This window comes from Hydra viridissima, unplaced genomic scaffold, assembly GCF_058129835.1.
Source record: "Hydra viridissima isolate aposymbiotic clone 2 unplaced genomic scaffold, HvirCarnegie_v1 scaffold_1, whole genome shotgun sequence".
Classification (NCBI taxonomy): domain Eukaryota; kingdom Metazoa; phylum Cnidaria; class Hydrozoa; order Anthoathecata; family Hydridae; genus Hydra; species Hydra viridissima.
This window is the reverse complement of record NW_028324300.1, coordinates 34,300,673-34,431,650: the sequence shown is the minus strand read 5'-3', so window position 1 is coordinate 34,431,650 and position 130,978 is coordinate 34,300,673. Positions and strand designations below refer to the sequence as shown.

The following is a 130,978-nucleotide window of genomic DNA, read 5'->3' as shown; positions in this document are numbered from 1 at the left end:
TATTGACTATTTTGCTATTCATCAAAATGCACTTTGTAACGTTTACCTCTATGAAAATAACACACTATACATTAAGGTTATTAGGCTGTTCCATGGACGACTTTTTGTTTTTGAGAAGAACATTACTCCTTAGACAATCACCTTTCGTCAGAACAATCACTCACAAAAACACTATATTTTTACATAATGTGCTACACTCTATTTTAGTACTTTGGATAAAGCTTTTTTTGGAAGTAAATGGGATTGTTAAATAAAGACAGTGGACTCACATTCATCAAAAAGCAGTTTTAAATAATGGCAGTACAGGTGATATGCGATAAAGATGGAACAGATTTTATAATTAGATTTTTGATTAAATAACAATTTTCCCAGCCCTTTCCTATTATTTAAAAAAAAAAATTCATTAACTGAAAGTGAAATTTATTTATAGCGAGAAACTAGGCTGTGGTGTGGAAAGATAGTAAAAACACTTGCTTGAGTTTATTAGCTATGGTTATTTAGGATAAAATAAAAACTAGCTTAAAATAAAATAAAATATTTCATTAGACTTTTAACTGTAGGATTTTAATTTTGATACAAACATTCAACTGTATGATTTTAATTATTATACGAGTATTTAGCTGTATGATTTTATTATGATACAAAAATGTAACTGTATGATTTTAATTACTATAAAAACATTTAGCTAATTACTACAAAAACATTTATTTTAATAAATGTAGTTACCTTTTTATTATTATTAAAAATTTAGGTTTTCTTATTTTTTATTTTTTTATTATGTTCAGTTTTTATTATCATCTTGTTATTGTCAAAACTACCAAAATTTAGGTTTATTTCAGAATAATAAAAATGAATAAACAAGAGAAAAATCAAAACTTGAGGGAATGGCGGCAAAGTAATTGAGCCTTAAACAATCTTCTTGTAAATGAAGAAATTGACAACTCATTGCATGTCAAATCCAATATTAATGAAGTGGAGAGTAGCATTGATTTCCAAAACATTGAAATGAAGAACTATAACGATTTTTTTTTGTGTGTCTGATCATAAAGATTTTTATGGAACTGAGAGTTCTGACCTAGACTCTGAGGTTCTTATGAGTGATGATGATGAAGATCTAAATATGTTAACTTTGTTCTATCTATCTCTTCTTCCTTACATATTTCTTGTATACTTAGATATATCTTAGTCTTGTATCTTGAAAGTTAGCGTTAAGAAAAAATCAAGCAGCTAGTCAGTTATAAGAAAAATGTATTTTTAACTATTTTTTTAACATCCCGTTAACAGTATCCCATGTCATATTTTAGAAGTCATCCTGCTAATGCACCAGTCTTCGCCGGAAGCACAAATAAAAGATCAAATAGGATGCATCTTAAAGTTCTCACCATTTTTAAATGGAAGCAAAAAAATTATTTGAGGAAGCAAGTGATTGTTGAACAATTATTAGTTTTCAGTTTTTTTTATAAATTTATTATATATGCTATATAATATACAAAAGAATATATAATACATCTTTAAATAAAGTCTTTAAAAACACTTATTGTATTTTTAGTTTGAGTATCCCCGAAACTGTTTTTCTAACGCTTTGTAAGGGATAAGAAACCCTTATATTAACGTAGAATATTGATTGTAATTGTGTTAAACATTTAATGTTAGTATGTTAACATTAAAGGCATATATAAACCGTTTACATACGGTTATATTCATATAAAGACCATGACACGAAGCCATAGGCTTCGGCAGGTTTATATGAATATAACAGTGTATTAATATTAAATATTAAACACAATTACAATCAATATTTTACGTTAATATAAAACGCCAATAATTTTCCAACTTAAATTTATGTTAGTGTAAAGTTAATCTAACATTAGAATTTTACGTTAGTATAACGTTATTATCTAACGTAAATCTAACGTAAGAATTTTACGTTACAAAACCTTTCCATTTTGCCGAACCGGCAACGTTGTACTAACTAAAAATCTAACGCAAATACAACGTTAATACAACGTTGCGTGCCGGCTGGGTGGGTGTTTACATATTTATTTTTAGCTTGATAGCCAATTATCTGTGTTTTTATCTGCAGGACTCAGAGAAATTAACACAAATATTGAGTTTTTTTAAGTTAATGAGTAAGATTACTTTTGTATATGGCCACCCTCTTACAAAGTTAAGTCCAACTGCTGCACGTTTAGTTTAACGTTCTGTGAAAAAATTTTAGCAAGTTGCTCTTTTTGCCAAAGCAAAAAAAGCATGAGGTTTTTACCACGATCTCGGCCTGCATAATTTTTCTTAAGCTTAAGATTAATACCACGTTTTTCCAATTATCATTTGCAAAACAGCTGCAGATCGAATAATGAGAGTAGGAAACTCCACTGAGCACAAAAGAGCAGGTTATCAACCATCGTATCTTCAATATCGACTGGCTTCACGGTTGTCTAACTTGAGTACTAGATGTTCCCCTTTTAAACGATCAGCAAGCGTGGACTTTTTCATATTGAACTCTACGACTTTGCGTAGAGTTCAATATGAAAACCCAGATCGAACTGCGTCGACAGCTTTTTTTAAATTGTTTTGGTCACAAGGTATTAATTGCTTGGCCGATATTTTTCGTACATATTTTCAAGGCATTGTTAAAAACTCTTGATTTATATATGTAAAAACACATGCAACAGTTAAAAATTAGTTTATGTTTCAACAAAACCAGCACGTGTTTCTATCATTGAACTGCAATATGAAAAAATATGAAAAAACATTTTTTAACATCGTATTAAGTAAAAAAATTTACCAACGAGATGCATCGGACATGCACCTAATTGAGAAATATCATAATTTTGTCATAAATAACATTAAAAATTGTTATTATATTGTATAGACACAAATATTCCTTATTGGTCATAAAGAGGTCTGATATGACTCTACCCGATATCACCCCACACTTCACTTATGTCCGAATTCACCTCATGAGGTTTTAGCCCTTTTAGTTTCAACAAATTTTTAAAATAATTTCTCGAATCTACTACTTTCCTGCGCAAATTTTTTTATGTAACACCAAAATTTTTACATTTTGTCTGCAGCTATTCTTTCCTAACAGCTCTGTTAAACTAATATTTTCACGAATAACATAAATGCTCGAAGAATAATTATTGTTCTATGAACAAAGTTGTTATATCTTTTATTAAAAAAGTAACTGATAGTCAACACTATTTTTCAGCATTGAACAATTTGATCTGATACACTGCATATAGAAATCACCGACACATTAGCAATTTTATTGACGTTTTGTACGAATTTACCCAAATGTCCGAAATTACCCCAATTACTAAAACATGAACGCTCAAGTCCATTCAAAGAATTTCCAAATGACTGAACTTTTTTATCCACTTTCTTGATGACAACATAAAAGTAATGTAAATATTTCCGGCAAAACGAAGAAATTAAAGAATTAATCATTTGTTTGCTTCATAACCAATAACTATGACCGGCTGGGAGAAAAGGTATCAAAAGTGCGGAAGTTAAGAGCGCCAATATGTTCACAGTAGTTTTAGGCAAGTATGTAAAAAAATTCACAACGATATTCCTACGAATTTCGGAGATATTAAATTTACTATTCGAACATGCATTTTTTGCAAAAGCGGCTTTAAAAATGTAAGAAAATGTAATCAGCCAAAACTTCAAATTCAATAGATGATTACAAGTTAAAATTTGTCCATGTACTCACATGCAATGGATCCATTCGGAACTCCGTCTTGTCGGATTTTTCTCGGTTTTTCGGAGTTTCGGAGTTCGAGAGAAATCGAGAAACCTCTACGGAACTTCGACGAGGTTTTTAGAAAATATCAGTTTTTACTCGTAAAATAATTAAAGTCTTATTTTATTTCTACGCTGCTTTTACAATAGTTCATGTTGTTTACAAAATATAAGTGTTCTCTTTGTTCAATATCAACACTAATTTACATCGCAAAGTAATTAGTAATGCACAGTGGAACAGGTGGTAGTGGTGGAAAAAACCTCAAAAAAAAAGCTTGTTCTATTCAAAACCATATAATAAAACATACTCAAAAGCAACATTTGGACTAACAGGTGACGAATGGTGTAACAATTGAGGTAGAAGATACTACAATTTAAATGTTCATCACGACCGAACATATTGTTTAGAAATGGTGAAGTTGCCATCTTCTAGTTCTGCCAAAGCATTTAACATTTTGATAATGCAAAAATTAAAAGAATTCGGTATAGATGATGAAGATGTTGCAGGTAAAACTACGGATGGCTGTAGCTGGATGGTGAAATTGAGTACCATATTTAAGTTTCCACATCAAATCTGCCAGAATCATTCAATTTATTTGAGTGTTAGTGATTTGATATACGCTAAAAAAGATTGTCGCGAAATTCTGAACAAAGAAACTGAATCGGATATTGAAACAGAAACGGAAACTGATGGAGAGACTGAAGGAGAGTTTCTGTTTGAATTTTCGGAGAATGAGATTGAGTATGAAGAAAATATCGAAAAATGTCTACAGAAACTTCGAATACTAATTAAGATTTTAAAATATTCATCGATATGAAGTTCTTAAAAGAATGATATACAAAATTTACGGATCTTCGCACGACGAAGGACTATTGCTCAACAACAGCACTAGATGGTACAGTGTTTTTCAGATGATCAAAAGATTTTTGGATTGCTTAGAAGCTGTAAAAAAAAAAACACTTGAAGAACTAAACTGCTCAAACATGCTGGATGAAATTGACTTAGATTTCTTAAAATTGCTATCTGACTTATTGGAAGTCATTGCTGACGCTGTAGTTCGCTTGGAAAAACCAAGTACAACAATTTTGGAGTGTGACATCATTATGGAAAAGTTAGTAAGGAAATTGAAGTTTGTAGAAACTGACATCAGTTCTAATTTTGTAGAGGCGTTAATCTCCAGATACGAAAATCGTAAAAACATTATATGGTATCATTGAGTCGTTATTTGCACAATCCCAATTTTTTTAAAAATAAAAACCACACATTTTTTTACGCTTCCAAAAAAGATATTCAAGTTTATGCTGCAAAATTATTTGATCAACTATTTGCAACAAAAGAAAATAGTCTCCAAACAAAATCAGATGATCGCGCTAAAAGCAAACAAGAAGAACCATCACAATCGACATCTTTTTTGGTCGAAATTCAAGAAGTTTTATATCAAAATCAATCAACAGCTAAAAAGCCAAAAAAAGTCAAGACCTTCACCGATCAGTTAAAAGAATACGAAGTAACTGGTGTGAAATCAGAAGCAGTTTTGAAATTTGAACTAGTCATCCATTATTTTCATCTTTTTAAAATATCATTTTAAAAGATCTTCAGAATAAATACTTTTTTAATATTTTTTTTTTAGTTTTTACTATAGGTACCCCAAGAAGTCTTTATTACAGAGCACCGCGGAAGGGCATTAAAACTGAAAATCCACGCCTTCTTCCTAACCGATGTCGGTTAGAAAGCCATTTATTAGATAAAACTTGTTCGTTAAAAGATTGTGATAAGAAAAATATTTAAGTACTAAGAAATATAAAAATATAAATTTTTTAAAAATTTATTATGAATTATAAATCAAAATATATAAAATTAAAAAAAGTAAATATAAGAACAATGTAATTTAATTATCAAGTAGATAGTTTAATTTTTTAATTTGTAACAAAGTTTTATCAAAACTCCGATTTTTTCTCGACTCCGACGGAGTTTTTTCTCGATTTTTCTCGACTCTGTTTTTTCTCGATTTTGGACCTCTGCTCACATGGGCAAATTTTATTAGGCAAATTCACATGGCTATTGACGGTAAAATTGCAAACTTCAGAGTTCGAAAAAAAAAAATGCAAAGAAAAAACATCAAGAATGAAAATAGCTAAAATTCGACATCAACTTGTATTTAACAGATTTTCTCGTTATTTAATAACAGAACTAATGGAACCTTTTCTCCCAGCCGGTCACACAAACACACACATATCTTACATTTACTGCTTTTACAAACAGCTTATAAATATAGTTTGAGTGGAATAATGTAAATAAGAATAAATTTAATCATAATATGCAAATACAACACTGCAAAGGTGCAGAGTAAACTTAGTGTTTATTCTTGCACGTCAATAATTTTTATATACAATCACACTCTAAGTTCCTGCAGCTCAGACAAAAGCTTTACTGGTTGCATGAGTTAACCGAAGCGAAGTTTACGGTGCCATAAAAATAAGTTTCAAAAATATTTTAAAAAATTTTAAAATCATTCTCGTTTGCTTTTCTTTACTTCTAGTTACTTATCCTTATATAACTTAGTTTTACATTTATAATCGTATTTATAAAATATTTAATATTAATATATAACGTTTGATATATTCATAAAATGCTGTTAAATTTTCGCTACTTTGCATTTTATTAAAAAATAGATTTCGCAATTAACTTTAATTAAGTTAGAATGAAAATAAATTATGTTTTCATCACTTTTTTTGTTGTTGTTGCTTTTTTTTTTTTTATTTGTTAGCGCTGTTGTTTACTTTCCTTAAAGAATGTTTGAAAAGATTTCACCGCCGATCTTAATCGCAGTGCTGTTGTACCATAGCTACCATTATTACATTGACTGGCAGCTAAATCAAGCCATTGTCTCATACGAAGCGAAGTTAGCAGCCAGAAAAGATACAAAAGTACAAGGAAAACCAAAGTTAGAAGAACCCAAAATAGTGAAGATCACAGATAGCATTTATATGGCAATCCACTTTGCTATTGCAAATAGTATAATGCTGATTGGAGAAACAGGCATTGTCATAGTTGATACCACCGATTCAATATTTGCTGCACGGGAGATCAACAAACGCTTCCGAGAAATCACTGACAAACCAGTTAAAGGTATCATATACACTCACAATCATATGGATCACGTCATCGGCACGAGGGAGTTTTTAAACGGAACAGATGTTGACGTTTGGGCTCATCATTCACTGCAATCCATTATGCATCAAAGCACTTTAATTGTAGGCAGAGCGCATAAAGTAAGAGCTTTGCATCAATTCGGAGGAAAACTCGATGACGATCAAATTTATACCGAAGGAATAGGACAACCGTTAAACAGAAACTCTTTAAACTCTATAATTACTTACTTCAATCCAAACAAGTTCTTATTCAAGAAAGAACAAACAATCCATTTAGCCGGAATGAACCTAAAGTTGATACACATCCCTGGTGAGACTGACGATCAAATTGCTGTTTATTGGCCAGAAGAGAACGCTTTAATGTGTGGTGATAACTTTTATAAAGCGTTTCCAAACCTCTATGCAATTCGCGGCACTCCTTTTCGCAGCTTGAAGCTGTGGTTTGAGTCAATTGATACTATGAGAAGCTTGAATGCAGAGTATCTTGTACCCAGCCATACGGATCCCATTATTGGTAAGGAGAACGTTTTCAAACACCTTACCGACTATCGAGACGCTATTCAGCTTGTGCATGATCAAACTGTTCGCTTCATCAATCAAGGATACCACCCTGATGATATTGCGCATATGATCGATCTTCCGAAGTCACTGAAACAGTTAGATTATCTCTATGAGAAGTATGGAACTGTCCGCTGGTCTTCAAAAAGCTTGTTTGCTGGCTACAATGGATGGTTTAGTGGAGATATATCTGAGTTGGAGCCTCACACGCCATCTGAAAAAGCTGAGCGTTTGGTTAAGCTAGGAGGTGGTGTTAACAACTTGTTGACAGCTTCTGAAAACGCTTTAAACGAAGCCGACGCCCAATGGTGCTTGGTCTTAGCCTCTGCCGTTTTAAAAGTTGATAAACACAATCAAAAGGCAAAAGAGCTGAAAGTGAAGTCACTATTAGAACTCGCTACAAGACAAACAAGTCAAAACGGAAGAAACTACTACACAACAGCAGCTAGTGTTACTTTAGGAAAAGTTTCATTTGAAATGGAGGCAAGCGAGAAGATAAATGCTATTCGCAACTTAAAGTTGAAAGACTTATTTGCAGTGATGGCATATAAAGTAAAAAGCGAAGAATGTTCCGAAGTTGATAAAGTTGTATTGTTTATATTTCCAGATGTTAGCGAAAAAGTTAGGTTTCACTTGAGAAACGGTATAATGGATATGAGCGGATTGCATGTACGAAAAGAGGACATAACCGTTACCGTAGATTTAGCGACGTGGAGGGAAATTTTGGCAGGTGATCGCAGCGGGCTATTGTCCGCACTAACAAACAATATTGTAATTGAACCGTCTGCATTGGAGTTAAGAGAAGTTATGAGGTGTTTTGAAAGCGAAGATAAATATATTTTCTAGAGAGGTTACCATCAATAAAACACAAATATATCAATAACTAAACGTTTTCAAAACTAGTTAATTTTAATGCTTTAAATGCATTTCTTTGTAAAAGGAGTTTGGCCATGAAAATCAGACTGAAAACACTTTTTGTTGACGACCTGTCGGCAACAAAGGTACTGTGAACAAAGTTAGTCATTGGGAACAAAGTCAATCATTTTCAAGTAAATACTTTTTACAAAGATTGGTGGATTTTGTTATTCACAAAGTAAAAAGCACATATTAAGTTTCTTTGTTCCTTAAATGGTGGCTTGGAAATCTTTTCCATTAAGTTGAAATTTTCATTTAAAAAAATTCTGTAATAATTTTTCATGGGTTTTAGCAATTAATGGAGAACGTTGTAGAAGTTTTTTTCTCAATTTCTCAAACTTCAGGTCTCAAATCCTTGTAAATTTCTAAGCTTGAATGTTTTTATTCAGCTTAAGGCAACCAAACCAAAAAAAAACCAAAAAAAAAAAAACAAAAAAATAGTTTCTAGTAGAAAATGTTTAACAAGAGTTTTAACCACTCTAGCTTCGTTTACATATCTAATATATATATATATATATATATATATATATATATATATATATATATATATATATATATATATATATATATATATATATATATATATATATATATATATATATAATATTTTCTTTCTTTTATGATTCTAAGATATATAGGAAAAAACACCCTGGGAACGAGGTTTAAAAATGTTGGAGGTGGTATAGGCTATATTTAGATTAGTAAACGTTGCATTATATCTGCGATAAGTATGAAAACCACTAAGAAATGCTTCATTCATCTTTATTCTTTCACTTTAAAAAGTAACAATATTTTTTAACAAAAAACTGAATATTTTGTCTTAACTACTCCATTAAACTATTTTGCATATTACTACGTGAAAACTTCTTTCCAACGCATTAGAAAGGAGGGTTTGAATCGTGCTCTATTTCTTGATGTTTTATTCTCTTGCTTTTGAAAGATAAAAAATTTTTTTTTTGGTTATTCTTATATTGGCTCCGTTTTGAAATTTGATCAAATATTTAAAAATAATAACAGGAGTTACTCCTCACACAATATTTAGATAAAAGTGATGAAAAGTGCAATACATTTTAAATGAAAAGTGATGAAGAAAAAAAAGTCCCTTCTCGAGCATAATTTAGTCAATAAAGTGTTAATTTCACTAAAGAATCTCATAGTAATTTTACTTGAGAGGTTTTACGTCACAATCAGAATTTTGTGGATATAATATACCCTGCTCTGCGGCTTGTCTTACACCAATCGATGACAATAGAATTAGTTTCAAAAGGTTCATGCAAAGAGATGCTGATATTCAAGCTGTGTTATATAGCTATTCACGAAAGTTTAAACGATTACAGAATTTTTATCAAGTATGTTTGGTTTTTGTTTAATAAAGAAAAACTGTAAAATGATATCGACTTAATTTTTTTTATTTATTAAAGAAAAAGTAATTAGCTTTAAAATGAATATGAACATGTTATAAAAATTTTAATTTTTAGTTAGAAAAAAGCCATTACAAAAAATCTTATAGGAAAAATAAGAAGCACAAAAGTTTAAACGAATTGCAACATTCGAACAAAAAATGAAAAAAAAGCCAAATTAATACTTGAAGTGTCCTCCTTTGTTTTTATAGCAAAGATAAACTCGTTTATGCATTGATTCAACTAATTTCATGCACATCACGCGAAGTACCTTCAGCCAGTACTCATTCAAAAGTTGCTTTAAATGCTGAGTTGATTGAACTTCATGGTATGTCAGTTGATTGTCGATCCAAGACCAAATATTTTCAATTGGGTTGAGATCTGGTGATCTAGGGCACCAGGGCATCACATTGAACTTTTTTTTCAATAAATATTCTTTGATTGAGTGTGCTGTATGAGCTGAAGCCCCGTTTTGTTGAAAGATGAATTGCTTGCTTCTGCCATACAAGTGTCTGATTGATGGAACTAAACACGTTTCCAATGTGTTCTTGTAGGTGCATTGATTAATTCGGCCTTCATACAGCTCACAGAAGCCTATACCTTTGTGAGAAAAACATCCTCAGATGCCAACCGAACCTCCACCGCTTTGTCGACGATGTTGCAAAAAACTGTCTGAATATTTCTCAGTTGCAAATCTTTTGACAGATTCTTCCCTTGCGGTTTACAACTTCAAAGTTAGCTTCATCACTCCAAATAACTTTTGCCCACTGTTCTACAGACCAGTCCAGCCTTTCTTTGGACCACACTCGTTGTTTACGTTTATCCGTGATTGAAAGAATAGGTTTTTTAGCAGCTATGTACGTTCCTAATCCTTTGTCCGACAATGTTCGTCTCACGAGCTCTCTGCTAACTTGTGGATTATTTTTTGACTCATTGAAGATTTGTGCTAGGTTTTTGTAGCTGAGTCTGGGGTTTTCTCTGCTCATTCTGAATATACCATTTTTGTCACGATTGCTGAGTTTGGATGGTCTCCCAGTACGCGGCATGTCGGAGACGTCCTTAGTAAGTTCCCAGGTTTTGATGGTTTTTCTAACGCAATATTCAGAAATGTTAAGTATTTTGCCTATTTGAACGTTTGTGTGATTTTTTGTCCGCGCCATACCAATAACTTGCCATTTGATGTCACTAGAAACTGATTTTCGACCCATTTGAAATTAATTTGAAATTCACAATATTTCAAGTTGATTTTTAATGAATTAAAAGCTGCCTGATGATGTTGTGATGAAATTTTTGATTGAAAAACTACTCAATTATTTGCTGATTAATTGATAAATTCGCTGCGAAAAAAAATTTCGCAGCGTATTTATCAATTAACTAGCAAATAATTGATCCTAAATAAAATCGTTTAAACTTTTGTGAAACCTCTTAATTTGTATCACCTACCTTTTAATGAGATTTCTGAGTAAACTGTAATGAGTCAAAACCTACTTTTTTTTATTCTATTAACAAATAACCTATTTACCAAATTGGAAAAATAATTATTTTGATATCTATTTCCGTTAGATTTTTATTCAAGAAAAACCGAAGATTAGATTTGAAAATTCTGCAATCGTTTAAACTTTCGTGAATAGCTGTATAAGAAAAAAAGAAAAAATATGTCCACTAAATTTCCTGCAGAAGAATCAATATGCTGACTATTTTGAAGATATTTTTCAAAGTGCACTTTACAACGTTTACATCTATGAAAATAATACCCTATACAGTAATTATACTTATGTTCGTGTTATTTTTTTTGCTATCTTAACATCAAGATCACAGAGCTCCTTCTAGTTATTTGTTAATAATAAAGATCAACAGAGTTTTGTAGCCTTGACGAAATAACCAATTCGAAACTATTGTTTAACAGTCGTCTTCGATTTTGCTTCGTTTAGGTCAGCTTGAGTAACAGTATGAAATATGTCATCTAAGCTTTCTTCGACGAAATTTGCTCGTTCCGCTAATCTCTCGTTTAGTAGAGCTTTAGATTGCTGACGTTGCAAATACCGGAAAGCAGCTGCTTTTCGAGAATTACGACGATACTAAAAGAAATCGTTTTGAAACTAATCTATTTTCTACATTCTTTAAACCATCTTTTGCTGTCATTTTAAAAAATAAAAGTAAAAAATCGATTTGAACAGAAACAAAGGTGATTGGTTACCTATTGCAATAAGATCACTAATAGAACACGATGAGGATCCCATTGAACATTTAAATCCGTTTGATTTTATTTCAGAACTTTTTTCGATTAAATCATGGTAAATTTAAAAAGTAACCAATTTTTATTACACAGATTTTACCTTTATTATGAATGTGTAGATATTCTACTATTCTAATTTTGATTGTAAAAAAAATCCCGCGCGCATTTATAATGCAGATGCCATCAGCAGACTTAAGTGGTTTTCAATCTATCAATGCATTTTTATTGTTTAAATGTTTCTTTTGTAGCTTTTTTTCAATTAAAAGTTAAGTCATTACTTTGCATTTACTATCTCTTAACTACATTTTCTTACATGTGACACTTTACATATTTTTTAATTCACTCCTTCACTAATTCTCTCCACACCTTCAAAATCTCTAGCACTTAAGACATCTGCTTTCACCCTTTTTTTTTTTTCGGACATTTTGCCGTTTTTAGATTAATCTGGGTCACTGTGCATCGTGTTTTTTAAATTCATACTGACACTTGGTTTCTCATATGCCTGAATCTTGAAACTTTAAAAATAACTGTAAGCTATTAAAAAAGCTTAGAACAAGTCATGATGGGTTAAGACCATCTTCTATTAAAAAACATTTTTTGTTTAATTTAACCATATTATTCCCATATATATACTCCTAGGCTCCATATTTTAGTGTCAGTATCTCACCCCCTATTTGAGCATTTACAAATTTCCATGTCATACAAATTTTTCAACCCTTTTTGTGGATGTCATAAATGTTTCTTGACTAAGCAAATTCATTCAGGGATGTATGTTTTTTTAGTCAAATATAAGGAGAAGCTTTATTTAAAACAATATAGAGCAGTGAAGACATTTTACCTCATTAGGCGAAATGTAACGTGGGTTCTCGTAGATAGTTGAACCACAAAAACTGTTATTGAAAATCCGGATTAAATTCAAAACAAAACGAGGACCTAAACGATAATAAATTAGGTAATACAATTAAAGAAACAAGATATCTATTGGAAAAACAATAGATAACCTACCTATAATATATATATCACAGAAGCCAATGTCTTGAGGATATAAACAAACTTTAGCAATGGGGAATGGAAAATGGAATTAATGTTGTAATTTGAAAAGCTGATGCTAGAGGAGTTGATGTAAACTTAAGAAACTTTAACCAGTTGTCAATCAAACCTGCATTAGGACTTAAAAAATAAATTTACCACCATCAAACATTACAGCATTTCTAAGAGCAGTGGAATAACTTTGTTTTGAAAAACTGAAAAAATGATGTTGTATCAGTTCTGTTAAGGAGACAATGTGGCATTAGCTGTTTCATGATAAGACTTAAGAAAAATTTTGTTCAATGCTCCCTAGATCTAAAGATTGATATCAACCTAAGATTTTAAATTTAACTCATAAAAATTGTAACAATGATGATTAATCCAACTACTAAGAATGATGGTTAATACAAATAATACAAAGTTCTGGATTAGGCAAGTATGTTTATCATATATAAAGCATTATCAAAACATATAATTAGTCTCTAAAATATGATAATTAAGGGTATATTTTAACTTACTTTTAGTTTTAAAATTAGCATAATTTGTAAAGTTATTTATTATAACAGTCAAACCTACCAATCTCAGTTAAAGAGTGATCACTTTGGCTCACAATCTGAAAAAAGATAAGAGTTATATAAAAATTTTTTAAAGATAAAAAAACAAAACAAAGTAAGACACAAAACACAAACACATGAATTTGTTAGAAATAATATATCATTTAGAGTTTTCTTCTCTTTTTGGTTTTTATCATTTAATCAACCATTATTTCAAGCTTTCAATTTTTTTTTTTTTTTTTTGCAGTTTTACATTTATTTTTTGTAAAAAAAAAAAAAAAAAAAAAAAAAAAATGATGCTGAAAATCATTGCTTATTAGAAGCTTACAGTTAGGTATGCATGTCCCAATCAACTTAAAAACAAAAGCTGAATACCCTTGGCTAAACTTAAAACCTTTTTATTTTTCAGAAATATAAATAATCTCAGTAAAATAAAGTGAGTTCCCAACAACAGTTAAATCTTTTTAAATTTTTTAGCACAAGATCAATACCTATACAATTATTTAGCCATTATGAATACTTAATCATGATAAATATTTATCCATTATGAATATTTAGCTATTATGAATATTTATCCATTATAAATACTTAGATATACGAATATTAAAAAACATAACATTTAATTTTTAACCTGAAAGTTTCTTATCCAAATCCTATGCTCTACAATAGTGAAGGTCATGACTCGGTCAATAAATGGTTTGCTTTTTGGGTGACGGTTCGGAGTAGCAAATGCTTGCATGAACATTTCTTTTAAAAGCTTATATTCAATGTTATCAGTAAACTTCTAAAGACAAAGACATTTAAAAAAAAAATAAATTAAGAACCTAGAAATTTGGATACAAAGTTTGCATTTTTTCTTTCAAAATTATGTTTACCTTATCAAATGAGAGAATTGGTCTGGAACCTTTAAGACAATTACCAGTTAACTTTAACTCATCCATTGTATGGACTAGATCAAAATATACAACTTAAGCTAATTTATAACAACTTTAACAACAACAAACTTTAAAGAAGAACTATTTTGGAAAAGTTTTAGAAAGAAATTTAAATAATATTAAAAACATACCATTTTCAACTAAAAATCTTGCTGAAGGTCCATTTGGAGTATTTGATATCCTTGAACCATATATATAAATATACAATATTCGGAGCATTTGACGCTCTTGAAGCAAGAAAACCATGTAAAATATTTGAAAATATTTCAAAATCTTAATTAAAAGAGAAAGATGTAAAAGACTTTTTACTTACCACATGTATAAATCTTTCTTCTTTTTCATTTCAAAAAATATGCATTTATTACAGTTCTTCATTTCACAGACCTGTAAATATAATTTATGTATAGATTAATGTATAGTAGATCTCAATTTTTTGTAAAGCAGAAGTTTTTATTTATAATGCTGTATTGAGGCTTTCAAAAGAATAAGATCTATTTTTACCAGATAGATTACACAAAATAGTTCCCAAATAAAAATGTGAGAACCATAAGAAGAGAAAGATTGCTTTAACAAACTAGATGCTATTTTGTTTTTTAAAAAAATAAAAGATTTTGAGTATACTTCTTAGCATATTCTTGTAACAGATACTAAATAAGAAAGCTCATTACAAATACAAACTTTTTACTTTCTATGAACAAAATCAAAGCAGCGCCATGGAATGCATTTAAGAAGTTGTTTCTAAGTTCCTTGGAAACATCAAGCTCATGTTTGATGTTTTCACAGTTACAATTTCACAAAGTTAAAAATTTAATTAAAACTTTTTATCCCCTTGGTTGTGTAAGTATTATAGTAGATTTTTTGTTTAAGCCTTTTGGAAAGTTTTTCTGAAAACCTATGTAAGGTATGTGAACAAAGGGAAAGATTTAATCTGGGTATTAAAACGATGGAGGAACATTACCAAAGATGCTGTGATAAAAAAATATGATGGCTGAGTTTTGTTAGTGCTTGAAAAGAGACTTTACTTTCTTGTTGAAATTTATACAAAAGAAAAGTATTTCCTAAAAAAGCTGGTTTTATGAAATCATCTTTTTAAATCTAAATAAAAACCTGACATGATGGACAAAGATGGAAATTATGTCAGTACCCCAGATAAAGTTAAAATGTCATGGCCAAGACCTTTTTATTGTTGGCCAGTAACTTTATGAAAATATATTACCTCATTTATAACAGACAACTTGTCTTTTCTATCAAGCTTGTTATCTTAAAAAAAAAAAGTAACATATTCAAGGCACCAGGATAAATAATAACATTTAAATGGGGTCTCTTAAATAGTTTTTTAGCCTTAAATTTAGTTAAAAATCTTTACCTTTACTTGAGGAGAGAAAGAAAAAAAAAAAAAAAAAAAAAAAAAAAAAAAAAAAAAAAAAAACTTTTCTTGAAGAAAAGTTTTAAAATAAATGTCTGCAGCTCAAGAAGTTTACTTTTAAGAATGATTTATAACTTTATAAACTTAAAAAGTTGTGTCATCTAGTGTTAGTGAATGCCCATTTAGGGTATAAATGTTTTTTTTTTGTTTTTTTTACATTTTATCATTCATAATTTGAATAAAAGCTAATATAAAAATATTGAAACATAAGAAGATGCCACACCAATAGTTTTTTTAAAACCTATAAAACACTTTGTCAACATATACTCTAGAATTACACACATACTGAAGTATATCTTTAAAAAAAAGTTTCTGCTTGTCTGTACACCAATATGCTATTCCATCATATAAAGACTTAGTCAGTATTCTTTAATCACTGAGAAATGATAAAAAAATAGTGGAAGCAATCTTATTTCACAATATTATATTATAGCAACGATCCTAAAAAACAAAACGCAAGAAAGAAAAAACAGAAAGTTGATACACTTTTTTTTAAAGAAAAATCTTTTAAAGAAATTTTTTAACAATCATAATCCAATTGGATTATCAAGATGTAGGCTTCCATTATTTGTTTGCAGCTTCCATTATTTGTTTGCAGCTTCCATTATTTGTTTGCAGCTTCCATTATTTGTTTGCAGCTTCCATTATTTGTTTGCAGCTTAGCTTTCGTTTGCAGCTTAGCTTCCATTATGTTTGCAGCTTTCATTACAATTAAACTTGAGCTTGTTAAACTTAATTTGCTTATCAAATGTAATCAAAACATTTTATGCAATTGCATAAGCATAAACCTTCAGGTTACATATTTAACTTTTAAAAAACAATTTGCTGTTAATCAAATTACTTCAGGATTTTAAAACTGTTTATGTAAAAAAAAAAAAAATTTTTTTACCTGCTCTTGAATGTGGCATTAAAGTACGTAGATCTAGCATTAAATGGCGCGCTCTAAAAATAATTTAAATAATTTTAAAAAGTGTTATTTCAAACTTTAACAAATTTTTTTTCTCTCAAATGTTAAATTGTTTACATACTTTTATCAAATGTTTGTGCTGAGCACAAAGATTCCTTTACCAACCTCAATTACATGCTAAATGATTGCAAAGAAAAAAGGGTTGACTCTGCTTTACTGAATGTTCTTGTTTGTTTGGCTGAAAAGGTTTGGAAATAACAAATGCTATTTGCTAAATAGGCTCAACAAACAAAATAAACTTTCAGTAAAAATATTGAATGAAGAAATCTTCTTTTAATAGATTTCTTTTTAGGTTTCCAATTCGACCACTATCAAAGTACAGTAGGACCTGATATTGTTTGTATATTAAAAAAATCTTTTATGCAGACTGTTAAGTTGTCTTTTTTCTTTTTCCAATTTTAAAAAAAAAAATTGAAAAAAAAAAAAAGACTACTTGACAGACTGTTTAGGTAACTTAAAAAAGTATATTCAACTAAAATAATCTTGACACATTTTATATTTTTTAAATTTATCTCAAATATTCTAACTAATTACTCCTCTTTCATTCAAATAGTTTGCATTTAAAACACTATTACAGCAATATCTACCACATTACTTTCATATAAATAGCTTTTTGATGACAAATTCAAAATTTTTTTTTTCTCAGAGGAAAATAGTATGTTTTTAAAATTTTAACTTTTTTTTTATATTTAAATTTTTAAAAAGTTTAGGAATCACAAATAAATTCTCACCATGAATAAAATACCAATGATAATTTTTTTTCAATGAAAAATTCACTTGAGCACTAAAAATTCTATTCAATGGAAAAGTGAGAAAAAGCTCTTAACAATTCTTTATTCTCAAATCAAAAAACATTTTTATCTATGCGATCACAACTAAGACAATCCAGTAAGACCACTATCAAAATGCAATATATATTTATTTATTTTAATATCTTGTGGCATTCTGCAGCAACTTAAAACATTAATTTTAATGCATGCTTTGATACTTGTCACTTCAATACTTTGTTACTACATGCCAAGTGCTAAAAGAACTAATTTTAAATGTAATGAGATTTTGCTAGATTTTATGTCCATGCAATTAAAGATGAAGACTTAATTTTATGATGATGTGCATGATTAGTTTTCTTTCTTCAAGAAACTTCATACATTTAAAAGCAGAAAATAATACTAAAAAAATTTCTTCAAAGGCTTTGAACAGTTTTCTGATGAGCCTACAAAAATTTTAAATGGTAAAAATAGGCACAAGAATTATTTGTGTTTAGAGGATATAAGTTCTTTATGTTTTAAATTATTTTTTTTTATGTTTACCTTACAAATGAGAGTAAAATTATCAATTAACTTTAACTCATCCATTGTATGGATTAAAATATACAACTTAAGCTTATGTACACCTAAATTATTTTTTTTAAAATTTTTTGTAAGATAAAATGTTGAAGAAACAAACTGTAGAAAAAATCAAATATAAAAAAATATTATATAAATAAATATGCAAAAATATTTTTAAATCTGAAATTGAAAAGTAAACCAAAAAAAGACTTTACAATAATTGGTATAAAAATAATTGAAATAAAAGTAATAAAATAATATAAAAACAAAGTTACAAAAATGAAAAGTAGGGAAATACAAACAATAAAAGGTAACCTAAAATTTACTCCTCGCTGGCAAAAAACCAAAACTCTTTCTTTGCTAATCCATTTCTATAAAACCCATAATAAAAAAAAAAAGAATGATTATTTAAATTAAAACTGAAATATCACTACAACTATAGTATATGAATTTACAAAATCCCCTAGATATCTTTCTAAGTTAGTTAAATAAATTGAAATAGTAATTAACTAATTCAAATAGTAAAAAATTAATTCAAATAGTAAAAAATTAATTCAAAGTAAAACTTTGAACAAGTTCATAAGTTAGGTTTTTAAAAAAACAGTTTTCCTGGAATTAAATTAAATGGTACAAATTTACTTATTTATTAAAAATGTTATTTAACAGGAAAATTCAGCTAGATTATATTTATCAAGAATATCTCATGTTATTATATTTGCATAATGTTTTTACAATAGTGAAATTTTAAGGTTTCTTAAGACATTAATGACACCTACAAAAAAATTTTAGAAACTTATCATGTAATTTTTGAAAAATTTTAATGATTTTACATATTGAACAACTGTTAAGAATCTTATGTCATATAGTTTAACAAAGCATGGTGGAGTATATTTTCTTGCTCATATCTTTGCTATACATATAAATATTGATTTTCAAATAATTTAAAATAATTTACTTTTTTTTTGTAATTTAACTAGTTAAAATTGGTATTTTAATTCATGGATTATGGTGTAGAAACTTTTCAATTCAATTCTCCATTAATTTGTTACAAATAGCAAACACAAACATAAAATTGATCAAATTGAGTTCTGTTATGTGCCAAAAAAAACCATACTTTTATAATAAAAGTGATGGTGTCAACTTGCCATTTCAACTACTCTTTTTAAGATTTTTGCAGGAAATCAAACTTCAGTAACTTAATGTTCAGAAAATGCTGTGCTATGCTTAAAAGATACCAAAGCATATTACAACAGCAGCAGTTCAAAAAGTTAATGAAATAAAATGTTATTCCATTTTTTTCTGTATGCTGCATATACAAACTTTTAAGGTTGGTCTTTTGATTAAAAAGTATATAAAAAAAAAAGACTGCTGTTTTCTTATGAGTTGAAATTTTAAACTTCGACAATAAAAGTCTTTCATAGATCAAAGTCTAGATATACCAAATACCCTTGCTTTTTTATGCTTGTTTTAAGACAAAATTAGGTGGACTTTGTTCCTATATATGACCATATTATTCCAATATACACTTTTTTAAAGACAAAATTAGGTGGACTTTATTCCCATATATGACCTGCTCATATTCCCATATATATGACATGCTTATATTAATTCCTTTGGTACTTGTAGAGAAGATCACATTTCTTTTTCTACAGGTTAAACTAGGTCTTTTTCAAAAAATTTTTGCAAAAATTTTTCCCTTTTGGAAAAGAATTTTTTTTTTAAGTTTTAAAATTTAGTTTTCAAAACATTCAGGAAACAAAAACAATGAAAACAAGTGAACCTTTAAAGGTCCTTAGAAACTAAAATTTTTATGAAACATGACAAAATTTCTGACATAATGACAAATTTTAATTGTTTAGCTTGCTTTCATTTTTGTGCTGTGGCTAAACATGTCTAGCAACAGCACAAAAGTAAGAAAAAATATAACATTGGAAACAAAAAATATATGTATTAATATTTAGCTTTTCTGTGTTCTTCAAGTTAGCAATTCCATAGTGCAACAAAAAATATTTGATGCCAAATAAAAGAACTTATAATTTTCATGAGCTTTACTCTCTTATATCTTGTTTTATGGTAAAACAAACACTTTGAGGTTTTTTTGTATCAATTAGTTTAACTCATCTTCCTTCCAACCATATATAGAAAATAGTCTTCTTTGAATGGCATCTCTTTTATATTATTCATGTCTTGAGACCACTATTGATTAAAAAAAAAAAAAATGTTGCAGGAACGTTTTTTCAAATGAAAGTTTTGAAGATTAGGATTCCTAAGTGGTAGAATACATCAAATTTGTATAAAACTTTCCATATAGATTAAAAAAGGGACAAGGAATCAAATGGAATATGGACCTATTTAATATTTATACATAATTGTTTAGTTCTCAATATTTGAAAACTTTAAGGACGGTTTTTTTCTAGAAAAAAACTTTCTTTATTATAGATCCATGTGGAAAAGACAAGTATAGTCTTTCCAATATTTATAACAATTATTTTTGTTTTCTTGGAAAAATGGTACTTAGGATTTGTATCTAGATATTATGTACGTTACACTTTTTTTCCTTCGCAAATTTTATGACATTTTTTATTTTTATTTTTGCTTTTGTTTTGGTATATTAAATTTTTGTAAATTCGTAATGCAGTGACATCTTGTTATGTTTTCTTTTCACTTTTTAGTCTAAAGCCTAATTACAAACTTTAAAATATTTAAATGTCAATATGACAAAAAGTTATTCAAATGTCAATATGACCCAAAAATACTCTCTTTTTTGGTGCCATAACACAGCGAATTTTCTAAACTTAATGACTATACCTTCTGTCAAAAGATCATCAACTTTTTCAGTACAAAAAAAAGTTAATAACTTTGGATTTGCTTAACTTCTAAAACTGAATGACCCCTCATTTTTTAATTTTTCTCAAGCTTTATACAATAATATTATTTATATATCAAATTATGAATTAAAATATTCCTCTGGAATAGCTATCCAAGTTTTAAAAAAGAAAAGACTTTTACAAATTTAGATCATTAAGGAACTGTGTTGAAATGGATGAAATGATAGCGACTTATCATTCGAAAATTATCTTATCAAGTAACTTATATAGCTATCTATCATCAGAAATAGAAAGATTCCTACCAGATTATCTTTTTCTTTAATAACTTTATTTGATTTTTTTGAAATTTCCGTTCCAATTTTTTTTTGCTTCGACTTTTCTAACTTTCTTATTGGTGCCATTTTAAAATGGTATACAATTTATGAACATTCGGTGAACATGAGAGCTATTTTATTTTGATAAAATGCTGACCCAAGTTTCTTATAAAGCATCGAGACATTAGTTAGCCATTATGAATTATATTTTGGTCAGCAAAACAAATATTTTTATACCATGTGCGAATACTCAACATGGCGGACTCAGTGGACGACGAAGTAAGAAGAATATGTCAAAACAAAAAGAATGTCAATGCCATATCAGACTTGCTGAAAAGGTTAGAAAGCGGTACCAAGCATGAAAAAAGCGTTTCTACATCAATTCTTTTTGGGGTGTTTAGTTTCTATATTAATGATGGATCTTGGGAAAAGTCAGGTTCTGTTGAAAATGAAGATGATGCAGAATATAAAGTTAATTTGTGGTTAAAATCAAGCTATGATGCATTTGTCAACATCTTATTGCAGCACCTCACTCATAAAAGTATTCGTGTACAATTAGAATGCCTGACGACGCTATTTAATCTGATGAAAGTTGAACATAAATCGAAGCTAAAATCAACATTTAGTTTTCCATATTTGTTCTTTGAAAAGGTTCTAGAGCAAATCATATTTAAGCAAAGTATTGAAGAAAAATTTGAAACAAAGTTTAATGATTATCTGAAAAACTTTGATATTCAATTTTACTGCATGAAGTTTGTGTCACTCATGTTTAAACAAAGAAATGTACTAATGCTGAACCAAACACAAACCATTTTGTTTAATGTTTATAAACTACTATCAATGGTTAATAAGCTAAAAACTAAAAACACTGAAACAATAATAACATTTCTTGAATCAGAAAATTTAGACCTCACAACTTTACAAAAAAAGTACCCACTTGTATTTAGCTCTGCTTGGCTCTCGTTTATGCAATTTAACCTTCCATTAACATTACAAAAAAAAATTCTTATTGACTTGGACAAAAAAATTATGCCAAATCTTTCAGATCCAAAAATGCTTATTGATTTTCTTACAGATTCCTATAATGTTGGTGGTGTTACAAGTCTTCTTGCATTGAATAGTTTATTTGTACTTATCAATCAGTACAATTTAGACTATCCTGATTTCTATAAAAAACTATATAACCTATTAGATCCTAGTATTTTTCAAATGAAGTATAAATCACGCTTCTTTTATCTTCTGGACTTGTTTTTATCTTCAACTCATTTACCAGTTTATTTGGTTGCGTCATTTGTCAAACGACTAGCAAGAATGTTGCTATTTACGCCAGGCACTGATGTAAAAATGGTGTTAGTTTTCATCCGTAATATGTTTATTCGCCATCCAAGTTCACTTATATTAATTCATAGAAAAAATGTAAGAAAATTTTCTTTATGATGCAATTGAAAATTTGAATTAGTTATTAATTAATTTTAGGTAATCAGTAATAAACTCTTTAGTTATTAAAATTGTATTATATTTTTGTTTAGATGAGTTCTTCTGCAGTAGATCAGCTTACTCAAGATCCTTACGTTTATGAGGAAGAAGACCCACAGAAATGCAATGCAATAAATAGTTGCCTCTGGGAGCTTAATACATTAAAGTTCCACTATTCTTCTGATGTGTTAAAACAAGTAGCTTTATTTAAGAAAGGTTTGCCTACTGAAGAGGCTGATATTTCAGATGATTTTGATTATACATATGAAAATTTGTTTGAATCAAAAATTTCAGGAATTTTAAAAGAAGGTGATACTCCTCCACTAAATTTTAACAAGAATAACTCTATTTTCACTGATTTGGATAAAGAAATGTGGGTGCTGGAATGAAATAAAAAAAGATTATTATCAATTAAATAAATTTTTTCACCCTGATAATTTTAAGTTTGTTTCTATATCAATTCCTTCCACACATTCAATGCAGTGGGCATAAATATTAACTTTCATTTACAAATCCCATTGAACTTTCAAAGTCTAATTAAGTTTTGGTTAAATATTTTTACATAAATTCTTTGGTTAATTTAAATATGGATCTGAAAATCGAATTTGAAAAGTAATATTTCATATATTTTTAGGTTTTAATTTTTCTTCCAATAGAAATTGCAGTGTAACTTTTAATGATTGTAAACTTGTAAATTGAGTAGAAAGCTTAAATCGTATTTTTATCTACGTATACTAAAAAGTAAAAAACGTAACGCTTATATTGCATACTAACAAGTAATTTTAAAGGTCTTTCGTTTTCGGAATATCTTTGAACGAAAGAGTTTGCATATATTTCAGTAGACTTCAGTAAATTTTAAATTTTCCTTAAGGAGAGTTTTAAATTGAAAACGTTTGTAAATAGAAAATAAGTGTTTATTTTTTAGCTGTAAATTGCTTAAGTATCAAGTTTTATAGTTCCAGATAATGAGATGATATAACCCAATGACTCTTTGACTTTAAGATACAATCTTTCCATATTCTAGCTCTTCTTTTATCAGATGAAATTGTTGTAAGTAGACTTGGCCGTATTCGCGACGTTACAAGTTCTTTTAAATGCGGTAGTCACCTTCAGTGTGGAATAACACATCGAAAAAGAGTAATCGACCGAAAAACTTATTACTGTCTACAATCTAAAAAAAGAAGTTAGAATAAGAATTATTAGCTCTTTTCGCCAGAAGTCATCTTTGTATCAAATTGTGTTTTGATACCAATGAACAAGTTTGCTGTTGACTCAACACAAAAAAGACGTCGTACGTGAACCAAAAGTGGGTTTCAAACCCATTGCAGTTGATTGGTCTAACTTAATTTTTTAACTTTTTAAAAATTCTTTGTGAAGAGTGGCTCGAATAAAAAAAAACGTTACTGACCAATCTATTTTGGTAAAAAAAAAAGAGATTTTTACAAAAACTGGTTGCAAAGTTTTTTTTACAGGAAATACCATCGTGACACTATAACGTCAAGGTCACTGAGTATTCGGCAGAATTTAGTATGACTTTGGAAGATGGTGCCTTGTTGAAGTGCCTTAAAGAGCAGTTAAAATACTTCGAATTGCTATTGAAATTTTACCTAGATCAAATGAATGAATATCGTATGCAAATGTCGTTAGATGGAATAGTAATATATCTACTCACAAAGTTGTTGTGAGCCAGGAGAATTTTGTCAACCCTAATAATCTTGATGTTCACTCTCAAAATATTGAAAACCTATGGACGCGAGCGAAAAAAAGCTTCGCTGACAAATTGTTATTCGTGAAAGATTGTTTTACAAACTGTTTGCATGAGTTTGTTTGGAGCAATTTTCGTTCAAATTCGGTCGAAAACAAGGATTTAATTTTTAATGAGTTTCTTAAACTAGTCATTTTGACTTATTGAGTTTGAAAAAATCTTAAAGACATCTTCAACAACGAACTTTTGACCCTGGGGGTTAATAAAAAAAAATTAATTTTAAAAGGTTTTAAAGCTTTTTACAATCGCAGCATAATTATGCAAAAGTTATAGAACGACTTTTACAAAACTAAATTTTTAATTTTTACAACTATTTCCAATTACGTTTTTCTTACAATGTAAGAAAAACGTAATTGGAAATAGTTGTAAAAATTAAAAATTATTTTAAATGTAAGTTACATTTAAAATAATTTACCTGGGACTGGGAAATATTAAGTTCTTTTTTAAAAGGATCTCGTTCCGTTTTCCGTCTATTTTGCAAAATAAGAACTCGTTCCAGTTCCTCGCTCAAAAAAGAAACTCGCTCCATGTTCCTCAAAAATTAGAACTCGTTCCTACTTCGTTCCTTTTTTTAAACTTATTTTTACATATAAATGGTTTTGCTGATTCCACATTTATGATAAAATGAGAGCAAACTTATTGTTTCTTTATGAAAGCGATGCTTTTTTAACGTATTTAATCATTACATTTAGAAAGTTTTTTTTTAATATTCTGGTGTCCTGCCGGCCTAGTCTGCCCCTGTACGAACTTTATACACATTAAATTGATATATTAATTTCAGCTCGGAGCATTACAAAAATGTCATTGGATAATAAAAATTTAGAAAACAAATAAAAATTATGAAGGCAAAGAAAATTTTAAACACCAATTTTGTTTTGTTTCAATATAACTAATTTTTCAAATAGAGAGTCACACAATTCACGTCTTTTTTCAGCCATCACATTTTTTCAGTCATCACATTTTTTCAGTCATTACATTTTTTCAGTCATCACATTTTTTTAGTCATCACATTTTTTTCAGTCATCACATTTTTTCAGTCATCACATTTTTTTCAGTCATCACATTTTTTCAGTCATCACATTTTTTTCAGTCATCACATTTTTTCAGTCATCACATTTTTTCAGTCATCACATTTTTTTCAGTCATCACATTTTTTCAGTCATCACATTTTTTTCAGTCATCACATTTTTTCAGTCATCACATTTTTTCAGTCATCACATTTTTTCAGTCATCACATTTTTTTCAGTCATCACATTTTTTCAGTCATCACATTTTTTCAGTCATCACGTTTTTTCAGTCATCACATTTTTTCAGTCATCACATTAGACCCTGTCGAAAATAGCCGCTCAACTTTTCCTAAAGGGCCCCACAAAACACAATTTTGTTTTTGAACTGTCAAAAACAATTATAAATCAAAAAGCAAAGCTATAAATTTTCATGAAAGTATTACTTTTCATTCACGTTCCTCCAAAAAAAGAATTCGTTCTCTTTCCTCGTTCCGCTATTTTATAAAGAACTAGTTCCAAGCTTCGTTTCTCCAAAAAAGAACTCGTTCCAGGAATCCGTTCCTTGGAACGCGTTCTTCCAAACACTGATATATATATATATATATATATATATATATATATATATATATATATATATATATATATATATATATATATATATATATATATATATATATATATATATATATATAAAGAACTTACATTTCAAGGAATTTTGCTGCTACATTAAAAGAATTGTATAGATCTATCTAGCCGTACATAAAAAGTATGGACCTATCTAGCCGTAAGAATTTTAATATAGCCTCGGTGAAGATACTTTGCAGAATATAGAAAAAAAGGTTGTAATGAAAAAAGATCACGAAGAGGAACAATTGACATGATACTTTTGAGCAATTGTTTCTGAAGAAACAACAAAATTAACCAATGAAGAACTTCAGAGATTTAATTCATTTTCTTTTTAACTCCGTTCAAAATTTCTAAAAGCTATAGTTGGAAAATCAAGTTACCCATCAATCAAATTTTCGCAATTAAAGTTGTTCAAATAGTAAAAACTAATAACAGATGTAAGTATATTTATCATTTTTGCCAAATTCTCTCTGAGGATAAAAATTCTTTTTCAATCAGAAGATTTATTACCGACCTTGTGAAAAAATAACACAACCTTTCCATACAAAAGATTTTGTATTAAATATGCTAAAAAAATCAAAGTTAAAAAGAGACAAAAATAGAAAAAGTTAATGTACTTATTTGCTATATAAAAAAAAAAAAAGAAAAGAAAATTATTACAAAGCTACTCTTCATTTTTCAAAAATAGCGTTAAGTTTATAAAAATTTCAATACGAACAAGAAAAAAAAGGTAGCAAATAAACACACCAAGAACGTTGTTTCAAATGGTTAAACTAGAAAAGCTGATGAACTCAGTATATTGCGTTGTTGCCACTTTTTTGTAAGCTATACAAATAGGAGACAAGAGGAGAAGAAGATAGCGATGTTTTTTCACAAAGTTTTTGATTGCTCTAAAAAAGAGCGTACGCACTTGTAGCCAATCTGTCGGCAAAAACGTTTCTCTTAGTAACTAAATGCTTCCAATCATTCCTTAAGCAAAAAAAAAAATCAATAATTCTGCCATATGCTTATCTAATCTTTAAATATCTTGGTCGGGCTCTGAGATGTTGCTTGAAATATCTTCATCATAATCGTCAAGAAAATTCTCATGATTTTCGTAGCTAAAATTAATCATTGTAATACCTATAAATACAATTAAATCTTGGATCAATGCACCAAAAGATGGTTCAGACCAAATTAATGGATAAAGTAATGGTTCAGACTAAACTTTACTTGATTTCCATAGCTGCAATTAATAGTTGTAATACCTATAAATACAATTACGTTTTTGGATAAAACAGCGTGAAGGGAAAGTGAGCGTCTCTTTAATACACCAAGTGATGGTTCAGACTAAATTTTTCTGTACGTCCTAAATATACTTTTTCTTATTGATCACGTTGCATGTTTTTATTGTATTTTTATTTCTAACTTAAGATTTTTCCCTTTTTATCGAACATTCCTCGTCTCCTGTAAGTTCTTTTTTCTTATCTTTCAACTTCGTTTTTACTTTTATCAACAAAAGTTATTGGAATGGTTGTGGAGAATTTATCTTTACGGATTTTTTGTGAAAAAGTATTCGTTGTTAACGGTTTTCTAATCTTTGGCTGCTTTTTTAGAGAGAAACCATCAAGATCATCTTTAGAGCGCAAGCTATCTAGATTAAAAACATTTTCTTTTCGTGCTCTAGATTTCCACGAGTCGTTCATCCCTTTCCATTCTTCGTTGCTTATAAAGTCTTCATCAATGTCGTCTTCACTTTGATTTAATGGTGATTCGTTTTCAAAACCAAATGCTCCAGTTTTATTTATGTTTTTTCGGCGAGCTATGTCATCATCAGAATTAAGCAATGAGTTTTTTCGTTTATGCGTCGGTGAAAACAATTGTTTCAGCCGTATACTTAGCTTGCGCGGAGTGGTTTGCTTCGGTGTTAACCAAGCATGGTTATTTAGGGACGAATCAGTAGTTAATATTGTTGTCTTTTTCTCAAATAAGTCATTCCCAATTTGTGGAGGATATTTCTGATCATCTGCAGTTGATTCTTCACTATTTCGTTCTAGAAAATTTTTTGGAATGTTTATCTTGCCAATATTTACTGCCAAATAATTCTCATTGCTCCATTTTACATCAGTTGAACCCCGAGGAGATGTGGTATGAGACGGTGTACCCCGAGGAGATGTGACATGAGACGGTGTATCCCGAGGAGATATGGCATTTTTGTTCGTAGTTTGCGATGAAAGCAAATCAACTCCAATATATTGAACTATGCTTTTATTAATCCCTGAGACTAACTTTTTCTCATTAAATGGACTTTTTACTGACTCGTTGTTTTCTAAGTGTTTATTAAAATTAAATGAGCTCTCATTATCTTTATCGACCTCGTGCCCTAAAACTTTAGGAATAGATAATCTATTCATTTTAAAAATTTTATTATTATCTTTAAACGCACTTTCAGAATGTAGGTTCTCCATTTCAATACGTTTAATTTCACCTATTATTCTTGGTTTGACCTTCTTACTGATTTTTTCATTAAGCGAGCTGGAAGGAGAAACTTCCGTTTCAGTATTTTTATAATGATTGCTCTCATTTTCAAGTGATGATAACCATGTTGTTTCGAAAATATTTTCATAAGTATCATTCTCCGTATCAACGTTGTTTTTCTCGTTTTCATCGTTACCTTTTTGAATGTGCTTTGCTGGGTTCGATTCTCCTAAAGAAATTTGTCGTCCGATTTCAAATTCAGAATCAGTCAGACTAAATTTACGTGGACTACTTGATCCATTATTTCTTATTTGAAAAATTTCATCTTGAAAAAAAGGGAGGTTTTTTATATTATTCCTCTCCTCGTTTATTAAAGCGGACTCACTAACTGCTTTTTCGGTTAAAAACCGCCGCGTTTCATCAAGACGATCCCAACCATTTTTATCCCATAAATGAAAGTTTAACATTTCAGCTACTGCATTTTTATTGATTGGCCGCAAATCAGTTTTTTTTAACTTCTTGTTAGCTAGTAATGGACTTACATTACCATCATGATTCGGAACTAGAGGATTCACTGTAATGGGGGAATTTAATTCTCTGCGGATTGGAGCTGGTGATTGGCTTTGAAGGGGAAGGTTCTCTACTTTAAGAAGTAAACCCGGAGAGTTGAGGTCAAGTTTTGATTTTTGCTCTCTTATCGGCAAAAAATCTTCAGAAATATTAAATACATCTTTATTTGAAATGTTATGTTCTCCGAGGTTTTTTTGAACCTTAAAATCATGAAAATCTTCTTTATTATCAGATATCTTCTCATGAATGTTCGTATCGCTTTTTGTGTAATCAATAAAGTCAACATTTGTCAGTAGCTTATGAGGAGTGTAAGTTTCTGGTGATTTTTTTGATAAATTTTCAGTTGATCGAGATAAAACCGCTGCTTTAATCTCGTTTATTAAAGTCTCGCGTTTTATCAACTCCTCTTTATCTCCTACGCTTAAGCGAAGAGTTTGATAGGAAGTTGGAGCTTTCTTCTTCTCTTTCAAAAATTGTTCAAAGTCAGAGCTATTAAAAGTGTTACGATATGAAGAATGATTTTCAAACTTTTTTTCTGTGTTAGACGAGACAAGATTTTGTTCGGCTGCTAATGAAAACTGGGTTATGTCTGTTGATTTTTTAGTTAAGTCGTCCTTTTCTAATAACTTTAATTCGTCTGCTGTTATAGAGTTATTCGAAAAAAACTGCTGATTTATAGTTGGTTTTTTCTCACGCATTTTTCCATTTATTGTTGTTATCTTTTCTTTTAGTATAATTTCGAGTTTTGAATGAATGCTTTTTTTGCCATCTTCTTCATCATTAAGTTCTTGCATGTAAGTTTCTTTACTTTTTTTAGATTGTTTGTTTAAGCCAATCTCATCGTCAAAGCTTCCAATGTTAAAATTATCAATTGAAGATGGCAAAACAATCTGACATCGACTGGCACCATTGGATTCTCCTAAAAAAAAATTTATTTTAAGTTAGAAAAATATCCTAAAATATATCTAAAATAAAACTGTACTCTCAAGTTAATTAATGCATAAATATCACGCTTTAATCGCTTTAATCACTCTATCATTAATCATTTTATCGCTTTAATCATTTAATCGTTTTAATCTCTCTAAAAATCTATTGATCTTCACCTTGTAAGTTTGAGTGCGTAGTTCCACTTAAATGACCGTCGTCAAAGTTAAGTTCACCAAAGTCCTCTTTCTGTATGCCGTTGAAAACTGAACCTTGTGCAACATTCATTTTCCCTTTGACACCAGAAACGTTATTATTTCCTTTTTTCAACTCATTGCTTTTCTTTCTAGCATCGTTTATCTTTTTACCAGTGGAAAACTTCATTTCGGGCATAGATAAATAATTAACAGCTTTTTGAATTCGTTTATTTTGCATTTCAAAGACAGTATTCAACGATTGATGTAGCTTTGAATGCTCTGATGGCGCAGAGGATAGCTCATCTTGTGGTTGCTTAATTCTCTCATAAGTTTTTTCAGAATGAATCAGATTCATTTCGTCACTTTTTATTTCATCATCTCGCCATTGCTTTACCGGTACCGTGATATTGGCAGTAATGGAGTTGTGCTGAGTATTAACAAAGGCGTTATATTTAGTGCTATCGAAAATGTTATTGCGCTTCATATTTTTATTCGGACTGTTTTTCTCGGAATAATTGTCTTTGCCTTGATTTTCAATTGGTAAAGGATTTTTTAGAATACTCTTTTTAGATTGAACTTGACCAGCACTATTAATGCTTGGTCTTGGAGGTATCGACGAGGGAACAGCTGCATCTAATTTTTGAGATACAACAATTGTTGTTGGGGGTTCATTAAGTTCAGTGAAAAAATGGTGATGTTTATTATTAATAACTGGAGAAGTCCTGTAGCGAGAAAGATTTTCAAAGTTATAATGAGATGTTTCATTTGGTTGTTTTATAGTTAAAAATTCTCTCGTTTTTATTTCTTTTTTTTTTTTTAAAATGTCTTGTGTTAATTCTCTTAAACGATGCTCACTCTTCCAAAGTGCTCTTTTTTTCTCAAGCTTATCTGCAAAACTGGAATAGCTTGATGAACGCAAATCAATATCATTTATTTTTGAGTTTAGAAACTTACTTGACGCTTTAAAACCTAGCACGTGATTGTTGTCTCTATTGGGTTCGCTCAAAGTGATTATGCTGGGAACGCTTTTAGCCATTTTTAGCATATTGTAATTGCTACCATATTTATTTTCCTCGTCACTTATTTTCGTATTACTTTGAAGCTCAGTTTTTCGGAATATTGTCGGTGATTCGACGTTGGTGCGTTCATTTCCAGAATGTACTTGCTTGAAGAGAACATCCAAGTTAGTAGAGTCAGTGTTGATACGTTTGCTGGTTATTTCAGGACTATATTTAACAAAAACGTTATTCCCTCGATATAAATAACTTTTGTTGGAAAGTTGGAGATTTTTTATTAGATTGCGATCCGTCATCTTAAAAGAAAAATCAAACTTTTGAAATGATAAATTATTAATTATAATCTTTTAGCATAACGCTATTGAATTGCGAACTTGTAACAAAATTTCGCATTAATTGAACTAAAGGTTCAAAAAATTTAGGTTTCATTTTTTTGAAAATGAGAAAATTTCAAAGAAAAACCTTTAAGAAAGTAAAAAACACTTCGTGAATCTAAAGTATGAGTTTAAAAGATGCAATTAGCAAGAGTTGCCATTAAAAATTCTTGTGAAATTTTTCAACAAATCGCTTGTAAAATGTTTTATTTTGCTGGTCCAAATTTTAAAAAAACAATTCAATCAAATTACTGAAAAGTCAAAATTTTCTTTCAACATTTACACTTTCACGTGTACACATGTACTAAAATTTTTAGAGAGCAAGTGAGTATGATGGTAACAAAAGCAAATAATCAATTTTTTAATTAACTGATATTAATTCATTTCCAGGTTGGATGGACCAGAAAATTAGGTTTTGTGAGTTAAATAAGATTACGGGGGCGAATAGATACTCTCGCCCTCACGATAATCCGTGATAATATATTATTAGTATAAATTTCCGGGGGAGGGGGGGCACTGCTCCTGTTGCCCCCGTGGACTCGGCGCCTATGTGTATATGTATATGTATATATTGTTGGTGTAGGTTATTAATTGATTTATTAATAAATGTAGTGTCTAACTATAAGAATGGCATTGGTTGTTGAACTCAAATATGATTTAAAGTTGAATACAGAATTGATTTTTTTCAATTTACATTTCTTCAAAGATTGCCATTAAAGTTCACTTGTTTAAACTTAACATTTAAAAACTACCATTATGTCTGCTAAAGCCACGGATATTTTTTATTAAAAGCAAGCCACGATATTTTTCATTAAAAGCAAGCCACGATATTTTTCATTAAAAGCTGCTGGAGAAATCATTTAAACTTAGCGAAAGTTAAGATTTTGAATAAAAAAAACTTATAGAGGAATCATTTATCTGAAATATTTATTAAATTTTATTAAACACTGCCGCGTACAACTAAAGCACCAAAAAAAGGTTATTGATTTTGATTAAAAAAATTGCATAGCTCTTCATTAAAAAGGTTTCTAAATTTTTAGAAAATGCTAACAACAAAAAGTACATCAGCTGCTCGTTTATTTTTGCTATTTCAGCTAATTTTGTTATTATTTTATTATTGTTATTAAATTTGCAAAAACTTACGCTTTATAAGTTTGTCGGAAAGCAATCGACAAAAATAAGTCACTAATCTCCATTTTATTTAACGTCGAAGCGAACTTGCTACTTGAACACAAGAAGCTTATTTCCAAACTTTTTTTGAGCTGCTACGGACAAATAATGCTCACACATGCACTTACTGTACGTCGCTAGCATCTCTTTTGGAGTTTTCATTATTTATAGTAGCATATAGAATTCGTACGACAACCAATCAATTTTTAATACTTAATTTAACTTTATTAATAAATAAGTTGTGAGAATTTGAACAAATATAAATATAGTCTAATAAATGTATCAATTTACATTTATATATATATATATATATATATATATATATATATATATATATATATATATATATATATATATATATATATAGACACACACACTCACACATACTCACACACAAACAGATTGTATCTATTGCATATATAATAAATATATTGTTTATATAGCATATATTGCATATATTGTGAAAATATAGCATGTATAGCGTATGAAAATATAGCATTATAGCGTATACTAAATAAATATTTGCATATACTGCATACAGTGCATATAATACATAAATTACTTATATTGCATATTTTGAATACTTAGAGATTTGAAACGAGTTTAGAAAACCAAATTATATTCAATTATAGCTAGCTACAGTTTTTAATATGTGGAGGTTAATTATTTTCTAAAACAGTCATGGACTATTTTTTTCAATATTTGTAACTATCTACACGTGTTTGGCAGCAGGAACTCTTAAGAGTGGCAAAAAAGTTAAGTCTAAAGTTAAATTAATTTTTCACAAATAAATCGATATGAAAATCTGTTGTTTTACTTAATTTACAATCAACTATGTGTCTAAAGTATAGCTAAAAAGATATTTTTTAAAATGAGGTTAAACATTTCCGGGTGAGAAAATCTTCAAGAAAGTGTTAAAAATAATATTGTAAATAATCCGAAAATGAAAAAATCAGAAATTGTCAATTACTTTTTATATCAGAATATGCAATTTTAGTATTAGGTCTTAAATAAGTAGCACACTAATCGACCAGTTAAAGACAAGAAAAAAAACTGGACGGCCATCTTCATGGACACCAGCTAAGAGAGCTCAATTCAAGTGACAAACAATAGATTGGAATGAGTCAACAAAAACTGGGCCAGAAATTTGGAAAAAGCCATCAAAATATTTCATACCAATTGTCGAAAATGCAAATTTCTTACCATAAACGAAAAAAAACTCCAAAGTACAGTTTTGATCAAGCTTTGAGAGCCAACAAATTGAGTCAAAAGATGGTAAACTATCTTTATGGGAAAAAAAAAAAAAGATATAGTGTTCGACAACAAAAAATGTTTCTTACTTAATGGTACGGAAATACCCGGAAACGCAGGATTTTACACCGGGTTGTACATCAATATGTGTTCAATATGCAGGGGAAAAAAATTCCCTTCAAAAGTTCTCGTATGGGTAGCAATTTCGATTGCAGGTATATTGACTCCTCTTATTCTTAAAACCAAATCATGCGCAATCAAATCTGAGCTATATATTGAGGAATGCTTAATAAAAAGGCTCCTCCCATTTCTTCATAAACATTATCCCGAATTCATATTTCGGCCCGATTTAACAAGTGCCCATAACTCAAATGAAACTGTTGCAAGGATGGACGAAAAAGCTCCGAAACCTGCAATTAATTCCGAGTTTTTTTAAAAACAAATTGACAATTATTATCGGAACTTACGAAAATTTTATGAAAAAAAAATCATTTTATTGATAACTATCCTGGTAACGAAAAATCATTTTAAATTAAATAAAAAAATGTGAAGTTTTACATATAATAATTAATAAATTATGACAACAGTCTAGGAAATGTATTTATATGTTTTAAATTTTTTTGGTTAAACTATCATTCAATTGACACCTTAGACTAAATTTGAACTACGCTTGAGCACGCGAACACGCTCAAAAAAAAAAAAAAAGTAAACGAATGAAAGGTTTTGCAAAGAAATTCCGGAAAGTCCAAATTTATTGAGCACTTTTTAACGGAAAAATCGTAATGAACGACTTTAATTTAAAAAACCAATTAATACAATCAGTTATTCCGTTACGTATTACTTTTCCCGAAATTAACGAGTCAAAGAAAAACCGTTTTTTAACTTTAACTAATTATTTTTTACGCTTATGTTAATAATAAATTTTATTTACATTTTAATGAATTAAACGTGAAATTGATCTTGCAAGTCTTTTTTCTGAAAAAGAAAGGTTTCTTAAACTTCTTCCGACCAAACGTTTTCAAAGGTAAGGTGTTCTCTGATTCATTGTACGCAAATCTTTGATAGAACTTTGATAGAACTTTACCTTGCGTTAAAAGGAAAGTTGATTTTAAAATGGTTTTATGATTTTACAATCCTTTAATTATTAGCAATTAGCAAAGGTCATTACTAACTGTTGATAATTAAAGCCGACTCTTTGAGCGGGCAAGATTTTATAGTGATCGATCAAGAATTTCCTCCCCCTCCTTGAAGACATGGTTCTTAGAAGCTCTTATCAAATCTTTTTTTTTTTCATGTTATGTTAAAGCAGATAAAAATTTCATCATAAATGATTTTCTTGCTTAAAAGTTACGACAATTTAAAGTTATTTCAGGAGGTAAGTTGGTGTAATTCTAAGTTTTACTTGATCATAAATCTTAAACAAAAAGTGATTTTTTGATGAAATTTGAATATTATTTATGATAGAATAAAAAAAAAACAGATGCTATTTTAGGAGACGTAGCTCTAGGAATAGGGGAGCTAGGGGTTGGGGTGGAGTTGAGAAAGCTCCAAATATCCTTATTATTTGCTAGCCACCCTCTATCGACACCATTATTATAATACTAGAAGTTTGAGTAAGCCCCATACCTCTTAGTTACCTTTCTTGAGCAACAAAATTCCTAGGTACTAGGTACTCTCTTAAAAAATGTGATTTACCCCCTATTGAAAAAAGTTGTTTTTTACATTTTTGAAACAAAGAAATGTTTTCTTAATAATAGTTAAAAAAAAAAACTTTCTGAGTGTTGCAAGGTCACAGCACATCTTCCTATGCGCCGTGGGGAAGAAATACAAATGCATAACGAGAGAATAAATACGACTTACAAGTTATGCTCCAATACAACACGTGTTTTACATAACTTTGCGTCGAGCTTATTCTAATTTTGTCTCTAAACAAAGCTCCTTTTTTTATGGTAAAAATGGTCAGATCATTTAATCCATAGAAGGGTTAAACGGTTGAACCTTTTAGTCTGCAGGCCATATAAGAAAAAAAAAGTTATGTGACTGATTTAATATCAAAAGCATGTGGCAAATTTAACCTCAAAATAGACATATTTAATCTTAAATAATTTCTTAATTTTCATAAAAACAAGAAAATAATTTTTATAGCCAAACATTTTATGACAAGCGTACATTTTGATATACAGCTTTTTTGAACTTAAAAGTTCTTGAAATTTTGACCTAAAGTCAAAGAAAATCCATCAAAAAGCCATCATCAAAACCTTCTAACTTTTATAAACAGAATTTCCTTTAAAATGAAATTAAATTCCGGTATTTTCTGTCCTGACTTTTTTCTGCTCAAACATATTTCGCCTAACATCTTTCCGTCTTTTATAACATATTTATTATTAATATATATAAAATACTATATTAAGCATATATCTATTATTAATATATATAATATACTATATTATATAATATATCTAGATATAATATACTTAGATATATTTATCATATTTCATAAATATTTCTTTGGCTAACATCTCTCTCTGCCTTTCATTTAAATTTTTTTCCACCTGATTTGTTGTAGCAATCCAGTATCAGGATGCTACTAAAAAAAAAGACAAGATTTTAGTGGATGCAGCACGAACCTCCCGGTACCCAAGGAAGACTTTTAAGAACTTTGAATGATTTCTAAAAAAATTTGTGAATATTCAGCCTCGTTTAAACGACCTTTTTCTCATTTTTGGTTTAAAAAAAAAGTGTTGAGAAGTAATGATGAACGATATTAAATAACATTACATAGTAATAATGATGATAAAACATTTAAAAAAAAACAACCAAAGATTCTTCAAAAAGCAGTAAAATATTAATGAAGCACCGCAAGCTGAGTTCACAAGGCAAAGAGGCTTTGAAATATTGGAGAAAATGATATCAATTATTTAGGTTCTTAACAAAATTAGTTGTCAAGAAATATGACTCGATTTCTAATACTCGTTTTCTTTATATTTAGCAATCAAGGGTTCTTTCGGATTCTTACCTTAAAAAATTAAGAATGCAAAAGACATTCACCTACCGCAATCATAACATTCACCTATTGCAATCATATAATTGTAATTAGTTATTTGAGGTTAAAACATTTTACATTAAAGCACTTGTTTTAAAATGAAAGAGCCAAATTTATTGCGATACTGCATACACAGATACAATCTTAAAAGATAACTTCCTTTTGGGTGTGCATACACACACACAAACACACACACACACACACACGCATACACACATTTTTTAAATTAGTTTTCTTTACCTAAGTTAACTTAATTCAGAATTGATTAAAATATTTTTTTAGGACTTTTATATCTTAAACCTGGTTCCTACATGTTCAAAATTGGATCTAAACCTTCACTTTTGTCGCGACTTTAGAATTTTATTGGGAAATTTTTTTTTTCATCAAAGTCCTTTATTCCGTGCTAAATCACGTAAGGGCGGCTGGGTAAAGAGAGTCTTTTGTTTCGCGATTTTTTCTTAAAAAGTTTTAAGAGAGTTGCTGATCATTTTTTATCCCAAATTTTGAATTGATTGTTTTGTTGCGAAAATCGGCATATCATTGGATCGCTTCTCTGATTTTTTTCTTTTCTGAAATACTTCAAAGTTACCATGAACAATAGTTTTTCTATTGTTAAATTTGTTGTTAAAAAAACCTAGATTTGCATAGACTTCAAAATACTCATCCATATTTTTTGGAGCACAGTTTACGAGAAGGAATTGCTTTGTTAATTTATTAATTTTCTTCAATTGACCGTTTTTCTCCTTTATTATTTATATGAAATATTCTGTGAACAAATTCATCTTTCAAATTTCAAGATACTCCTATTTCGAAAACGAGATGTAATGAATAGTATAATAGCTGTTAGTTTGAGCTTTTGGATTTAATTTTAAAACGTATTAGCGTCATTTCATATTTTTAACAAGTTGGTTGTAAACTTCGTTCGTTGCGATTTGAGGTATTTTATTTATATTTGTTAAAAATTTAACTTTACTAAAAATTATGTAATGCTAGACAAGAAATCACAACCTGGACGTGATTGACAAGGTTAAAAGCGTCTAAAAATACTTTTAAGCTAGTTTAGGGGTAGATGCAGATTTACACAGGTAAAAAGTTAATTAAGCATACATCTAAATATGATGGCCAAAACAATCTATTTTACCCCAACATTTTAAAGGCCCATCAGTCCTTTAATCCCTGTATGTGTCACAACGAGTGAATCAAACACAAAACTGGTTTAGAAAAAAGAATCAGTGAACAGCACTCTGTTTTTTAAACATTTATTAGCAATTAAAATCACAACAGATGACACTGTTCATTACATGATTAGGTTTACAATCAAAACCATCCAAATCATATTTCATTGGGCAGATGATTTTGTAAGTACATTGCTTGCTCCTAAATCTGCATTCTGCAAATGGTTCTTTTCCTGATATAGCACATTGTTGTATTTTCGTCGCTGATGAGGCATCACATGACATGAATGACTTTATTATAGCTTTCTTGTCTTGTTTATCAGTTGAAGAAGAAGCTTAAAAAAAAAAAAGAAATCTTTTAAATTTTTCAGTTGATTTGAAAATAAAGTTAAACAAAATACAGTTTTGTCATTAATATATTTGTGAATCAATTTTTACCCTGGAGGTATTCAAAGTTTAATATAAAAAAAGGAACCTATAAAATAAGGAACCGATAACTTTGCATCACAAAATTTCTTCTAAGAAACTTTGCATAACACAAAAATTTGATGTAAATGTTTAAAGTTATAGGCAGCATCACTAAACATCACTAAATCAATAACTAAACTTAAAAACAATGACATAAATAAACCAATCATTTTACAATAAACCAATTAACAATAAATTTATCAACTAACAATACTAAGTTAGTTAATAACTAAGAGTATAATAAAGAACCTTGATTGCTGAGCATTTCAATTAGGTAAGTCTTTTTTGCGTCTTCCAAAGAAATTTCCCTACTGCCCCACATGAGTTCTCGATCACCACAAAATTCTATTAGGCTCTGATCAATTGCACGAATATCTTGAACGGGTGTTGGGAAAAGGGAAATATTCTCTATTACAACATTCTTAGTATCTGGAACACCTTGATTTAACTAAATAGAAATAAGAAAAAATATAATAATAATAATAGAATAAGAAATAGTTTTGAATAAAAGTTCTTTATTATCTTTTTGATGGAAAAAAATAAACAGCAACAACGACAGAAATAACGTTGTTGAGAGCAGTAGTGACAATAAGAATTATCGCTATCCTTGCAATTAACTACCATAATGGTAGCTGTGACTACCATAATGGTAGCTATGAAAAAAAAATTCTCCACGGACTGAAGAAGTTAAAAATAAAATGAAAAAATAAAAAAAAATCATAACCAACTACTGACCAAGATTCTAAAATCTCTCTTTATCTCATTTGGACTACCTTCAGATAAATCTTCGAAAATCAAACACATGCGAGGCTGCGAAGGATCAGTTGAATACTGGGCTTTTTGTTTCTAAAAGCATTTGTTGAAATCACAATTAAAACATATTTTTTTTTGTACGAATGTTGCATAACAAATTTGTTTTCCTAAAAAATAAATTTAAAATTGTCTCAGTACAGAGCACTAACCCATTCAGGACATTGTCGCATAGCAACACCTAATCTGCCGTTATGTGATGGGGTTCGGAAGTCCATGCATTTTCGATCTTTTGTGAACTCAACTTCTTGTTTGAAATGAGCATTCCCCTCGTGAATCTTAATATCTTCCGGCTATGTATGATTATATCATGGCTATATAAGGTTATAAAACTGCTGAGTATAGCTATAACAGAGTATCAAGCAAGAGTAGTACCGCTTATATAAGTCAATACAAAATTTTCTTGAGAATCTATAACTGTGTTCCTATTCACTCATATTTCTGTCAGTTAAATATTTTGAGGCTCAATTACAATTAATGTTAAATACTTGGTAAAACCCGTCTACCGTCAAAAATAGTTGATTTTAGTAATAACCTATATTATTACTAAAATCAAATATTTTTTACAATAGCTGTTAAATTAAAAAAGTAATTAGTATATGCGAAAGAAGGAAGAGTGGGTTAGGAGGAGGGTGTATGTGTGTGTTGTGTGTATGGGGGGAGGGGGGAGGGGGAGGGGGAGGGGGGATAATCGAAAAAAAAACCAAACAATTTTTTTAAATGCAGTTAACAAAACCCATTGAGTTTTAAATAATTTTTTGGACTTTTTTCAATTAAAAAAGAATTAGAAAAAAAACTTTCTAAATCTTGTAAAGAAGTTGCAAAGAGTTTGCATAGAGGTTGCAAAGAAGTTACATAGAAGTTTAAAAAAATAAAAAGATTACCTCCGCATGAGTGATTATAATGCAAAAAACAAAGGGTATTAGAACCAATGTTACCTAAAAATACAGCGTGTTTGAAATTTAAATTAATTCTTTGTGAATAAAACTCGAGTAAATATTTTAAAAACTAAGCGGCTGTAATGTCACTAAAAAACAAAGCGGCTGTAAAAATTAACATTTAACAATAATCTAGAATTACCATTTCCAAAATATTTTCTTCCCGTTTAAAAAAAAAAAGAAAAAAAAAAAAAGAAACTGATTTTTATAAAGTCTTTGTTTTCTTTTCATGAGATATTCACTTGGGTGTTAATTCCTTTTTAAATCTAATTTTTTTTTAAATCCATTTGGATGTTTGTTGCTATTTTTAACAACCAATAGGTTGAGATGAGCGGATTCGAAAGATTTAACAATCTCCTAAAGCATATCACTCATCAGTTACATGCATTACAAATCGGCTATTGACAATTGTCGGTTTTCCGATAACCTCTATGTGTTTAAGCAGATGATGATTTAGTGATTTACCGAACGGATCTTCACATGAAGTGCAAAGCGAGTGATTGAAAAAGGAAAAGTCAGGTGTTTTCAAGAAAAAGAGAATAAAAACATTTTCCCTAACTTTTAGTTTGAAATTCAGTTTAAATAATTTTTAAATTTTTAAACTAAATTTTAAACCGAAACTTTTCCGGTCAAAATAAATGTTAGTTTGTTTTGAATAGGTTATACCGACCGAAGTTCGGTTTTATTTGATTCGATATTCGCCTCAAGTATTCAATCAAATAACATTTTTTATGAAAAAGTTTTTCAAGATGAAGTTCACCCCCCTTCAAAGCTCAGCACTAATAGTAAAACTCAAAGCATCACTCTGATAATAAAAGAACTCTTCTAACCAAGCCAATCGACATCATAAAATATCGCAAATAGCCTAGTTTCGTACTTTGATGACAAGTACATTCAATTTTTTTTGCGAAAGCTATTAACTAGCCAAATGTCGCATAGTCGTAGATTTTCATAATTATTCTGAAAAAAATAGGGAATACAAAGGGCTGGATGTGTAAAAATCGCGATCAACTATAAACAATGTGATAAAACTGCGTCTCATAAAATGGCTTTCTTTCTAACTTTTCCAACTCGAAGACAATACGTCCTTGAGTTGAAAAAGTCAGAAGAAATATTTTAGTTGTTTCTTTTTTATTTTACTTACGTATACGCATACGTACATAAAATGAAAAATAAAAAACTAATAATCTTATTATTAATTTTGGTAAAAAAGTACAAGAATTTATTCTTTTGAATGCTTCGTAAAATTTTAGTGATCGTGCTTTATTTAATTAAATGAGTCCGAACACTGTTTTTTCGTTTCCTTTCAAGAGCCTAGTTACACGCTGCTGTTATTTACATAGTTTATATAAAAATTCTCGCGCGACATATACTTCAACTTTTCTAAATGGAAATAACTTGTCATGATTTGAGGTGGGAGATGTATCTAGGACAATGAGCGCTCTACTTAGATCGCTCAACCAGTTAATTACGTGCCTCTTGGACATTGAACTACAGGAAGCATTGTTTTGTTCTCTCTTAAATATAAAAAAATGTTTTCATTAGTTCCAAACAATCATTCAATAAACGAAATTAAAAGAAAAAGAAAAAACGTTTAATGTGACAAATATAGATGTTTTTATTAGAAACTAAATGCATAAACAAGACGAAGAAGTAGAAGGTTGCAGGAAACAAAATGTTGAACGAGTTTATATTAATGTTGGGGGTACAAGACATGAATGCTATATAAAAACTATTCAAAACTTCCCTGATACCCGACTGTTTTGGATTGCAGAAATGGCCCTCAAAATGGCGGATTTCGGTGAAGATGTTAATGAATTTTTTTTTGATCGGCATCCCGGTTGTTTTCAGAACATTTTAAACTATTGCAGAACAGGAAAACTTCATTGCCCAAAAGATGTGTGTGGACCAGTCTTTGCAGAGGTAAATAAAGTTTTTTTGGCTCACACATGTAATTCAGCAATGTTCTTGTAAAAATCAAAGAAAAACTGTTTCGTTAAACTTTCAATAATTTAGTGACAAAGTAACAAAGATAATGTCAAAATTAATAAATCAATTTTAAACAACTTTAGAGTTAGATTTTCTAAGGGAATAATTTTTTTGTAGCAGTTTTGTTTATTTTATTTTTCGTCTCGTTAGGAACTTGCATTTTGGGGAGTAGACGAACTCATGATGCAGCCTTGCTGCTGGCCCAATTACAGTGAGTTTAATGACGCAAGCAAAAACTTGAAGGTTTTCCACGAAGGGGTAGACGAAAAAGAAAAAGAAGTTCCAGAATTTGAAAACGAACAACTCAGAAATAAATATAGCCAATGTTACAAATTGAAAAAAACTGTTTGGAGTTTGATGGAAGTTCCTCAAAAGAACTGGTTAACAAAGGTATTCGTAAAAGTATTTTAAAGGATGTATAAAAATGTAGGAACAATCATAAACATACCTCTATACTTCATTATATATTAAAATTCAGATATTTGAATTATGTTAATTATATGTTTTAGACAATTGCGAGTGTGCACATTTTTACCACGCTGCTGTCCATTGCAACTTTTTGTTTACAAACAGAGCCAATCTTTAGCAAACAGGAAAAGTTATTCGGTTACTTTGAAAAAAGTTATTGCGTGATCTTTACATTGGATCTAGTTTTAAAAGTTCTCTGCTGCCCATCGTTCATCAAACTTCTCAAAGACTTTTTAATATGGGTTGATGTGATATCACTTCTGCCGTTTTATTTTGAGCTTCTGTTGAACAGAGATGACATAGGATTTTTGCTGTCGTTGCGGCTGCTTCGAATTTTTCGTCTACTTCGATTTTTTAGAAATTTGAGAGGTATGCTTGTTTTCGGAGAGACTTTAAAAGCAAGTTTTGAACCTTTAATGCTTCTTGGGTTGGTTTTGTTTATTCCAATGGTGGTATTTGCAGCAATGGTATACTATGCTGAAAAAGTAAGAATGCCTGGCAAGTTCTGTAAATATTTAAGTTTATTGGTTGTATTTATAGTGGTTTCATTTTATTTGTAGCAATTATTTTGTGTTGGTCATTACCAACACAAAATAATTGTGACGGCGATAACAATGACAATTAGATTGACGACGGCGACGACGACGGTGATGATGATGATGATGATGATGATGATGATGATGATGATGATGATGATGATGATGATTAGCTATTCTTGTAGAATTCGAAATCGCAATTTGAAAGTATTCCTCGATCATTTTGGTGGGCCATAATCACTTTAACTACTGTTGGTTATGGAGATATGATACCTACTTCATTCGTGGGTAAAATTGTAGGTGCTTTTTGCGCAACATTTGGTATTCTCGTGGTTGCACTTCCTATATCTGTTATTGGAAGTAACTTTACATTTTACTATTCGTATGCAAAAGCCAGCATGAAGTTACCAAAACATAAAAATAAAAACTTGATGAATGCAGAGTTACATTCTAGAGAAACATTTGGTTAGATTTAGCTTTTTTTATTTGTATGCTTTATGTTCCACTAAACGAATAATCAAGAATTGATTGAGATAAATTAATACTTGGCTGAAATTTCAAGGTTGTAAACGAAATTTGATAAGAATACTTAAATAGCTTGTATAGATCTCCGAAAAAATTTTTTTTTTTAAATTTAGCTAAGAAAATGAAACCATACAACTTTCTTTTAACTTTTATTTTAGCAAATGGGTTTAACTCGAAGTCAGTGCGAAGACGTCGGTTTGCATTAGCGTCCATATTTTTAGACTCTTCTGAAGGAGTGAACACAAAAAGCACACTGCAAAATAGCTTATCAAAATCAAGTTTGCTACCAAAAATCTTGTTACCATCACAGGTGGTGGACACAAGCGACGAGGAGGTAACTTTTCATCAAAGAAGAGCAAGTTTTGTTAAATACATGAGCTTTGCAGGGAGCAGGAAAAATCCAATGATTAAGAAAACCAACAGTTTTGTTCATCCTAAAACTTTTGAAGGTGATTCCCTTAACTATGAGAGTAATAATAATAAGACACGATCCCAATCGAATGCATATGAACATCAGTTTCCTTACAATGTTTCTGATAAATCCTTAACAAACTCACAAGTAAGCTTGAAGTCAACCAGCGAAGATAAGAAGAAAGTGATCCATTTGAATATTACTCAATATATTCCTAGAAAATTGAGTGCTCGAGACAGAGCAGAAATATGCCGCAAACTAAATCACGATTTTATCAAGCAATCAAGCTAGAAAATTGAGTGCTCGAGACAGAGCAGAATTATACCGCAAATTAAATCACGATTTTATCAAGCAGTCAACCTAGAAACTTAAGTGGAATGTTTTAGCCAAGAATCTTATGCAAGTTCCAATTAAAATCAAAGAAAAAAGATAATATCTCTTGTTATGTTTTATAAAGTATGTTCTTCGCCTGTTTTTTAAAATAGTGCTAATTTAAAGAATTTTTAGTTTTTTGTACATAAAAATGATGTATCTATTTTATACAACAACAACCACAAAAATCAATGCATATATCCTTTTTTGGAAAAAGATTTTGTTCAAAAAAAGTTCAATAATCAAAACTTAATATATGACTTATGATATATATATATATATATATATATATATATATGGTATTTGAACTTTGTTTATATACATGCACACACCTCATATACAAGCTGAAAAAAATTTTTAACCACTTGTAAATTTTTTTTTATTTTCTGATTTTTTAAAAATAAAAAAACACAAAACCTCATTTTATTTTTGATTGATTTATTAAATTTTAAATATTTTCTTTAAACACATCTTAAGAATTAGCAAATATATTATTGTTCTAACCATTTTGATGAAAGAAAAAATATATATTCGGCCAACCGTTACTTTATGAGTATTTTACTCTCAGGTTAATGTTAAAAAATTAAAAATGCTCATAAACAATTAATAATCGATTTTTTGTTGAATTTCCTATCTTTTCTCAAACTGCAATTGCTGAGGATAGAAATGACCGTTTTTTTGATAATTTCAGTCGGAATATGATTCTATTCTCTTTTGATGACGGACTTGAGGTTATTTAGATTCTTTTGTCACGAGTTTTTCAAATGATCACAAAGATGTTCCCTAGTAGGCATTGGACGTCCTTAGATGTCCACCGGCCATCTAAGGACGTCTAAGACGTCCATAGACGTTCATGGACGTCCACTGGACGTCTAATGCCTACTGGGCCAGTGGGATTAAAAGCTGAAGATTGAGCGCGCCACTCAAACTTCTTTTTTGCTTTTTGACAACCATGGTTTTAGCACTTCGTGCAGCATGCTTAGGGTTGTTTTCATAATGGGAAATAAAATTGAATTAAATGTTTATTTATCGGGCACACATTTGTCCGAATTTAAACATACAGGTCGGTTTTTCTATTGATAAAAATTACTTTTCCTACTCTAGAAGACGCCATATCAGAAGAAGTTGCGTGTTTATGTGCACTTGTATAAGTAAGAAAATATAGAATATTTAATTTTGAAAATTATATATATTTTTTTGTAAAAATGACTTTTTAAACGTGTTAAAACGCAAACATGGAACATCTGTATAATCGTGCATATGTACGGGATCAAAAAATAAAGATTTTTAAAAAAAATTATGAAACTCAATAAACATAGCTAGTTTGTAAAATGAATGAGTTCTTACAGTTTCACAAGTGCTTCAATTGCATTATGGCTTATTAAAAGTGTGTGTGTGTGTGTGTGTGTGTGTGTGTGTGTGTGTGTGTGTGTGTGTGTGTGTGTGTGAGAGAGAGAGAGAGAGAGAGAGAGAGAGAGAGAGAGAAGGGATCGCCTCTCGGCTAATGGCTAAAATCAACTGTAGTATGTTAAAGCTCATCCAATAAATTGGTGAACCATTGTCATGAGCTGGTGGCACTAGCTCGATCATTAGCAGCTAAAGTTGGATAGAGGATCTGGGTTTTTTATTTGTTGTCTCTTTTTTCGCCAATGTTTGCTTGTTTTTTTCGATGACTCAGAATTTGTTAAGGCAGATCCGTCGGGGCTGACAGTTTCATCTGTCACCAAGACATTAAACGGGGTGATGTAGGCAAGTGTCGAACATCCCACTCTTCGCTTCGGCATTTTAGAAGAGGAGAAGTATTAGCTAAATAAAAAAAAAAGAAGAAAAGGAGGGACTTTGATTAAATTTGTGAATAATTTTTCAATACCACGCATTTTGCTTACTTCTTCAATTCTTGGCGTTGTTTGTTTAACCATAAAATTTATTATAATTGTCACCTCGAATGGACATAAGTTGTTTCCTAAACTAGTATTTATTACATTCAATTGAGCAGTAAATCCATATTTCATATAACATATAATTTCTTATACTTTCATATAAATCCTTACTTCCTCCACAGAGTGGGTGGTCTTTTTTAAATTCTCGAGGTTTTAAAGGTAAATATCATTAATTAATGCGATGATCAGAGCGTTGAGTTTGATTGCTTTAATGTTTTATGGTGAAACTTTTAAAGCGCAAAAGTTTGATTTAAAAATAAATCTTGCATATAAAGTTATTGAAGAAATTTTCCAAGGATTTGTAATTCAAAAATGTAAAATGTAATTCAAAAGAAATAAAAATCAGAACTTTTTTAAACGCAAATGCAAGTGATTTTTACAATAGGAAGATGAGTATTTGCCTTGATGAAGTTTTAAAAAATTTGGAAAAACAAAACTTTTTATTTATATTGAGACTACTTGAAGAGAAAAAGAAATATATTTGGTTGATGTCATCGAGACAAAGATTGAGTTTATAAAAAGTGGTAACTACTCCTTTGACTTACAATTGGGAAAAAATTTCTAAAAAAGTTCGTAATGTAAAGCGATGATCTTTAAGGGTTAGGTTTTAATAGATGCATTTATATGATTTCTTTTTTAAAAAAAACTTTGGTACTGTATAGTCAAGCACAAAAAGAATTTATTTTTTTAATTAAATGTCATTTTACCAGATTTAATAATTTTAGATTTAGACATCCTATTTTAAGTTTTAATCTTCAAGTAAAGTAAGAAACATCTATAAGTTAAAAAGAAACTCCTACAACGCTTAATAAGTAATGCAGCGTTAAACTGTTCAAAACACGTGTAATAAACACATTAAATTTTTTGATAAAAAGTTTGAATAATGCGAAAAAATTCCATAAGGCACTTAGGTAATAATCTGAGTTCATATGAACACTTAAATATAAATTCATATTTACTTAAATTAGTAAGCTTCTTTAGCAAATGAAGCTTAAAATGTATGTTATGCTTTTATTTAAGATTCGTTCATTTATATATTATTTTGTATGCATATACACCAACAAATGTATATATTTATAGCATAATACAACATATATGTATGTATATATACACTATTATTGTATAGTATTATATTTTATCACGTTATTCAAAACATTTCCAATGTTTTCAGAAAAATTCCTCTGCTACGCCAATCATCATCATCATCATCATCATCATCATCATCATTATCATCATCATCATCATCATCATCATCATCATCATCATCATCATCATCATCATCATCATCATCATCATCATCATCATCATCATCATCATCATCATCATCATCATCATCATCATCATCAGTAGCAGCAGCAGCAGCAACAACAATAACAAAAGCATACAAAAAAAGTAGTACTCTATTTTTTAATGAAAATAAGGCTTTGTACCCACCAAATATTACTTTTAGATTTTTTTTGATACATCTTAAGTGCGAAGCTTGAAGAGTGTAATATTCTTATCTTAATTTTTTTTTTTTCTTTAACATCAAAATAAAATAAAAGGCTTTGAGATAATTAAACCTAATCAATTTGCTTAAAAATCAATTTTATGAAGTACATTTTGCAGATGTAAAAAGTGCTTCTCATTGTTACCAAACTCTTTTGTTCTTTCTAGTTTTTTTTTTTTTTAAAACAATGACAAATTATGAGTAAAAAGACCTACAGAATATATACGACAAGCATGTTTTTGACATATGATAATGTTTTTTTCTATTCGTAGACGTCTTTTAGTAATGATTTTTCCATTACCAATATTTGCATCACCTTATTTTTTCTAAGCTCGATTCTAAAAAAAGGTATTATATTTTTATTGTTTTTTCCAGTGATAAAAGCTATTTAAAAACTACATAATTATTTAAAAAGTATTTCAAACTCGTTCAATATAAAAAATGTAATATGTAAAACAAAATAATTTTATCGTTCACTTAAATTTTTATTTCGTTTGTTTTTCATATAAACTTACGTTTATTTAACGTGATTTTTTATTTAAAAGTTTTAATGAAAATATTTATAATTTATTATTGTTTTTTTTTTTTTGTTTTTTTTGTTTTTTGTTTTTCTTCTTCTTCTTTCTTTTTATACTGTGAGATGAACATAAGTCAATTTACAAAGCAGGTGAATATGTATTCGGCGAAAAAACTTAAGATTTTTTTCTTCTTCAGTTTTTGTTTTTGCGGAAATTAACACTTTTCCTTTGATACGTCTTCTATCCGGCCTGCATTATGTTTGATTTAATTGTTTATCTTTTGTTTTGATTTTAATCGAAATCTTCAACCACTCCCTTGGGAATGGTCGATTTTTAACTTTGAGTTTTGCTACTAAGATTGTATATCGCCCCTCAGGTACGATACGCAAACTTCAAGAAAATATAGCAGAAAATCACAATTTGCGGATGGGAACCAAGTTTTTGTAAAATCAACGGAATTAAGAACGAGCATAGACGTGAGACCATTTAAATTTTCTACAGATCCACAAATAGTTAAAATAACATTATCAAATCGACAAAAAAAGTCGACAGACATTATTAAAATATGTATAATTATGTAGACTTGTAATACACTAACAATGAAGAATTAAAAAAAAAAAAAAAAAAAATAGTTATATAGATACTGATAACAATAATAGATGAAAATATTTAAAAGGTTTGGCATAAAGCAACACAAAATCATATTTACCAAGCAATAAGAATTGAAAGCGGAAAGGTGTGTTAAACTAATCGCGGAAAAAGATTTGACCTATCAAAACTTACGATTAAATCTTTAATTCACATTAAAACGTTCTTTTTGAAAGATGTTAAACGATGTTAAAAGATGTTTTTGGACTTAAGCTCAACTTGATCATTAAACACTCGTAAGAGTTGGCCCTTAGAACTCAGGACCGGTAGATCTGTAAAGGGCACCTGCTGTAAGCTTCCCTGATGTAACCACCCTAAAGATGAAAGTAAATAAGTAAATAAACAATAAAGTAAATAAACAAAATTCAGGTTCATGAAGTGAAAAAAATTTTTTTTTTAAACACAATATTTAACATCAAAGCAGTTAAAACTAAATTGACGAAATGAAGTAAATTAAGGAAGGAAAAATTTTTTATCCAATGTTTAATTTATAAAACTTGTTAAAAACTCAAGCATTAAAAAGTTTAAGTTTTAACTCTAAAAAATGAGCAGAACTCCAAATTTAAGTCTAAACATTATAAGGTTAGATAAACTTTTAAAATATAGAAAACATAACGTGGGATGCACATCATAAATTATTCACAATCAATAAACTAGTATTCTGCGTCACGTTGATATGATGCACATCTCTTGCTTTCCTTCACACTTGACAGTCTGTATATGATTACAAATACTTATGAAAAATACTTATCAAAAATATTTTCATCAATAAAAAGAAATTGAATTTACGGATTTTCATGAGTAAGCATTATTCTCTTTTTTTGTTGTTCTATTAAATGTTATATCAAGTGACTAGATCATTGACATTCAATATGATTTGTTTAGATATTTTTTACTGAAACAATAAATCAACCAAAACACATAATAAACGAAAAACTTGCAAAATTTCAAGACCTTTCTTCTGCAGATTACTCTTGAGCAGTGTTATGTGAAATTTCGTGATGGTTTTGGCTTTTTATTCATTGCCTAGTGTTTTTTTTAATAACTTTTTAACGAAGCAGTCGGCTCAGAAGAATTAAAGAAATCATAACCACTCGATTAAACAATAATTTCATTTGATCTAAAAAAAAAAAATGTTTTATAGAGATTTATTTTTTAATTTATCTATTTTCTTTAGTTTAAGTAAAGTATTGAGAAAGTTCTAAAAACTGTTTATTGCTAAAAATGTCACGCGATGGGTTCACTGAATTCGAGAATGGAAAATCCTCAAAAAAAGTTGATCGAGTCATAATAAATGTTGGAGGATCAAGACATGAATGTTATATTAGTACAATTCAAAATTTTCCTGACACGAGATTGTTTTGGATAGCAGAGACAGCAATGGCAATGGCTGACTATAATGTACAGGCTAACGAGTTTTTTTTTGATCGACACGCTGGATGCTTTGAGAATATTTTGAACTATTGCCGAACAGGAAAACTTCATTGCCCAAAAGATGTGTGCGGTCCACTTTTTGAAGAGGTAAGGTATTTTTTCTTTTTACACTTTTTTTTTGAAGCGTTTTTTACATTTCTAGCAATTGCAAACAAGTATATTTTTAGGAACTTGCATTTTGGGGAATAGACGAACTAACCATGCAGCCGTGCTGCTGGGCCAATTACAGCCAATACCGCGAAGTAAGTAAAAACCTTAGATTTATTCATGAAGGAGAAAGAAACCAAGATGAAAAAGGAGTTCAATTTGAAAACAACGGAGAAAGTTGTTGTCAGCAGGGTTTTTTGAAAGGAACTTGCAACACAATTTGGAATTTTTTGGAAGTTCCACAAAAAAATTTCTTGACGAAGGTATTCTTTGCGTTTGAATTGAGGTTGTTATGACCAAAAAGTAATTTTCTATAATAAATATTAGATTTTTTTTTTTTTTTTTATTGCATTTAGGTCATTGCTTCAATTCACATCTTTATTGTGCTGATATCAATTACGACATTTTGCTTAGAAACCGACAAAACCTTTGAAAAAAATAAAGTTCTGTTTAGTTACTTTGAGAAAAGTTATTGCTTAATTTTTACATTTGACATAATTTTAAGATTTCTATGCTGTCCCTCAATTATCAGTCATCTCAAAGATCCACTGACTTGGATAGACATTTTGTCATTGTTACCATTATATTTTGAGCTCTTGATGGAAAGAAGCGATATTGGGTTTTTGATGTCGTTACGTTTGCTTCGTATTTTTCGGCTTCTTCGTTTTTTCAGAAATTTAAGAAGTATGTTAGTTTTTGCAGAAACTCTAAGGGCAAGCATGGAGCAGCTTATGCTACTGGTGTTAGTTCTATTTATTCCAATGGTGGTGTTCGCCACGTTGGCCTACTACGCTGAAAAAGTACTATTTCTTTTTTAGTATAGTTTTAAATAGAATTTTTTAGAAAAATTTTTAGAGAAATTCAGTAATGTAAAATATTTTTATCTCACAAGATTTTTAAGACAAATTCGTTTTTGTATTATTAGTGGTTTTCAAATAAAAATAAAAATACTTGAGTTTTATTTTTTTAAAGCTTTTTCAAAGGGTGTAAGGGGCAACTCAAAATGATTCTGTTTTCGATATTTTAGAATATCAACCAGAGTTTATTACTTATTAGTTTGCTTTAGAGAATCATTTTCTCATTTTTAGGATACTACTAACTCGAATTTTAAAAGCATCCCTCGCTCTTTTTGGTGGGCAATAATAACACTGAGTACTGTGGGCTACGGGGACATGTCACCGACTACAGTTGTTGGTAAATTAATCGGTGCATTATGCGCAGCATTTGGTATACTCATGGTTGCTCTTCCTATATCTGTCATAGGAAATAACTACACGTTTTATTATTCGTACGCAAAAGCAAGTATGAAACTACCAAAACAAGAGCAAAAAAACATGATTAGTGCAGATCGAATTTTGAGGAGGAAATCAAACGGTTGGTTTGTTAATATAATTTTTATTATTTTTTTATTTTTGTTTTTTTTTGAGTTGAACGGCAATGTGTTCTATTTAATAAATGTTCATATTGATGAGTGTACTAACTTGCAAAGAATCATTATTGTTTAGCTTTTTGTTTTTTCTCTAACAGCAGTTTCGTCTGTAGCAGCAGTTTCTTCCATCGATTTAGTCGATCATCAAAATGGCGGTTCTGGATTGAGTAAAAATCGTAGATATGCGTTAAGATATGTTTCATCTAATGAAATGTTTCGTAAATCCAGTGTTAGTACTTTACATAGGGACTCCAAAAAATCTATATTTGCGCCAAGAATAACTAGTTCGTTAAAAATTGATGATTTTAACTTGGTCAACAACGAAGTGCTTCAGCCCACAACAGAGCATGCTGAAGAGAATTGCATTCACAGCGAAGAAAAACTTGAAAGCTTAGAAAATAACTTAGGCAAAGATACTGAAGGAGTAAAAGAAACTCATTCAACAAAGGATATGAACTTATTTGAGCGTAAGAATTCCAGTCAAAAGTCATTTAGCGTTGAGCAAACAGTTAAAAAAAAACGGTCGCTTAGCAACTTAGATGAGTTCCCATCTCTTCCAGAATCTTTATGCTCAAAAAATAGTGCAGCATCTTCACAAGATTTTAAACATAGACATGAAAAAAAGAAAGTTATCCACCTCGATATACCACAATATATGCCAAGAAGGCTTAGCAATCGAGACAGAGCAGATATTTGTCGTAAAATAAACACTCAAGGCTTTTTCAACAAAGAACTAAACGAACAAGAGTTTCGCAGAATGTCTTTAGTAAAGCAAGATTTGAGTGAAAACGAGGTTGTTGCTTGGTTTGATTTTTTCAAACAGAATAGCGACGAAAGATTTCAAATAGAAATTTCTTAACAAATTAGAACTATATTCCAATAAACAACTTATGAAACTATACTCCGATAAACAACGTGACAACGGATACACCTAAAGAAAAATACCGATTTAGCGTGATCATAAAATATGTGCTCTGAAATTAAGTAAATAAATCGGCTTCTTTTCAGAAATATGAAATTAAAGTTATAAGAATTGCAGAAGATAACTTCTTTGAAGCCAGAGCTCTGGAGAAAATCATCTAATTGTGATAAAAGTTGTTACTTTAAGAAAATTGAAGTAGTATTTATTATCGGCTCATTAATTTTGTAATTAAATTTTTGATAGACTTTTTTTAACAGGATTTTAATTACGTTATTTTATTTATCAATTATGTACTTTTCTTGTACGTTATTTTAGGGAAGTTTTTTAAAGTAAATGCAAAAAATGATGGAACTTTAGTATCGATAAGACTTCATTTTCTCAATTTGAAAGAATTATGTACTTTGATGTTTAAAAGTTATGAACATGTGCAGGCTTGGATTAAGGCGGAAGCTGAGGAGGGTATAGCCTTAGTCCTACTGCAAAAAATAGGACCACAAGATTCAAAATTGATAAATTTGCTAGTAAAAAATTTTAGTAAACGAACGAACTGTCGAGCTAAAAAAACCTGCAATTTCAACAAAATAATTGATAACTAGTTGCATAGATTATATATAATATACTAGGTTTATATAGTATACTAGATTTATATATAATATAATAGATTTATATGTAATATAATAGATTTCAATAATATAATAGATTTCAATAATATAATAGATTTATATATGATATAATAGATTTATATATAATATAATAGATTTCTATAATATAATAGATTTATATATAATATAATATATTTATATATAATATAAAAGACTTTATTCGTTTGTTTAATTTTTAAAATTTAAATCTTACATTAATTTTATCCTTTTATTTAAATTTCTAATTTGTTGTCGCATTTTTGCAAAAAACCTTTTTATAGTAGATTATAATTAAACAGGTCGGTATTGGCATGGATGGAACTTCTGAGCCCAAATTTGATTATGGATACTTTTAAAGGTGAATACAGTTTGATTGATGTACAATAGAGAAAGATTTCATAAATTCTATAAGTTAAAAAGAAAACTGCACATCTCATGAATTTTTTGTAAATAATTCATGAGATGTACAGTTTTCTGTTGTTGCATGTGAGGATCAGAAATATTCACAAGAACCAATTGGTTAAGCTAGCTTATCAAGACTGTTTATTCTGTTAGAATAAAAAAGCCATTGAAATAAAGAAAGTAGCCAGCCCCAGTACAATCTGATTTGTCTGTGACAACCCCATAAAAATGAGTTGTTTCATTCTTCATCCAAAATCTTGTTTATTTTTTTTCTGGATATGTTCTTTTCTGCAAGTAAAGGTTGTCCAAGTTTAAAAAAAAAACTTTCAGAAGATTGCTTGATTTACCAATAGATAATCTGAGAGGTAACGTTAAAATCACTTAAATTGAATAGAGTTAATCTCAAAATCACAATAAACCTGGAAAAACGAAATTTTGATTTTGATATTTTTACTTCCCCCCTAAATAAAAATAAAATTTAAAAAAGTTCATAAAATTCCAATATTTTGTGATTTACACTTTATGACAGGTTGAACACCCTAAAACATGATATTTTTTACAAATTGACGTTTTTCTAAATATGTATTAAAAACTTCATTTATTTTTGCACTCATCTAAATGTTTTAACAATTAAAAAGTAAGTTAAAATAATTAAAACAATAAAAATAGGTTAAGTTATTTTTTTTTTTTAAATTCTCTATTTTGCAAAAATATGATTTCATTACATTTACAACATAAAAATCACATTTTCATCAAGTTTATGGGAAAATCAAAAAATCAGAAAACTTATTTTTGTTTACTCAGATAAATACTCAGCAGCAGTAGTAACTGCAACCTCAGCAACCTGTAAAATAGTATACACAAGCAACTTCATTACAATTAACATGTTGTTGAATGTTCAAAAAATTTTCTTCTTATAGATTTTCTTTTTTTGCATTTGCAACATCGCTGTAAAAAATTATCCAAGCTAATAACTTTACATGCGCTTCATACTTTATAACACTATATTTACACATCAGGGATAAAAAAAATAATCCACTTAAGGTGTTAATATATTTTTTTATACTTTCTGTCTATTGTAAAACCAGCAAATTGTTTGCCAGTTGACAACTTTAAAATTAATGATTTCTGTAAACAGATGCGTGTAAAACATCACAAAATAAAGAGTTAATGTAAACAAGGCTCAAATCATGTTTTTTAAAAATTATTGAGATTAAAAATCTCTAAAGAAAAAAGCGAAGAATTAATTCAAATTGCAGAGGAATCTTAGAAAGTTCTTGATCTATTTGCAACTATGTGACTGTTGTAAAAATACTGTTAAATTCTCTATTCTAATACGCTCCGAAAAATCAGTCACAAGTGACATTTTTAGAGTAGAGGTCAAAGAAAGACACACGTGGTGAAATAGAGTTAGATCAATGTCTTTAAAACAAAAAAAAAAACAAAAAAAAAAAAATCTCAGCTAATCATATTTCAAATTAGAAAATACGAATTTAGTTGGGGTACCGCATGCACATGTCCACTGCAACTAATCCGAACTTAGATTTAAAGTTTATTAAACTGTTAACTATTTATTTAACTATTATGTTTATTAAACCACACCAAAACAAGGTAAAGTGTTTAACGAGGTAGGATCAGAAGATGTTTGTAGTTTTTTTAAATCTGGTTTGGTCGAAAGATGCCATTTACAGGGAATTTTATGATTTGAGGAGCTGTTTTTGGAAGTTTTTCGCGATAAACATAAAAATGGATTCATAAAGGAAATTTATGGTGGAACAGTTTATAAAAAAAATATAAAAAAAGTGCTTAAAAATATTTTCTAAGTTTAGTATAAATTCGTATTATCTATAAATTTCATCTTACATTTATAAAAATTTGTTAGCAAAAAAATGGTATTTATCGTATTTGTTGATGTTTCTGCTTAAGATTATTCTAAAATCTTGAACTGTTTTTCCTAGTAAATATTTTCTTATTTCAATATACAATTCTGAAAAAGCTAACAACTATTGTTGGTTTTCACTAAATTTAAGAAAAATGAGGGGGGGGGGGGGGGGGAAGAGGAATGTGCTTTTACACATCCACCATAATTTATACGCCAAAATGCTCTAAAACAAACTACTAACAGGGTGCTAAACCTGTTTATATGTTGTCATTTTTCTGCATTTAAGATGAATAAACACACACACACAAAATTTCGGAATTGTGACAAAATTTTTGAAAAAAAGGTATTGAGTTTAAATAAATTGATATATTTCTGACAACGTAAATATCTATAAACAGTTGTTTTATAAAAAAGCAAAAAACGATCAAAATTACGTGAAAATCGAAGATTTTTTACCTTGCGACACAATTCTTTAAGATTTGAAACTTAAAACTATGTGCTACAACAGAATAAAGGGAATGAATTAAAATCCGTGAAAACCATTTACATTTAGCCTTTTTATTTTATATTTTGAATTTTTTTCATACCATCAGGGGCTAGAGCTAGAGTTTATTAGAGTTTTGAGATAACAATAAAATGACAAAAGAGCAATGTAAATTTAAAAAACTCAAACATTCCCTTTATGGATACCTCTTGGAAAATTGAATTAAACTCCTTGAACCAATCAATAGACCTACAGATCACGTTGCAGGTCGCGCAAAGTATCGTTGAAATATAATGAGAAAATAAGAAAAGTAATTTTTGGGAAAATAATTAACAACCATATTACTTCCACAATTTGAAAATATAAAAAATTTCTCAATGATATCTTGAATAATTTCTAAGTTAAAAAGAATGTAAAAGCTGTTTTTAGTGTTTGTTAGCATGGCTAAACATGCGCGTTTTAGAACTATTGCAATTGACAAGGAAAACGGTGGTGAAGACTCTTGTTTTAAGCACTTTTTTTCAAAAAGCTATTAAATCTATTATTTTTTTATTGCTCGTTGCTATTAAATATTTAAACAAAAATATAATCCTCAGTTAAAATGCAAACAAAGCTTCTTGTACATGCTGTTAAACAATGAATAGTTCGGTAAACAAACACGAGAACTAAAAAGGAATCACTTGAAACCAAGCTGGCATAAGAAACCTTAGAGTAACTTAAAAATATGGGTTTTCGATGACAAAGGAAAACATTACTAGGCCATTTAGAATGACTTAAAAATGATAATAATGTTGTTGATAAGGTCCGTTGCTAATAACGCTTTTTTTATAAACTACAAATTATCCAAAATATGCAAAGTTTTAAAATCAATCAGATAAGACTAAGTTTACCTTAGTTAAAATGGATTATTATGACATTATATATCCTAAATATAAAGTTTGATTATCTTTTTTAAAATCCTTTTTTCTTTTTGTGGTTATTAAACATTAATTTATTTTAAAACATAATTTTTGTAGAGTAATGTTTTCGTTTTCTTATTTTTGACTCAATGATTTTATAATTTCTTGTTAACTTATTACTTTCTTAATATCTTTATAATTTCAATGTTTAATTAACGTTTAATAAATTAACAGCAACACGAATTTGAAAAAATATTAAAGGAAAGACTTTGCGACTGTAACGAATTACGAGCGTTCGTAAAATAAAACGAATGAAACAATTAACATTATCAATTATATTGTAGTATTGAAATTATGACGAGTAATTGATTCAATTAATTCAAAGTTTCAATTAATTTGCTCGAAAGTTTCGTTAAAACCTACGAGAACCATAAATGAATTTATTTCAATCCTTTCCCGTCAAATTTTCATAAAATTTCGTAAGGGTGCATATTATTATCACAATTCCGTTAATTAGAGTTGATGGTTGTTATTTAGTTAATTAGTTGATGATCGTAAATTATGAATCAAATAATAACGTTTTTTATGAAAATTGAAAATAATTTAATCGATTGTTGAAAAATTAAAATTTTCTTAGTTCGCGATTAAAACTGATGCAACTTCGTTTAATCACAAGCATTTCTTCTTAAGCCTCTTCTCCAAAAAATATATTGTTTTTACGTTTATTCATTTAAATAAAATTATGCTGATAAATATTTTTTAAAACATTTAATTTCCGTTATAACCAAATGTTATAAAAAGTATAGTGACTTAAAGGGAGAGAAATTTTATCATCTGGAAGGGAAGTTTTTTAAAAAATGCACATTTAGTAAAAATACTTAACAGTAAAAAGCAACAACGCATACTTATAACTAAAACATTTAAAGATAAAATCTCACAAGTTACTGATATCAAACGTCAAAAACTATAGTAACACTTTTTTAATTTAAAAAACAATATTTAACAAATCCCCAACAACTACATTGACATGATTGCTTTGATACTGCTTATTTCAAATAAACTCTTGTTTATATCGGCTCATCAGAAAACATAAATATATTTGACATACAAAATCTCAGTTACTATTGGCAATTGGTTATTGCAACTCTACTTTACGGCAGAGAAAAAACCGATAATCGAGAAATAGCAGGCAAGTTTTTATCACTTGTATTCTCGTTTTTTGATCATATTTAGACCAGTGTGATTTTATCGAACTTAAAAAACGTTTTACTTTTAAAAACGTCAAACAAAAATGGCTATAGGGAAAACAATTCTTGCTCAATTTATTTTACAAATTTTGTACCTGTTTGTTTGTTTTTTTATCTGAAATTATATTCATTAGTCAATGTGCATAAAAAACTCTTTTTCTTTGAATAAAATAATTTAGAGTTATGAGGAGAATGTTGTAAGGTTAAAGACTTTTTTTCGAAAACTAAAAAGTTTTAAAATCAACAAAATAGTCACCAAAGTGGTTGTTAGCAATTTTTATACGTAAGAAAACGATAACACAACAAATCTTTATTTACTCTGACAAAGATTTGTTTTGCTATTTTGCAGTTTCAATCCACCGAACTAAACGAAACAAACGAACGAACGAAAGAAGAAAAAAAAAAGAATCGCGATTAGTTATTAGGTCGGAACTTTTTAAAAATGGAATTTTTTAAAAAATTTATTGATAATTACATTTTGTTGATAAAGTTCAACTAATAAATGTTTGCGTGACTATTTCTTTGATTTTCTTTTGTATTTTTATTGTAAATTATTAGGTATGTTGATGATTATCTGAACCCAATCAGCTTGTTGCTATGCTACATAAGCGAACTCCGTTTGAAGACCAAAAGTAAAGGAGTTGTCGAGGTTTCCCCAGTAAAAATAACAAGGTTAATGATTTATCTTTGTTTGCAAGTTAAAGTTAATTAAAATCAAAAAAAGTGCAATACGATTAGAAAAAATAATCTTTTTTTAAAATATAAGTCCTTGATGATCCTGCATGATTATAAATCTGGTGATATTTTAATTAATCTGAACCTTCGAAATCATATTTTTGTGTTTAAATTAACAAATGTCTGTTATCTCATCAGAAAACATCCGGTATTTTTTAGTTTATCAATTAAGTTTGGACACAGTTTTCACTTTTTATTTAAAATGTTTGTTAAACTGTTTGCGTCGAGAGAATTTGTTGATATATTCCATAACATTTCTTAAATATTTCCGAGTATTTTGTATTGTAAAAAATTATTTTGCGTGTAAAAAGTCCATAACTTTTTTGAGTGAATAATTTCGTGCAATATGATTAATGATAAAATAATTTAACTTTTTTTAACTGAATGGTTATCATCATTCATATGGATTTTGTTAAGTTTACAGTGACTCAGTTATTCTTATCATTTATATAAACATCAATGTAATCTTAGAATTTATATAAACATAAATGTAATCTTATTATTTATATAAACATAAATGTAATTATATAAATTTATAGAATACAAACTTAATTTATGGAATATAAATTTAATAGAGTATAAATAAATAGAGCATAAATTTAGCATAAATAAATATTTAGTATAAACAAATATTTAATTTACATTGCATAAATATAAATAAATATTTAGCATAAATATTTAGTGTAAATAAATATTTAGTGTAAATAAATATTTAGTATAAATAAATATTTAGTATAAATAAATATTTAGTGTAAATAAATATTTAGTATAAATAAATATTTAGCATAAACAAATATTTAGTGTAAATAAATATTTAGTATAAATAAGTATTTAGTATAAATAAGTATTTAGTGTAAATAAATAGAGTATAAATAGAGTATAAGTAGAGTATAAATTTAGTTTATGCAATGTAAATTAAATTTGTTCTTTAAAACCAAAATAATGATAAATTAGCGAAACAATTTTAGGTTAAAAAAAGAACAAAAAACAAGGGTTTACAAATGACGAACGATGATGAGTTTATGAAACCAAGAAGTATTAGGAAAAATATCGACCGAGTCATTATTAATGTTGGGGGATCAAGGCATGAATGTTACATCAGTACTATTCAAAACTTTCCTGATACAAGATTGTTTTGGATAGCTGAGACAGCTCTTGCAATGGCAAATATAAATTTGGAAGCCAGTGAATTTTTCTTCGACCGGCACCCTGGATGCTTTGAGAACATTTTAAACTATTGCCGAACAGGGAAACTCCATTGCCCAAAAGATGTATGCGGTCCTCTATTTGAAGAAGTACGTATTAATTATTAACTTTTTGTAACTACTGTAAAAAAGAAATCTAAATGTCACTCAAAGACGATCGCAACTTTTGAATAGCTCATCAAAGGTTTATAACTTTGCAATAACACATTCATTAAGCTCACGCTTGATTAGTAAAAATAAATAATCACGCTTGATTGGTAAAAATAAATAATCACGCTTGATTGGTAAAAAATCAAACCTAGTAATACTTCTGTAGTAGTAGCTTGATTATCTTTAAAAGCTTATCAGCAAAATCTAATCACAAAAAGAATCCTATTTCTGAATGAAATTTTCGTTTTAAATTACAGTGGTAAAAATGAGGAAAAGATTATTTTTTTAAAAATTTATGTATGAATTTAATGAGGGTATACATTCGGTTTGTTTGGATTTCCTCGTTCATTATAGGAACTTGAATTCTGGGGAGTCGACGAGTTCATGATGCAACCTTGTTGCTGGCCAAACTACAGTGAATACCGGGAAGTTAGCAAGAACTTAAAAATTTTTCCAGCAGATGACGAGTTTTACTCGCTTGAAAAAGAGTCTGATCAATATTCAAATGGAGGTCTACCTAAGACTCAAATGAAGAAGCTCGCGAAAAGAATATGGAATTTTTTAGAACCGCAAAACAGCTTTCTTGCAAATGTAAAATAATCTTTTCAAAACTTCTATCGGTGGAGCTTTCAGTTAGTTGTGGAGGGATGATTAGTGGAGAATTAATGATAAACGGTTATCACTCTTCAAAGTGCTGTAGGATCTCGATTTTTTTCCTATCTACCTTTCTTCCATTATGTTACATATAGCCTTTCCTCTGCTAACATCCGCTCGTCCAACAACTAATTGAAGATGTATGAAGGTGCTGTTAAATGTTTCATATGAAGTTTTACCACAGTACATTTGCTTTTTTTTATTATTATTATTTAGATAGTAGCTGGCGTGAACATTTTCGTTGTGTTACTCTCTATAGCTACTTTTAGTTTATCAACGGAGCCGGTACTTAAAAAGCAAAAAAAGCTGTTTCATTTGTTAGAAGTATTTTACTGCACTTTTTTTACTTTGGACTTAACTTTGAGAATTTTATGCTGCCCTTCCATAATACAACTTCTAAAAGACTTTCTGACGTGGTTTGATTTAGTGTCACTTTTGCCGTTTTATTGTGAACTTATTTTTAAAAGTGACGAAGTTGGTTTTTTAATATGTTTACGGTTGCTTCGTATATTTCGGCTGCTTCGCTACTTTAAAAATTTAAGAGGCATGGTTGTGATTGGCGAAACATTAAAAGCAAGCTTGGAACAGCTCATGCTACTAGTGTTAGTGCTCACCATCCCAATGGTGGTGTTTGCTTCCATGGTATATTATGCTGAAAAGGTTAGAAATATGTTTAAATATCCATGCATACACACATATACTCACGCACACACATATAAAATATATGTGATCTTACTACTAAATTTTTTTTCATTTAATGTTCTAAAAATAAATAATATATTTTTTAAATTCATAATCAAGATTTTCATAGTCATACTTTAAGATTTCCTGTGATTATCTTTAATTTAGCAATTTTCCTAATAATTCTTGATGTTAAATAAAAATATAAAACTCGATATTCGCTATTCACAAAGTGCTTTAGCTTCCTTGCATTTATACACATTTACACTAAACTTAAATTACCTTTAATAAATATTATTGAAAGTGTTAAACAAATTTTAAAAGTTCTTTCTTACAAAATACTTTTACATTTTCTTAACAAGTTCTCTAAATAACTGAGTGGAACCTCCCGAGACCTAACTTCATCCTTGCATAAAGCAATCTCGTATGTATATGCGCAATAATCTCGTATGTATATGCGTATAAAAACTCACGTTTGTTAAGTTAAGGATAAAGTTCATGCAAACAAACATTTACAAATAAAACACTATTAGCACATAAATGCAAACGCCATATGAACTGTTTTTAAATTATTGTCTTTAGAACAGTGATTCTAAATTTGAAAGTATTCCACGTTCATTTTGGTGGGCAATAATTACTTTAACCACTGTGGGATATGGAGACATGGCACCAGTCACGTTAGCAGGAAAAATTATAGGCGGTTGCTGTGCGACATTTGGTATACTAATGGTTGCCCTTCCGATATCGGTAATTGGAAGTAATTTCACGTTTTATTATTCTTATGCGAAAGCAAAAATGGAGCTTCCAAAACATGAGCAAAAAGCCCTTGTAAATGCAGATCAAATACTGAAAGGAAAAATGAATGGTTTGACTTTTATAATACTTATTAGCACACATTAGTTAAAACTCTGTTAAACAGGAACCTATTACCGAGAGTTGTCGGTGTAGATGTGACAGCCTGTTAAACTGAAATTTAATTTCAAAGAAAAAAACTACTTCTTTTGACAAAAGTAATGATTTTCCAGATTATATAATAATTATAATAACTAACAACATAAGAGTTATAATAATTATTACTCTTTACACATTATAAATAGTTTACTTAGAATATTACACCTCCAAATAAAAATGATACAATTTGCACTTACTCAGACATCGCATCTACACCGACGATATGTCCATCAAATTATTTCCGTTGTTTCATTATTGTTTACATCAGTTTTCAACTTTTAATCAAAACGTTTCTTTGTGAGCCGTTTATACACATTGCTTCTCATAAATTTAATAAAATACTGCTATTTTCTGAAAAAAATGAAACATTGATTTTTGTTTTATCATTTTAAAGTATTAACACATGTAGCAATGTATTATGATTGTTTAAAATTATTTATGACAAAATTTATTATTGATTGCTAATTGGTTAAAAAAAAACACATGTAACAATGTATTATGATTGTTTAAAATTATTTATGACAAAATTTATTATTGATTGCTAATTGGTTAAAAAAAATCTGGAAATCGAAAATCAACCAAGATTTATGTGCAAAATGTTTCACGCAGTATACAGAGGAGAATGGGAAGAAAAATAAAAACAAACCCGTTTATTTCATTACAGGCATTGCGACAATATATTCCTGCACCAAGCTAACCATCGTGCTTTAAAATTTACTAAACGATATTGGGAAGCACTGTATAGTATACTGCATACAACTTTCTCCCTATGTCTTATAGCTTTACTCATTTAAATGTTAAATTGTGTTAAGTTTTTAATGTTCACATAATGCACACTTCTTTCGAAAATATTTAGAACTGAAAATATGCAAAAGTTAATTTATTTTGAAGTTTCTAAACTTGATGATTCATATTAATATCGTTTAAGAAGCTTTGTTATCAAGTAGTAAAAATGATAAAATAAGAAATAGTGCAAATGCAATTAAAAATATACAGATATTCTTTCTATTGAATTACGCGAAATTATATTTTCAGATAGATTAAAGTAAATTCATTCACAGATTCTATTTGTACTTTTAGTTTAGCCAAAAGTCTTTGAAGGTTATTTTTATTTTAATTTTGCTAATGTGGGATGTTTTAGGTGATCAATTTAGAGTCGATAGAAAACGGCGACATGCACTAAAACCAACCACTTACGACAGCACGTTGGAATACTCCGGTCAAACAAACTTCACAGAATCTGCTAAGTCTCTTCTTCTTCCTAAAGTACCTGTGGGAATAAAGCCAAATATTTACAATTCGTATGCGGGTCAAGATCTCGATGATACCTTCCAATATTGCAAGTCAAACGCTAGAGATTTTTCAGAAAAAAATATGGAAACAACGTTTATAAGCAATAATAATAACTTATCTGATCCAATCGAAGGACGGGTTAAAAGCTCTTACGCTAATTTAGAGAAATCTCATAGTTACGAAAGTTCAATAGAAAGTCTTAATTCGGTGAACAAATTTGATGATAAAATAATGGATCAAGTAATGAAGTCTCGCTCATTCACAGCTTTAGATCAATATCACAATAGTTTCAGTGACTCAATAAAAAATCACCTCACTTATTCTTTAGACGTAAATAAGCTACACCAAGAAAACAAGAGAGTCGTTCACCTTGATATTGCGCAATACAAACCAATAAAGTTGACCAAACGAGACAGGGCAGATATACGCCGAAAAATCAGTAGTACCAATTATCAGCAAAATAACAATCAAATAAACGAAATAAAACTTCGCTCACTATCTTTAATGAAAGAAGATATATGAAAAAACGAAGTTTTGGTTTAGTGCGATGATTTAAAAAAAAGAGTAGTGAATAAACCAAAACACATTCTTAAAAAAATATGAATCTGTAATAACTCGTTACACCGAGTTAAACTCATGAGGCTGAGCAAATAATAGAAGATGTTGTTCAATAAAATACAAAAACTATCAAATAACATTTTTAAAAAAAACTTTAAAGTTTTCAAGACCTCGGAGTTTCTTGAGTTTTAAACAGTATCGCTTATTCTAGATGTTAGAATAGAGTTAAATCGCTCAGAGACGCAGTAGCTATTTATTGAATAAATATATTTAATAACGATATGATTATCTCCAGTGTGTGTGTATATATATGTATACAATTTTCAAAAGTAATCAGTCATCAAAATCTTCTATTTCTTCTTCCTCGTCTAGTAAATCATGACGTGAGACATCAAGAGAACGTTGATAATTTCCCATTTGATTAGAAAAATCATCTACATTAAATTCATCGACGTAATTGTAATCGTCTTGAACAGTTCCTAAAGATATTCTGAAAAAAAAAAAAAAAAAGAAAGCTCTTTTTAATAAACATCGAAAAAAAAAGAAAAAATTATATACTAAACAAATCCAAAAAAGTTTATATACCTCGGAGGATGACGGGAAAATTTAAAACAAGCAATATCCTTCTCAAACGAACCTAAATTTAAAAAAAGTTAGTCATTTAGCAGCAAGAAGCGTATAAAGACAAGCAAAAAAAAAAAAACACAAAAAAAAATCTTTATAATGACAACTTACGGAGTATATTTGGACCATATTCACATTTAGCCTTATATGGTAATACTTCTGTGAACAGATCTATTGCAGGATGACTTTTTTCTAAAGAAAATCTCAGACAATTAAAATGGCCCAGAATCCCAAAAGGAACAATGGTAATAATAATAAAAAAACGACTAAACCATTAATTACATTTTTCTACATGAATGCTTAAGTTATAAATCAATAAATCCTTTATAGTGACAGAAGCATTAAAAAAACCCACCTGTTTGTACAACACCAAAATGCTTCAATCTGCTATTCATCTGGAAGAAAAGGAGCCTACACAATATTTGTAATGATTACATCAACTAATATTAAGATCAGAAACCACAATGAAAGAAGGATGGGTATGAGAGTCGAGAGAGGAGTAAAAATATAAAAATAATTAAAAAACATGTCACTCTGTACTGTTTTGACTCTTTGGAACCACTCAGGTTTATGTAGAGGTCTCCAACCCCCTGCAACACTGCCAGAGTTTGATTGTACTTGAGTATTAGCAAACATAACTCCACGCATTCCCACTGATGCTGCATAATCACACATTGCTGCATTAGCCTATACAAGATTTTAGAAACTTATAAAATTATAGCTAAAATATCTGTTGCAATATTTATCAAAAAATTGATTGAAATTTATTTTTAAATGACCAATCAATGTAAAAAATGCTTGGCAATTTGTAGGCATGTGAGCATATAAGTGAAAACCTTGTTAAAAACTTAGAATGATACTTACAGTCCATAAACTATTCATAACATCAGCGTCACACAAATAATCGCTAGCACATGCCTAAGAAAAAAACCGAAAAAAAGTTTAAACTCATTTAAAACATTTAACAGCTCAAAATGAAAAGTTGTTTTGTAATTAAAATTTTGAAATAACAAACTATTAACAAGGCCTTTTCAGTAAAAATTTAGGAAACTAAAAAAGTATTTACTTAAAATTGAATTTTGAAATTTTAAAAGAGATTTCTTTTAAATTTGTTAAGAAATCCAGTATTTTCATGGATTTTTTAACTTTAAACGAAAATCTTATCTTATTAATAAATCAAAGTATACTTTCGAACTTCTTAAATTGGCAATACTTAATGTCAATTGACTTTACAAAGAAATTTCTATAAAATTATTTTGAACAAATAAATTCTGGGGAGGTTCAAGAGATGAGTTTGGAGTTATTGCTCCATTATAAATTTTTGTGCTCAAGTTTTTTCATGAGAAAAAAGTTTGCAATTAAACAGCAGATTCCTGAAAATATTTAAGTTTTCATATTTGAAAATTACTCTTGAAACAATTCATTAGAACTTTCTCATAATTGATGAAATTTGTTTTTTAAATTTGTGATAATATTTGTAATTTGACCACAGCTCCATTTACAAATATTATTACAAACTTATTAACTCTTTGTTAAAAAAAACTTATTAGAATATTTGCAATTAATCACAGCTCTGATTGCTTTTTTGTCCTTAATAAAAATGAAGAGAAGCATACTCATGCTTACACTTGAAGAAATCAAACGTTATAACTTTTCTATACTGCAAAGTTATTGCTTGGCAAGAGAATCATGTACAAAATTTATAAGATTGCATTTATAAGTGGAATTTATCTCATTGGCATTGACTTTCTATTGAACTTGTTTCTACTGTTTTGTTCACGGTGACATCATTTTAATCTTTTATTCACAAAACTTCAATTCTACTTAAAATAGACTTGCTAACACCAAGATTTTTTCTCAGTGAAATCTGTCACTCAAAAAGTCAATCAAACCTAAGATAATTATATGGTTTTCATGTCACAGGAGATCAACAATAAAAATAAAACTCTCAGACAGAGAATGCCAAACTTTTTTTGATTTACTGGATGGTATCTTTTCAAAAAAATTTGATTCTCATAAAATAAATTAAATAAGCATTTTTATAGAGTTTTTATTTTATTATGGTTATTGAACAAAGAGCTTATACTTTTTCTACTTCATCATCATCATCATCATCATCATCATCATCATCATCATCATCATCATCATCATCATCATCATCATCATCATCATCATCATCATCATCATCATCATCATCATCATCATCATCATCATCATCATCATCATCATCATCATCATCATCATCATCATCATCATCATCATCATCATCATCATCATCATCATCATCATCATCATCATCATCATCATCATCATCATCATCATCATCATCATCATCATCATCATCATCATCATCATCATCATCATCATCATCATCATCATCATCATCATCATCATCATCATCATCATCATCATCATCATCATCATCATCATCATCATCATCATCATCATCATCATCATCATCATCATCATCATCGTCATCATCATCATCATCATCATCATCATCATCATCATCATCATCATCATCATCATCATCATTACTATTATTAGCAAATACACAAAAAATAATAAAAATTGTAAAAATTCAGATTCATGTAGCTAGAGCTCAATAGAGATTGGCCAATCAAACCAGGTCCATAAGTTTTAGCCATTTCAATTTAAGTAAGCTTTCCAGCAAACAGTAATGCTCCTAATTTACATAATTGGCATCATAAAGGAATACAAAATAACAAACATAATTATCATAATTAACATAATACCAGCTTTTAACTCTTGACAGCAGCTAAATACTTACAATATCATCCATTTTATTAAAAAAATCTGGATAATTCTCATGAACATAAAGAAGAAACATTTCAGATGTGACTTGAGTCCGCATGAAGACATTCTGACATGAAAATAGCAATTGTTAATGGATTGAAAACTAAAATTCAACTTTAGGGAGATTAGAAATACAGAATCTCATACAATATGAAAGACAAAAGCAATAATATGACCAACCTCAGGATCTAAACTTAATGCTCTCCGAACATATGATTTATGCTTTGAGCTCAACTGAAAAGCACAGCATTCTTCTTCAGCAAGCCCTTTAAAAAATTTTATAAAATAAAATTTTTTCCTTTTATTCTTTTAACTATATCTCTATATCATATATTTATACATTATATCTTTTATCTATACTTTCAGGATCACACACAAAGAATTGATTTTTAATTACAAAAAATTGTTAGTGATTTATAACTGTATAACTCCTAATTTAATATGATTTTATTGCATTTTTTCAAGAAAAAAAAATTCTGTAAAAGCAAGTTTTTAGTTTGCAATATTCAGGGATTTTTACTTTGAAGATTGAAAACTAAAATTAAGTTAAAAATGTTTTGATTTGTTTTCATATTGAAAGGAATTTCAATTTTAATCACAAAAACATTTTTATGGAAACAGCATTACATTTGTTAAATAAGATGATTTGTAGGTAGCAAACTTTAATAACTAATTTTATTAATGAATAATTAACTTTATTTTCAATTTAAATTTTAAAAAATCATTGCAACAATTTAAAAAAAAAAGTTTTTAAAAAACCTGTTATTTTAAAGTATCTTTATGCTATGTAATATATATATATATACGTATATATATATATATATATATATATATATATATATATATATATATATATATATATATATATATATATATATATATATATATATATATATATATATATATATATATATATATTACATTGTATTGTAAACTTCTTCATAAAAGATTACTAAAATTCAAATTAGTTGTTTTGAATTTTAGTAATCAGACTTTTTTTACTGAAGTAGTGTGTCATTGCAGAGATGCCTCAAAACTTATAAATACAACAAAAAATAAGAAACTTGTTTTTAATCTGCTTTTTTTTGTTGGTATAAAAAATTAGCCTTATCTTAAATAGATTATATATTGGTAAATACAATCACAGTTAAAAACAACATGCAATTATCTAAATATTAAGCATGATTAAAGCTCTTTGTCAAAGGGCACCTGGTGGCAACTAGATTTTTTATAAATTTTTCAATACACAAACTACTTTAAACAACGTATATGGACATTTAAGGAAGCTCTCCCAAACTCTTTTTTAAAAGTTTAACTAAGATAAAAATGGTAACAAAACACTGCACACAAAAAGCAAAACTTTTTTTACAATAAAAAAATGTTGAAAAATATAAGAATTTATTTTGCAACAAAAACAAAAAAATTTCACAAGTAGTTGATTCATTCCAAAAAAAAGCAGTTGATTTACAATGCAAGTGCAAAAATCACAAATTTTATTTAATAGATCGTCTTTCACAGCTCATAAAAGTCTTAAAAAGAAGAAAAAACTAAAAATAAAATATGCAGTTTTAATTATGGGAATTTGTCAACATCTTTGTAACAGAGTGTTTTTAGATTACTTTATATACAGGTATATGATTTGAGAATATAAGTTATTTGAGTAAAAAGAGTCAAAAAAAGTGACTTTTTTGATATTTGGCATATAGAGTCAAGATTTACTTTTTTGATTAAAAATTTTTAAAACAAAATTAAAAGTCAATAATAAATTATGTTCAACTAGGTAAATAGATAGTTTCTAGATATCAACAAAAATCTATCCCTGGTTTGAAAACTATTTCATAAATATTACCTTTTTTGGCAGCAAATTAGAAGGAGATTTCTATGATTTTGATTGAAAATGATTGATTTGATAAAAACCTATTAAAATTCTATATAAATCTTGAAGAAGTTTTTTAAGAGTCTTATAGAATACTAAAATTCTATAGAAATTCTTTAGTATTTCTAAAGAATTTATGTCATAGGATACAGCCTTGTACACTGGATTGAATTATACATCAAGTTGAATTATCTATCTAGTTGTATATACAGTAACTTGATTGCTCTTTTTTTATAGATTTTTTAAGAGGTTTATTTTTTTTTAGTTGAAAGTAAGAGAAAATATTTCATGAAAACTTTTTTTGCGCAAATAAAGTTAAGAAAATTGTACTTGTATCAACTAATAATTGTAATTGTCAACTAGTAATTGTAATTCTATCAACTTACTTTTTGAATAAAGTATTTTTCCAAGAGCTCTGAACAAAAACAACGATGAATCTCGCCCATTGATTAAGTCTTTACTGACATACTCATCTTCATGCATTTTAAAAGCATTAAGTTTTTTTCCTTTCAAGTCATTCTTTTGATTATTTACAGCTCTATTTTTTTTTGGACAACCTAAAAATTTAAACACTACCATTAAAATTATTATAGTTTATATTATAGTTATCACCATAATAGTTATAGTTAAAATACTGTAAAAAAAAACAAAGATTTGATTAAACAAAAAATTAAACTAATGAGTATTTTGTATAACAAAAGTTTTTTAATTATTGAGGTGAGTGAAACCACTTCTAAATGTCATGTGTTTGAAAAAACACTTTAAATAAAGTTTTAAAACAGGAGAACAATAATAAAAATCATTGTTTAAAGAAAAAAATGTATAAAAAAACTTTTAGGTTTTTTAAACAATAAACACTTTCCACTTTCTAAAGTACTTCTCAGAAACTTAACAAATTTTTATTGTTAGGCTTACAATTTGTGCAAAAGAACTGCAGTGAGTTAATGCATGAACGTATGTCACCATTACTAGCTGTAGCCAACATTGAATAAGTGTCTTTTAATGGCAATGTCATATATGAAGAATGCTAAACAATAAACTAATAAAAAATATATATATTTTAAACACTTAGAAGTAGATTGCTTACAGCTTTTATGAATCTTTTTCTAAAGACATACCTTGAAAAACATTACCTTTAAAAAACTTGATAAACATTAACTCATATAATTACTTCATATATAAATTGACTTACCAAGTTGGCTTCCTTTTCAACTATACTGCACATAGTTTTTGTTAGAGCAGTCATAGAAATTGAATTAAAACTAAAGTAAAAAAACTTCTCTTAATGAAGCCCAAAGTCTCATTTAAATTTAAAAGTATCAATGAATTAGACAAACCCTTGCACAATAACCACCTTATTACTTTCATATTAAGCATAACTTGGACATGTTTTGGAAAGGTTGCATGCACAGACTCTGAATGGTGACCATCGGACATGATAATGACAACAGGAGAACGACCTGTGGTCAAATACTCTCTACAACAAAAAAAACTTTGATATAAACAAGATTCATGCAATCAACAAACAACTAAACAAACTTATATGCATTAACTACTTCCAAGTTTTTTTTAATTCTGAAGGCAATTACCAATTCTAGTTAATATCTCTTTAAGTTTACCTTAAAACCTTAAAAAAGTTTTAAGTTAAAACTCTTTCAGGTTATGATTCAAATTTGCACTGGCCTTTTTTCTTTCTTTATCCTTTCAAGCTCAAATAGATTCAATCTGAAATGTATATCAATTGATTGTTATGAGAAATCAATTGCTATACTTTTCAGATTAAGTCTTTTTATAAAAATTTTGCTTTCCCTGTTAAATGCACTTTTCAAACAAGTGAAAAGTTAATTTTTGTTTTGATGGAGTTTAGTTCAAAGTATTCCCAGCAAAACCAAAGTTATTGAATTAGAGAAGAGAGTAAATATCTTTTGAAAGTAACCTTGCTAAATTTCAATTTACTTATATTTTACTTACATGAAAGCAAAAATATATTGTGAAAATGACAACATTTGTATTAATTTACTGAGTAAGTCATAATTTTATACTGTATTACATTAGTCATTAATTTAATTAATTACTTATACCATCATGTCATAATTTTAACCTCATATCATCATACAATTCATACCATATGCCATCATGTTATTACTTTTATTGTATGAATTATGTCATACTTTGTATAAATAAACATTCTATAATAAAATATAATAAATTATAGTACAATTAGATAGCAAAAAAATAATAGTAGTAAAATAAAGAAATTCTGTCAAACCTCAAAATGTTGTGAAATTTCTCAGGTTTGTGTATAGCGAAATTTGGTAAATCCTAAAAAACATCAATTGTTAAACTTTTTTCATTCCATTTTTATTTTATTTTAAAAGTAATCAAAATGGCATCCATTTACAAATAAAAAAGTAAAAAAAAAAAAACAAATTAATTTTTTAAGAGATGAAACATTTTTTTCACTGCTCTAAGAGAAAAAGTCATTCTCAAACATTTTTATCTTCCCAGAAGATCGGATCAAACATTTATCTTCCCAGAAGATGGGAGTATTCGAATCAGAAGTCATGTAATTTATTACAAGATGTATTTAACAGGTTGTCAGGAAGTTTTGGGACAAACAACTGGTCAAAAAACTCATTTTTAAGCTTGAATTAAAAAGCAAAATTTTTTACAGATTTTAAACCAGTTTAAACTTCATTCTAGATATTCATACCATTTTCATTCTAGATATTCATACCATTTTCATTCTAGATATTCATACCATTTTCAATGATGACTTCCTGTGTGGATGATCAGGCTGATTTTAGACAGTGTATCTATTCTTTATATGGACAAATAAAAAAAACTTGATGTTGTAAAACATTTTTAAGTTAAAGACATTCCATAATCATGAATTCATTAAAAGTGGTCTACCATGTAATGTAGTCAAGAAAAGGTTCTCCAGTAAAATTGGACAAGAAACAGTAACTAAATTTGAAAATTTCTACTAAAAACCATGTTGGGATGAGTCAAAGAAAGTTGCTTCAAAATTAGATGTGTCAAAAATGAGTATTCATGAAAATTTAAAGAAACTTGACTCAAAATACTACAAGCAACAACATACACCAAACTAAAGTGAAAAACAAGCTGAACAAATACTAAACAAGTGTCAGAATTTATGTTAAGAACTCATGGGTTAAAAAACTTTTATCATTGTTGATAATGAAAAGTACTTTACATTGTACTTGGCATATCAGAACCTACACAGACATGAAATTAATAGACACCAAGATAAATGTTGGTGATCCTCAAATTCCCGGGAATTTCAATTTCGGGAATATCGGGAATGAAAAAGCTTTGAAGTATTTTTTTTCTTACTAAAACCTGAAAATTTTTAATCAAAAAATACAAAAAACAATACAAAGAACTCAAAATTTATGTTTAAATCTACTTTATTAATTTATTTCGGAAATAACATTTAAGAAAAGAAACAGCATCAGTGTTCTTATCACAAAGACAATTGTAGTCAATAACTTTGCCTGCCTGCTTGTTGGTGACCTCTCTTGAAGCTTTCAAGGCAAGTGTCAGTTGCTCAGCTAAACCTCTTTGAACCTGCTGTGATGTTGATGCTGATGGTTCTTCTTGCTGTTCAGGTTGTTCCACACAATCATCATTTTCAGTACTGAAGAGTCTTTCCATCAGCTTCACTGCAAGTTTGCTCAAAGCTGCAACAGTCGATGTTGCAAAGTCATTCGGCCCATTGATGCTGTTGATGTTGTGCAAGTAAAGGATGAGTGATTGAAGAGTGTCATATCATGATAGCCAAGAAGATGTCCTGCGAGAGCTGATGAACATGCATTTCTAAATTGTCCAAGAGAAACTTGATAGTTGTGTTGCAATTGATGAGATTTACTGATTTCTTTGACAAGAATTGAATTGCCAACTTTGCTGGACTCAGAAATTCTACCAGCTCTTCCAATCTTTTTGAGTCAATATCTGCCCATAAGTAGGATTTGTCAATCTCCCTGTGGTTCAGAGCTTCCTTCACAGGTCCAAGTAACTTCAAGAAACTTTCGCAAGCATCATGAAGGCTGCCCCAACGAGTCTTTGAATCTAACTTCAGCTTAAGTTCTCTCCTGTTGTTCATCCTCTTAACGAATTTTTGAAGAATTTCATTTTTGACCAATAATCAATGGAAGAGGCTCAAGATTTTTCTCAATTTGGTGATTGTTGATTGATAAGTGAAAACCATTTGAAGTGAATCGGTCTCCTCTTCATTGTCTGATTCTGTGTCCTAACCGGCATCAGGTACATCTTCATCAGGTTCATCTTCATTTCCACACTCAACGAAAAAAACATCATCGTCGTCATCATCCACTGGAGCATCTGCTGACTGTTTCTTTAGATAAAGAACTTTAGTAACACCCAGATGAATTCCATGATCACTGCACTGGACGTATTCTGATGCGATCATAGAACCAAATGATACCATAGCGCTCGCACCATCACCAGAAGTGCAAACAATGTGTTTCTCTGGATCCAAGCCAAATTCCATCAATCTTGCTTCGAACTGTTAATAAAAAAATAAAAAATAAAAAACGATTAGAAACCTAAAAGAAGAGAAAGATTATAATATCAACTTACTAGTTTTTTTGATGTTAAGAGCAGTTGTACTTAAATTGGAACCATGCCCAAATTGATTTCTTTATCAACACCATTTTCAAAATAATGAAGATTAATGTTCAAGAAACATCGCCCTGCAGTAGAAGTCCATTCATCAAGGGTTGTTGAAAAGAAATGTCCCTCAGCTAGATGAGTTTGAATCCACGATTTTATTTTAGCCTTGATGTCTTCATGAAAACCTAGAACAATCTTTGCAACACCAGATCCATTCTTTGGGAAGTTTTTTTGTTGGAAACTTCTCTTTCACAGGCTCTGCTATTATATCTGAGTTGACAATCTGTTCAAAGTTCAATCCATTTAAAGCAACTTCTTTAGAAATGGTTTCCTCAAACGATGCTCTAGTAAAATCTGTCATCAGCTTTTGCCTCTACTGGAGGATTGTCAGTGCTGCTTGTGCTTGGTTGAGCTTGGTTGCTAGTTGTTGGTCCAGATTTCAATGGATCAAGTATCTGATGAACACACTTTAGATGTTCTATCAAACCCTTCGTTGAACCTCCAGCACAATTGAGAACAGCACTACACTTTTGATTGCCCAAGTCTATGTCACAGCGTGCTTTATCTTTATTGCCCGTTTCCCTTTTGAAATGCTTCCTCACAAAAGATTAAATTAAAAGATAAGATATCAAGAAAAAAGAAATGAAGAAAAAAGAAAAGAAATAAAAAAAAAGAAAAAGATTTAGAAAAAGAAATAACATAATATGTACTATATTTACCTTTGATAATTTGTCAAAAATAACTTTTTCACTTTCTTTTAAAAAAACTTGCACAATGCACTTTACACTTTAAAAAATATTGAATAACTAATTACTAATTAATTTTACGCATTTTTATATTGCAATAATTGCACCACCAACTACAGGTAGACTTTAGAGTAAAATTTATGAAGATTCATTTTGATACATAGAATTGCAGGTATATTTAAAGATTAAAACTTTTTTAACACCCGTAAAGTGTATTTCCAGGTATAAAAAAAGTTTTAAACTTTAATTATACAGCGGAGAAAATAGAACTAGCCTCACCTTTATTTTTTGTTCTAATTTAACAAAAATTGCAGGTAAACAATTATGAAATCTACTTTATTTCTTGTTATTTCTACAACAACTAAAAAGTTTATAAATTGGTATGTTTAATTTATTCGAAATGGAAAAAAAAATTAAAAATATTCAATTTGTGGAGAAAATAGAATTAGCCTCATTAGCGTTATATACAAAAAATAAATAAAATACTTTGTTTTTTCGCTCATTTAGTATTTAGTATAGCTTCCTGAATTTTTAATGACTTCAAATATGCGGTTTGACATACTAGTCACAAGATTTTGGATAGTTTCTATAGATATTTCATTCCAAGCTTCTCTGATACGAGTTTTCAGCTCCAAGGTGCATTCATATTGCTTACCATTTTCATAAACCTTTCTAGAAAGTATTCCCCATAGATTTTCAATTGGGTTAAGGTCTGGACTACATGCGGGCCATTCCATTACATGAATATTCTTTTCTCTAAACCAAGCTTTTGTAAGCTTTGAATTATGGATAGTAGCATTATCTTGTTGGAAAGTGAAAGTTTCACCCATCAATTCCTCACCATGTTCAAGTAAACTTATTTCTAATAAGTCAATGTAGTCCTGTGAATTCATTTTTGTTGAAATCCATGCCAGTGGAAGTTTTCCAGTAAAGGAAAAAGCCCCCCAAACCATAACATTTCCACCCCCAAAGTTACGACTCATCCGAGTTTCTTTCTCTTTTCGAAAATCGTGCCAGTAATATTGATAGCCATCAGGACCATCTAGATTGAACTTTTTTTCATCACTAAAGAGAACTTGATGCCACTCTTCTTGCCAAGACATGTGTTCTTTCGCAAATTGTAATCTAACTTTTTTATGACGAGCAGTAAGTTTTGGTTTTGGTTTACGCTTTTTCCAAACTGTGTTTGGATCTTCATGTAAGATTTGTCTCACACGTTGAACAGATACAGGTAATTGTAAATCAGCACGAATTTGAGATGCAGTCATGTGCTGAGCAGCAGCACGACGTACAATAACTCATTTAGTACGATTATCAATTTTACGTTTGCCACCACTTCCCTTATAGGCTCCATAATTAACGCCAATCTTGAAGTAATTGTTAACCACTTTTGGAGATCTTTTAATTTTCTTTGCAATTTCCCGATTAGATAAGCCTGTATCTTTGTATGCTTTGATTACTGCTAATTCTTCATTCGTTAAACGCTTACCACGTCCCATTTCAAATAAAGGTATCAAAAACCAAATATTAAAAACTTTATGAGCACTGATTTCACAGTCTTTGTTTAACTTACAAATAATAATAAAAAACTAACTCACAAATGCGTATCACCAGATCAAAATATACAAGTAAACTGAAAATAATTATTGATGAGGCTAATTCTATTTGTTACCGCAAATATCAAGTATTATACATTTTATAGTTTTATCAAATGTTCCGCAATTTAATTATGCTATATTATAATCTAAAAAGTTGTTGTTTGTAACAGTAATTATATGTGAGTGGATACAAAAGTTGTACCGCACAAACTTGTTTACAGATTTACAAAATATTGGATCAGCACATGGTGAGGCTAATTCTATTTTCTCCGCTGTACCTGCAATTACAACTGTAAACTTTAAATATACCTTTAAAAAATGATAATCTACATATTTGTATTTTAAAAAAATTTCCGGGAATTTCTCGAAAAAAAAACGGGAACGGAAATTGACCAACGAGATTCCCGGGAATTACCGTTCCCAGAATTCCCTTGAGGATCACTAATAAATGTTATTTCTGCTTTTAATTCATGATTGATATTATTTACAGGTAATAATATTGTTAAATTAATTTAGACTAATTGACTAAAACTGCATTTAAAAATATTCCAACGTCCCATGAATCAAAGGAGCATCAGACCTAACCAAATTTCAGCAAGGACACATTGTGGGTCAACATGAAGGTAGTCTTAGTCAACACAAAATATCTAAAAATATTTTAATACCCCTTTTTACTGTTAATAGAGTGATTTTACAATTCACCAAAGAGAGAAAGAAGTGCATAAAACCTCATCCAAGTTGCTCTGGACCCTCTAAAAGGGCCTCTGGTAAGGGTCCTTGCATTAAAAAAAGCAAAGGGGATGTCAACCAAGTATTAGGCATTTAATTTGTGATGATTTATAATTACTTATATTGTTTAAATTACTTGTTAAATGAAATAAATGGTTTCTGTGAGCATCTATTATTTTTGTACAGAAAACCTATGTAACCCGAAGTGTCTGATTTTATTGTTTTTAATACTTTTATTTTATTACTTTTTATAACATTTAATATTTTTAATGTTTAATATTCATAATATAGTATTTAATATTTGTAATATTTATTAACTTATAATATTATTACTTTATATTATTTTAACTATTATTTTATTACTTATAAACCTATATGTCAGGAAATGCCAGATCTTATTCTTCTGACAAAGAAAATATTCCGAAGTTAAAGTATTAATCAAATTAAAAATTTGAAGCAAGAGTATTAGTCTAGTTGGCACTACCCAGCAACAGCATTTTTTTAGCACAATGTGTTAAAAGAACCAGAAGTTGTTTTTTTTGTAGCTTCAAATATTGAAGTTTGGTTTGATTACACAAAATTATTTTTTTATATTCAAGAAATTTAAAAATTTTTTGCTTTTTGATTTCATCCCAACATGAAATTTGTTTTAACTATAGTAAAATTTTAGAAAGTGCAAGAGCAGACATTAAATCATAAAATATTGATAAATGGTGAAACTAAGTAAACAATAATTTCTTTTGTATGAAATAAAAAAAGTAGTGAACTGGAAAAAAAAGAGAAACCTTTTATACTCTGCACCCCCCCCCCCCACCCCTTTCCTACTACCTAATAAGAAAGATTTTATAATAAACAAAGTAGTTACTTCAATTAATACAACTTTTTCTCTGAAATTTTCATTTTTAATTTCACCAATTACAGCAACTTGATTGTAACGATTTGCTCGAAGTAAAAAGTCTGAAAATTGCTGACTTTGTGAATCTTGAACAACAGAAAATTCACGCCAATTAGATGAAGAACGTTCTAAAAGGAGTATACATACATACATACATACATACATACATACATACATACATACATACATATATACATACATACATACATACATACATACATACATACATACATACATACATACATACATACATACATACATACATACATACATACATATGTAAATTATATGACTTTTAGATGCATGTAAAAAGTTTGGTACCCAGAAGGTTTAGTGAGGAAAAAAGCTTTTTAAAGGTAGAAATGAGTTTAAAACAGCTTTTAAATCTGATGGATTTTTTGAAGACATGCATTACTGTTGGAAGTGTGTCGCCATCTGCTCAAATTGGTGCCAGATGCATAGAATCTTCTAGAAATGACTGATAGATAAATAAAAAAACTGACCTTGATACTCCTGGGCAGTAGGATTTATCCACTCCTTCAGTTCAAACTTCATTTGGCCAGCTAAAATATTTATTGTGGCAGTTTTTCCAGAACCTGATGGACCTGTTAATAATAAGATGCCTGCAGCACCCTAAAAAAAATATTTTTGAAGTAAAAATTTTTACTTTATTAAAAGAAAAAAAATCAAATACAGAAGAGAGTGCTAGCAGATGCAGAATTTCTTTCCTCCTCTAGACAGTAGTTAAAAAGGCACCTTTTTGTAAGGTAAAAGTTCAATCATGTCATTGATTTACTGAAACAAAAAAAATACCTTATTTTTATCACCAGCACAAAAATGATTATTTAGCCATTGTTCTACTTCTGCAACCTTTTTTCTATGAACAGCAAGGTCACTCTACAGAATAAGAGGAAATTTCTATGCTTTTATTTTTACATAACTTAATCTTACAGAAAAATAAAGAGATGTTGAGTAAAAAAGAAGCATTAAGAAAATTCAAACATACTATGGTTTGAGGTTTATATTTTTCTATCCATTGATCAAAGCTTTTGATATCTATAAAATATACTAAATCCATCAAACCATTGTTAAGATAAAGAATTGAATTATATTTCTCAAGTCTCTTGAGGTTAAAAAAACAGTGGTGTAGTTAGACACTTAGACAGATACCAGTGAAATGATAAACATTAAAGAAAAGATCAAAAAAAAAAAAAGGTCTTCTATTATATTTATAATCATTTATTGTAATCATTTACTATTTTCATTTTTTATCATTTATCATTTTTATCATCATTTTTTATCTTTGTTACTACTATTTAACCTTTGACAAAGTGATGAATTTTTGCTACTTTAACGTTCTTCACTTCTTTCTGTTTTGTTGTTGAGTTTTTCAAAACTGGTTTCTTTGGAAGTTCATCAAATGAAGATGAAATCCAATCACATTTACGCTAAAGCAATAAACAATAAAATACAGCTTTAATTCCAAAAACTTTTCATAAATCTAATGTTTTCAACAAGTTATTTTTGTTCAAACTATGGTATATTTTTGTAAATTTATTTAGAATACATTTATTTGTATAATAAGCATAACAAAATTTTTTTTTAAAAAATATTTAAAAACATAAACTTGAAATAAAAATAGAGTTCATTTAAACCTTAGTGCTGCTATTTTTTGTTAATTCCATTTCACCGTCGGATTATGGGATATGTTTTATTCTTGCCTTCCTCTTTTTATTTTCTATTTACAAACAAAAAAATTTAAAACAAAAATAATAGAAAATGATAACAAGAACATATTCAGAAAAGATTTCTTTTTTTTTTCCAAATGAAAATTCAAACATAAGAGATACTTGAGAACTCAAATGAAAAAAACGTAATTTTTAAAACTATCACTGTAATTTATGCTAACGAAAAATTCTGTTAAATATTTTTAAAATTTATGAATTTTTTAGAACAAAATTAAATGAAAGCAATTGATGTCAACAAGTAGTACTAACAACTACATACCTACAGTTTATTTGAAAAATACAAAGCAAAAAGTGATGGAAAAAACCACTCCTGTACATTGAACACTTGAAATCATTTAAAAATATTACTGAGCAGAAAAAAAAAATTGTAAAAAGCTTTCTTAAAATAGCTCAAATAATAAAAACAAAAATTTTAAAGTAGCTAGGATACATAAGCTACATAAGTTACAGGGTGTAGCAGGGATTCTTTTAAGTAAGCTTTTTCTTACAACTATACTTAGCTTTTACTTAAATTTCAGAGCCAAATGTAATCATTTCTAAGTAATAAATATTGAAAGAAAAGTCTGAAATAAAAGCTTTGCCTACCTAAAGATTCAATTAGATCTTCATTTTTTTAAATGACAACCTCTAGATATGACCTTAAAAGTATTGATCCCTCCACATAGATCCTCCCAAGCACTTTTAAAAGATGACTTGGGGCTTGAGTGACCTATTGAGACCTGGGGCTTGAGTGACCTATTTGCTTTCTTTTGTTGATGATACAATCTACATTAAACTTTTTTTTTCTGAAAAAAACTTTTTTACTATTAATGCTCTTTAAATAATTTAGAAGCTTTTCTGACTGCTCTGAGTCTTCTGAATACAATTATTCTTTCTGTCAATAATTGATTGTCAACACTGACCTTCCCAAGAATCAAAAGTCTTTCTCGCTTTCTTTTTATCAACTTTAAACACTTTAGTATTCTTTCATTTTCAGTAGGATTTTTCTCAACATGCTTCTTAAGTTGCTTTTGTTATTTTTTTTTTTTTTTGCTCACAAGAATTAACACCTGACCCCTTTCAGCATTATCAAATTTTTTACTTTATAAAATGTACAAGATATTCTGATCACAACTCCTGAAGGTGAACCCACATGGATCAAATTTAATACTTCAGTTCTTTTTGCTTCTATTTTTAACTTTTTAAACCAAATCTACTTTTGTTCAATTTGTTGTGAAAACTACAAAACTACATTAGGATTTTAATAAAACTATTTTGAAATGTAATATGGATCATTGAAAAAGTCAACTATTTCCGTTGGGTTAACTTTCCTTTAATGATCAAATCTATTTCTTCTGCATTTAATGTCTCATACTTAAGTAGTGCTTCAGCTAGTTCAGCTCAGACACCAACAAAACACAAAAAAAATATTCTGATCTTTTTAAGTCAAAAATCTTTAAAAAAAACTCATCTACAAATCGCTGCTGCACTCCGTATCAAAGAACATGGAAAGATTTGTTACTTACATTACAATCTAAAATGTATCAGCTTATGACAAAATAAAGCATTTTTGTTTGTAACTTTCTTTTGAAAATTTTCATGATCTTTGTTAGTAATACACTTTTTTAGTAACTTTTATACATTTGATCTCTGAGAGGTGCTTTATGATTAACAAGTAAAAAGCAACATGAATTATATTCTCTCTGCAACTTTAGGTAATGTAAACAATGCAAGTTTCAACTATTTTATTTGTTTCAACTTTAACTGAACATCTCACAGAAAATATTTTGTAATACATTTATAAATATACCATATATGTTTATGGGTTATATTACATGCTGTCATACTGTTAATGTTCATTTTATGTAACATTTGTAAAACATTGAATAATTTTAAACAAAGTTGATTAATCTCAACAAAAGTTTCAAGATACAAAACAAAAAACAGTTTTCAAAAAGTCTTTTTCGGCATTTTTATTTTAACTGGATAAATACAAAACACTATCTAAAAACCTTTAAAATTTTGATGTCAGAAATACAAATACTTTCTGTTATTTCTGACATAAAATTTTATTGTGATAAAAATTCTATATCGTTAAAATTTTTAAATACAAAAATAACTATGTAAAAACAAATGAAATCTTTAAAGCAATAGTATAAACTATTTTAAACCACAAATACTAGTAATAACAAAGAAGGCATCACAGTGATCATCTTATCCCTTCCAACAAAATGAAGACACTACGAAAGATCATCTCTTTTAACCATTTCCTATGAAAGTAAGAAAATTAACAAAAAACATCTATAAAAAGAAATAAATTAAAATTTTTGTTGTGCAACTTTTTGCAGAACAAAAGCTTAAAATTTAAAACTTCAAGTGCTTGTAACAACTTTACAGAACACTGATGTTATACATATAAAATCTTAAAATATAACTAGAAAAAGTGATGTAACCTTAAACTTTGAGTATGACAGAAAAATATCCCAACCAAATGTTGCAATAGCGATGTATATTACTCTCAAGTGGCTTGGAATTAGGTAAAAATTAATAGCCTGTAAGCACAAATAAAATGCCATAAAATATTTTTAATTGATTTTTAAATTTATGAAAATACATAAATATAACATTTTTTTCAAAATTTATTAAACTACCTGCACAGGAGGCCAAACAATGCAATCTACCTAAAATAAAAACACTAAACATTTATTTAACCAAACTATATTTAAAATTATTACAATTTATTACAAATTATTACAATTTATTACAAATTATTACAGATTGAGCTAAAGTTTAATTACACTTTATAGCTTAAACAAAACTATTTCAGTTTAATATATACTTTAAACTAAAGTTCACCTGATATAGTTTTTTTTATAACATTTTAATTAAATCTAATGCTAAAGAATTTTACATATATTTCTTAATATTTATAGGTTACTTACATATAAAATACTTATACACAGTTCTTACTTATTATATTACTTATATATAATATTAGTATGTAATATTACTGATATATAGTTTTTACATATATATGATTACTTATAAACTGACATTGAAAATTTCAGTGAAAGTTGATCTTATTAAACTAATGCTCATTAACATACTATTAATTAACAATCTTTATATTAACATACTATTAATTAACAATCTTTATATTAACATACTATTAATTAACAATCTTTATATTAATATACTATTAATTAACAATCTTTATATTAACATACTATTATTTAACAATCTTTACATTAACATACTATTAATTAACAATCTTTATATTAACATACTATTAATTAACAATCTTTATATTAACATACTATTAGTTAACAATCTTTATATCAACATACTATTAATTAACAATCTTTATATTGATCTTCCTAATGACTATTTAACAAAAAATACTATAATAATACTTTTAAGTCATAAATATTACAAAAATTTAATAACAAATGTTTGAATCTATGTTAATAATAGCAAAGGTAAACTCAAAGTTAAAATACCAAACAAAATCTTACCATATAAACTGTTAATCCTTTATCTTTTATCTCCTGTATGATTTCCTTAATAGTTTGACCTTGCAGGTAACCTATCACTAAATCAAATGCAAATAAATGTTTATCTCCTGTATGATTTCCTTAACAGTTTGACCTTGCAGGTGACCTATCACTAAATCAAATGCAAATGTTTCCATAAATATGTAGAAACCTTTTTTTTTATTGATTGAAAAAAAAAAGTTTAAAGAAAAATAAAAGAAGTAAAAAAAAACTTTAAGTTTTAACAAAAATTTATAAAAAAAATTTATAATGAAAATGAATTCTTACTTAAAAAGAAATAGACAGTAAAAAATGGCGAGCAAATAAGTTGGTCTGCCAACAGCTTCTTTCTAACAATAGCATGTATAGATCCTTGTTTAATCAATTTATCAAGAGCAATATACCAATAATGGGAGATAGGAGCTGCAAATCCAGCATAAACCATCATGCAACCTGTCCGTCTATTAACAATTAGCACACAATATACATTTAAGATTACAAAGATTGTCAAAAATTTTATTTTGTAAATGTAATTTCTAGAAGTCAAAAAATCATATTAGAGATGTTTTGCTTACATCTTTAAATTTGCATTTTAACATGAAAAAATCTACTCAAATAATACCAACAAAAACACTTACTTAAAGTCATAGGGCTTGTTTTTTTTTAACAAAGACTTTTCAATATTTTGTTGAACGCAGTCAGCAGCGCCACACAATAACATTGACAAAATAGTGTTTGTGTATAGCAAATTTTTATGACTAAAGCTACATTCATATGCAGAAATCAATGTCTGTCGTATAGAAAGTGGTCGTGTTGAAAGTGATCGTATATGAGCTACTGGAATTCTCTTTAATATTTTGATAAAGAAGATGGGTTTGGAGAAGAAAAACATGACTTTTAATGACAAAACTATTCAGATTTTTTTCTCTAAAAACAAATTTTTATTGAAGAAAAGTTTTTTACAGAGAGACTTTACAAATCATATTTACTTTTTAAACAAATTCATTAAAAATATTTGTTTATTTCATGAAAATGTTGACTTGATACATTCAATAAATACTTTTTAAAAATAAACTTAAAAAATTCAAAAACATTACAACAAAAAAACAATTAACAAAAAGAAATTCTCCCAAAAATGTTTAGAACATATACTTATTCCAGGTATTTATTAATCCTATCTATTGCTTTTAATAAATTTAGAATTGGATAAAAAGCATAACGAACTTGATATCTTCTAGTTACATTTTTTAAAAACAAACTAACTAAACAACAAGAAAAAAGTTATCAAAATAGTGACTTTCATCACGCCTCCATAACAATCGTGATGGGGAGTTCAGCATTGGAATTTATTGTGGTAATTCAACACACTATATGCCTTCTTTAAATCTCCTTTCCTTTAAAAGGAAATAAGTAGCTCATTAAACACAGAACAAATTTACAGAAAATACATGTGCTGATAATAAAACTGCTAAAACGATGATTAGTGTCAATTAACTAAAACCTATTTCTCAATTGCCTGCCTCATTAGTTACTCTAAAATAATTTATCTTAGACCATTAATTACTTACAAGAGAAAGGTTTTTTATTTAGACATTTAATGTACTAAACACACAGCTGAACTACATTGTTTACCATATACATTTTTTTTTTTTAAATAGATATTTATTATATATTATACAATTAACTACTACTTACTAATTAGACTTTAGTAACTTTTAACTTATTATTTAATATTCACTAAATTTATTTACTTTATTTACTAATAAAACATTTAAAAGATTAAACTTATAAATCTAGGGTATTTATTTGTATTAATATTCTTAAATTTTTATAACATTCTTTGAAAAAGTTTATATAGTATAATGCTTTCCACCAAAATAATGTAGAAGCTGTTTTGTTGTTTACACTCATGATGGCCTCACTTTTATTTTATTTGTGAAAGAAAACATGCCAAACATTTCCAGTTTTAGGTATGAACTTGAATAAATAACCCAGAAATGTGAAGCTAGAAATCATTTTCTAACATTAAGTTCCTAAACTCCCAAATATGCAATTACACATTTAGAAAAAATAAAATTAAGAAAATTCATCAATAGCCTCCTTAAACATTTGTACCATTTTTTTCCTTTTTATACAACTCATAAATAAAAAGTTAAATTGATTATTTTGGGCTCTGCATAAATGAAAACATATAAAATGTATGTAGCTTTAAGCATGCTTATTAGTGATAATTTACATAGTGCATGTTTATTAGTGTATTATTTGTAATAAAAAAAACATTGCTTTAGTTTGACATAAGTTTTGACAATTAGTGTTTGGTTTTTTGGTTTTTAATAAATATTAACAATGAATAGTACCAATATCTATATCAGCCTTTTAAAGATAAATCGATGTGGCAAGTTTATATTCATATAGAAATTGCTTGTTTAAAAACTGATGTTAAAAATATTAGCATATTATTTATACTTTCCAAAGTTCTGTCATCTATAATAGATGCAACTTATCACTAAGGCTTAAGTCATTAAAATCTTTACTTTAGTCAATAATGCTTTTAACGATAGTAGTATAAAGCTAATGATCTGAAGCATCAATGGCAAATACCCTGTGGATTTCAAAAAACAAAATAAAAATAGTTTTGTTCTTCTTTTCCAAATAAAAGCTTAGAAACGGACGAAAAAATTGTTCATAGAATTTTAAAACTTTTTTATATAAATCTCATCAACTTCATGAAACAATTTTTTTCTTTAAGTAAACTTTTTTTAAATTTAGGATTTTTAAGCATACCTTGTGCTTGGAATAAGATAGGAACACATTCCAGCATAATGTAGAGATGTTTATATAGAGTAATCTCATATGAGTTGGTATTAGATAGAAATTAATAGTCTATAATTAAAAAAATTAAAAGAAAAGGTATTAAAGCATTAAAACAGAAGCATTAAAAAAGAAGAATCAAAAACCATTTCTATAAAATTCACAGTAGACTTGAAGAATATAGTTTACCTGGATAGGAGGCCAAACCCCACAGTCTGCCTGGAAAGTAACAATATTTTAAAGTGATAAAATTAATTATAAAATTTTAAAAGGTTTTATAAATCATCTTTATGATCACAAGAAAAATTTTTAAAATAATACCAAGTAAACAGTCAAAGCTTTCTCTTTGATTTCTTCTTTGGTTTCTTTCAGTGTTTGACCTTCAAGGTAACCCATCACTAACAATTGATTCAAGTATAAAGAATTAAAATCATTTTTAAATGGCTGCTAATAAAAAGGATCTGAAACATTTAAAAAATTGAGCCCAAAATCACACTAAATAAAATTCATTTGATAAAAACCACAATAACTTTTTTTGTTTATTTGATTTGCAGTTAAAAGAAGTATTTTCTCTTAAAAGAAAGTGTATATCTCATGAATTTAATTTTTTTTTTAAATTTATCTTGATTAAATGAGAAGCGTATTTCTTACAACCAATAGTTATTTGAAGTTTTTTTTAATAAATTTAATCTTAAATGTTTTAGAGCTAATAGCTTCAAAGTCTTTAATTAGGGTCTTAGAGCTAATAGATATGTTTTAGCATTTGCATCTGCAAGGAAAAAAAGAGGAACTTTCTCAAGTTAATGAAAGATAAGTGTTTTCTCATTTTCATATATAACTATTTTTTTTGTCTATAATAAGAATACTGTAATTGACATAAATTTTATTTTCAAACTGCTTTAAGTTATTCAAGGAAAGTTTTTCTTACACAAATAACTTACTTAAAAAAAAGTACACAGTAAAAAATGGAGCAAAAACAAGTTGGTCTGCTAATAACTTCTTTCCAACAATAGCATGTATAGAACCTCGTTTAACAACCTTGTCTAATGCAATATACCAAAAATGATTGATTGGAGCAGCAGAAACAGCATAAATCAACATGCAGCTAGTTCGCCTGTGATTGATATTGAACATCATAATAAAGAATTTATAAAATAATAATAGTCAGATGTTAAGATTCATTTATCATCTTATATATTCTTTTTGAAGGTTGTTAAAGGAAACACTAGGTGTGAAACAAAAGTACATAATATTTTAACAAAAATTTGTTACGTTTTAAATTATTAATTATCAATCTTAACCCTTAATAACTGTAAATAAAATATTTTTTAAGCATCTTAAATAAAAATATTAAATAATAAGGGGGACATTACTTGAAATCGTAAGGAGTATTTTTGTTATGAAAATACTTTTCAATGTGCTGTTGAATGTAATCTCCAGTACCACATAATGATATATAGATAACAGTGTTGGTGAAGAGTAAATACTTTGGGCTAAACAGATGTTTATATGTTTGAACTGCGCGCTGCCGTATTGAAAGAGATCTTTTCAAAAACACGGGAATTTGTTTTAGTTTTAAAATCAGGATCTTTTTGGAAGACGATGCAAAGGATAAGCGCATGATTAAAATGGTTGCACTGTTGGTTTCTTGTTCATTGTTATTTTCTTTTGGAAAACATTTTTATTCTTAAAGAACAGGTTAGTGAATTAGTGGTTAGTGAGTATCAAACTAATACCATTATCATTGTTACCACATCATCATTATCATCATCAATCACAATTCATTATTATCAAACTGATCTAATCATTTTTTACCTTTTAATTTTTAAAGTCAGAATCAAAATTTACTTACCTAAAACTATAACATATGCTAGACAACTTATATTTAATTATTTAATAATATTTCACTTAAAAAAATTTAGAACTTACTACATATGTTTTCTATATAATCAAACAAAAATCTTTCAAAAATGATTTTTTCAAATTAGAGATTTGCTAATATAATAGGAATATATTGTTTTAATTATGTCACACTTAAAAATAATAAATTTAAAATATCTAATTTTTTTTTTATAGTTTAAGGGAAATGTAAGTAAGGTTTTACAATCCCAACATTACTTTCATAACATCAACTGATCAAAAATATTATGCATCATAATCTATGCACATCATAATCTATGCACTCAATACCAATTATTAGTGTTACAGGTGTTGGAGAACTTTCATTCAAGTTTTTTTGCAATGAAAAAATACCAGGAAGATATTTTATATAAATTTTAAAAGCAGATGATTTATAAATACAAGCTTGCAGCAAAAATGATATCTCTCTTAATCTTTGTAATTCCATCAGAAAATTTGTTTTCAAGTTCAGTGTTCCCAATAGCCTTTGCTGCTTGACACATCTGACGGAGTAATTCATCAAGTCGTCTCATGCAACGAATAACACTCCCTTTAAAATTAAAAAAAATTATGCAAATCAAAAAATAGAAAAAATAAGCATATCAAAATATCATAAATATTAGAATAAGTAATGTTTTAAACAATAATTGAAACAAACTAATCTAATTCTTAGTTAAGATCTTTTTTTTTTTAAATAAAATTCTGTTTTAAATAAATTTCACTTTATGTTTAAATGTTGTTGTTTTTTTTGTATCTCTATAAAAAATTTATAATAAAAATAAATTTACCTTCAAATACATCTGTCATTTTACATATATCAGCAAATGTGGAACCTGTAGACCAAGCATACACAACATCCATCATTTGAGGTTTAAACGAATCAATATACTCATCAACATCAATTTCCATTTTTGCTTCTTCTGAAATTTTTGCAATACGCCGTGCTGACTCCTGAAAAAAATTAAATATAGTTGAAACAAAAGATTTAAATTTATTTTTTTAAAAAAAATGGTCTAAAGACTCTTAAATTTTTTAAAATTTATTATTAGTATTTGGTTCATTACCAATTTTAATATATCTACAAAAATTATTAATTTTACAAACAACAACTTTAAAAAAATCTACTTTCACTATTATCTTTTTAAAATTAATTGAAAAATAACTAAATTTATTTAAAAATTCAATATACTTTCATTTCAACATACTTTCATTTGTCTTAAAGGTCCAGCAAGTGTTTCCGAGAGCTTAGGAACCTCATCTCCCTGGAGGAATAAAAAAACATTTAATAATTTTTAAAAATTTTACTTAATATGATCAACATAATAGGAAAATAGTTAAATATAATAAAAAAATAATTAACAATCGTAACTTTAAAAAAATTAACAAATATAGCAGGTAAATAATTTAATAAAACTTTAGATAAATAAAAGTCAATTAATTGCTTCAATTAAATTTACTATTTCTTTTTTGAAACTTACTTTTTCTTGGAAAACAAAGCAGCTTAATAAGGCAGTTATTTGGTCTACTGTAAGATCATTAAAAACACCGTTGAATATCATCTCTGTTAATAGCAATTCGTCAGCACTTTATAAAGAATGATTAACAACTTTTACTTGTTATTCATTTATATTTCAATTATTTTTCAAAATATAAAAAAAATCAAAAATAAAACAGAGCGATAGTTTTTAACTTCAACAACAACACAATAATAGATAACAATAGTTAATAGATAATAACGACTAATAATAACAATAACTCAAAGGGGAAATGATAATACTTACAACAACAACAACAATAATAAACTTTGCATTTGAAATAAAATTAAATCAAAGCACTAATAACAAAGATAACAATAACAAGAAGAACTTGAAAAATAAAAAGAATATTAATACCTAGGGATACTTTAATCATTACCTACTAATCTCACATGCAACTCTACCCTTCAGTTCAATAACATCCCCAGCTGTTGCATACCCCAATCTGTTAAATATAGAAATATAAAACCCTAAGATAACTTGGGGGAAACAAAATGAAAGTGTTTTAGAAATAAAAAAATCAATTTAATAACACAATACCAATACTCTCAAAACATTAGCAAATAATATATCTTCTCAAATATACTGCTACCTATTAGAGTTTATGTAAGTGTATAAAGTGACACTTAATTTTTGCAACTTTTTTTTTATCAAAAAGATTGAATGTAATAGCAATGTAACAATGGCTTTCTGAAAACTAAATTTGAATCAAAATTAAATTTTGTGAATTTTTAACAAGAGAAAAAGGAATAAACATTTACATCAACAAAATTATAATGCAGCAATTTAAGGAAACAGATTTAGGCTTCTATCTAATTATATAAAGTTATGACAATGGACAAAGATCACTGTTACAAAACCACCTTCAATTTGCAACTTTAGTTCTTATGATTGTCTAAAATTAAATTTACTAAAACTTTTGGTGCTCTTATCTCAAAGCCAGATAAACTTATAAAGTTTCCAATAAATTTCATGATGAACATGTAATTTTTGGCCCTTTTAAACAAAATAACTCAGCTATTAAAAATTGATACAAATAATTCAAAACTAAAATTAAATGAAGCAATCATAAAGTAATCATAATTGCCTTCTTAGCACACGCTTGCGACATTTTAACTCATCCATCTGTAAGATAGTTTTTGCTTTTTTCAGCTCTTTCTTTGCCAATTTTATATCTTGATCAACAGCCGCTTTTTTTTGACATAAGTTATAATTTGTTTCTAAATCTTTATCTTTGTGAAGAGGATGAGAGTACAAACGACTCTCAAGAGCTTCAATCTTCCGAACTATTTTTTTAAGATCATCATCTTTAATATTCATATCTTCAATGGGATCCAAGAGTGGGATGCCATCAGGAAATCTCTTTTTTACTTCCTAAAAATGTTTAATCAGCTATTAAAAATGTATATATAGTACTTAGATTATCATATATATATATATATATATATATATATATATATATATATATATATATATATATATATATATATATATATATATATATTAGAGGTATGACTAAAAATTTTTTTTGGCTTTTTTTGGTTTCCCATGCCACTATGAGTGGAGAAATTACATTTAAAACCGGAAATACCATTTGAAAGTGTTAAATCTTAAAAAAGTTCACCCCCCTAAGCTGAAAACTGTTTTCTCCCATCTACACTATGAGTCATAAAAAAACATGCCACTGAACTTTCTACCATAACTTTGTCAAATTTGGTCTGATGCCTAACAAAATTTCAGGTTTTGTTAAGAATTGAATTGCAGAAAAACATTCGTCTGATGGCGACCCAATTCTGAAAACTGACTGTACACGAACACTCCAAACTTCAACAACAGAAAAATTGTCTCATTTCTTATATAGAAGTTAAAATTAGTTTAAAAATTCTAGGTTGAGACAATAAAAAAGAATTCAAAAAGTAATATTTTATATTAGTCAAGTATTGTTCTTGTTCTCTACTTGAAGAAGACACCATTTTTAGTAAACAACTAAAAGTATTTAAACTTTTGGATGTTTTTAGTTTATCATTTGCATTTCAGTAATTTCACTTTTTGGTAAAGAAATGAGACAATTTTGTGTTGTTGAAGTTTGGAGTGCACGTGCATAGTGAGCAATGGCACTTTGGTGGTAATTTTGATGTTGTTTAGTAGATAATTTAGTTGTGAATAATCGCTGAATAAATTTTTAAAATCGGTTCACGATGAGCAAAGTTATTGCAATAAGTTCAGTGGCATGTTTTTTTATGACTCATAGTGTATCTATTGTTAGATACAGTACAGTTTAAGGTATCACAGCTTCAGTTTATTGCTGGTGTGATTTTGCTAAATGTATGCATTCTTATTACATAATCTTTCATATTATATATTATATATTTAAGCAGTGAAGATGAAGAACATTTTAGCACTGAAGAAGAAAAACAAGATTCTGACAGTGGTTCTCAAGATTCAGAGGCTCCAACAACATGTAAAAGACAAAAAACTGATTATGCAATAAATTTGGTGACAAAAGCAAAACTGAGTTCAAGAAAGGCATACAGTCTGCAAAACTCTTGCAAAAGATGGAATTTCTATTCCAACTCCAAGTCAAAGTGGTGTTTACAAAGCTACAATGAAAGCAGGAGAAAAATTAAAAGAACATTTTATTGAAACTCTAAGAAATGAATACTGGAGCTTGCACTTTGATGGGAGGCACATAAAGAATACAGAGTACCAGGTTGTAGTTCTAAAAAATGAAAATAGAGAAGTTAAACTAGCAGTTCTTGCACTGATCAATGTAAAAGGTGAAACAATATTCAATGGAATAAAAACTGTGCTTGATGAATATAAGCTATGGCCTGCAATTAAGTTAATAATTTCTGATACAACCTCTGCAAATACAGGAAAATCTGTTGGGGCAGTCACACTACTACAGAAGCATTTTGTTAAGCTTGGATTAAACAAACCTCTTTATATCGGATGCCAGCATCATGTTCTTTATACATTACTAAAACATGTGATGAATGATTATTTTGAAGCAGCAACAACCTCGCCCAATGTCAATTATTGGTTCATTAGCAGAATAACAGAAGAGTACCAGCAACTGAAAACATCTTTTGACAATTCTGGAGATGCTCTGAAGGAAGAAGAAATTGTTTGGAGAGATGATATGGCTTTCCTTCATCACTTGATCACTTGTTACAGACAGTTTAAGAAAACAGGATGCTTCCCTAAAGTAAATTTCAGAACTTTGCCAAATATAAGCAGTGCAAGATGGAATAGCCAAGCAATCTATGCTTTGCTAGCTTATATTTTACTTCCAGAATTTTGACAGTCAGCTGAAGGTCAGTCATCATGTGACTTTATTAGTGGCACGTGGAGTGACATCTGGTTTTCTGGTCAGGTTTATAATCAGGATAACTACAATAATTTGGCAGCTGTTTGCAAAGATCACTCAAAGGCAATAAAGACTTTAAGGACTTTTTGGTCGGTTGAGCCGACTCCAATCCCAACTCAAAGGTCAAACATTTGTGCTGAACGTGCAATTAAAGTTCTACAGGATTTACTTCCATTGTGCAAAAGCATTGAAAAAATTAACATTAAATTTCTTTTGACAAATGAACACTAAAACCTGTATATTTGTATTTCTGATTAAAAAAAACCATTTTGTACAATGTATAATTGTATATATTTTTATAAATTTAAATAAGGGGGGTGACATTTTTTTAATGTTGACACTTGCCATTGGATTTTTCTTGATCTTTGCATTAAAACTCCACAAAAAATAACATGGGGATAGGGTCTTTAAAAATTGTCATATCCCTAATATATATATATATATATATATATATATATATATATATACACACACACACACACACATTGATTTAATGAATTAACAAATGAAATGATTGAACTTATTTAAAAAAATAAACAGATAAATAATCATTAAACCTGCAATGATTTATAAACAGTGTGACGGGCATCACTTGGTCGTAAATCTTTAGGTAAATATAAGCGTATGCTACTAACAGCCTGCAGCAGAGTACTTAACACTGGTACAACCTAAACTTATGATCAGTTATGTTAAAATGCAATTCAAAAGTTAGCGACATCAACAGATATATTTTTTATAATACAAGCTTTTAACTTATTATTAATTTACCTGCATCTCCCCCTTTTCATCAGGCTTACACGGCAGAGGAACTTCACCACCAGCTAGTTTTTTTGTTGTTTTAGCGCAATAAAGTAAGACTTCAACCACATAAATTGGTTCATCAAGTAATGAAGAACCCTTTTTTTAAAAAAAAAAAATTATATATGTAAAATATATGAATATATGTAAATATCTATGTATACATAAATGTATGTATGTGTGTATGTATGTATGTATGTATGTATGTATGTATGTATGTATGTATGTATGTATGTATGTATGTATGTATGTATGTATGTATGTATGTATGTATGTATGTATGTATGTATGTATGTATGTATGTATGTATGTACAGTACTGTGAATATGTTTTAGACCACTTGCATAATTAGACGTATTTACAATTTTTTTCCTATATAATTTTTTTAAAGCGTACTTAAGTTTAATAATATACAAGAAAAGTTGAAAGAGTATATTATTTTGAATAAATAAACAAAATTGAAAAGAGAACATGAGGGATTTGTTTGTTTATTTATTAAAGCGATGTGTCATAATAACTACCGACCAAGCGTTCATCTAAATAAGAAATAAAAATAAACTGGTTTATAGTGATTCGGGTTCATACTCCTTCATTTTTTGTTTTTGACATTATAAAGTGCAGTGATAGAATGAATTTAGTACAATAATTATGGGTTTTGGTACATTTTTAAAAAATTGTTATTTTTTATGAACACAGTTAGACAAATCGTTAAAAATAATTAAACAAAGTTATTAATTTGCATTTTTAGATAAATTATATATTAATTTTCATTTTTAAATGTTTTGTTTTGCATTTTTAGATTAATTAAATGGGTAAAGTATCTTTAATAGAGAGACAAAAAGTTATTGTGCTTCACGAAGAAGGTTATTCGCAGCGCCAAATTTCGTCCAAAACAAGATATTCAAAGACTGCTGTTACAGAAATCATTAAAAAGTTTAGAGAAACTGGCTCCCTTGAAGATAGAAAGAAAAGTGGTAGACCTCCTAAGCTAACAAAAGATGACAATAAATATTTAAAAACACTTTCTTTAAAAAATAGGAAAAAAACATCAACCGAGCTGGCAAAGGACATTAACACAGCAACTGGGAAAAATGTCAGCTCTTCTTGTATTCGACGACACCTACTCAAATCGGGATTAAGAGGGTGTGTTGCAATTCGAAAACCATTATTACGGCGTGGTAATAAAGAAAAACGACTTAAATATGCGAAACAACACAAAGATTGGGCCCAAGAAAAGTTTAATCGGGTTCTGTACACCGATGAGTCCAAATTTGAAATTTTTGAACAAAAAGACGCCAATATGTTCGAAGAAGAATTGGAGAAGCCTATAAGCCTGAGTGTTTAAACCCTACCATTAAACACAGAGGAGGCTCTTTACAAGTTTGGGGCTGTTTATCTTCATCTGGAGTAGGTGATTTGATCAAAATAGAGGGGCGACTCACCGGGGAACGTTATGTGGATATCCTAAGGCACCATGCTGTATTATCCGGAATGAGACTAATAGGTCATAATTTTATTCTGCAGCAGGACAATGACCCAAAACATTGTTCCCGAGTGGCAAAGAATTGTTTAAGTAAAATGGCAGAGAAAGGAGTACTACAATTGATGACCTGGCCTCCCCAGAGTCCAGATTTGAATATAATTGAGCATATATGGGATTACCTGGACAGAAAGAAGGTCGAACATGCTCCCCGAAATGCTGAAGAATGTTTTGAAGTACTTCAAAGAGAATGGCACAACATACCCCAGGAACTTATAACTAATTTGTATGAATCTATTCCCCGGCGAATATCGGCTGTGATTAAGGCAAAAGGAGGACATAGTAGATATTAAGAGTTTTTTATGAAGTTTGACATTAAATAGTTTGTTATTGTTCCATATTTTTGTGTGAAATACATGTGTTTTAATAAGTTTATAATATAGAACTACAAACTTAAATATTAGAGAAGAATTCTCCGGGATTTTTTGAAAAAATGTAAGTGGTCTAAAACATATTCACAGTACTGTATGTATGTATATATGCATGTATGTATGTATATATATATATATACATGAACTTTTACAAGATACCTGGAGCTACATTAGAGTGAAATAGTAATAACTGCTTTAGAGTGAAATAGTAATACCTGCTTTTGATTAGACTTTTTTTGAAAATTAACTATTGTGCCCCAATCAAAGTCATCGTCACCATTTTTTACCTTTAAAAAAAAAAAATTGAAACACTTTAACAAACTATACTAAATTTATAAACATTTTTTTACTCAAACTTGTACATAGATTTCTTCTATACAAAGTTTACAAAAAAAAAAAACCACTTGTAAATTTAACACTTTAATACATTTTAATCATATATTTATCATTTATATATTATCTTTAATCTTTATTACATGCCTATATTAGCATCTTTCCAAAAATATTTTCACTCTTTTATATAAAAAATTTTCAGTTTTAGATTTTTTTGTTTAATTTAATTCAATAAATAGTTTTTACATGAACAAGTCTTCCAGGCTGTAGGAATGGTAATAAATATTTAGGTTGGTGAATATATTCCAGCATCTCATTACTTAGTTTCTTCAGCTGTTGACGAATCTTGTAGTAACTCATGACAGACTCTTCATTTGGTATCTCAATGATGTCACGCTTAAACTCAAGCTTCTTCACCTCTAAAATTTAAAACTTATTAATAAAATTTTGTAACATGTTGCTGTGCATGTTTTGAATTGAAGAGTTTACAGATTTGTTGAATAGTTGAAAAGTCTACAGCTTTGTTGCATGCATGAGCTTAAAAGTGAATTTTCAAACTTTAGCATGCAAACCAGATTTTAAAAATATTTTTAATGAACAATTACTGTAAATCTAATTATTTACCCTGGTGTTTTGTAAAATCCACTTAAAGATTTCATAAGAAAAAAAAATTCATTTCTAAAGCAAACATTTAAAGTCTTTTTTTTCTCTAGACTTTTAAGTTACTATTACTTACTATCAACCATTTCAGGGATAGCAGAGTAATTTTGAAATTGATAAAATGACTTTTCCAGCATGAACTCAGGATTAATTTCTTCAAGTCGTAGGAGATTTAATACCATGTTGTAAGTCAAACGAAAAGCGCTATTTAAAGGATCAGATTGTCCCTAAAGACAAACAAATTTTGACAAAAATTTTTATTTTGAAAATGCTGATAGAAAATTGTTTTAGATATTATTTTAATAAAAATAACATGATTTAATAAAAATAACATGATTTAATAAAAATAACATGATTTAATAAAATCACCTTCAACAATCCTTTTCCTACTTCTGGTTCGAGTTTTTCATCTACAATCATGATAACAATACCACGTTCGTCGATACCACGTCTACCAGCACGTCCACTCATTTGAATATATTCACCGCTAGTTATCTGGAAGATAAACAGATCATCAAAGAATAACTTGAACAATTGTGTTTTTCACTGTACTAGCCATAACATTTACAATTATTATAACAATCACAATTATTGTAAACATAAGGAAATAACAATAAGAGAAAAGTTAATCCAATTTTAAAAAAATTACTACATTTATGTTTTTTTACAAACTTGTTTTGATTGTTTACTGATTATATACAAAATATTTTAACAAAGTAAAGTGTTGTTTTAGGTAGTTGGTCATTTATGTTTTTTACCCACACACAACTCTTACACAAACTAGTTACTACCCCCCTAATAACACATTGCAACATCATTAGACATCACTAACCTAACACATACATGTATGAAATTTAAAAAAATATATTTTTTTGTCTGTCTTGACAAAGCCACTTATAAGGGGTGATATACAAAAATTTAAATCAGGCCACTCATATGGGGTGATATGACAAAAATTTAAATGATTGTCAGTGAAAATAAGGTCCTGTGAAATGGCCAAAAGAAGTTGTTGCTTGACTTCACACTATCTTTTGCAACTCTTTGGGCTAAAATTGTTTTGGTGGTGGTGATCTTTATCATTTATGGTATCAAGCTCTGCAATCCCAAAAGATACTTTCAAAAAGCTAACTTCTTAAAAGAACCTAATTGACCAGATTTGCAAGTTTATGTGCAAAACATTTTATTTAATCAGTGTCAATTGTTAAATAGTGTTGTTTGAATTGTGCTTTGAACATAATCATCAGTAGTCATGCAAGACTATTAAAACAGTTTTTGTGCACAAGAACGCCCAAGAGATTTTAAAAGTTTCTATAGCTTTTTCAATATCTAAATAACTAGTTAGTGAGCAAAAAATATGTGATTTATATTTTTTGTATATTGTCATTCAATTGTGGTAATGATCAAGTTTTCTTGTTAAAAAAATTATGCATACCTGGCCTTTTCTTTATGAAATTTTGATTGATTTACAAAGGATTTGCATCTATTGTTGTGATCACATGTGATGCAATTTATTCTGCTACACTCAAATTTTCAACAGTTACTTTAAATTTTCTCTGATTTTAGATGGATTACAAGAAGGCATTTGCCTATAAGGCTTGAGCAAGTTGCACAAAGTTTAGTGAGTTGTTGATCTTGATTAGTTTTGTTTGTATTTAGAAAGCTCTCTTTTGTCACCATGGTGCCATTTTTTCATGCACACCAAGCAAACAATGTTTCTGCATTATAAATGACTTTAAGCTTTATCAGACATTTTGAAAGTTTTCAAATTTCCAAAAATCAAATGTAAGTCTATTAAAGACAATAACTGTTTCCTGGAAAAGTTATTACTATTACTACCAATATTTAAAAAGTTTTTTCCTGGAAAAAATAATTTAAAAAAACATCTAAAATAGATATTATATATATGTTAAGGGTAAGGTTGCTCAAGCCCTACCAGTGCTTAAGTTGTACCACTTGAATTTTAAAGGAACTAAAGAGACATGTGCGCAAAAAATTGCCATAAAGTTCTTTATAGTAATATTGTCTTTCCTAAACCAGTCTTGTTATAAAACCTTACTGTAAATAAATTTATTTCAACTTTTTCATAATTTTACGCATGTTTGGAAGTTATTCTTGCATGTTTGGAAGTTATTGATAAAATTACATTCCTTGTTAAATATAAATTCAGTATAATTTACATATTCATTTGGTTAAAATAAAATTGTATTCATTTTATTCAATTTTAGGTTATGTTTACTTATAAACTTGTGCTGTGTCCTCAAAATCAATATAAGATTTCTAAATCCTAACAATACAACTTAAGAAAACACTTCTTGTTTTTGCCTACTCTCAGCTGATATTACTTTCATTCCCTTTTTTTTAGCCCATAATTACGCTGCAGCTGTCAAAGTGAAATTGTATTTAATGGAAACAAGAAGAAATGAGGTTTTAACCAAATTATTGAAGGAAATTTTTGGATTTAATGATGACAAATTAGACATTCCAAAATAAGTGTTATCACATCACTTTTAAAGGATTAAATAAGAATGTCAAATTTAGAAGGCCTAAGGTTATCACTGAAAATATGGGGAAGGAGTTAGTTGAACGTATTCTCAATTTAGAATCAAACTTTTTTGGGCTTACTGCAACTGAGCTAAAAAGACTTACTGATCAATCAGAAAAATATAAATTACAATACTGTTTTAGTAGACAAACAAAAAAACAAAAAAAACACAAGGAATTGTTATGCAAGATAATCCTTGTTTATCTTTCTGAACTCTAGAAGCAGCATGATTGCTCAGAATCAGGACTTTCAATAAAGAATATGTTTATAGGTTCTTTGTTAAATATGAATCCATATTAGATGATTACACGGTCAAACCTCTTTTTACCACTTGTCTGAGCATTTAGATGGTTTGTGAACAGTGGAAAAACTTGTTTCTTCAAATTTATTTTGAAGAAACAAGTTTGTCCACTGTTTACAAACCATCTAAATGCTCAGACAAGTGGTAAAAAGAAGTTTGACCACTACTGGAACTCATACCTTTATACCAAAAACAGATGGATAACATCAAAAATTTTTGTGTACTTCATGAAATGTTTCATAAAAAAGTCAGAGAAGAGCAACAATAAGCAAGTACATTTTTATTGGATGAATATATTACTTATACAAAAACTATTAAAGCTACAGAGCTAGTGTGCAAGTATGGCATTATAATGTTATCCTTAAAAGTAAATCTATCAGTATTTGCTCATGCAATAGGTATGAATTGATGATGATTTTGACTCTTAATGCACTCCTTCGTTAAACATCACTAATCAAGAAAGACTTCCACCAATGATTACATAAGAAAGTAAAGAAAGCCATTAAATGTTTTATCTTCCAATAATAAATCAAACAAAAGAGTTCTGTGGTTGCTCTTCCATGTCAGTAGAAATAATGCCAACACATCATTAAGAAAACAGAAAGAATGCAGCTACTAAAAGAAATGCATTGTTTAACAAATAAGAATTGGGATTGAAAAGTAAGAAGAAGAAAAGTGTTTGGTTTTGTTTTATATGTGGAGAAGATCAGGAGGAAATTCAATGATTGAATTGCAAATTAAATTAAAATCAAATTAAATCTAAAATCCCAATTGAAGAAAAGGAAAAAACCTTAAAAAAAGCACTTTAAAACACAAATTAATTACTAAAAATTACAACTATTACTTATACAATATTTAAAATATACTAAAATATACAACTATTACAATAATTACTAAATTATTACTAAAAAAATATTTAGTACTTAATGCTAAAAAAACTTATCGTGCTTAACTTATGCCCTGGAGTTGATAAAAGAAAAAAAAATTGTTTGTGGGTTTTGTACTAACTAAACGCTTATGTTTCATATTAACAAATTAATTTAAAAATGTATTACAGTTATTATTGATGCTTAATTGAATTCTTAAGTACAATTTTAGGCTACAGTTGGTATGACTTAGGAAACAAGCTCCTTTAGTAAGTTTTTAAAGATTTAGTTTATTACATGTGAAAGCATACAACATTTCTAATATCATTAAAATAAATAACTCAAGCTTTGAATAACACATAATTTTTATTTATTTGATAACTCTTAAGTTTTAAATTTACTGAACCATGTAGGTTCAATTTATTATCTATTTGATAACTCTATTTTTAAACAGATTGAATCATGTAGGCAAAAATGCTTCTTTTAAAATACTATTTTAATGGTGTATAATACTTAAACCATTTAGATGGGTCAAAAATTCTTCTTCAGAACTCAAAAAGACAAAGATATTAACTTGTGGAAAACACACCTCAACTTACAAATCAGTTATAAAACTTTAAAATAATCCTTTCCATCAAAAAAAGGAGAGAATTTTAAGCACCAAGTATGTAGAGTTAAAATGCTATCATTTATCAACTTTCAAATTAATTGGTGCTAATAAGAAAGCTTTCAAAAAAAAAAATAATGATAACTACAATAATGTGATAAAAAAAACAAAGCATAATGGAATTTTGCAAAGGATAATGGAATTTTGCAAAGGATTTGGTATTAGAGTTGCGATGAAGATGATTTTAAGATTCATTTTAGTTCTAAATCAATGAATTAAAATTAACTGTGACAAAATGAAATTCAAAAGTTAAAATTTACTTTGGTTTGCTTTCAAATTTTTTTATTCAAACCAATGTAAAAACAGTTCAAATATTTTAGTTAATTGTCATTATACTTTTTTAGTTATATTAAATTGTAAATTATATTGTAATATGGTAAAATTAGATTTAAAAAAATTTTTTTATGTTTAAAAAATCTAAAATTATCACAGCGCTTAAACCTTTATTAAAATATAGACTAACCCATCTATAATCTTTGCCGTCAAATTTCCTTGCACTGGTAAACAATACTGTTCTTGCAGGCATGTTTAGACCAAGAGCAAAAGTTTCTGTTGCAAAAAGCGCTTTAATAAGTCCTTCTGAGAACAGTATTTCAATGACTTCTTTCAGAATAGGTAGTAAACCACCATGATGGATACCAATACCTCTCTTTAGAAGAGGAAGGACATGTTCAACCTAAAATTTAATTCATCAACAAATTTCATTTAAAAATCACCTTAGAATGTTATAGAATCTTTATGTGTTTATTTGAAGCAGAATTTTAAAAGTTCATAAACTTTACTTGGGGTAACTTTTTATCTTCATCAGACAGACAATCTATTGCATTTTTAAACACTTCTCCAACCAATTTCTTCTCTTCCGCTTTATACAAATTATACAAATATTATCTATTTAACATAAAACATGTGTTAGAGATATTAAAAATGAAAATTAGATTTGAAGAGTAAAGACTGAATGAACTTTTATTTTAAAGCAAATTTTCTTGTAAAAAATATATATGTACAAAAATATATACCAGTATTAAAATCCAACTTAGACATTTGCAATGCATAGCCTTCACATTCCTTCTTACTAAAACTGAAAATAATAACTGGAGCATAGTTGCGTTCCATGATCATTTTGACAATCTTGTAGACATTTGAACCTGTTTGATCTGGAGTAAGAATATAATTTAAGATTTTTTAAGTTGACTTTTCTGTCTTACCTGATTAACTAACGAATAATAAACTAATATTTAATTTAATAATAATTCATTTGGTAACTACTAACAACTTCATTTTTTATTTATTAAATCAAACAAAAGTTAAAACAAAAAAATATTATTGTAAAAACAAAATTCTCTTTGAACAAAATAAAATCTTAAAATTGACAAACTGACTTCCTCTTCCTTTTTTTGTTTTTCCTTGAGCGTTGCCTTCAACTGAAGATTGATCCTGCAATGCACCCATAGCTTTGTTAAAATTCTCTTCACGAAATTCACCCTAAATAAATCATAAAGAAAAAATAAAATGATCCAAACATGAAGTGTATTTTAAATCTAATTTTTTATTCAACTATGCATGCATGATGAAGTACATAAGTAAACAATTAGAGTAATAAATGTGCAATTGATTATAAAAACAAAATTTATAAAATTTACAAATGCAAGATTAATGTTTATAAATCCACCATTGATGAAGTTTATAAATTATGATTAATGTTGGGCAGCACAATTTAAAAACAAATTTATAACTCGTTTTCTTAAAATAACATACTATTTGCTTAAAAATAAAGCTTATATTTATTTATTTATCCTTTAACTATTATGTATTTAATATTATTAATGATGCTATTTCTAAAATATACTTTTATATGTTCAAACCATAAAACTGAAAAAAACTCATAAAATCAAACTCATTGTAAAATAAAACTCATTACAAAAAAACAAAAAACCCATTAAAGATTATTTTTTTTAAAGTTAATGAAACGAAATTTTTGGAATTACTATGGGATAAAGTGAGATCATAACTTTTAAAGATAACCAACAAAAACTTGAATAAAAAGTTAACCTTCTCATCAACAACTAGATGCAAGCCATCACCACCTGAGGGATAAATATAATGCTGCAGAGGTGTAGGACGAAAGTCTGTGTAAACAACATGGCAGGGCTACAAATTTAATATATTAAAATTATAATACATGAACATTACTAAGCAATGTCAGTAGAAATTGTAACCTTGTGAAAATTATATCCAGTAATTTAATCTAATTTTCTTATGCCAAATATACAGTGGTCTCAAAAAAAGACACACTCAGGACTTTACATATGTATATGTGTGTGTGTTTTGATAAAAGATGAAATTTTAGGGATGATAATTGTTAACACCTCTTGTTGATTATCATTGGAACTTTAACCATATTTTTAGTACTTGTTTTATTCTAGTTTTATTCTCAACTTTTGCAAACAAATCATTTTTGCTTGTTGGTTTTCTTCCTTTTAGTTTTTTGATTGCACCTAGAAAAATTCCACTCAGCTTACAAAAGCAATTAATAGGGTTAAAATACAGACTTGGTGACAGCCACCCTAAGACTCCAAAAAACCTTGGTTTTTCTAGCCTGAGTATTGTTTTTCCCAATGTAGAATTCGTTGAACTACTGTTTAAATATTGATTTAAAACTATTCAAATAAATTAGTTTGCTTAAATACAGTTACCTTCAACTTTTAAGCTTTCACAACCAAATTTTACAAAACACTATTAAGCTTTCTTATTTCACCATCGTGGAAAAAATTCAAAAAAAATTCAGGATTTTGACTTTATTAGATCTGTTTGGATATGTAGATTTAGGTTTGGTATATCAGCAAAAGAACAAACCCCTTTTGTTCAAATATTTACAGTTGTGTTCAAATATTTACAGTTGTGTTCAAATATTTACAGTTTTGTTCAAATATTTACAGTTGTGTTCAAATATTTACAGTTGTGTTCAAATATTTACAGTTGTGTTCAAATATTTACAGTTGTGTTCAAATATTTACAGTTGTGTTAATTATCTTAAAATTAAAATTCAATGTAGTAATTCTATAAATGTTACTGGTCTTTTAAACTTTCAAACATAAAAATTTATATTAACCATCTGATAGCAAGTAATTTGAACAGGAAAACAGGTTTTGTGAATTGATGTTTTATTAGTCTACAATTAGTGGTTATTTGTATTAGTACATGAACTTAATCTACTTGGTAACCATTTTTATTTAAAGAAAAAAACGAAATTTATATTGAATACTGCTATTATTTATTCTTTAGAGTAGAAATATAAAAACATCTCTGTAAGAGTCAAAGTTGTAAAAGGCTAAAGATTTTTGCAACTTGATCGATTCTCCATTAGTTTAAGGGAAGACCAACAGCCAATTAGTGACAGACTTTCTATCTCCATTGGAGTTTCACATAATGGAGAAAGCCATTAATAGTATTTATAAGCATGTAGAGATGTGGTGATGAAAAAGAAGTAGCTAAATTTTTGTAAAAACATTTTTAATGATATACAGAGCATTGCTAAAGGTGTACATTTCTAAAGATGTACATTTCTAAAGGTGTACATTTCTAAAGATGTACTGAAAAATTCTAAAGAGGTACAGAGTAATAGCTTTAATGCCAATTTTTCAACGAAAATCTTAAAATATTATGATAAGTACATAAATACATTGCAACTTAACTTTAGACCATTGACAGAGGGTTTTAGACCTTTAAAGATTGTGGTTGAGCCATGTTTTGAATAAAAACTTTAGCCTAATTTTTAAATATATACTAAAAATTCTGAAGAACATTACAGAACACCTGTTGAAGATTTTGGAATCACTGTTTTGTTAATAACTCGTGTTACTTTTAAAGATGTAGCTCCCTTTGTGCAATAAAAGGGCATGGGTTAGGTTATTAATCAGAGCAAGTTGTAGAATCTATTCATTTTAGTTTTTTTAATGAGTCCTGGAATAGATTTAAGGTTTCCAAGAACAAAAGCTCCTATACTGAATATCTAAAAAATCTGTGATCAGTTTTAATTGAAGAAACCTTTTAAATGTGGCAAAAGATTCTGACAGCAAACTCACGTTTTAACAACTACAATTAACTAAAGTATTATATTACCTTTATTGTATGTGAAAAAGAAAGTGAAAAGAAAAATACATTTAATAAAGATTACTCTCTGATATAAACTCATGAACATTTAAAGGGTTAATATGGACTGTACAACGTCCATTCTGTAAAATTAATATTAGTTCTGTAAAAAAAAAAAAAAAAAAATCCTAATAATAATAGTAACTAAAATCATCAAGTAGTGCTAACAACTGTGATGTCAAAAAATAATTGCGAAAATAGAAAGCAAAAAATCAAAAAGAAAATTAAATGGCCACATCTTTTTGACCACTGTTGTATGATTACCAGATTATACCAGAATAATATTAACATTTATTAAATTTGTTAAAAAGAAATTTATGAATACCACAAAGACCAATGAAAATATAGAGTTCTTCTATAGCTAATAGATAAAAAATTTATTTTACCTGCTTATGTAAGTAAGCAATCCATTCAGCAAACTGTCTAGCATTATGAATTGTAGCGGACAAAAATACATGACGCACATTGTCTGGTAGTAAAATAATTGTTTCTTCCCAGACAACACCACGTTCTATTTAAGAAATAGTCAAGTGTTTGTAAAAATAATTAGAATGCTCAAAAAAACATTTTTCTTTATTCTCAAGACTATAATTTGTAAGCTAACCTAGTCTTGACAGGAGGGTTGATGAAAAATACAAGTGGGAATATACAGGTTTTTGAGAAATAAAACAATTTCTTTAAAACCTGAGTTGTAAATAACACAGATGAACAAAAAGTTAATATTAAGGAAGATTTACATTCTTGCATAAAGAAAACCAAAAGTAAACCTTCAATCACAGATAGCAGAAAAAAAACATCCTGTTTAAAAAAGACAAATTTGAAAAACTTGTAATAAGCTTATTATCAATCTTGATGTTTTGAAAAAGTTTTTCATGGAAAGTTATTGAGTTTTATCAACCTGACAAATACACAAAGATGTGTCTTATGAGAAAAAAAAGTTTAAGTCTCTGAAATCTGATGATTTTAAAGATTTCTTTTAAAGCCTTTGAAGTTTTGATGCTGTAATCATTTATGACAACTTTTTATCTTTTGATATTTTGTGTTGCACTTTTAGTTTTGAAAACTTATGTAACTTTATGCTCTTTTCTAAGATTTACAAATTTTAAAATAAACTTTCTTTTGAAAATTTACTTGTGTAACCTACTTCAGAGTTAAAAATTTGTCTCCACTCTTTTTTTGGCTTTTTTAGATAGAACCCAATTAGGGTAATATGTACCAAAAACATCAAGAAAAAAAAATTATGCATCATGGGTAAGGGACCTTTTGAATCAGAGACATAATTTTAAAAAATCTGGGTGGGGCACTTTTTGATGACAGAAATTTTGAATTAATAGCTCTAGTTCCTTGAACTTATCCAAATTGTGTACCCATCATAAGAAGATCAACATTCAGCTTTTTGAGAAAAAGCTCTTCAAAATCACAAACATTTTATGTAATCACATCAATATCCTGTGTGAAAGTATCACATAGGATATTGAGGTGAAATTTTTAGGATTTGCTTATCTTACTAATATACACTACCCCAATAAAAGTTTCATCAAAGTCTAAGGTAGTCCATTAGTTCACTTGGCATGGAATGACCCATGTTAATTTTCTCCCAAAACTTAGTCACTATTCTACATTATATACTTCATATAAAATTACATTAAAAGCCTTATATCTTGAATATTATATTTTATTTTCATATGATTAAATATAAATATTAATATGTTAACCTTTATCTCTCATGTAATGGATCTCATCAAACACAACCCAAGCAACTTCTCTCATGATCTAAAAACAATACAAAAATTTATTAAACAGTTATAAAGTAAATTGCTGATTTTGAATGTTAACATGGATTCCTCAAGTTATATAGATCTCACCATATAAATGTGTATGTGAATCCATAGTAATATTCAAAAAAAAAAAAAATTTAAAAGAATTAAAACTTTTCATTTTAAAATGATTCCGTTTTAAAATCAATTTTTCAATGCAGTTATCATTTATATATATATATATATATATATATATATATATATATATATATATATATATATATATATATATATATATATATATATTTATATATATATATATTTTCATTGTTATATTTATCAGCTTTCTGAAAAAAATTAAATGCTAGTTATTAATCAAATATTAAATCCATTCTTCTGCATAATGCTATATATAATAATTTTAAAAAGATAATAACAAAAAGGTCAGTTTACTTACTTCAGAACCTCTATAAAGCATACTTCTTAATATCTAAAAAAAAAATGTAATTGATTGTAAAAAGTCTTGGCTTAGGAAAACTGAAGAAAAGTTTCTTTAAACATACCTCAGTGGTCATTATGATGACACTTGCATTTGGATTAATTGTGACATCACCAGTCATTAGACCGACATCTTGAAACTCCTCATACATCTCACGATACTTCTGATTACTGAGGGCCTTAAAATTAAGTGTTTTATACAAATTATTATAAAGCTCTCATAGAAATGTCAAGAGATACTCAAAGAAACAGCTACATATATGTAATAGCTACTTATGATTTACCTTTTCAACTAAATCTGTTAATATTACTATTGTCCATAAATACAACTATCATTTTTAAACAATTTTTTAGGATTCATATAAGATCTCTCACATTATTTAATTTTCTTTACATGAAAAACAAAAATAAGACTTGTGGCTCAATCAAACTTGACAAATAATAAAATAAAAAATAAATTAAAAAAAAATTAAAATTCTTGAAAAAATAGTTAATTGAAACAAATGATTACTGAAATACATCAATTTTTTCATTACAATTTTTTATAATATTTATAAATTATTGTTTTCATTGCAATTGTTTCATAACATTTATTTATACTTTATAAAGAAAATAAAAATTTTCTAACTTTATTATTGAAAAACTGAAGATTTTACAAAGCTTATGAAGTTTTTAAATCTTCAATAAAAAGATTTGTTTTTCTGTGCAATATGATGCAGATTAGCTAAACCAGGAATAATAAACCAGGAATAATAAACCAGGAATAATAAACCAGGAATAATAAACCAGGAATAATAAACCAGGAATAATAAACCAGGAATAATAAACCAGAACTACTTTGGGTGTTTCAAAAATCAAAAAAAATACCACAACCTTTTGAAAATTTGTTGAGAAAAACTGATACAAAATTTTTATTTTATTCACATATCCAGATGATTTGACACCTAAAAGTCTGACACCTACTTTTGTTACTGATGAAACAAAAAAAAAAAGAATAGGACAATAATTTTGCAACAAATAAAAATTAGCAAAGCAATTTAAAATACTTTGGTGAACTAATTAAAATTAAATTACTTCGGAAAAATTTATTGAAATTAATCAATAAAACTCTGTCTTTAATTAATAACAAGTAACATGCTCATATTTAAAAAAAGATTAATTACTTAAATAATTTTAAAAAAGATGCTGCAATTAGTTAATTTTACTAAAAGATATTCTTTTGTAACTCAATGCTAACATGATAATAACATGAACAATACACACAATTAAATGGCAACTTTATTGTGATTGTCAACATTGAAAAAGAGATAAGATCTTTGGTTTTTTTATTTTTTTATTTTTTTATTTTTCTTTTAAAGCAATTTATTAAACACAAAAAAACTTAGTTAAAGTAGCTGTTACAGTGTTGAAGATGTTCAAATTACATACTGACTTTTGATTTCAGCTAAAAAAAAAAGACTCTTAAATCTTCAAGCATCTTAAATTTGTTTTAAAGGTTTTTAATTTGTACCTTAATTGGAGTTGTATAAATAACTCTCTGTCTTTTGTGGAGCGACATGGCAATAGCATACCTAGAAAATAAATAACCAAGAATTAAATATGGGTTATACTGTAAAACTTTTAAAAGCTGAGAACAAATTAATTTTGGTTCCATTTTAAACTTGACTTTTGTATTATTTAAAGTTCTGACTTCTTCCCAAGATTTTACTTACTTTGATAAAATTATATTTTTAAAAAACGACATGTTCTTACTCAGCAATAACAGTTTTCCCAGCAGAAGTATGAGCAGAAACTAAAACCGACTGGTTGTTATCTAAGCATCTAATTGCTTCTTGTTGAAAAGGATCCAGAACAAATGGATATTTCTAAAGCATATAGTAAAGAAATTGAGTAAAAAAAAACTTTTAAATATAATTATTTAACATCTTAGTCACAACATTTTTTTACTCACAACACACATTCCTCCAATTAAAGGTAATAAGATATTTTGAAAATATAGTTCAACTACCTTGGCTGGTTCATCAGGTTTAAATGGAAGACCCTCATATACAAAACCTCCTGGTAATGCAACCTAATTTCAAAAAAAAATCTTTTAATTCACTAAAAAAAGTATAGCACAGATACATCATTCTATAAATTTTAGTTGTATACTGCTATGTTACTAATTATATGCTTAAGATAATTTGCAATAAAAGAAAGCTACCCATTACTGTAGTTATTGTAAAAAAGGCACAATATTTTGTGTCTAATTTTATAAAAAACTTTTCCTGTTCCTATTTGGTCTAGTATTTTATTTGGTTTGATAATTTTTCACTTGCTCTTAATGGTTTTATAATAGTGTCATCAAGATTCTTATCTTTCTTTAAATGCCTTACTTCATGAGTACAGGAGGGTGCTGTATCTAAATGACGAATTTCTATGCGAGGAACATCTAATGAACTAAAAAAATTTATTTAAAGAAGAATGTAGAATTTCAAAAAATTAGTGTACTGAATAATAACAAACATTGCATTAATTAAAAGAAAATTAAAAAAACATATGGGAAATAGATAGAGAATAAAGGGAAAACCTTGTTTAAAAATCAAACTTTTGAAATTGAAAAGATCTGTAATTTGAAAAATGGATCCACAAAACATAAGCTCTAGGTTTTATTTTCTATTATGGCTTTTCATTAGAATTCTGTTTTGCATGTTAAAAACTTAAACTTAAAATTTAATTCAATGCTCCAGTTTTTATTCTCATTTTTTTAGACTTGAAACAAGTCAAATAACCTTGTTGTGTCCAACTTGATTTTTTTGGTAGATATTATTTCATTATCTTTTATTAAATTATCATCCACAGTTGACAGCTCTTTTGAGTTTCCTGCTGTCAATTCTGAGTTTTCATTTTTATTTTCAACTTCTTCATATCTCCTTTTCTTTGAAATAATAACCTCATCTTCATCTTCATCTACTACTTTCCCTTCAAAAATTGAAAACAGAGCATCGCCTAAATCCATTTTACTATTATTAGAACTATTTTCTTCTCCTTTTTAGAAGGCTGTGTGCTTGCTCTCTAAAAAATAAAAATTAATGTAGGGAAAGTGTTTGCTTGATTGATTAGAGGTTTAAATCTAGATGTATTTATTTTAGAATCAAATCTAGATGTATTTATTTTAGAATCAAAGAGTTTCCTCCTATACTATCATATAATACATCTGCATTAAAAGACTTATATGGCAGAAAAGAGTTTTGCTTGGTCTTACTAATGATAACTTTTGCTCAAAATTTTTGTTTAAAGTTTTTGCTTAAAATTTATCATGCTTTATAAAGATCTGAACCATACGAGACAACGTTTGTTGTTTTTTTGTTTTTTTTTTATAAAATAAACAGGACCTATTATATTGATTGTATATCACTAAAAATGATTAATATTAACTAGATATCTAACTATGGGTCTGCATTCCGACCGATTTTGATTGCAATTGATCGCAGATTCCGAATTCCGTCGGAATCGGAATTCAAAAGAAACTTCTAGAGAAACTGAAATTTTGTGAAAAAAACAATACTTAAAACGGAATTCTAATTTGTAAATTTCGTTTAAAGTATTGTTCAAAACTTAAAATTTATTAGCTTGTAAATTTCGTTTTATATATGTTAAATATAAAACATTCGTCGGAATTCGGAATTTGTTATCAAAAAGCGATCAAAAATCGACCGGAACGCAGACCCTTATATTTAAACTTAACATAAACTCGGAAAGAAAATGTGAAACAACTTTATTTTAGTTTGTAACCCGGTGGTCTGTAGAGTGATGTAGAAAATTATGCAGGCGAAATTGTTGTTCAACATTTAAAATCAAGTTGTTGCTATAAACGTTAACGAATAAATTTATCAAATATAATTCGTGAACAGTTTTACAATCTTTATATTCAAAACCATTGGCATGCAAAGAACCTGTTATCTAAACATAAATGAAATTGTTTGCATATTTATCATAAAGTTTTAAACAAAACAAACTTGCTAGACTGTTGCCGTAATCTTTCTTTCATGCAGCTCTTTTCTATTGTACAGCTGACCGTATGAATAAAGATGAAATGTTAAAGACTTTTCTATAAATATTCTTTAAAAGTTGTGAAGAATCCATGCCTTCGGTCAAAATTTCATTTTCTTAATAATGTACATTCAGTTCAGTGAAGAGCACCTCATTTGCAAGTGTTCGATTTATAGATTATCATCATATTTTTAAGAGTTTTTCTTGAAGATATCTTTAAATTGTAGAATCCATTCCACATACCAAAACTCTAAAAACTGGCTTATATTTCTCAAAAATCTTAATGACGCTACAGGATGGAAAGATAAGCCCGCAACGATTTTTGTTTTTGCTCATGTTAATCCTATATCTAGTGAAGTAATCCTGTATCTAGTGAAGTAATCCTGTATCTAGTGAAGGTTGTAACTTTAATAAAGTTAGAACCTTCACTTGTTATTAAATTTGGTTTAATAAAAGACCTCGTTTTTTTGCGGAAGATCTTTTCGCCAAAGCAAGACAATTTGCTAAATTTTGATCCAAATGATGGAGTTTCTCAAATAAAATCTTCCTCAAAGCAGATTTCAATTGACGTGCATCCGGATTGGAGATCATCCGTATTGTTATTAAAACCATTTTTTCTCTGCAAGTAACAACTTAATTTGATCTTGTGACATTTTATATGTCAAATTAAATTAAAAAGGTTTTCAACCCTTGAGAAAAGGTTAAGTGAGACAAATCTCTTTGACTTGTAGTTGATGGAAACTTGTAGTGAGCGACCGAAACTTCAGCCAAAACCAAAACCAAAGGAACCAAAGTTTCGGTTCAGTAAAATTCAAACCGAAACCGCTACCGAAATTTGAGTGACAACAAAGCCGAAACCGAAACAGTCCGAAACTTGAAAACCAGATTAATGCCAAAATAACATGAAATAACTAATTTGCATATGCAGTGTGTCCCATAAGTAATTATAAAAACTAAACCTATTTGTTAAAAAATATATTTCTGGTGAACCAATTGTATTTTATCTTCATTATAATTGATTTTGGTTTTTATACAAATTACTAAGTTTTGCATATCAGTGCGCCATCAATTAGAACCAGACAATTATACAAAACGGAAGAAATTTACTACATGGTTTTTGGAAAACCAGTTGGATAAAATCTAGGCAAAGTTTTGTAAATAGTTCTAAAACAGTTGCGCCCGGACCACCTTTAACACTTGAAAATCTAAAGGTTCTAATATCAGACGCTGCCCAGCAAATAATTACTGACAATATTGCACCATTGCTCCTGTCTTTTATTGATCGCCTTCAATTAATGCTGGGAAGTGATGGCGGTCATTTTGAATGATATTCACAAATCCTAATCCGATGACTTTTATTTATCATTCAAGTTTGTTAAATTAAATTAAAAAATAAAATATATTTGTTTTAAATAATAATAATAATAATAATAATAATAATAATTATTATTATTATTATTATTATTATTATTATTATTATTATTATTATTATTATATATTATTACAATAATAATAATAATAATAATAATTATTATTATTATTATTATTATTATTATTATTATTATTATTATTATTATTATTATTATTATTATTATTATTATTATTATTATTATTATTATTATTATTATTATTATTATTATTATTATTATTATTATTATTATTATTATTATTATTATTATTATTATTATTATTATTATTATTATTATTATTATTATTATTATTGTTGTTGTTATTTTTACTATTATTATTATTACTATTATTATTATTAAAATAAAAAGAATAAGAATAATAAAAATATTCAAAAATTCATTCATATGACGTTTATTTATCATACAAATTTGTTTGGTTTAATAAATATTTCGAAAAATAAAATAGATTTGTTTTTGTATTAACTTATAGGACACATGGTATTTAAACAATCAGTATGTAACTTAATTGAATAAAAAGTAGAACGTCTTAAGGCATTTTAGCATTTGAAGTTCACTTAAAGAAAGATTTGACAATAAAAGTTAAATTAATTATTGTTTTGATTAAAATTACTATAACTTATAATTAAAAACTGATTATGCCCCAAAAAGTTAAGACACCGATTTAATTAGAAACTCATAATAATCACACGCTAGATTAAAAACATGTCATCAAAACTGAAAAAAAAATCTCCTAATCAAGATTTCGGTTCGTTATACATTGAACTTTTGTAATACATTGGACCAAAATTTCGGCCGAAACTAAACAAGTAGAATGTTGCCGAAACAGTTATTTCGGCTTGGTTTTTGGCCGAAACCGATACCGAAGCCAAAAGTTTCCATTCACTACTGTTATAATGGAACCAAGAACAAGTGTTTATTTTTTCTGTATGTAATTAAGGAAGTTCTAGATATTTTTCATAAAGTTATTTACAGATTTCTTTTTATACTATTAATGGAAAGTTAATTCTCTTTGTTATTGCTATACTTTTCAAAAATACAATAAAATCAAAGATAGAAGGCGGAAAGTTTTTTTCAACATTTTTTTTTTCTTTTTCATTGACTCCTAAAAATCATCATTTTAAAATGGCCGCTGCAGGCTCGATTAAATTTATTGAATGGAAACAAAATACAGTTTTAATAACCACCTCTCGTTTCTCACGAAGGTTTTAGTAGCCGTCGCTCGTTTCTCACGAAGGTTTTAGATCTTGGAAAAAAAACCGTTAACAATCTATTTTTGCAACTATAAAATGAGCAAGAAACAACTATATTTATTACTTGATATTCTAAATATTGTAAAGAATTATTATTACTGGAAAGATATAACAAACCGAACCTCTCTCAAGTTATAAATTTCTAAAAATATGTGCAATTCATAATAGCAATATCTTCCTGTTTTTAAAAAAAACTCAGCGATTTCTTGCTGGCAAAATAACATTGTTGAAAAAAAAATTTGCTTCACAACGCCAGCACGAGTTAGGTATCTTGTAAATATATATCATTGATCACTAATAAATTATTAGTAACAAAAGTAAAACTAAAGAGTGAACTTGAGTGTGACCAATTTCACGCCTTAAAACCGCTATTAAGGGGATGAAATATGGGACAGGTCAATACAAGGGTTATTTCTTAAAAAAATCCCGCTACGATGGTATCAGATTAAAATCGATTATGGTATCAGATGGTATCAGATTAATCTCGGTGCGATGGTATCAGATTAAATATCTTTGGGCTAAAAAAAAAAAAAAACTTTCTTAAAAAATTTACTGCTTTGGCAGGGAAATTTTGATGACCGAATTCTTTTTTCAAACTACAACCATTACAAGTAAAATCTTTTATTTTCTTTTTGGAAAAATTTGTTTGCACCAAGTGTTGTTTATTGGATCTTCAAGGTAATAGATCGAGCACCCACTCAAAATTTCTTTATGCTTTTCATCAAGATACATCTTGTAGGTATATGCGATTTATACCTACAATAGGCCCAGTAAATAATTTAGTTTGATATGTGTAAACTATATACACACTGAAAAAGTCTTTGTACATAAAATATTTTGAGATTAAATAGAGAAACAATTCAGTCTTTGAATCAATTATTTACAACTAACTCAAGAAATTTATTTTATTCTTTATTTCTGTAAACAATATAATTTGTCGAAAGAAGAAAAATACTAATATTATTTTCTATATTTAAGTATTTTGAAATACAAAACAATTAAATTATTTTTTCCTAATAAAAAAAAAAAAACAAAAAACATTTCTTGTTTTTATAGCTTTCGACATTCTGTTCACAAGATTTGTAGTTTGATGCAACGTCATTTATTAATTTCCCAAAACAGCCTTGATTTTTTTCTTGAAGAGTAATTTCACGGCTTAGAGCTAATTTTCAGCAAGAACTACCTTGGGAACCAGCGTGATCTGGTGTTGCTTTTGTTCAAGGATAATTTAGCTCTGTATAGCGAATGACTCTAATGTATATAAATGCTCCCAAACCATTACTAATATTTTTTAACAATTTCCAAACAATTAATTAACAATTGGAGTTAATTAGTAAGAGTTTATCTTTTTACAGAACGCCTTGGGTAGATCTCTGATTTATTGCCTAAAATCTGAAATTAGGATCAATAAATCTCTTTATCTTATCAATGCCTAAAAATACAGTTACTTGATTAAAGTCAAATTACTGTATTTTTCGGCCAACTGTAATCGTTTCTACTTGTTTTGTGGACGTTAGAGTGACTTACGCACCGCGACCATACAGACCAACTGAATGTACCTCGACCTAACCGCTGCCAGTGCTAGATTGCAAATGAGCCTTGCAAATGCGCCTGGCCTTTTAAAAACGGGCCTCAATTTGGTAAAAACAAATGAAGTGATCTTAAATGTTGCAGAATTGTTTAGAATTTTTATCAATTAACGATCTATGTAAAATAATGATCTATGTAAAATTTTAGCTCAACTAGACAACAGTATATATCGACCTTAATTGTCCATTAAGTTTCGAAATTTTCGCTCTAAGAGTCATTTTTCAGTTGAAAAGTTTAATAGTAACGGCTATATGCTAAATATAATTACTTTGTAACTAAGTATGTTGTTGTATTCATCAATGATTTTTCATTTTTTTGTTTTAAACTGTTTGTATTGCTCGTGTAAAGTGACTTTTATAATGTCTTCTTTTTAGACTGTGAAATGTCATTAAATTCGTCTGGTAGTTCGTCACAGTAGTTAAAAAAAATTTTCATTTTTGTCTTGTTGGCTATATTTAAATCAAATTATTGGAACCAAGTTAAGATAATGGAAAGTGCAATAATAGTGATCAAAGATGTTTTCACATTTAGGCAAAAAGTACAAATTCCGGCTAAAAGGAGTTATTTAAACTGTTTGAAGGTGCAGGTAAAAAGAAAGAAAAAGATATATCTTTTTAAACTATTTGGATGATCTGTTTGACATAGCTCATTTAAAACACATGAAAAACACATTTGGAACACATAAAAAACGAAGAGGATAAGTATTTCTTAATCCTTCAGCGTCAAAAAGGACGACCAGGTTCTCTGCTTGTTGAAGCGTACTGCAATAGAAACTACCAGGAAAAAAAGGACTTATGAAACAACATTTTGGTACTCATGAACTATTTACATTAAAAACTGATGACTCAGCATCGAGCTGTGAAGACAATCATAGTGGTGGCGACAGTAAAAGTTCAACTGATCATCGTTCAGCAAATATCAACAACCACGGCAAATGTTCCAAAAAACTCGAGTAACTTTGTCATTTTTCACTCCCTATCTCGCGGAAGTTTTCGACGGGTGCAAAATCACTGATAGAAATGGGTTTTGCATATTATTAGCTGCTACAGAAGCTTTTGGACGAGATAAAAAATACCTGGTAATAAATCGCACTTCTTTTCAACGCCATAGAAAAAAAATTTAAGTATAAGCATTTGGTTCTTCAATTTTTAACAAATAAAATAAAAATTTCTGCATGTTATTTAAAATAAATCTAATTTAAATTAGTTTGGCATAAAAAGCTACTGGAAAAAATTGCACAAAACTTATGTTATTTTGTTGCAACTCTTTAATACATAGTGCAGAATTGCTATTCGATTAAAACTGATTTAATTTAATTAAAACAGGTTTCAACTAATAATTTTATCTGTGAATGTAAACATGCTAAACCAAAAACCTGGCTGGCTTTAAAAGCATAAAGAGTTCTATGTTAGTAAGCTTTAAAAAGTTTATCTTAAACGAATGATATAGAAATTTGTACTTCATTTAACATTATTTGTTTGAAACCGAAAAACCGAACGCTAAAACTTAAAAAAATTTAGAAAAGAAAGATACTTAGAAATTTAGAAAAAATGGTTGTCAAGAGTTAATGTTACACAGGGATAAAAAACTGCTCCCAGCACTCACTGGTGTTAAAAAGGTAGATAGACTGGAAATAGTTGTGACTTTTCAAAGCAATGAGCAATTGTTGGGAGTCCCTTAAATTGAAAATCTTCAGATGAAGAGCAAAATATAGATGCTTACCAAACATTGAAGAAGTGGCGTTTAACGGACAAATATCAGGCAATTTGCAGCAAGCAACATAGGTCAAGTGAATGGTTCCTGTAGAAGCCTAGAAAAATTGTTCAGTCGTGAACTATCGTCTCTTGTCGCCATTAAATTTTTGAATTAGTTTTATGGAGTTGATTGGTGAAACTTCTTTTCCAGTGAAGCACTGATGGGTGAAACTTCTTTTCCAGTCGTGGGACTTTTGCACTCGCCTTATTTGATGACAATGTCCCACCAAAGACAAAACTTAGAAATAATTTGTTTTACAGATTGTTGTCGCAAATCGTAAAAAGTACCCAACTGCTACTAAATCTTGTCTTATGAAACTGTAATTTTCAATGTTCATAAATTCACATTATGTTTTGATTCTATGGATGTTATTGTTCTACATGAAAATAATTTTATCTTACAGCTTTTTGGTGTAGTAAGTAAGAACATGGTTAATATAGGCAAGAGGATGTCCTTTTTGAAAGAAATTAATTATTATTCATATCATGCTCCCACTTAAGGGAGTTTGAGGGCTACCTAGCAGGTGTCCAATTGTACTGAAATTTTACACAGTTTTTGTTTGGTTGATTAGAACAGTATTAGGGGTTGGGAGGTACAACATTTTCAAATTCTAAAAATTTAATAAAACGAAGGACAACCCTAATGTGAACGTTGCACATTGTATTTTTTGTAACTTTTAGGTCCTTAATTTGGATTTAATTCTAACAATCAAAATTCACTATCATGACGTGTTCTGCAAATTGTAACTTGTTTTCTTCTACGACGGGCTCTGTATTATATCCAGTTTGTTGGAGCCGTTTTTTTGTGAGGTCACTGATTAAGGTGTTTTTAATTTTAAAAAGTTCTACATAAAAATAACTCATGAGATTAATAAGAACTAACAATAGGTTTTTTTTTCTCAATCAAGATTCTCTTCGGATTGATTTTTTACTTAATTTTACAAATTAGCCTCACTTTAAATGAAGTTATTGTTTAAACTTGACATTAAGAAAACTATTTCACTTATTTTTGGTTTGACGGACAATTTGGACGAATTCATGGGATGGACAATTTCACAACAGCTACTTTGCTTTTGAAATTGTCCATCCCATGAATTTGTCTAAATTGTTAACAGTTTGACAATGTTGAGAGGTAGTCATGAGGTAGTTAGAGTGACACTCTAGACATATATTAACATAAAAATTATCAATAAATTTGAAGATCACTTTTAAAACGAAAGAATTTTTTAAAAGCTATATTTATAGAGTAAAGTTTTGCGCCACATACATGCAGATTTTCACAACACAGATGATCACTGTTAAATCGAAAAAATATATTTTCTGTGTTCTATTTATTCATCATTACCATAAATATTAATATTATACGAGTAAAGCGTCCAATAATTAAAATTAACGTTTAAGTTGAGTATAATTTTTTTAAACACAGGTAATAAAACATTATAAGTAAGTATGGCTCATAACATTATTACGTTTTATTATTCATCATGTTTAGCTCTTTGTTCACTACGCCATATGCAACCGCTCTCTTGTGATGACAATCAGTTCATTTTACCTTTAAGAGCTCTGCTATTTCAATATTACGCAGACAAAATATTTTTGTAAGAACGACTCCAGCCTGAGAATGATTGATTCCAGTCTGATTTTGATGATGTAAAAGATATTTTTTAGCCAGACGCTCAGTAGTTTGTCAAAAATCTTTAATGCTATGCAAATTTAACCTCGACTAAGCTTCAACATGAAAACTAAAATTTGTACGCACTCTCTCCTTTGCTAACTTATTACCAGTACCTAAAAACTGTAAAAAAAACACGTTGTTGCTGTATAGTTTCACAATATAAAAAATGAAATATGAAATAAATAAATAACAAACAGCTTATATGAATAACTCGATTTTTACATTTAACTGCATTTTAAAGTTTGAAATTTAGTGGGTTACTTTTAAAAGATCGGACATTTTTTAAGCGATAAAAATTAAACAAAACAATTTTTATGTAATACTAACTTCGAATATGAGTACGATTGCGGATATGATGCTGCTTTTTAAGACTTTTCTTGTCTTCGATCGTAGATCGACTCAGAGTATTTATTTCCTCAACCAATTACTCCAAATATATCTTAAGCAAATGTAAAAATCATGGTTACATACTTAAAACAGTAATTCTATGCTGCTTTTTTAACGATCTCTTAACTAAATTCAAACACTATGAAGTTAATGTAAAAATGTTCAATCACCAGATTGTTATGTTGACCATAATAAATGACATCATCAGTGAGATTATAACAGAATTCAAAGACAAATTAAGAAGCAAACATTCCTCTTTAGTCTCTTAAAAAAAACTGGATTTTGTATTTTAATCAAAGTGGATGGGCCCAATATTCCTGGATTATTACCATCATTAATTAGAATTTTATCTTGAAGCAAAATAACATGCTAACTTTATTTCAGCTTTAGATCGTAGTTGCGTAAAAAAAAAAATCTCTATCATAGTGCCTATACAAAGACTTTAAGTCAAAGGTTCACCACAACCTTCAATCATCAAACACGATGCGTTACATATTTCTAATATTATCCGTTTCTTTTGTTAGCAAAAAAAAAAAAAAAAGAAAAACATTTTTATAAACATTCGATTTTTTCGGAAACATTTTTATAAACATTCGATTTTTTCGGAAACATTTCATCAAAACGCGTTCTAAAAGTGTTCTTTAAAAAAAACTCTTTTTATTAAAAGTGTTAACAACGAAATCCCGATTTTTACAAACAATTGCTTTTAATGAAGTTAGCAGAACTGCAAAATTTTTATTTGAAATCGATATATGAAATGTCTTTCGTAAAATATAGTTGCATCCAGTACTCAGAAAACTAAAACTTTGATATTTTTTGTAAATCAATCTCTGTACAAAGACGAAAAAATCATTGATCTAAAGATTGCGACTAGAATGCAGTGTAAGTTATCTTTCCAACAGTATATCACTGGATTTATGATCGTGGATACCTTGGCAAATAATGCCGCCGCGTGTAGAAGCCAAATCGGCATGTTTAAGGGTGTAAAAGCTGACAAGATGCCTACAGTTGCATATGGTGTCCAACACACTGTAAACGACAAAACCATAATTACAAATGACGTGACTGCTTTATTTTCCTTTATTTTATATCGCTTTGTTTCCAAGTTTTCTCTGCCGTAAGTTTTCGAAAAGTACTTAAATTTGGAATGCATGACGCTCCCTGTGAACAAACACGAGATAATAATGATGATAACTGGAATAAAAAAACAAAACCCCACTAAAAGTACCAAAAATATTTTGTCAGAAAGCTTTACTGGTACCCAATTAATCGAACAGCGAGTATAAGTGGCTTCCAATGTGTACGATGAAAATCCCAATAGAGGCAAAGCAGCCCATGCTATTGAATATATCCATGATAAAAGTCCTAACTTGCTGAATAGTTTTTTATAGCCAACCTGGTTGCTTAGAAATGGTGAGTTAAGTAAAGCCATTCTTGAAAGCGCTATTACAGTGAGAAGAGATATTGATGTAAAAGCTGGAAAAGCAGTAAAAAATGCTGACAGCTTGCACAACAATGAAACCTTTTTCGAGTCCTTGTTTAGGAAAAGGGCAGGCAAATAACCAAACAAGCTTTGAATTAAATCGCTAAAAGATAAATTCATACACAAAACAATGTAGTTGTTCTTGCGTTTTCTTTTGTTAAGACAATACAAGGCAATAATATTTGCAATAATAGATGATGAAGCGATCATTGTTAACAGAACTTTTACAGGATCCATTTTCTTCGAAGTGCGTATTTTTTTTCAAAGAAGATTAAATCTTTGTGAAGAAGATGTTCAAGAGAAAGTTTTTTTGAAGAATTTTTTGGATATCGGTTTTTCTCATCCGTAACAAAAGATTCATTTTAAAGCTGCCTCGTGAATAAAAAAAGGGAAAATAATAATAAAGACATATTGAAGGCAGATTACTTTGAAAAGTTCCTTTTCGGAAATCCCTATCTCCACATTTTAAGAAGTTAGCGGGCTATTATCGAAAGTGATGTTTTATTCATTTTTGTTTTTTTAAGATCGTTATGACTGATGTTAAAAGTTGAGTTAAAAGAAGAAATAAGTTTCAAATATAGCGTGGGTGCAACTACTATTTTTATTTGAGTTGCATAGAATTTGATGACGTTATGACAAATCTTACCTGAGGAGCACCTTTGGTTCAATCCGATCTTTAAACATATACTTGCTTTAATGTCAAAAGATTTCTTAGATGCGAAAGATTCTTTATTTGCTATAGTATAGCTTTTAAAAAAAAAGAAATAAAACCTTTTTTTCAACAAACATCTATTTTTTCAACAAACTATTTTTTTTTCTTTTAAAAAAACAGCAGCAGTGACGTAGAGGTTTCGGAGAGTATTTTGCATAAATAATCAGATACGCATGACTTACGGTGCCGCTTTTTGTTTTAACTTGGAATGTTCTCACTCCCCTCTTTTAAAAATAGTTTTTCCAAATATTTTAACAAGTGGCACACGAAAAAAAAAACACACACATTTGTTTATAATTAAAATATATAATTAAATGGTTGTAAATATTGAATGATCATATGTTATTCAATATAATACTTTTCAAGCGTATTTTCCTTTTCCACCCACATAACTATTAATTAACCTTAATTATATGTTTAGTACCTTATAAGTATATTTAGTATTGCAAAAAAATTTAGGAGCGAATTTGAAAAATCATTAAACATTTATAAAAAAGCATTCATTTAATGATTTGTTATGATACCATAGTTGAATGAGGCCAACTATTGGCTAATATTTGTTGTGCCTCGTAACAAAATAATAGTATTAATTTTTTGGGTCACATGATTAAAGTACATTAAAAAAATGATCCACTAAAATCAAATTTGTTTTTATTGTTTGCTCGGATGCTTTTAAGTAATGCTCGGATGCTTTTAAGTATTGTTAATCTAAGGGTTAAAAAATTCCAGCAAAAACTTGTTATTGAAGTGAGCTAGAAATACTAACGATTAGTTTCGGCACTCGGTTAAATATCAAAATACATTTTAAGATTTAGGGAAATAACTGTTAAAAAAAAATGTCACCTTAATTTACTTTTTAGAATACTTAATCATTTTTTAAATAAAGTTGAGCTTGAAGTACTATTGTTAAACTGGCTCTTTGTCATCTTGTAACATTTTATTGTTGACGAAGAGGACAAATTTTCACCATTTTGTTTATTTTTTTTACTTTTTTGAGATGATAAAAAGTTAATGTGTAAAATTTTTTTTAATTTTCGCATAATTTATATTTATTGTAATTTACACATTTTTAAGCGTTTTATTTTTTTAGGAAAGAGATTTAGTATTTACTCCACGTCAATTCCTTGATGAATTAATTATTCGATGAGATAAACTAAAAATGTGTCATTTTTATGGAGACAGCTTCTGACAGCTGGAATGAGATGTGGATTGTTTACACATCTTCCGAAAACTTTCCCCAATCGTGTTGTCATTAAAAAAATTAATTTGTCAAAAAAATGTTAAATTTGCTCAAAACGTCCACTAAAAACTAATTTTTTTGAAGCTACAAATTCTTTACACTCGATAATAATCTTAGCAGAAACCTTTTGCATTTAAGAGAATGTCATCCAAACTTTTTTTCCTTTTTGTAATATTCAGTTATCTACTACGTGGGAAGAACTAGAAAATTAAAAGATATTTATTGTTAAACGCATATTAATGTTTTAATTATTTATACCATAGAGTATTTTCAAATAAGTCCACGTTGAAATTTTAGAAAAAGGTCTTTCGATGGGGGTAAGAGCAAGAAGCTTTTAGTGGTAAGTAATTCAAACCATCAATAAATGATAAACTAAATTTGCTTTTAAAATACTTTGGTTTTTTAATAGATTGATAATTGAATTTGAAGATCTCCATTTTCCCAAATAAAAAAAATGTATTCAGCTAAATATAAGATAAATGTAATATAAGATAAATAAAATATAAATCTTTTTTAACTAATAATTGTTATCGTAATTTGTTTAAAACCTTGACTCTAATTAAGAAATAAATTATAAACTGAGAGTAGAACAAAATGGCTGAGATTAAATTGTATCTTAAAAAGAAATTATCAGTAAAAAAGTTTTATGCTTTTGAACATCTGAGAAACAGAAGGTCTACATTGATACATTCTATGTTATGTTTTAATATATGTAAAATATTTAAATAATTTAAAACTAAAAATCCTTGCTTATATTAATACAGCATAGTAGAGTATCATTAGAGAAATATTAATTGCGTTGTTTTATATGATGCAAGATTTCATTCGAATGCTAGTTATCAAAATGATAATGTTGGTGCATTTTCATTTCGATGATAAGTATTCGAATGAAATCTTATATATCGACTGTGCAACTGAAGAAAGCAGAATTATCATTTAAGCAGAGGACCACTTTCTGACAAACATCTATTTAAAAAAAGAAAAAATGTTTGGTTTGAAGTTTTTCTCTTCTGACTATTGACAAAAGACTACCAAAAATGATTTTTTATAATTGCATAATATTATCCACCACCTTTATTTATCCACCACATCACCACGTGCATCAAATGTCTAATATCATCCACCACATCACCACCTGCATCAAATGTCTAATATCATCCACCACACCACCACCTGCATCAACTGTCTACCATCATCCACCACCTTTTTTGAACTTAACGCTTTTACTGAATAAATTGAATCTCATCATCCATTATGTAATTCTTTTGAACAAAATATTTAAAACTTTAAAAAAAATTTTTACTTTAAAGAAAGCTAATTTTCTAACTAGGAGTTTAGATATAAAAAAATCGAAAACCCTAAAAAACTTCAAAAAATAACAATCTAGTTAGATCATAAAATCGCGGTTAAAATTTGATTAAATGCTTTACAAAAACAGCGAATGTTGACTCAAGAAAGGCGCCTTCCCTTTGTTATAAGACAAATGTAACTTAATGTAATGTAAGATAACGATGAATGTTATTTCAACTATTGTATATATTCAGCTGCTAAGGCTTTTACTTTAATTTAGAAAAGGTTTCTAAACTTTTGTCCGTCTCGTATCACAAGAGGTTAGATAATAAAATGACGTAATAGTTGGGAAAAAATCGAAATGATCATTGCGCCGGGTCATATCAATATAAGAAATTTATTTAAACTCTGGGAACACTGTTCAAGATGAGTGTGATACTAGACCAGAATGAAAAAGAATCTGGTATCGATTTCAAAGAGTCAGATTCTCAAGAGGATTCAGATGCCATGCAACTTTTTGAGCTTCCAAAAAGAAAAATTATCAGACCTCTTTCCTCATTTACAAAGAGAAAATTGAGAGAACGGCACTATTGGTAAGTTTACTGATTTCCTGGTTAGGTTTCGAAAATTGGTTCTATAGTGCATATATTATATGTAGTCTCTACTAAAACAGGTATAAGTAATATAAAATAGATGAGTTACTAAAATACTTGCATATGTAAAATGTGCAGATAAGAAAATAGTACTTGTATTTTCTTAATATCATAGAAAAAATACCTAAACTACAAAGGCTCTTATTTACTTTTGAATCCTTTCTTTATTATTACGGGCTACGAAAGATTTTTTTCTAAAATGAAGAACTTCAATAACAATTTTAGTTTTGATCAACAGAATTCTGGTTTATGTTTTAACTTAATTTTTCTTGTAAAACTTAACCAATCCACCTTTGTTTTATAAGAATCTAATGATATTGTGATAATAATGTAATGATAAAGTGATAAATGTATAACAAACATAATATGCACATAACTTGCATTCTGGTATAAAGTTTCAGTATCTTACTTTCTGTTTATCAAAGTTAAAAATGATTACAATATTTTTTCAATTAAGACAAAAGTTCACAATGCAACAAAACAATGAAATTTTAAAATAAAATAGTGAAATGATCAAGGAAATTGTTTATATTTGAAGTGCTTTACTTTTGATATTACTTGAAACTTGTGCAATAGTGGAAAATAGTGTGTGTTTGAATTAAATGATTCATTATTTATCTATGTATTTTTTACTTTAGTTCAACAAATACAAAGAAATGCTTTAAGGTCTTTTGCTATTGGGTAACACCGCTTCTTCTAGCCCTGTTTGTTGTTTCAACAAGCTTATGTCTAATGTTTTTATTATCTGGTATCTCTTCCATGAAGGAAGAAATTCATGTACTTCAAATAAGACTAAAAAATGGTATGTGAGTATGTATACATCTTAAAAAGTTTTTAATTTTTCAAGAGTTAATATTGGTCATTTATCAAATTTATGTATTCAAATTTTTGATAAATGTGTAATTCTTAGCTGATGCTATCCAAATGGAATTTAATGTGAAAAATAAACAACTGCATAAAGACTTTGCTGATAAGTTGCTTATTCTTGATCAATATAAGTATGCTTTTAACAATTTTGCTGATAAAATCAATGCTTTTTCTCTTAAGGTATTTTACTTTATTTTTCATTTATGTATTTTTTAGTTTATTTTTTTTAAATGCTGTATATAAGTATTAGTGATAAAATTAATTAGGCTGTTTTACTAAATATTAAGTACTCTTTATGCTTATATTACATAAATACATAAATTAAATTATAATTTATTACATTTAATAGATTGATGCACTTAATAGTTCAACTATTCAAATGCAAACAAGCATCTCTTTACCATTGTTAAATCAAGTGGCCTCAATCATAAGAGACATTGATACATTGAAAACTGGAATGGCTGACACTGGATCTGAAATTGAACAACTAGCTGCCACAAGTAAAGTGTTTGAGAGTAGTCTAGGAGAGTTTAAGCATGTGGTGGATATGTTTAAAATGGAAATTCTTAATATCAGTGTAAGTAATTAAATGTAAAAGTTGTTTATTTTAATTATGTGTAGTTATGTATCGTTAAGTATCTTATAGTTAAGTGTGAATATATATATATATATATATATATATATATATATATATATATATATATATATATATATATATATATATATATATATATATATATATATATATATATAAGTTTATTATTTGGTTCTTTCATTAAGGCTACTTTAAATATGTTCAAAAGTATGCCAAGTATTTTGTTAGCAACAACTCCTAAAGCATTTGTGAATGATGAAGATAAATTAGTGAAGCACGAAGAACTAAGTAGAACTTTAGAAGTATTTAGACAAAGTCAGAGAGAACTTATCCAGAATAACACTAATTTCTTTTTGAAGGTATGTTATAGTATGTTAATAGAATACATTCTATTTTTAAATTTTATTTTTGCATGTATTTTATTTTTGAAGCAGCAACCAAAAAGATTGGTTTTTTCACAATATGTACTTGAATTAACCTATAAAAATTAAAAACTTTTAACAATCCTGTTTGACAGTTAAAGAAATCCACTAGTAAAAAATATAAAATTTAATTTGAGTTTGTATCTTATAATTTTTTTAACACAAAAATTATGAATATTAATGTAAAAATTTTAACTTTTATCTAAAGTTTTAGAAGGTTATGAGTTAACCATTATACAAACCATTTCTGTAAACTGCTAAATGAGACATAGCTAAATATAAACAATTTTTAAACATATATTTAAGTTCAGCAGTTGAAAGTTGATCTTTTTAACTTAAATTTAGTATATAAACCCTGAAAGTTTATTGATATGGTTTTTATTTTGTTACAAAATAACGTTTTTATGTGGGATGAAACATATTAGTTGTTACATTATAACAATTATTATAATTATATTTATATTTGTATTAATAGTCATAAGTAAATATAATTTTTTTTACAAAAATTCATTTTAGGAACTGGACTTTCTCAATAAGACTTGTATAGATATAGTGAAAAATGTTTCAGCTGGAAGCATCATCAACCAAGAAGTATTTTACTTTTGAATTAAAAACAAAATATTTGGCAATGTTTTTATAAAAGCAGAGTTTACCCCCCCCCCCCAACTTCTCTGCTCCCTTACCTTTATTGTTTTTTGTTTTTAAGGTTTTATTTCCCAACAGAGGTTTTATTAAGAAAGGTAATTATATATTTTTGTGTTAATAAATATTTTTTCTAAAATATTTATGCTATTTTTTTTTTTTTTACATAAAGTTTACTAATTTTCACGTTTGTGATATTTTTTTGTTTTTGTTTTTGTTTTTTTTTGTTTTTTTCAGAGATTCCTATTTTTTGTTTTTTTTTTTAACAAGTTTTTAAATGAAAATTTTACTTTTCAAAATTAATCTTTTATCTATTTTTGTGTTATTATTTTTCCTAAAGTATTTATGCCATTATTTATTTATAAAGTTTACCAATTTTACAATTTGTATGTAATTTAAAAAAAAAAAGAAAAGTCTTGATCATTTTTTTTAGAGGACACCATTATTAAGAGTTTGGTTCCTGCTGTTTCCACCCATCAAAATGGTAAATTTTTTAACAAATTAAATTTTAAAAGATGAATCTGTTAATAATTTCTTTTTATTGAAAAAAATATATTTTTTTTAGTGACAAGCGAATTCAATCTAAAAGAAAATGAAAAGTTTCAGGTGTCAAAAATAGAAAATAATCTAAACAACGGACATAATTTGGAACAAGCAAACAAACTTAGCAACAGATATAAAGGAGAACATGATTCAGATTCTGCAAACTTAAATCCAATCGAAGTTAATGTAAAACAGGCAGAAAATGAAGACATTGAAATGCAAGACCGCACACTAAAACTCTTGTCCGAAATAATAAAGGAACCCACAAAACCTGAATAAAATACTTGAGGAACAGATAAAATTTATCATGACAATAATTAAGCATTGTAGATTTGTGATTCTTATGTGCACAGTTTGATACTGCTTTTCGTTACTCTTTCACTCGTTTTTTTTTTTTGTTTGTTTCTCTCAAAAAGACATTTAACTTAAAAAACTTTTTTTTATTTTATTTTTAATGAGCTATTTTAAATTAAAAATAATTTATATAAATTTTTTAAATGTTTATATATTTTTTGATTTGTCTATTTTTAAACTTAAATTGGTTTTTAAATATTTTTAAGTCTAAACACTTCAGTTTGCATAGGTTAAGAATTTACTTGATTCCTAAATTAGAATTTTAGTTTTTAAAAAAAGTTATTTATATAATATGTATATATGTAGTTATATATATTTTTGCATAATATTTATGAACACTTTCTCTTTTTAAAATTAGTCAATATGCACATTATTGTAATTGTCATTGCATATGTTAAATAAAGTAATTTAAAAAAGTGGCCTTATTAATAGTCCGATCTTCTAATATTTGTGCCATCGTCTCGTCTCCCCTAGTAAATAACGAAGTTTGCTCACAACCATTGCAATTGATATATAGTAATTTGTGCTAAAAGTAAAACTACAGGCAGCAGTATATGCGATAAAAGCGATTAAACTTCTCGGCCTTCTAGAAATAACAAGCCTTTAGATTGTATTGAATAATTCCGTTACAGCTTAAACATATAGCGACATTCTATCTTTATCGCTAATCTTGGTACATTAAAAATTTTTATTAAATAAATGAACAATCAAATGCTATGTATCACGTTGTAATAGTGATAATGAATAAGCAGGTGTCTGCTTATTGAAAAATCTCAATGTAGCCAGGTATACTATTTATCAACTTCATTGGCCTATAGGTTAAATGAAACTGCCATTTAACAAATGTTAAGGTGGTACAACACCAAATAAATATAAAAATGAAATAAACCTCCAAAATAAAAATACTTTTGAATATTATTTACTCATAAAATTTAAATAAAAAAAAGCAAAAAAAAAATTTTTTTTAATTAGCATTAGGACCATAATGGCGGAAAAACTATTAAAAAAAGCGTTTTTGGACTAAATTTCAAAACATAATATCAAAGGCTAGCCATTATCATATGACCTGAAATTTTGTACACTTACTCTAAACACAATTTTATTACATTTAACAGATAAATTTTTAAAATATTAAACTAAATGATGATTTATGTAGATTTTTGTCATATTTTATTTATTTTTAGACGTTTAAGAGAAATTTGACTCTAAAAAAAAAAATTGCTTATCATAAAAAAAATCCATTTGTTAAATGAATTTTATAGGTATTTCGAGTAAGTGCTGAAAATTTCAGATCAAATGAACATTGCTAACTCAAGAAACTGTGTTTTGAAGTTTAAGCAAAAACGAAAAAATGCGAACTGAGATAAACAGCTTTGAAAAATTCTTGAAATATTATTTACATAATTTACATTCATTTATATCTTAAGAAAGATAAATTATTTAGCTCTGAAACTTTGGCTAAATGTTCTTTGATTAATTTGACACATGTTTT

At 28.2% G+C, this 130,978-nt stretch overlaps 12 protein-coding genes and 1 pseudogene across 21 annotated transcripts; 4 read left to right on the top strand and 9 right to left on the bottom strand.

Moving 5' to 3' along the window:
* Positions 1–11,464: 11,464 nt before the first annotated feature.
* LOC145191985 (ribosome biogenesis protein BRX1 homolog) lies at positions 11,465–21,523 on the bottom strand. 2 transcript variants are annotated; one of them, XM_090095433.1, is made up of 11 exons: positions 21,379–21,523; positions 18,564–18,619; positions 16,843–16,895; positions 15,744–15,787; positions 14,841–14,911; positions 14,659–14,708; positions 14,468–14,541; positions 14,224–14,376; positions 13,615–13,651; positions 12,848–12,942; positions 11,465–11,851 (listed from the first exon to the last, which is right to left on the bottom strand). In XM_090095433.1, the coding sequence occupies exons 1-11, from the start codon at positions 21,475–21,477 to the stop codon at positions 11,666–11,668; spliced, it is 918 nt and encodes a 305-aa protein (XP_089951559.1). In that variant the 5' UTR covers positions 21,478–21,523; the 3' UTR covers positions 11,465–11,665. The 2 variants fall into 2 exon arrangements, with proteins under 2 accessions (XP_089951559.1, XP_089951568.1); XM_090095442.1 differs by lacking the exon at positions 21,379–21,523 and having other exon boundaries at positions 14,659–14,754; positions 18,564–18,620.
* A 69-nt stretch (positions 21,524–21,592) lies between these two features.
* LOC145192421 (nucleolar complex protein 4 homolog) lies at positions 21,593–23,303 on the top strand. Its single transcript, XM_080069706.2, has 2 exons — positions 21,593–22,806; positions 22,920–23,303. Exons 1-2 carry the CDS (start codon positions 21,646–21,648, stop codon positions 23,253–23,255), a joined length of 1,497 nt encoding a protein of 498 aa, XP_079925832.2. The 5' UTR covers positions 21,593–21,645; the 3' UTR covers positions 23,256–23,303.
* A 3,276-nt stretch (positions 23,304–26,579) lies between these two features.
* Positions 26,580–33,124, bottom strand: LOC145191905 (uncharacterized). Its single transcript, XM_090095715.1, has 3 exons — positions 32,947–33,124; positions 30,396–31,725; positions 26,580–30,211 (listed from the first exon to the last, which is right to left on the bottom strand). The coding sequence occupies exons 2-3, from the start codon at positions 31,723–31,725 to the stop codon at positions 27,729–27,731; spliced, it is 3,813 nt and encodes a 1,270-aa protein (XP_089951841.1). The 5' UTR covers positions 32,947–33,124; the 3' UTR covers positions 26,580–27,728.
* Positions 33,125–38,058: 4,934 nt separating this feature from the next.
* LOC145192702 (uncharacterized) lies at positions 38,059–53,847 on the top strand. The gene is made up of 11 exons (XM_090078893.1): positions 38,059–38,204; positions 42,284–42,581; positions 42,798–43,037; positions 43,157–43,600; positions 43,837–44,116; positions 44,335–44,874; positions 50,751–51,076; positions 51,157–51,399; positions 51,493–51,936; positions 52,225–52,510; positions 52,664–53,847. Exons 2-11 carry the CDS (start codon positions 42,291–42,293, stop codon positions 53,422–53,424), a joined length of 3,855 nt encoding a protein of 1,284 aa, XP_089935019.1. The 5' UTR covers positions 38,059–38,204; positions 42,284–42,290; the 3' UTR covers positions 53,425–53,847.
* On the bottom strand, positions 38,511–40,888 carry LOC145192703 (uncharacterized). Of its 2 annotated transcripts, none has more exons than XM_090099449.1 (6): positions 40,801–40,888; positions 40,605–40,658; positions 39,873–40,013; positions 39,646–39,756; positions 39,160–39,358; positions 38,511–38,777 (listed from the first exon to the last, which is right to left on the bottom strand). In XM_090099449.1, exons 1-6 carry the CDS (start codon positions 40,801–40,803, stop codon positions 38,530–38,532), a joined length of 756 nt encoding a protein of 251 aa, XP_089955575.1. In that variant the 5' UTR covers positions 40,804–40,888; the 3' UTR covers positions 38,511–38,529. The 2 variants fall into 2 exon arrangements, with proteins under 2 accessions (XP_089955575.1, XP_089955581.1); XM_090099455.1 differs by having other exon boundaries at positions 38,511–38,774.
* A 4,993-nt stretch (positions 53,848–58,840) lies between the features above and the next one.
* LOC145191986 (voltage-gated potassium channel KCNC1-like) lies at positions 58,841–65,615 on the top strand. Of its 2 annotated transcripts, XM_090075403.1 has the most exons (8): positions 58,860–58,984; positions 59,392–59,467; positions 59,601–59,714; positions 60,746–61,072; positions 61,487–61,723; positions 62,003–62,446; positions 63,050–63,332; positions 64,560–65,615. In XM_090075403.1, the coding sequence occupies exons 4-8, from the start codon at positions 60,779–60,781 to the stop codon at positions 65,231–65,233; spliced, it is 1,932 nt and encodes a 643-aa protein (XP_089931529.1). In that variant the 5' UTR covers positions 58,860–58,984; positions 59,392–59,467; positions 59,601–59,714; positions 60,746–60,778; the 3' UTR covers positions 65,234–65,615. The 2 variants fall into 2 exon arrangements, with proteins under 2 accessions (XP_089931535.1, XP_089931529.1); XM_090075409.1 differs by lacking the exon at positions 59,392–59,467 and having other exon boundaries at positions 58,841–58,984.
* LOC145192701 (cell cycle checkpoint protein RAD17-like) lies at positions 65,522–82,556 on the bottom strand. 4 transcript variants are annotated; one of them, XM_090075442.1, is made up of 20 exons: positions 82,464–82,556; positions 80,866–80,948; positions 80,532–80,658; positions 80,217–80,266; positions 80,024–80,107; positions 79,714–79,843; positions 79,181–79,338; positions 72,856–72,908; positions 71,941–72,063; positions 71,779–71,848; positions 71,502–71,613; positions 70,973–71,143; positions 68,891–68,976; positions 68,685–68,777; positions 66,758–66,811; positions 66,434–66,580; positions 66,249–66,288; positions 66,005–66,085; positions 65,855–65,906; positions 65,522–65,759 (listed from the first exon to the last, which is right to left on the bottom strand). In XM_090075442.1, exons 2-20 carry the CDS (start codon positions 80,893–80,895, stop codon positions 65,603–65,605), a joined length of 1,818 nt encoding a protein of 605 aa, XP_089931568.1. In that variant the 5' UTR covers positions 80,896–80,948; positions 82,464–82,556; the 3' UTR covers positions 65,522–65,602. The 4 variants fall into 4 exon arrangements, with proteins under 4 accessions (XP_089931568.1, XP_089931558.1, XP_089931548.1 ...); XM_090075432.1 differs by lacking the exon at positions 82,464–82,556 and adding an exon at positions 81,218–81,307; XM_090075422.1 differs by lacking the exon at positions 82,464–82,556 and having other exon boundaries at positions 80,866–81,001.
* Positions 74,894–75,847, bottom strand: LOC145184561 (uncharacterized; annotated as a pseudogene).
* LOC145192658 (mpv17-like protein 2) lies at positions 82,464–85,431 on the bottom strand. The gene is made up of 6 exons (XM_090075464.1): positions 85,109–85,431; positions 84,759–84,931; positions 84,453–84,529; positions 83,589–83,618; positions 83,391–83,489; positions 82,464–83,207 (listed from the first exon to the last, which is right to left on the bottom strand). Exons 1-6 carry the CDS (start codon positions 85,360–85,362, stop codon positions 83,178–83,180), a joined length of 663 nt encoding a protein of 220 aa, XP_089931590.1. The 5' UTR covers positions 85,363–85,431; the 3' UTR covers positions 82,464–83,177.
* Positions 85,432–85,689: 258 nt separating this feature from the next.
* Positions 85,690–89,046, bottom strand: LOC145192659 (mpv17-like protein 2). 2 transcript variants are annotated; one of them, XM_080069972.2, is made up of 6 exons: positions 88,655–89,046; positions 88,223–88,395; positions 87,603–87,679; positions 87,471–87,500; positions 87,255–87,353; positions 85,690–85,864 (listed from the first exon to the last, which is right to left on the bottom strand). In XM_080069972.2, the coding sequence occupies exons 1-6, from the start codon at positions 88,900–88,902 to the stop codon at positions 85,838–85,840; spliced, it is 654 nt and encodes a 217-aa protein (XP_079926098.2). In that variant the 5' UTR covers positions 88,903–89,046; the 3' UTR covers positions 85,690–85,837. The 2 variants fall into 2 exon arrangements, with proteins under 2 accessions (XP_079926098.2, XP_089931606.1); XM_090075480.1 differs by lacking the exon at positions 88,223–88,395 and having other exon boundaries at positions 88,655–88,866.
* A 498-nt stretch (positions 89,047–89,544) lies between these two features.
* Positions 89,545–111,652, bottom strand: LOC145192715 (exosome RNA helicase MTR4-like). Its single transcript, XM_090075397.1, has 26 exons — positions 111,339–111,652; positions 110,943–111,006; positions 110,576–110,638; positions 110,320–110,432; positions 110,078–110,138; positions 108,633–108,746; positions 108,527–108,559; positions 108,028–108,085; positions 106,699–106,823; positions 104,213–104,311; positions 103,543–103,645; positions 103,180–103,317; positions 102,946–103,025; positions 102,627–102,839; positions 98,157–98,282; positions 97,864–98,014; positions 97,374–97,546; positions 97,010–97,081; positions 94,854–94,982; positions 94,643–94,753; positions 91,803–92,089; positions 91,095–91,160; positions 90,659–90,764; positions 90,386–90,442; positions 89,969–90,131; positions 89,545–89,730 (listed from the first exon to the last, which is right to left on the bottom strand). Exons 1-26 carry the CDS (start codon positions 111,563–111,565, stop codon positions 89,573–89,575), a joined length of 3,090 nt encoding a protein of 1,029 aa, XP_089931523.1. The 5' UTR covers positions 111,566–111,652; the 3' UTR covers positions 89,545–89,572.
* Positions 111,653–119,829: 8,177 nt separating this feature from the next.
* LOC145192717 (melanopsin-B-like) lies at positions 119,830–123,136 on the bottom strand. 3 transcript variants are annotated; one of them, XR_016449260.1, is made up of 4 exons: positions 123,063–123,136; positions 122,815–122,915; positions 120,626–120,737; positions 119,830–120,418 (listed from the first exon to the last, which is right to left on the bottom strand). XR_016449260.1 is itself a non-coding variant. In XM_090076793.1 (2 exons), exons 1-2 carry the CDS (start codon positions 122,403–122,405, stop codon positions 121,766–121,768), a joined length of 540 nt encoding a protein of 179 aa, XP_089932919.1. In that variant the 5' UTR covers positions 122,406–122,788; the 3' UTR covers positions 121,618–121,765. The 3 variants fall into 3 exon arrangements, 1 of the variants encoding a protein (XP_089932919.1); XR_016449259.1 differs by lacking the exons at positions 122,815–122,915; positions 123,063–123,136 and having other exon boundaries at positions 120,626–122,788; XM_090076793.1 differs by lacking the exons at positions 119,830–120,418; positions 120,626–120,737; positions 122,815–122,915; positions 123,063–123,136 and adding exons at positions 121,618–121,846; positions 121,947–122,788.
* Positions 123,137–124,422: 1,286 nt separating this feature from the next.
* On the top strand, positions 124,423–129,600 carry LOC145192663 (uncharacterized). The gene is made up of 10 exons (XM_090076910.1): positions 124,423–124,460; positions 125,691–126,003; positions 126,702–126,865; positions 126,974–127,110; positions 127,280–127,507; positions 127,711–127,884; positions 128,464–128,538; positions 128,654–128,687; positions 129,023–129,073; positions 129,155–129,600. Exons 2-10 carry the CDS (start codon positions 125,837–125,839, stop codon positions 129,409–129,411), a joined length of 1,287 nt encoding a protein of 428 aa, XP_089933036.1. The 5' UTR covers positions 124,423–124,460; positions 125,691–125,836; the 3' UTR covers positions 129,412–129,600.
* The last annotated feature ends 1,378 nt before the right edge of the window (positions 129,601–130,978 follow it).

Excerpts from the sequence above, each read along its gene's own strand:
- LOC145191985 (XM_090095433.1), bottom strand. The coding sequence starts at position 21,477 with ATGGCACCAATAAGAAAGTTAGAAAAGTCGAAGCAAAAAAAAATTGGA. Across the intron at positions 14,912-15,743 it reads AGTTGTCTGTTATAAATGAG|GTCTGTGAAATGAAGAACTG; the intron begins GTAATATATTTT and ends TTATATTTACAG. Across the intron at positions 14,709-14,840 it reads AAGAAAGATTTATACATGTG|GATATCAAATACTCCAAATG; the intron begins GTAAGTAAAAAG and ends ATATGGTTCAAG.
- LOC145192421 (XM_080069706.2), top strand. The coding sequence starts at position 21,646 with ATGGCGGACTCAGTGGACGACGAAGTAAGAAGAATATGTCAAAACAAA. Across the intron at positions 22,807-22,919 it reads TATTAATTCATAGAAAAAAT|ATGAGTTCTTCTGCAGTAGA; the intron begins GTAAGAAAATTT and ends ATTTTTGTTTAG.
- LOC145191905 (XM_090095715.1), bottom strand. The coding sequence starts at position 31,725 with ATGACGGATCGCAATCTAATAAAAAATCTCCAACTTTCCAACAAAAGT. Across the intron at positions 30,212-30,395 it reads TACGCACTCAAACTTACAAG|GAGAATCCAATGGTGCCAGT; the intron begins GTGAAGATCAAT and ends ATTTTTTTTTAG.
- LOC145192703 (XM_090099449.1), bottom strand. Across the intron at positions 40,014-40,604 it reads TTATAATCACTCATGCGGAG|CCGGAAGATATTAAGATTCA; the intron begins GTAATCTTTTTA and ends AATCATACATAG. Across the intron at positions 39,757-39,872 it reads TGCGACAATGTCCTGAATGG|AAACAAAAAGCCCAGTATTC; the intron begins GTTAGTGCTCTG and ends AAATGCTTTTAG.
- LOC145192702 (XM_090078893.1), top strand. The coding sequence starts at position 42,291 with ATGCATAAACAAGACGAAGAAGTAGAAGGTTGCAGGAAACAAAATGTT. Across the intron at positions 51,077-51,156 it reads GCGGTCCACTTTTTGAAGAG|GAACTTGCATTTTGGGGAAT; the intron begins GTAAGGTATTTT and ends GTATATTTTTAG. Across the intron at positions 51,400-51,492 it reads AAAAAAATTTCTTGACGAAG|GTCATTGCTTCAATTCACAT; the intron begins GTATTCTTTGCG and ends TATTGCATTTAG.
- LOC145191986 (XM_090075409.1), top strand. The coding sequence starts at position 60,779 with ATGACGAACGATGATGAGTTTATGAAACCAAGAAGTATTAGGAAAAAT. Across the intron at positions 61,073-61,486 it reads GCGGTCCTCTATTTGAAGAA|GAACTTGAATTCTGGGGAGT; the intron begins GTACGTATTAAT and ends CGTTCATTATAG. Across the intron at positions 62,447-63,049 it reads TGGTATATTATGCTGAAAAG|AACAGTGATTCTAAATTTGA; the intron begins GTTAGAAATATG and ends TATTGTCTTTAG.
- LOC145192701 (XM_090075442.1), bottom strand. The coding sequence starts at position 80,895 with ATGGAATTAACAAAAAATAGCAGCACTAAG. Across the intron at positions 80,108-80,216 it reads AATATAAACCTCAAACCATA|AGTGACCTTGCTGTTCATAG; the intron begins GTATGTTTGAAT and ends CTTATTCTGTAG. Across the intron at positions 72,064-72,855 it reads AAATTTCACAACATTTTGAG|AGAGTATTTGACCACAGGTC; the intron begins GTTTGACAGAAT and ends TTTTTGTTGTAG.
- LOC145192658 (XM_090075464.1), bottom strand. The coding sequence starts at position 85,362 with ATGTTTTTCTTCTCCAAACCCATCTTCTTTATCAAAATATTAAAGAGA. Across the intron at positions 83,619-84,452 it reads AAGGATTAACAGTTTATATG|GTAGATTGCATTGTTTGGCC; the intron begins GTAAGATTTTGT and ends TTTTTATTTTAG. Across the intron at positions 83,208-83,390 it reads TGTCATACTCAAAGTTTAAG|GAAATGGTTAAAAGAGATGA; the intron begins GTTACATCACTT and ends TTACTTTCATAG.
- LOC145192659 (XM_080069972.2), bottom strand. The coding sequence starts at position 88,902 with ATGCGCTTATCCTTTGCATCGTCTTCCAAAAAGATCCTGATTTTAAAA. Across the intron at positions 87,354-87,470 it reads GGGTTTGGCCTCCTATCCAG|ACTATTAATTTCTATCTAAT; the intron begins GTAAACTATATT and ends TTTTAATTATAG. Across the intron at positions 85,865-87,254 it reads TATCTTATTCCAAGCACAAG|GAAAGGAGATTTAAAGAAGG; the intron begins GTATGCTTAAAA and ends TTCCTTTTAAAG.
- LOC145192715 (XM_090075397.1), bottom strand. The coding sequence starts at position 111,565 with ATGGATTTAGGCGATGCTCTGTTTTCAATTTTTGAAGGGAAAGTAGTA. Across the intron at positions 108,086-108,526 it reads TGCTTTATAGAGGTTCTGAA|ATCATGAGAGAAGTTGCTTG; the intron begins GTAAGTAAACTG and ends TATTGTTTTTAG. Across the intron at positions 97,082-97,373 it reads AGCCTGGAAGACTTGTTCAT|GTAAAAAATGGTGACGATGA; the intron begins GTAAAAACTATT and ends TTTTTTTTAAAG.
- LOC145192717 (XM_090076793.1), bottom strand. The coding sequence starts at position 122,405 with ATGGATCCTGTAAAAGTTCTGTTAACAATGATCGCTTCATCATCTATT. Across the intron at positions 121,847-121,946 it reads CTCGCTGTTCGATTAATTGG|GGAGCGTCATGCATTCCAAA; the intron begins GTACCAGTAAAG and ends GTTTGTTCACAG.
- LOC145192663 (XM_090076910.1), top strand. The coding sequence starts at position 125,837 with ATGAGTGTGATACTAGACCAGAATGAAAAAGAATCTGGTATCGATTTC. Across the intron at positions 127,885-128,463 it reads ACACTAATTTCTTTTTGAAG|GAACTGGACTTTCTCAATAA; the intron begins GTATGTTATAGT and ends AATTCATTTTAG. Across the intron at positions 128,539-128,653 it reads GAAGCATCATCAACCAAGAA|GTTTTATTTCCCAACAGAGG; the intron begins GTATTTTACTTT and ends TTTGTTTTTAAG.